Source organism: Emys orbicularis, chromosome 5 (genome assembly GCF_028017835.1).
Source record: "Emys orbicularis isolate rEmyOrb1 chromosome 5, rEmyOrb1.hap1, whole genome shotgun sequence".
NCBI classification, from domain to species: Eukaryota; Metazoa; Chordata; order Testudines; family Emydidae; genus Emys; species Emys orbicularis.
Genome location: NC_088687.1, coordinates 29136331 through 29274052, shown reverse-complemented (window position 1 = coordinate 29274052; position 137722 = coordinate 29136331). Strand labels below are relative to the sequence as shown.

Here is a 137722-nt window from a genome sequence, read left to right as displayed (position 1 = left end):
ATTCAAGGAACATACAGGGTGTAACAAACCCACAAGGGCCAGGAAAATTATGAGCCAACACTAGAACTTTGTCCTTACAATGATCAGTCTCATCTAGAAATCGCAGCACCAGAAGGAGACAAGATAGTACAACCTTTACTCAGGGCTTGACTTCAATGTGGGTTTTGGCTGAGAAAGGACAGTGGGATGTGTAACCCTAGCTGCTATTAGGAGATACTATTCTAAGGAAGAGGGTGTAGTCAGGATCTGGTATAGTTATTTCAGGTATTTGGGTTTACTTGTATTTATGATTTTCAGAGACTTTTTTCAGTGTCTACATGCTGTGTTACTGAAACAAAAAGTGATAAAATGTAGCTTCTTTCTCTCAGACCTTAGTGTGTAATTTCTTGCTTCCATTGTAAAATGGCAGTTTTAACGGTGCTAGCCGCAGAGCAAACCTTGCAGCCCTTATACAGGCAAAACTGCTGCTGATGCCGAAGGAAACCTTGCCGGAGGAAGGATGGCTGGACTTGCTCACATCTGTGTTAATGTGCCCACAGGACTGACAGTTCTCTCTTAAAAACAAAACGAAACAAAACTGCCTCTAATGGAACTGTGGCTCCACAAATCTAAAGGCCGATCTTGCAACCCTTATTCACACAAGTAGTCCCACTGAAGTGAAGGGAGCTATTTGCCTTTAACTGGACACAGGACCCCAGCTGAGGCGTAACCAGCACTGAGTAGAGTGGTACTGTCACCTCCCGTGACTTGCATGCTATGCCTCTGTTCATGTAGCTCAAAATTGCATCTGCTTTTTTGGCAATAGCATTTCATTGTTGACTCATGTTAAGGTTGTGATCCACCTCAACTCCCAGATCCTTCAGCAGTGCTGCTGTCAAGCTAGTTATCCCCCATTCTGTATTTGTGCATTTGTTTTTTCTTCCCTAAGTGTAGCACCTTACATTTGTCTTTGTTGAATTTTGTTGAAATGTTGAATTTATGTTTGTTGAAAGCGTTGCGGCTACACTACTGTTTTTAGTGTCCTAACTCAGATGAGAGCTAGCACACATATGCATATGTGAGCTGGGAGTCACCCCCCTAGCTCATAGTGTGGACATAGCCACCCGGTCACAATGTCTCCTGGGGACTGCAGCTTACACAGTTTTCAGGGCAGTGCCTAAAGTCACATTCTATACCTATGTGCTCATCTAGCACTAACTGCTCTGACACTTTGCACTCTCTTGTCACTGATGGTGTAAGAACCTGTCATCTGTAGCTCATGTCATCTGGAAGTGCCTTCCTGAACATCTCTACTTAACTCCTAGCTGTTTTCAAATCCACCCTGAAAGGATATCTTTTCTCCCTTGTCTACAGCTCTAACTTCCCTTTTTCCTCTGCTTTCATTTCTAACATGTCTCTTGATTTAACTCTATAAAGAATGAAAATGCAAAACTCCCTATATGCTTAATGTATCTATCCAGCCCATGATGTATTAGGATTTCTGCAGAATATAAGAATATCATATAAAAATTAAGATTCTGCTCCTCATGGTTGTGAAAATAAACTTTCCAATGTACAGTGACCCTGTGCACTAGCCTAGATAAACCTGAAACACCAACTCTAAGAAAGTTGTGAACTGTCCAAATTCAGAGCAGTATGATGTTAACTCTGAAGTGTAATGATGCTGGAAGAAACAGATTGGTGAATAATTTAGGCTTGCAATTGCACACATAATTTGCACATATAACATGCAGTCATGCATGCAAATTAGGTAATTGCACATACAAATGATTAAATAAACAAATGGCAGACATAGGGACAGTCCTAAAAGTATCCCGCAGAATTTTCCCACTGACTGATGCTGAATGCACTAGCAATTTTACTAGCTACGTGTTTGATCCATCTCCCATTAATGCCAATGGAAAAATTTGCATTGACTCCAAAGAGTTGTCTTGGCCTCTGAAAGTTTAATTATGACATGGTCATATTCTAGTTCACCCTTTGTACAATCATTATCATCAGTGGGAGCTCTGTTATCGACTGACGATAGTTTCATGTCCCTGATTTTGTGACCCTGGCTCACAGACCATAATATAAAACTGTAATTCCCCACAGAATGGGCTTGATGCCTTAGCATTTTGGGATTTCTTCTGTCAACATAAATTATGCGACTGAAGCAGAAATATCTGGTGATATTCTGGGGTTCAGGAGATGTAATTTCACACTAACCCCCTCAACAGCCAATGTCACTTACCCTGCTGTTCTGCCCCCTGAGAATACTCAATTTAATTCAACCCACACCCCAAAGACGTTTCTTGGAGCTTTTACATGTTTGCTGGCTGTGCTGGGGACGTTTTAGTATTGCATGTACATGCAGCTGCTGCTTTGAACATTTCCTCTTTATTTCATTCATTTTTATCTGCACTTTTGTTATTGTTCATGGTTCTATAATATACTCCAAGAACCCCTGATTTTTAACACTCCGCGGTCTTTGAATGTCCTGTGGTATGCATGCTGTCCGCAGGCTTCAATAGTGCTTACCCTGGGTAGAGGCAGCTGCCGCTTTTTACTTTTTATGAAACAATCTTTTGTTGTTTTTTTTAGACCAAAGCTTGTAATTCATGGACGTGACCTTCTTGGACTTTAGTGAGCTACCACCTGGAGAATTGGAAAGTAGCAAATGCAGTTATGTCATTCCCTTCTCAGAAGCTCATTGGGGATGTATTCAAGGGGCAGAGAATGTCAGGCTTTATCTGCATTCGATTTCTTGTCGGGCTTGTCTTCACTGCAACAGATAGCTCGAGTTAGTACACTCAAGTTACTGCACTCCAGCTAGCCTTCAGAACAACACTGGAGTTGCACAGAGTGGTCGGATTAGCAGCACAGACTGATGAGTTGTAACTCGAGCTGTTACATTCCCCACTGTGTATCTAGCAGCAGCATCACTCCAGCCTCAATGCACCCCTCTTAAGGGTAGTCTCCACTGCACCTGGGAGGTGATTTCCAGCCCAGGCAGCCAGACTCAGACTAGCTCTGCTTGGGCCAGTATGCTAAAAATAGCAGTGTGGATATTACAGCACGGCCTAGCTGGCAGAGTCCAACCCCCCACCCCAGGGTCTGAGCTCAGGTAGTTAGTCCGAGCCACCGCCTGTACCTCATTTTTAGCATGGTAGCTCAAGCTGAGCTAACATGAGTCTGTCTACCCATGCTAGGTATCGCATCCCCCAAGCTGTGGTGTAGATATTACCTGGCTTGAGTTTAAAGCACAATTTAGCTACAGATTTGGGGGGGGGGGGCAGGAATTGATTTAGTATTAACACTCAGATCATAACTTGAGCTAACTGTGCTGTGAAGACTCACCCTTAGTGCTCCTTTGCTGGTGATGTGATTGACCTCGTAGAAAGCGCTGAAAGCCTCTGTCTGTGAAGTAGCCAGACAAACTAGTTTCAGATGCATTCAGATCATTGTCCCAACTCTTCTGTGAGCTGTATGGTCTCGTGGTTGCAATGCAGGATTCAGACACTCTCGAGTTTTATTCCTGGTTCTTCCACTGATTTGCTGTATGGCCTTACTCAAGTCAATTAACCTCTCCGTGGCTCTGTTTCCCCATCTGCATAATGAGGAGAATACCTACCACACAGGTTTGGTGAGGATTAATTTGTTACTGTTCGTATAGCGCTTTGAAGATGCCATTGCAATGTCTAGTAAATGCTAAGTAGTATTATCTATGAACCAGCTAAAGGCCTTGATCCTGCATATAGTTCCATGAAGTTCGACCCTGTCTCCATGTAGCACCTCATCAACTTCAGTGGGGCTCTGTGCAGGTTTGGGGGGGTCCACCCATGTGGAACAACCTCTTGGATGGGGGGCAACATTTGTTGCTTCTCAGGGAGCTGCCCCACCAGCTAAAATAAAACACCTCTGACTTTGCAAAGAGTGTGCCCCCTTTGTGTTTTGTAACAATGTGAATAAAAGGTGTTTGATTTTCCTGCTAAATAGTTCAAGACTTCCTTTAGCTAAAATACAATTTTTTGCAAGCCAAAATATGTCTTAAAGTTCCAATATCCTGTCCCAGAAAGGCATCTGGTTGATATTGTTTAGGGTTTCCCCCCCCCCCCCATCTTGAGGGGGAAGGAAATTGGATACTAAAGGTCCATAAAAATATCGGACCCCCAGTACAACGTTAGACTTAACAAAACCATCAGCTTTTGTTTCTCCAGCCAGCAGAGAGTTCAGACTTTTTGTTACTGTTGTTTAGTTCTGCTCTTGTTTTCGAGGTGATGTTTGTACTGAGTTGTTTGGGTATACAGATGCCCTATAATTGCACAGAGCAGGGGAAACTAGTTGTAAGGAGTGGGAAGCAAGAGAAAAAAATTAAATCTCTTTATTATGGTGCATAAACCTTCAGTGTTGGGGAGCTGTGCAGCTGCGCAGGGGAAAAATGCATTCAAAAATATAATGCTAGTGTGAATAATCCTTTCTAGAATGCTGCCTGCAGACTGCTCCAGCTTTGTCAGGTGAACTTGAACTGGGCCATCAGATTTGCTCTCATTCCCACTGCACACTGTCTGTCACCCCAGGGCATTCACCGTCTTGCCTGTTGTTAAAAAAGAGCAAACAATCCATCATTGAGCCCGGGAGTCACTTTCTCATAGAAAAGTAAAATCGGCATGTGACAGTACACTCAGCTCCAATGTTTCGCAGATTAAAATTATACATGAAGACTCACGTGTTACTGGGAAGATTAAGTCCGTTATCTTGTACCACAGCCAATAAAGAAGAGGATTGTCTGCAACAGTAAAATGCTGGATTTAACCTAGTGACAAAAGTTGTGTGCACATGGGTTAGTGCTTCTGGAAAAGACATCTATAGAATTTGAAGGGAAAAAAGATAGTAAGGTTTCAGGAATTAATAGGCTGCAAAAATGTTACGTTAAAGCCTTTTTACAGAACTCTATGAGGTGTTTTTTTAATTTTCTCAGATTGGTTGAAGGGTCCTAATAAATTATAAGCAACTAACACTGCCGTGCTTAGTAACTATCAGCACTAATAACACTTTTAATAATTAAACCTGACAGCGTTTTAAATAGCTAATTTACTGTTTATATTGTTTGTTTTACTTTTTGATTTCACTTTGGTAGACAGTGAAATTTAACTGATCATTTTCACTATTTTTAGTCAGTTTCACTTTTGGTTGTCATGTATTAGAACAATGGTATTGTTTTCTTTCACAATCTATCCATCTCACATAATTATATGGCCCCCATTAGATTAGTATCTGGGCGCCTGACAGTCTTTAATGTGTTTATCCTCAAAATGCCCCTGTGATGTGGGCAAGTATAATTATCCCTGTGGGTAATTGTCTGCAGTGATTCTCCCAAGGACTTCTGGAGGAAGCCGTGATGGAGCAAGGAATTTCACCGTAACCATTTACCCAATTTGCTGCTCCGAGGGGCTGTTACAGAGAAACCAAAAACAAATAAATCTTTTCATTTAAATTTTTACAAAATGATTTTTTTCTATTTATGAGATTTATAAAAAGCTTTTTTCTTAACAAAAATCTAAATTTTAAGTCTTAAGCAAGTTGGCAGTATCTCTTTATTCTAACAAATTACAGACCCTTATTATACCTGTATCTTTTCACCGTAAAAAGGCCCACATATGCCAGTGTTTGTCATAAATCATTAGGAAAATAAATGTGCATGACACCATTTTGCTGAGTTTTCCCAGTGCACTATAAAAGATGGAATTCACATCACATCATTACAGAAGGTTGTATTTTCATGTGTGTCTCTCTGTTGACTCCAATAGGCTTTGGATCAGGCCCTTTAACTGGGTCCCCAGTCTTTTCTGAGATGCTGTGTAACCTAAACCACACAAGGCCGGAGTCTGATCCCATTATTAACACTGAATAGTCCATCGCTCCATGTGTAGCCCCAATTACTTCAGTGTTGTCGCTTTGAGGAGTAGAATACTGAGACGCTACGTGCTGTGAGGAAGGAATCAGAACCTGGCCCGCAAGGAGATGATCTAACATTTTATATCCATTTTCAACCAGCATCTGGTGGGTGAGGTCAAAACCAAAGTTTGGTAGTTTTCTTCCTGTGGTTCCCTGGGTGTTCGAAAATGGGCTTTCTCTTTGCCCTGGTTAACCCTGAGTGGGTTTCTAGCTTATAGTTGCCTTTGAGTTAGCAGTAACAAACCAGACTGACTCAGCTATCTGTGAGCTAGCTTTAAGAAAGATAGCCTCAGCAGCCTGCTCTTTCAGCACATCTCCCTGGCAGTAGTTGTTTGAAATAAGGACACATTGTAATGGTCTGTCTCTGTTATTTATTTTGGTGCAAGACTTCTGAGTCAGGGAGCTCAGGATTATAGGAGTCACGGATAAGCATCTCAGTTACTACAGCCCTTTAATGAGAAGCAGCTAGTGTGTCACTCTGTAGCTAGTGGCAATGACCGCCTGCCAGACCAGCTACAAGGGTTACTGGCAGCCTAAACAATGGCAAGTCACCTGGATTGCCAAGTGCTGCTCAGTTGTGTTAGTTGGGTTCCTTTGGGCATAGCACAGCACTTTGTGCCTGGTCAGTTTTGCTGTTTCCCTTGTAATGTAGTCCAGTGACTAGTTACGAATAACAAATAGCCCATTGGAAATCAAGTCACTGCTGTTAGCACAAAGGGGTACAAACTGCACCACCTAAACCCAGGAGGATTCACCCCGGGCAGGGACATTATAACCTGTGACCAGGCCTCCAAAGGGGCCCTCTTGGTGGAGGCTGCCTGCTTATGTGCTGAATCCTGGGTGCCCTGGCCAGACCTACTCAACAGCGTAATGCTGTCCATTTCTGAGGCTGCATTGGCCAGCTGCAGGGCTCCTTCCCCCGTCCCACCAGTGTGGAGGTTATGGGTGCCTTGTGCTACTGAAACCTCCTCCAGGTGGATTTTCCTTTATTGGGAGCTCTCCTTGCAAGGCTTCACTGGCCAAAGCCACTATGGCCTAGGGCTTGATTCTGATCTCACACCAATGTAAATCAGAAGTAACTCCAGGTAAATCAATCGAGATATAACAGTGTAAAATCAGGGTGTCATCAGAATTAGGTTCAGAATGGCAGCAGGCAGCAACTTGAATCAAAGGGAACTGCAACTATCCATTTTATTTATTTATAGAATTAACAGGTCCTAAACAGGGGCTTGGATGACTCATGGGTGGGTGCTGGATATAGAGCTTTTCATTTCTAGGTTACAGATTTCAGTTTGGACCTAGTGACCAAAAATCCCAGTTTTGCTATTGACTTATGTGACCTTGGGAAAATCACTTAACCTAACTGAGTCTCAATTATTTTCTTATCTATTAATGGAATGATAAATTACCTCTGTCAAAGGGTGCTGTGGGCTTAGTTAGTTAATGTTTATATTGCACTTTGAAGATCTAGAGCACTATATAAGTGTTTGCACGATCGTTGTACAAAAGCTGTTCTGTGGCCTGTGTTTTGGTCTCTATAGAATGTTGTCATTTTATTCATAAGGAAATTAGGTCTGAGTAGGGGGAGAAGAAAATATTCTCTCTTCTCGGCCTGCATGTTGTTGGTTCAAGTAACAGACAAGGGCTCGGGTTTATACTCAGTGCTTGCACTCTGGTGCTGCCAGGAGTTTGTGGTGGGTGTGCTGGACAATTTGAAGAGATCTTTCTGTCCTTCCAAGGAGATGTGGTCCCTTCTACTTCTGTCTCTGAGTATCCAGGTGGAGACTGGGGATCCCCTGGTGCCTTTTATAAAATGTATGGAGCAAATCGAATAGCCTGGCCAATTAGGATGTCCCAAAATGCAGCAGATTCCATGGAACTATCCGCAAGAAGGTAGTGGAGGCAATGGACACTTCCACTGTACTACCAGCATTTAACATAATTGCAGAGTACTGTGGGACATTTCCTGTGTAAAAAGAGCTCTGCAGAGCCCAGAATCTTTCTCTTCTAATGATTCATTATTGAATAAAATTGCCTTAGTAGCTTTGTATAAATGTTTGCCCTCTACTCTCTTGGTCTGAGACATCACTCAGAGTCTTTCACATTGGTGTCAACAATGAATTCAGAGCGACCTCTCCAGCTGTGTGGCAGCCATATGTATTCTTGAATTCAAGATGGTGCACTCCTTTAGGTAATCTACACACTTTTTGATCCAGAGACCTAAATTTAGACACTGATCCCTGAGACTCCTCAGATCTTACTTCTTGTAGTGGGGCAAATCCCCACTCCTGTCAGGAAGGGGTTAAAAACCTCCCCTGGGCTCAGTGAGCCTCAACCCAGCAAGCACCTGTGAAGCTTGTCAAGCCTGGAGATGGGCATGTCCTTAAAAGGGAGGATCACTGCTTAGTGCTGCTGAGCGTGCGGCGCAGGATTGCACCTCATCGCCTCCCCAGCCCTTGGAAGCCGGGGCTGCTGCCTGGTGAAATGGCTTGAGAGCCATGGCCGGCCAGGCCCTCTCAGGCAGGTGAAGGAAGGGCCTGTATTTTTCCCCATTCCTCACCCACCCCCCTTTGGCTTCCCAGTGGTGTAGGATTGTGCTTTTTGTGGGCAGTACTTTAACTCCCCCCTGCAAGGAGGCCGACACCTTGAACAATGCAGCAGCAGGGCTGTTCCCAAGCCTCTGAGACAGCCCCCAGGGGGTGCTAGAGTGGTAATATTACCCAGCCATAAAAATAATATCCAAAAACTCTACGGGAGAGAAGCTTTTTTTCATTGGCTCCTTGTGTCTCTGACAGATTGGTTTGAAATCACTGGAGTAATGTTGCTGAAACACTGAAAGTTGTTTGCAGATGAGGTTAAAAGGGTCCAGGTGGCGACATTAACTCCAGAGCCTGCATGCCACCAGCCTGCAACTGTCATTCCTCCTCTGAATAACCTTCATTCTCCACATGGATGGCAAACACATCAATGCGTGTAGTGCTGCAGTTTCTCAGCAAGCAGGAATCTGGGGTGACAGTTACAAGGAAAGCTGTGTTAATTATTTAACAGAAGAGGGGTCAGGATGTAGCTGGAGGACCTGTGTTCCCCTTTGGATTAAACACTGCCTCAGTTAAATCAGTTATGATGCAATCATCACGGAGTCCATCTGCAAGGGGAAGGGGGGGCTAAGTGCGTTAGATCTCAGCAGCAGTGCACTGCAGAGGCACTCAGCGGCAACTGCTGCCTGTCTGAAGAAGAGCATCTCCAGACAAGCCTGCCTAGAACAATGCCCACTGTGCAGCCTCTCCATCCAATCCCCCTGCCACGTGACTCACTCCAACAGTGTGAAGGCCTGCTCCTTCACAGAAAACCGGGATTACGCTGGATGTTTATAATGGATTTGCTGAACTGGCCACAGTGCAGTACGGAGGATGCAAATCCTTATCCCCTCCGGAATTGCAGAGCCTCATGGAGCATGCTCTGGCCTCAGCACAGCGCAGTTATTGCTCACTGACTGTCTGGTCTTAGCTACCCATTCAATTGACTTTATCTGGATAAGTCTCATATGGGTGCCTTTATGATCAGTTTCTCATTCACAGGAATAGAGGGAGGTGGGAGAGAGGGCTCAAACAGAAACTTGCTCTCCTTAAAGACAATAGCAGTGCTCCCTTTGAATTCAATGGCAGCAGGAGCAGACACTGAATATTCACAGGAGATGCTACCAAGAGCAGAAAAATAATGTTTCTGCTGAGGTTTCCCATCACTTCCAATCACTCTTTTGTTTCTACAAAGAATGCCATCCCTCCAGAATGACCACAGCTGCACTAGAGTGGAATGGATTTTATTTTAATCTGGTTTGCCTTCTAATTCCTTAGTTAGATTGTGTCTCTGGTCACTGATTATTCAAAGCAAGGGATATCATAGCCTGGGATTAATCCTTACTGAATGGATGAGCAGGACATCAGCTGCTTCTCCATCACCTCCATAAGGACTAAGTCTGGCTCTTAGATCTATATGGTGGTGGATACAGTCAGTGATTGAGCTTCTTTTGACATTGCGGGGAGATAGGCATGCAGAGGGCAGGGAGAGCAGCAATAAGTATCAATATCTGCATATGGATCAGGGAGTAGAATATTTTAACGTGGCAACTGCAGGGGTAATTCTGTCCTGACTTACTGTATATCCCATAACCCCCCCCCCCCCCCACTGGCCTCAATAGCATTGCACAACAGGTGCGTCAGGCCAGAATCTGGCACCTTTATTTCACCTGGAGACAAATCAAATAGTAGCCAAGAAAAATACATGCTTTTTTTAGGTATATTTATTGCTGCACACATCCACCGTGCCGGCTACCTACCCATCCAAAGCAGGTGGTCAGAGAATGAGAGGGGAGGGGAGAGGCCAGAGCCTCGGCTCCCCCTTAATGCACCAGCCAGCACAGCTGAGCCAGCTCAAGGCGGGTAATAGTTTACTATTTGAATAGATCAGGATCAAGTTTCTACTCCCCACCTGAAACATGGGGACGTTAGGAAGGAATCATGCCTCTGCCCATCCCTGTGCTATTTCTGGAGGGAGGGGGTGCACCAATGCATTGCCCTGTGCACAGGGCAAGAAATGAAAGCAAAATCTAGCCCTCAGAAAGTTAAAGGAGAGTTTTCCCCCTAACTTTGCTATTAAGGGGGGAAAAAACAAGACAGCCACTGCAGCAATAAATGAAATGGAGAGTTCCAGGAATATTTCAAACGAAGGTGGAATTAATATTACAATGCGAAAGACTGACTTTTCACAACGAAAAATAACGTTAATAATCTCACCTATCTTTTAAATCCACTTTCATTCCCTCTTTCTGTCCCAATCTATTTTTTAAATGGATTCAATAAATCCCACAAATATATTATTTGTAGATTACACTCAATGTACATGTTTTAAATGAATCCTATGATGAGCTCAGAAACAACTTTTAAAAAAAAGCGTCTCCAGCTCTCATGAATGCAAAGAAAAGTTGAATGTGAGCCAAATAGAAGTGATGCCTGCCTGAGTCTGCAGGCAGCCTGAAACAATAGATCAATAGTTCCTAGAGGTGTGCACTGCCCCATTCATCTAGATTCCAAAAGCTGCTGCCACCCCAAGGAGGGATGGGGGGCCATTGCCTAAGCACCATTGCCACAGCATGGGGGTGGGCCCATGAGAGCTCTAGAATGCGCTCTGCCCACACTGCTCAGAATGTCTTAATTCATCCCTCCCTGAGAATTCAATCTTACATGTCCCAGGCTCACCAAACGGGTGAATAAACAATCTAGAAATGCATGCCTGATAATACAAAATACCATACTGAAAGATGTAAATCTGTGGCATTGGGGAAGCAATGGTAATTTTGCTTGAAGGAGGCCTGATTAAAACCTGAGGGCCACATTCTTGTTGGGTAGACCATTACTCTGTGATTAATCCCTTTTACTTCACTGGGACCACTATTTCAGTAAGGTGCCACAACAGGCACCAGGGGAGTGGAATCTGGTCCTGACTAAGGCCTTGTCTACACCGGCAAGTTTCTGTGCAGTAAAGCAGCTTTCTGCAGTGTAACTCCCAAGGTGTACACACTGCCAAGCCACTTAGTGCACAGAAACTGTGCAGTTGCAGCACTGTAAAAAAAAAAACCCCCAACAAGAGGCGTACAGCTTTCTGCGCCAGGGTACAGTGACGCGGTGCCAGGGTAGACACCATGGCGATTACAGCACTGCGATTGGCCTCCGTGCGGCGTCCCACAATGTCTGTTCTCTCCTCTCTGGTCATCAGTTTGAACTGTACTGCCCTGCCCTCAGGTGACCAACCGTGAGCCCCACCCCTTAAATCACCTATAAGCATAGGAATATTGTCATTGGCCAGGTCCAGCCTCCATATAGGCAGCGCCAGCGGGCCTTTAAACAGCCAAAAGCACACTCAAGTCATTCTGCACTTACTCAGCCTGTTGTTGAACCGCTCCTTGCTGCTGTCAAGGTGTCCTGTGTATGGCTTCATAAGTCACGGCCATTAAGAGGTAGACAGGGGCTCCCAGGATCACGATGGGCATTTTGACTTCCCCTACGGTGATCTTCTGGTCCGGGAAGAAAGTTCCTGCTTGCAGCTTCCTGAACAGGCCAGTGTTCCGAAAGATGCGTGCGTCATGCACCTTTCCAGATCAGCCTGCATTAATGTCCATGAAACTCCCACGGTGATCCACAAGTGCCTGGAGAGCCATTGAGAAATACTCCTTCTGCTTAATGTGCTTGGTGCTCTAGTGCCAGAATTGGAATATGCGTGCCACCTATCGCCCCTCCGCAGTTAGGGAAGCCCATTTGTTCAAAGCCAGCCACAGTGTCACGCACATTGCCCAGAGTCACAGTCTTTCAGAGCAGGATGCAATTAATGGCCCTGCAGACTTCCGTCAACACGAGTCCAACGGTCAACTTTCCCACCAGAACAGGGTTAGCGACCGTTTGGTAGCAGTCTGGAGTAGCCAGCTTCCACAGTGCAATCGCCACATGCTTCTCCAATGGCAGGGCAGCTCTCATTCTCGTGTCCTTGCACCGCAGGGCTGGGGCGAGCTCCTCAAGCAATCCCATGAATGTGGATTTCCTCATGCAAAAGTTCTGCAGCCACTGCTTGCCATCCCAGATATGCATGACGATGTGATCTCACCACTCAGTGCTTGTTTCCCGAGCCCAAAAGCGGTGTTCCACTGTGGTCAGCACCTCCGTGAATGCCACAAGCAATCTCATGTTGTAGCTACTACGTGTGGCAAGCCCAGTGTCAAACTTCTCTTGCTTTTGTAGTTTAAGGGATAACTCCACTGCCACTCATGACATGTTAGTGAGAGTGAGCAGCATACTGGTCAATAGTTTGGGATCCATTCCTGCAGACCGAAGAGGCAGAGTGCGCAGTACACAAACTGTTGAAAGATGGCGCCAAATGTGGATGGAAGCACAAGGATTGCTGGGATGCGACACAATGCATCACGGGGCACTGGGATAGGACCCAAGATGCCCCGCGCCCCCTCCGCCTTCCCACAACTCTTAGCGGCAGAAGAGGAAGAAATGCTCTGTGGGATAGCTGCCCAGAGTGCAATGCTCCAAATACGGCTGCAAGTGCCACAAGTGTGAACACGCTATTGCACAGGCAGCTGTCAGTGTGAACACACAACAGTGGTTTCCCTTCAGCACTTTCTGAGCGGCGCTGTAACTGCCAGTGTAGACGTACCTTAAAGTCTTCAGGAGTTGGCTCCATAACAATAACTAATATAGCTGTTTTCAAAGCTGTATTGTCTGTCCCTTATTCCCATATAAAAACAGGACAATTGAGGATCTGATTTTTTTTTAATTATTATTTTTGTCGGTGAGGCATCACTGATTATTATATTATTCAACATGAGTGTATTATTACATCTGTTTTATTGTATTTAACCATCTCCTTCTTCCCGTCCCCTGTCTTTAAAAAAAATAATCAACCAAACTAATGAGTCCAGCGACGTTAACAGTCAGTTGAGCTATATAACTTGCACGGTCATGCAAGAGGTGGTTTTTGTCTCTCTCCTTAGTTCGGGAGCACCAGTTGATATTAGCAAAGTTGAAGTCTAAACTGATGTGCTTGATGCTAGAGGCTGAGGGATGCAGTCCCTCTAGAGTAGGCCATCATGTTAATAAGGGTTGATTTGTAAACGGCGTCTACCCCCACCCCCCTTTGCCTGACTCCCGCTTTTCTGCTCAATGGCACAGATGCTGCTTTGTGCTGTCTGGGACCAAGCAGCTATTAGCAGCAAATCCAGCAAGGGAAATTAATGAAGGGGACTACTAATAAAAGACAGCTCAGGACAACCATACCAACTTGCTCCAAGCAGTAATTAACTTTTTTAAAAAAACTCATGAAGGTAAATATGCCATCAGCTTTGGTCCAGTCTCTCTTTCTCCTTTATTAAAAGATGAGAGAGAGCAAGATTGTTCATGGGTAGCTAAGGCAATCAATATTCCTTTCCCGTAAGAACAACTTTCAGTAACTTGCTGCACTATTTCTCAAACTCCCTGGCATAGAAACATAGAGCAATCCTCAGAGACCCAGTCCAATCTCTGATTAAAAGCGGCCAAATAAATAAATAGACTAAATAAAAAATCCCTCTGAAGAGAAATAGATTTGAGAGCAAAAATTATTTTAAAAGGAAGAGCTTCTCTTTTGCCATCTAATGTTCTTGCTTGTCTTTCATCACATACTCTGAATTTAATACACCATGCTAACGATTGTAGATATAAAAATAGCAGACAGAATAAAGCTAGATGCTTGCAGACAGATCTCAGAGCCCCATTGGCAGTTCAGCTGAGTTTAGTTTTGACCATTCAGGACCAACTACTAGGGCCAAATTCGCCCCCACTTAGCCCTATGCAATCCCACTGAAGTTATGCAACCTTTTATGTTCACAGTTTAATAGACTTTAAGACCAGCAGGAACCTTTATGATCATGGAGTTAGATGCCTAAATATCTTTGAAGATCTGGGTGTTGGTGTCTAAATACTGGGCCAGATCTTGTGACTCCTATTTGGATAAAACTCTCACTGAACACAATGGGATTTTTGCCTAAGTAAGTAGGGCTGTAGAAATGGGCTCATTATACAAGAAGTACACACAGTTGAGATTGTGCAGGGGATATTTATCTAGACCCTTTTAAATAATATACACTAACAATACTGCCTGGGTCAAATCAGCGTACAGTGAAAGCTAAATTTTGCCAGGACCCAGTCAGTATAGGATTTGTTTCTGTGTTTCTATGGACAGTGTGTCTCCAACTTTTGCATTTATCGATACCCTCATTGACCCATCCCTTTTCCCAACAGCCAAGTCCCTAGTTCTCAAAATGTTTCCTTTCGCAGAGCAATTCAAAGGGCTTATAGTCTATTTATTGTGTATGAAAATCACTAATTGAGGAGGTTATAAATAGAACATTTTCTGTTTGCTTGGGCACATGCGTACATTTGCAAGTGTGGCCCTTACACTGGGATCTGCATATACTGCCAGTCTGAAAGAGAGTGCCTGTATTTCTGAGTATGATTGTTGTCCTTACCTACAAAAATAAGATTAGGGAAAGCAGTTACTGTCTACTGTTCAACAGCTTGAATGTACTGGTGAGTGCAGCTGCCTTGAGCGCTTTGCCACAGAGTCAAACTCTTCCCAATAAGCCTTCTATGCTTGCTTGAAAAACACAGGCTTAGCCTTCATTTAACCGTTAGCCTTGCTTCTGGCTCAGTTTTATTCCTTCACGCTGAGTTTATCTGATTACTTCAGCTGGGTGAAACAGAAGGCCTGTTGACATCACCAGTGAATACTCTGGCCTTGTATATGGCTCTGAAGCGGCCATCTAGCATTTCATAAAGACGCAGGAATCAACTTTGGAGAAGCATTGGGAAAGCTTGGATGTAAAGCATGTATTAAACAGATTCTGCACAAAGGAAGCAGCACACCTATCTGTATGCAGCAAGTGGTGTTTCTTCATTGCAAAGTGGCCTTTCAAAAACACACAAATAACATATTACGAATAAAGCCCATTGTTTTGATCATTTAAGATCGACAGTGTCTTTCCATGCTGCAAGCCTCTCATTTGTCAATTTTGAAAAGCACAGAATGCAAGATGGGCCTGAGAGCCAAAGTATGGATCCATCTCTGAACTCTCACAACTTTTTGGGAATGTTTGGATCTGAAGTTTTGGTTCCAGCCCAATTCTAAACCTGATTGTGATGAGCTGCTTTTCCTATAACTTTATTAATATTTTGCCACAGTTGGATGGCTGCTTGTGAATTCAGTATTTATTAGTGTACTGGGGAATTAAGTTATTTGTCTCACTACACCAGATGTTACAAAAGCCCCACCATTTCCCACAAATGTGCCTCAACACTTGACCAGGCAAGACAGCTTGCAGGGATAAGAAAGAGTGCAGTCTCCCTGACCATTCAGTCTTTGGGTTCTCTGCAGAGACTGCTAAGAAGGTTGCTGATTGTAATAGTAGTTTTAGCGGTGTGGATACATGCCCTGCTCACATGATTCCATATCTATTGCTCTTTCTCCATCTCTGAGACAAGACACACCCCACTAGAATCACCAACAAGGTACAGTTGTCAGGGCTCTGCTTTTTTCTGTTCTCCTTGGTTGTGTTTTCTCTATTTTTAACTTTAATTACCACTATAATGCTGATGATACAGAACTATACCTATCCTTTGACACCTCTAGTGACTCCGCCTTGACTAACCTTCTCCAAATAGACTCCCTCATCTCCCATACTGGGAAATCTCCTTCCCCCTACCTCAGCAACATTGTGTAACTCACTGCCTCAGCTTCAGCTCTGCTCATCCATGTTTTTATCTCCTCTTCTCTTGACAATGCATTTCTCTTCTATATGGTCTCCTAAAATTAAGACCTCCAGACACCTGTATGCAGAGGAAGCGGCTGCTTGCTTTCTTCCACACAAACGTCACCATATCAACTTCATCCTCATAGGCTCCTCATTCATTTCTGGGTCAAGTTCAAAACTGCCCTCCTAAAGCCTTCCATGACCTCCATGCAGCCTGTCTCCCAGATGACTGGCCCTCTCTAATCCCCTCCCTGATGCCCCCATATGTTTTGCAATGACATCTCTCAGTCCCTCCCATCATCCCCACTCTCAGTGCAATAGACTCTGGCAGAATGACCTTTCTGTATTTGTTAGATAGCCTATCCCAGGGGTAGGCAACTTATGGCATGCGTGACGAAGGCAGCACGCGAGCTGATTTTCAGTGGCACTCACACGGACCGGGTCCTGGCCACCAGTCCGGGGGGCTCTGAATTTTAATTTAATTTTAAATGAAACTTCTTAAGCATTTTAAAAACCTTACTTACTTTACATACAACAATAGTTTAGTTATATATTATAGACTTATAGAAAGAGACCTTCTAAAAAACGTTAAAATGTATTACTGGCATGCGAAACCTTAAATTAGAGTGAATAAATGAAGACTCGGCACACCACTTCTGAAAGATTGCCTACCCCTGGCCTATCCCAAAGGAAAATTCATGGCACCAGGCTACTGTCATCTCCACCAACCAAGAAGCAAGTGGTAAAAAGACTGATCCTCCTATATTTATACAAGGTTAGCATTACCCCTTTCCCATCAGCCTATATACTTCTTGGGTTTTCAGCAGTTTGAATCCCTGCTACAGGAATTACTCCAGTAGTTGGTAGCAGTAGCAGGCAGTTATCCTCCAGTGGACCAGTCATTAAAGAGGGGAGGGGACACATTGTCAGCGCATTTCAGAAGCATGAAGAACTATTTCCCTGCCACCTCCTCTCCTTCCACGGAAAGTCAAATGAGGAAGGAGAGAAAAAAGACAGAAAGGAAGGGAAAAGCCCCGTAGAGGAGAATAACTCATTCTGAGCCAGGCATACCTCAGTTTCCAGACTCCTGGTAGGCAAGTGTCCCTCCCTCCTGTTATCTCTCTGTGTTCCAGGTCCCTGAACTCTCTACTTTTCTCTCCGCCAGCCACATCCACACAGCTCGCTGCCTCCCTGTTGCATGTGTTTATTAATAGTAATTATTTTATTTTATTTATTATTATTCCCTGTCAGATGGGGATGAGGAGAAGCCTACAACATAGGCTCTGCCATATCAACTCTCCATCTCATTCCAAATATCATATGAAAAACAATATTTTCTCCTTTGACTATTAGTTGTATGTATTGTTTGCCTTACAATAGTGCCTAGAGCCTATTGTGCAAGGCACTGTATAAACACATGATGACAAAAGTCCCTGCCCCAAAGACCTTGCAGTCTAAATAAACAAAAAAAACAAAAAGGTGAGAAGGGAAACAAAGAAGATGAAGTGATTTGCCCAAGGTCACCCAGCAGGTTAGCAGCAAAACTGGGAATAGACCCCAAGTCTCCAGACTCCCAGCCCAGTGACTTGTTTTTCCTTTCCCCCTGTTATTTTAGGGCCCAATTATGCAATGATTTACTTACATGCTTAATGTTACACATTGTGAAAAGTCCTAATCACTTAAAAGCATGTGTAAGTCTTTGTGGGATCATGACCTTGCTAACTATTTAACTGGACTTGTGTGCACAAGAACCCTGTAAATATTTTGGGATAGAGTTTGTAGGAAAGATAGTATGCAGAATTGTAGTGCATGCATATTTAATCACCATCCCATGTATAATGCCTATGTTGATATGTGGCATCAACTACACCATTAAAGGCCCCTGGCTTAAGCACATGCAGAACTTTACACAGCTGCCTAGGCCCAATGGAGTTAATGTCAATGGGACTCCTCATGAGTGCAAATTTCCACATGAGCTTTTGTCACTGAAGGACCTGGACCTAGTTTAGGATTGTCTCAAGGTGACATTGGCACTTTAAGAAAGAAATGGTCTGTGCACCTGTGGCTGATAAGTTGCTCACTCCCTTCCCCTCTTCTCCCTAATTAGGCTTTAAAAAGGACAACTGGGCTGGGGCCTAAATGAAAAAGGTCCCTGAAGGAAGTCAGATGAAAGTTGTTTGGAAGGCCCCTGAAAGAAGTTAAGAGAGAACTGGTGAGTCAGAGCTGCCTAAGACCATTGACTGAGGGAGACAGAGAAGGGCAGGTGAAAGCTGTCTTAGGAGAAGAGGAGACACCCAGAAAGAAGTAGCAGAGGAAAACTCTTACAGTGAGCCATTGGGAAGAGCAAAAGGCTGTTATTGGCCAGAGCTGGTGACCCCCTGACAGATTAAAGGAGAGTTTGTGCAGAGGCCCTTAGGAAGATGGGGAGGAACCCATCTGGTTAGGGGAAGCTGAGAACAGAACAAGGTGTTGGTCCTGGAAGGCAGTTCCCTGAGCCAGGAAAGAACTGCAGGCAGGGAGGCCTGGCTGACTGGAATACTGCAGTCAATTCTTTCCCAGGAGACCTGACCTGGGACTACCAGAGAAGACTTGTGGGAGAGAACTGGGTCTTAAAATTCTCAAGAGAAGGGGCCATGATAGAGTGCTTAATAACTTTCTGGTGGATGATGGTGGCATAGGGGGAATTGGTGACCTTTCAATGGGATTGGAGAGTTGCTGCATTATAACTTAGTTTTACTTTGGGGTTTTGAGAAGTGTTTTACTATGAGGATCTGTGGACTGTGGCAGTTGAATTTCTTGCTAAGAGAGACGATGTTACTTTACATTAGTGGATTCCAAGGGGAAACTGAGGCAGGTGTGCATGTCATGCTATGACCTGCCAGAGGGGGCACTCCAGGTAAGGCCACCCTAAGGCAAGGGTCTATGTGGATTTTCAGTATCAGTTCTGTTTTTCATGGGTTTGAGGGATCATTCTACAGGTTACATTAAAAGCTGTTGAATCTTATTGTTACAGAACTTCACAAACATTTTTGTGGACAAGTGTGGTTTTGTTTTTGTTTTGTTTTTATTTATTATAAAGGTGCTATGTTTTGTTAAGTTTTACATTTATTTTCTGAGGCAAAGAGTTTTAACTCTGAAAACACAAAATGGTTGATCTTTTCAATGTAAAATAACTTCAGCTGCTGAAATATCAAATATTAAAAATCATGCAGTGATTGAATACCTGTTAATGCTGCAAAAATTACAATCCCATATTAACTGTATACATCCTAACTGAATTACTTGACAGTACAATCGGATTACTTGTTTCTCTGGCATGATGTCAAACATTATGATAAGCTAATTTAAAAATGACACATGCAAGACCTGATTTTGCATTCCTTGTGCACTAAAAACTTGCATGGAGTGCAGGCTCAGACCCACAAAGAAACGAAATAATCAAGAATGCAAAACAAATTCCTCATCAATAATTGCATATAAACTAAAGGATTGGCGACAAATCCACATATTCAATGGAAAATAACCTTCTATTATTGGGAGGGGGCGAGATCTTTGTTGCTCCTGTTCTTAGCTGCGAACTGTCTATGTATGTTCAGATTTACATGGGAACATAAATTGGTTGAATTTACAATTCTTAGATTTTATTGTCTAGCCTCCTATACTTAATTTTGCAGAGTGATCAGTTCCTAGATGGAGCGAGGGTGGAGAACAGCTGATCAACAGTCCTAGCCATTCATGCACTAAAGCCCCACTTTCCCTTTGCTTCCAGACATTTGTCTAGGGAGAGGAGGGTGGAATCTTTGTTTAAATTACACAGCCGAATTATGGGTGTGACAGGAACACTCTTTTTAGTTATGACGAGATGTTGCAAGATTTATGCCTTACGCGAAAGAAAGCAAACGCAAGCCCTGGGGGTTACGCTTTTGTCACACTGGCACTGCTTTGGCTTCTCGTCGCTATTCTGATGCCAAGGAGGGCAATAAACCCCCACGAGAGTCATAGAACTGCCCGCTGAGCTCTGACGGTGCAGAGAAGCTTTTATGCCCAAATACAATACACACAGGGATCATAAACTCGTTGTAAAGGGAAGATGACCTCTCTGTCAGGAGGAATTACGTTTTTATGGCAAGGTGCTGCTATGGAAACCAGCTCCTATTTTTCCCCACTTATTCTGAACGGGCAGGGTTCCATTTTACAGCCCACTCCCAGCACATATTGACTTTATTGGTGATAGGCTAATGTCCTGATTTCTCCCCCCCCCCCCCCCTCCGGGAAATGCTCAGCACCCACAACTCCAGCTGAAGTCAGTAGGGAGTGGGAGCTTTCAGCACTTGTAAACGTCCGCTCTCGGTGGATAGACAAATAGTCCCCTCTTTGTCCACTTTGAAGTATTTGCAGGAAACGCCAGGATAGACTGGATAGTGCTTGTGGTTTTGCCTCCTCTAGCCCAACAGGGGGAGCCCGTCTATATTTTAATAAGCAAAAATTTTAACAAAAATCACCTAAGCTCTTAGAGGGGCATGTGTTTGAAATCTGCCCCTGCCTTGTGCCATCAATTGTAGGTATCAGTACAGTATCGGCCTTCAGACACGTGGTGTTTGTTTCACTGGTGAGGCATTGTGCTTAACCTGCTCACACTCCACTAACTGTAAAAGGGGGCACCTCAGGGTTATTTTAAAATTGTGCATTTCAGAAATTAGAGCCGTGGTAGCATGAAGGCCCGTGTTCCTAGGCAGAGGCTCTTTCAGCTGTAGCTGAAGACAGAGACACGAACTGCTGTCAGGCACATGCCCTACTGGGTGGGAGAGGGTCTTTTATTTGCAAGAGACAGAGGCTGACAGGGCAGAGTGGTGAGCCTCCCTCCCGCCCCCTCTGTATTCGGGCAGAGTGGCTCGCATTGTGTTTACAGTCAGTAAATGATAAAAACAGACATTTCCTTTCACGCTCTGAACGGCTGGATGAGTGGGGAATGCAAGTAAAACCAGCAGGTCTCAATAACGGACGGGAACTGTACAGCAATTGTAATGTACACGAGTAGGATCCGTTCACATCCCCTTCTCCTCAAGTCTTCTATGCCATAGCTGTGGAGGAATGATTGGCTTTTCTAGCACATGTTCAGCTCGCTTCCCTGGGACACGTTATTGCTCAGTTTAATGGAACTGTGCATCTCTCTCCTAATTCAGGAGATTCCTATTCATCCCCAGAAACCATAAAACGAGCTTTCCCCTGGAGCCGTGTAAAAGAAACCTCGAAGACTGTGGGCTACATTGTGCCCCCCCCCCCCCCCAGGTGAGGTTCAATGGGACTCATCTCCGCCCCGATTCTTTTTATTGTCTGAATCCAAAACTCAGCTGCACCCACCACGTTCTTGCCTGGATTTGGGTGGAAACCACTGAGTTGCATAGAATCATAGGACTGGAAGGGACCTCAAGAGGTCATCTAGTCCAGTCCCCTGCACTCATGGCAGGACTAAGTATTAGACCATCCCTGACAGGTGTTTGTCTAACCTGCCCTTAAAAATCCCCAATGATGAAGATTCCACAATCTCCCTAGACAATTTTATTCCAGTGCTTACCAACCCTGACAGTTGGGAAGTTTTTCCTAATGTCCAACCTAAATGGGCTGCAATTTAAGCCCATTGCTTCTTGTCTGATTCTCAGAGGTTAAGAAGAACCATTTTCTCCCTCCTCCTTGTAACAACCTTTTATGTGCTTGAAAACTGTTATCATGTCCCCTCTGTCTTCCCTTTCCCAGACTAAACAAACCCATTTTTTTGTTCAATCTTCCCTCATAGCTCTTGTTTTTAGGTCTTTAATCATTTTTGTTGCTCTTCTCTGGACTTTCTCCAATTTGTCCACATTCTTCCTGAAATGTGGCGGCCAGAACTGGACACAGTTGATGGTGGTTTCGACTCAAATCCATATGTATGTTCGCCTTTGATCTGATCTGACTTATTGCCAGAGTGAACGTAGGTGAATCTGGAGCATTTTGAAGGTCCCTAAAGACCCGCCTCACGTTTCTGGTTCATAAGGAACCCCAAACCAGGCTTTGTAAAGTAATGTTTTCCCATTCCCGTAGCCCTACCGCTAACCAGTGCGTGGAGTCTATTCTCACTACTCCTGTTAGGACAAGGCGCTCTCTCGTCTAGCCCATGAACAAGGCACTGGAGACTGGAAATAAACAGGGAGAAGAAATGTCCTGCTCTAAGACCTGTGCTGCCTTGCTGAGAGCTGGAAGGAGTCCCGAAAAGAATAATGAAATGCTAATCACCTAGGCGCGTTGCTCATCACACCTGCGTGGTAGCGACATTCGACGTTCAGGTACAGCCTTTAATAGGGGGAAACTTCGCCTTTGGGGGATAGGAACGCACGTGTTACCGAGCCTTTTCAAAGTGCACGCGGGACAATGGAATCGGTGGGGCCTGGCTTGAAAAGAGAGAAAAGCACCATATTCCCTCCCCCCCCCCTTTTTTTTTTTTTTTTGCATTCCTAGAGTTTGGTTATTACATGGGATGGTGAAGAAGAAAGTGAAGCTGGTCTGACGCGCTGCCCCACACGCTCAGTGGCCTGACAGAGTGGGTCTCGTTTTGTTCCTCCAGGCCAATGACTGATTTGGGGGGACCCAGCCTGAGATTGCTGGCCACATCAAAGCAGTGATTATGCAAATACCCACTTTTTTAAAAAAGAATTATTTATCCCACAATAACCCCCTACCGGGGTGGGAAACAATAGATCTGGCCAGATAGCTCTTCTAGCCCAAGGCTGCCGGGGAGGGGTGGAGCGAGAGAACCCCGCAAGTTTTATTGGACTAACCTAATTTCACTAATTCTCTTTTCACACGTTTTTCTTTTGGGACTGTGTTTTAAGGGCCGGGTTTCACGCTCCCAGGATCTCGTGGCACCGGGCGAATTCATGGGCTGCGCATTTTATTTAATTAATACATTCATCCGCGCCGGTTCCTTGGTGGGGATTGGCGCCTTTGTAATGAGTTCCAGGTGTTTGTCCCCAGAAGTCACCCAGTGCTCTAGGGTGGATGATGACGATGGGACCGATTGATTTTAATTAGTGACAGTGCTATCAATCTGGAGGTAACGCCACCGAGGTCAGGGGAGTTAGCAGGCTTTACTGAGTGCGAGCGGATCCCCTTCTGGGACATTTAAAGAGGAGGAGGGCTCTTGGCTGGAAGTGTGGGTGATTACCCAGCCTGTATCAGATCCCCCTCTCTCCTGGTAATACACTGGCTGATGAGAGCTGGGCTGCTTAAGTCTGAAGCCCTGCGACTACCTCCGGGGTTTGACCTATTGCCCAGCGGCTCCTCCGCCTATCCCAGACGCTAGATGCTGGCTGGCCCTGGCGATCTGGGCTGAGGTCGCCCAGGGTGAATCGTTCTCCTACAGCCCGTGTGTAGATCCCGTTCGTGTCTGTTCCGTGGCGGTTCGCCTGTCCGCTCCGCGGCTCTCTGAGCAGACGCTTGACATGCAGGGGTGCCCCCGCTCTGCGGGACTCGTGTGCTCCGACAAGGGCTCAAGATGCTGTTCTCCGCTCCCGCCCCCCTTCCAGGGCCGCTCAAAATCGATAAAAGAGGAGCGAGCTCGGGTACCTGCCTCTGTCTGCTTCTCCATCCTTCGCCTCCAGCTTTAGGTGGAGCTCTGGGGCTGGATTATTGCCGGTTTCATGGGGCCCCAAGGCTTGTGTGTCGTAACCCCTCTTTCTTATAAAGGGGCCGCGTGATCTGCCCTCTCCACTTTGTTTCCTTTCGCTTCTAGAGAACAATAACGAAGGACCGGAGACAGGCACTACACGGCGGCAGTGAAGGAGGCAGAATCTGGCCCACAGCCTCGCACTTGGTTTAGATCCCACCCTCCCAGATTTCTGTCAAAGTTAGTTGCTTTCAGAGAAACAGACCCCTAACATGGCATTTCTTGGAAAAAATCCAGTCGACTTTATAGTCCTCTACACACAACCAATTACTTCAAGCGCTCACGAGTGAATAAAAAGCCCTGCAAGGGTGGTGATCAGCCTAAAACTCTGGCTTCATAAACTGCTGCCACTGAGGATCTAGACATAGATTTCCATCGTTGTTCCGCCACAAAGGAAAACATCAGTGTAACGTCTCCCAAGGCTATACCCTTTTTTTTTAAGCAACTTCAGCAGTGAATAGAAATGAAGTCCATGCACGCAAAAAGACCAGAATGTCTATGCCATAATATTTATCACCTAGCTATATGTTCAAATGCACATCTCTCAGATCTACATTCTGGGTACACTCACACTCACACTCACACTCTGTGTGTCTCTCTCTCTGTGTGTCTCTCTCTCTGTGTCTCTGTGTCTCAGAGTAGCATCGGGTGGCAGAACCTTCAGTCATCTAGCAAGCAAGGAGGTAGTGACGGCCTGCAGCGGACCTACTATTTCACACTATCCCTACGATACTCTCCTTGTGGCTGAAATCCTGCTCAGTAGCACTGAAGACTATAGGTCCGTGTTGGTGTGTGTTTGAATAGTTTATTGTAGTGGGGAGGGAATCATTTAATATTTAACGATTTTAAATGGGTAGTTCCTTGCTAGGCCTTGGTGTGTGTTTTGTGTGAATTAAATAAGTGGACGTGATTAAATGAGGGATAAGTGATTGTCGAGAACATACAGAACGATGGCGTTCTTAGAACAACGCAAGCAGCTGTTACTGTGTCTTAGGGGTGTTTTTTCTTTGAGGATCATCGATCCGCTAGAAACCTCCACCAGAGCCTTCACAGCGCACTGGATCGATGTTATAAAACTTGGATACAGTACACTGTTTGGGATGAAGAAAATTTCCTATGCGTGGCCAGCAGCAATTTTTAAAAAGCTGGGATAAATTGATTATTTCCCCCACTTTGTCCTTAAACTAAAATATATGAAGTGAACAAAAAGGTAGCTAACGTCTATCGATGTTACAGAACAGTCCTGAAGTCATTCGATTATGCACACCTGGTCACTTCAAAAAACAAACAGGATTTTGTTCTAAATTTTCTGTTATTTCCTGGGCTGAGATGATGTTGGCCTAGGATGCAGTCCGGAGAGAAGTTTTGTGTGTTGTGAGCGGGTTGCTAGCGCAGATGCTTTGAGTAAATAATAGCTGTGTGTAACGGGATCTATGGCTTCCTGATCATTGCCTGCGAGGCTCCGTTTGGTAAATTCGGTGTCCGTTGGAAACAGTAGTGGTGGTATAAAATCATAAACCTCTGAGAGGCACAGAGGAAGAATCGACTTCATACGAATACATTTACTTTTATATCCCTTTCCATTTAAACTGAGGGAGTGATCGGATTAAACGGCTATTTCAACCAGTTTATCTCACTGGATTTGTACAGATGAGAATTTGTCACGTTACTCCCTTCTGTGTCAATCCACACGTAGAAAGACACTGTAAATAGCAGGGCAAGAATCTTCAGTACACTTTCCCTGAATTTAAATTAACTGCAAGGTTTAGCAAAAGGGCTCTGATCTCGCTTTCCTCAGCGTTGCATCATGAGTCAACTGACCAAGCAGCCCCAACTTCACAACATCTCTGGATTTATACACAGTAAAGGCTAGTGGATTTATTTTTATGACCCAGAGCACAATAAAGCTGTGAGGATTTAACGTTATGGAAGGTAACGGCACTGTTTCTAGCTGTACCTTTCAAGTTCTCTTCAAGCGTAGGTTAACATTAATTTTGTAAAATCATGTAATTTCGGCTGAAGTCTTAAACCAGTTGAATTATTTTTAGAGTAAAGCAACTTAATGTCACTCTTTTTATGTCGAAAACGTAAGCTATTTATTTAAAAGTAGCTTTTCGCTATTTATGGTCTACTCGTTCACATCTACACCTTGCCCCTCTTTCTAGGGAACTATACACGCTTCTTCTGGGTGTTGTGTCTCTGAGCACCGCAATCGCTTTGTCATGTAGATAAACACATGTAAACACAAAAATATACCTAGTGTTTGTATTAATAACACCTGATCCTATTCTACCTCCTCTGAGCTCCTTTGCTGGATTGGCTTTTGAGGGGTGGGGGGTTAAGTCACTTTGCATGTCGTAGAAATGCCCCCTAAACTTTCGTGGTTACAATAAATGACACTCGCCCCTTTTTGCTGCCAGATGATACGTAAACATTCCAATCAGAAACGCTACACAAAAGTTATGAAAATTATATACTTTATTTATCTTAAGAACACTCCCTTTGCTCTTCAGCTGTAAATACATACTAGAATAAACTCTGTGAAATATACAAAAAATACATATCTTCCATGAAATCTTTCTTTTATAATAAATAGATGTGAACACGTGTGTGGCTGATCGCTGTAATGCTCCGTGTCTGTTTAGGTTTTCAGTTTGTTGATTTATTTTTAATCTCTTGAAAGAAGGGGGGAGTGCCTCGTCCCCTAAAGGGTCGAGATAAATAATGCATGAGGTAATCCTCCCTCCTGATTCCCCCCCCCTTTTCCTCTACATTTTTTTTCTTTTGATAGAGAGTTCAGCCTAAATTTCCACGCTTGCATTCAATCATTACAAAGCCTACAAATTATACAATGACTTCTAACCTGGGCCTCGAACAAAACAACTTTTCCCCCCTTATAAATCATAAGAGACAGATGGCAAAATCAGGGAGGGAGCAGGAACGAGAAGGACGGGACAAAAACGCATTGTGACAAAGCTGGGAAACTGAACAAAGTGCACATCAGAGAGGAAAAGTTTGGTTTGACAGGTGAAATTCCCACAGCCTTGAGGCAGCACTGGGAAGAAAGCAGATGCCAGGCATTGCAAATCTGTGGCTAATATTGTTACCGGCCCTATAGTTCAGCTGCGCAAGTACTTTTCCGTCATACATTAACATGTCAGTGAAGAATCAAAGGTGACGAGAGCACATCACGCACTGTCGCTTCCTTGGCAGATTCACAGGCCCCGCCGTCCCTTAGCGCGTCCGACTTGTTCGCAGCCCTTTCCCTGCGCTCGGCCTCCTCGTGTGTCTCTGCCAGAGGTTCCCCTGCGGGGCGGGGGCTGTTCCTAACCCCAGCTTGGGTCAGATCCACTGTGACCTTCCCCCATCTCTCTCCCGTCTTGCTTGGGAACTACTGCAGCTCTCCAGCCCCCGCGGGCCTTATTGCACCAGCACTGCGCGAGCTGCCACCCCGCCAGCAGGGCCCGGGCTGGCTGCACCGCCGGGGCGAGGTGGGCTGTTAGATAAAGTCCCTGGCCAGCGGGCGAGGCGCCGCGTAGCGGTGCTTGTCCGGCTGCCAGTAGTCCATGTCCGAGGCGGAGCTGCCCGGGCTGGCGGGAGATAAAGTGCAGCTGTAGGAGGAGGAGGCGGAGGACAGGGGGCTGTTGGTGCAGCTCCAGGAGGAGGCGGGCGAGCGGCTACTGTCTGTGCTGGCGGGCGCGCCGCCGGGGCTCAGCAGCACTGCCTCGGGGAAGAGGGCTCCCGGCAGGCCGGCGGCGCCGCAGTGATCGGCCAGGCGCAGGGTCTCGGTCAGCGCCCAGATATAGTTGTGCGCGAAGCGCAGCGTCTCGATCTTGGTGAGCTTGGCGTCCTCAGGGAAGGTGGGCAGCACCTCGCGCAGCGCGTCCAGCGCCGCGTTCAGGTTGTGCATGCGGTTCCGCTCCCGGTTGTTGGCCTTCAGCCGCCGGCTCTTCTTGATCCTCTGCACCGTCTCGGCTGTCTTGGTCCCCCGGGAGCCGGCCCGGGCCCGTCCGGAGCGCCGCTTGCACTCGTGCCGCCTCAGGCTCAGCTGCAGCCGCGCCTGCTGCTCCTCCGCCGGGCGGGCCGGCGAGGGCGCCTGGAGTTCATCGTCCTCCTCTTCCTCCGAGCTGGAGGAGAGCGGGGTGAGCGAGGAGGAGCAGGGCGAGGCCGGGCCCAGCAGCAGCAGCTCTCCCTCCGCCTTCAGCTCCAGGCTCTCCGGCTTCACGAACATCCTGCAACGAGAGCGGCAGAAGCCCCATCATCACACCATGTCCCCGCATCTCCCCGGCCTCACAGGGCTGCAGCCCGCCCGCCCCAGGACTGGGGCGCCCCCCTGCTCCCTGCCCACCCTTGGCCGTGTAGCTGTCATGCGCCTATTGACACACGCTGCGATCTGCCCCCCGCGCACACGTTGTCCCCGCGGTCTCTACGGCACTTCTCCTCCTCGCCCGCTCTAGCTCTAGCCCCGCAAGTCAACTCCGCGCAGCCAGGGCTGCCATAGGAACGCAGGGATGCATTCCCACCCCCGGCTGCTCTCTGCTGAGAACCGGACATCTCCCCCTTTAAAACAGCTGGAGCGGGGCAGGCCGGCACGCAGGGAGAGAGAAGCGGCCGGACTTAGCACAAGATATTTTGCTCTCAGCAACTGAGGGTTTTTTTGCGCAAAGTTTGAAGTAGAGACTCAGTGACTTACTTGGCTCCCCTTTACAATGTTTTGTCTCTTTGCGGAGTGCTCTCTCCCTGCACTGGCCCTCACCGCAATCTTCAGGGACAGATTTGCGTGTGTCCCCCCCTCCCTTCTCCTGGAGAGGGTCCCACTGTTATAGGGGGTGGGGGTCCAGCTGCCTTTGCCAAAGAGGAGTTGAAGAAGGGCCGGTTGCCTGCTGCCTCTGCCTGTGTTTTGTTGGTGGGGTGTGAGAGAGAGTCCTGGTGGGGCCAGCTGCTGGCACGCGCCCCGGCACTCCAGTTAAAGTGAAGCTGCTTGAGGTTCAGTGGCTGTGTGTCTGGCACACGACTCTCCTTAAAACCCCTTATATACCCCCCAGAAAACAATCAAATCTACCCCCGGGGCCCCTTGAGCTTTCCCCTCCCCCTCCCAGGGTTTATTCTTTCTTTTCATTTCATTTATCATCACTCATCTCATTCTTTTTTCTCTCTCTCTTTTAAAGCCCCCTGTACCCCTTGCCTCCCTCCCCTGTCTTTCTTTTATCTGATCCCCATAAAGTGTGTGGTGCAGCCCCGGCTGCTCTGCGGTGTGATTGGTGCCTCGCGCTCGGTTGGAGCGTGCCGCTAATTTATTAATGAATGGGGGTCGCGAGGCGCAGCTGGCCAATCAGGGAGTCCCGCTAGCCACGCGCGCTGGAGCCTGCTCCTTTTCAGCAGCTCATTAGGCTGGAGGGCAGCGAAGGGGAGGGGGACTATAGTATCCAAAACTCAACCCCCCTCTCCCCGCAGACTCGAATGCACAGAGAGACGGACGTACAGGCCGGGACACACAGACTCACCGATAGAAAAGATGAAGCTTGAGCTGATGTATCAGATTCCACTGAGAACAAGGGCAGCTCAGTGGTTGATACTCAATGAAATTCTGTGCCGCACAGTTTACACTCTACATTGACAACTGAAAGATACAATGGTGGGAAGCACGTGTGTCCGTATAGGTCGATCCAAATAATATTGTGGGCGTGGTGTAGTACTATCTTGAGCTGGGGAGGGGAGGTTGTTCTGGAGGGGCGTGGGGGGAGATGCGGAGTAGAACGACCTCTAGTGTGTGGTACAGGATGGGGGTGTGGAGGAGGAGGTTTTTAGCTGTGCATGGTGGAGGGCATGAAGTAGGGTTATGTGTGAGTGTCTGGGGAGAGACTCCGCGTGCAAAGATGTGAAGAAGGAAGGTGTCTGTGTTGCTGGATAGGGGGTTGCAAGCCTGGAGCAAGATTATCTACGCCTTTCTGGGGAGGGGCGTGTGTGTAAGGGTAGCAGGTGTGGAGCAGGGCAATGGCTGTGTCAGAATAGAGGTGTGTGTGTGTGTGTGGCGTGGAAGCCCACGTGCAGTTATCTGGTACATGGTATGGGGGGGAGAACTCTTGTCTCTAAGGCATAACTACAAGCTCTTCAGTGAATGAGTTGCATTCCCGCTCCTCATCGTGTGTGCTTGCCCAGTTTAGCTTGCTGAGTGTGTTTCGCACGAGGTGTAGACCTGCCCTGAGGAAAGGAGCTGTCCAGAGTCCCCTCAGCTAGCCAGTGCTCCTCGTTTGCCTTCTTCCAATAGTTTCCTTCTGGCTTGCTTGCCTAAACAAATCCCTCCCTTCTGTTTCCCTATGCCTCGGAGGGCATTCGAATCCTGTAGCCAAAAGACACCGGTGAGAGGATGCGCGTGTGGTTGTTGGAAGAGGGAGGATTAAAGAGACTGTGGCTACGGATTCAAGGGGTTAGGGGTACACTACGGGATCATTAGATAGCGATCCTTCAACAGCAGAATTGCCAGGAGGACTGGGTGATTTGTAGGGGTGGATTCGCATCTGTAAATGTCCTGAAATGAAATAATTATGACACACTATAGCTCTGATGATAAATAGCATTGAAAGTGATTTACCCAGGCTAGGAGAGGGGGAACTTTGAAAAGAACATAGAGAATCCATTGCCAGAATAGCTACCATTTTAATTTTTTTAAGGAAAGGATACTAAAGAGTTCTTGCCGTACAAAGGAGGAGAAAAGTGCAGCTAATGTGGTCTGTTGAAATCGTTGGAAGGCCCATGTGCGGATAAGATCTGTACCTCCTGTTCTGGAGGGATCTGAGCAAATGAAACCTTTCTTGGCAACTCATGACACATACTGGAAATAATAAACCCATGACAACAGGCTTGCACGAGATTCGTCATTTTTTTGCAGCCTTTTTTTAAAATTTCTGTTCTAACGTATTTTCTCTGCTCTATGTCCATTCGTGTAGTTTAAGGTTCTAAAATACACAATAACAAAAATAAAACAAAAGGCGAGTTATGATTAGCATTGTTTGCGAACTCGGAACAACTTTAGAATGACTATGAGAAAAAGAAAGGAAAGGCTTTTAAAAATTGTCTTAAACACAATACACTTAGAAATTAATGCCAGTTTATGACGGGGAAGAGAGAGGACAGATTAAGAAGGAATCTGCCTCATGTACATTTATGCTGTATTTTGTGTTTGAAGACCAACCAAGAGAAAAGGGAAAAGAAAGGGGGAAAATTATTTGGGGGGAAAAGTGCATTGGAAATGCATAGTTTTTATTACAACATACTGTAGTAAGATGTTAAAATACATATCTGAAGAAAATCTTAAATCTGCCTTTTTTGCCAGAGTTTCAACATGCTGAAAGAAATAAACAAATAAAGCAATACAACTGATTGAAAACAAGAGGGTTTTCTGCAGCTTTAGAGAGATGTTTCATATACACTCCTCTTCATACCTGACAGATCAGATGATATATCTACTCTTGCCTTGTATTTCCCTCGCCCTTGTAAAAGCAGGGAAATTCAGAGGAATGAACGGAAATGCATTTTTTGGCGATGTGTTTATTTTCTAATTTATAATGTGCCATTCGTTCTATCGAGTCACATGTTCACCAATTTCAAAACAACAATGTGAAATATAACACACTGACACAATATCCGCTCAAAAGGACTTAAACAAAACAAATCAAACAAACAAAAAACCCTGGTCAGTCCACGACCAAAACTCAACCTCCACCCTTTCTCCAGACCACCCTCTTAGGCAAAAGTCTTGAGTGAACACATAGGCCTTGCAACATTCCCTGGAGGTCAACAAATTTGGTCTTTGTCGGTCCAACACGGAAAATGAATTGTGCTTAAGACATATACAATCAAATGAAGCCCACAGCATAGTGTGCAAAATCAATTTCTATGAATATTGTTGTAAACACGATTATTGCAACTTGGGAGGGAGGAAACCCCCCACATCTAATAATACGCAAAGAGAAACCTAAAAACTAGATGTTGATACCATTACACATACCACTCACAGAGATACTGTACTTACTTAAAGCTCAATGCAGCTCAATTAACTTCATATTCAACAGATATAGTTCCAGATTCTACGTGATTTGGTCCTTCATAATGAGTGTGCCCGAATTTCTTTGTGAAAAATACTTTTTATCATTGTTATTTTAGCTTTCATGTTTTAGTGCTGAAACCAAATCTGAGCGTTAATGTCACCTTCTAAATGTTTTACATTTAAATTCAATTGAATGTAATACACATACATACAGTTTCAGGTACCGGTGAAAGACTTCCTATACAGTCCTTGTACATGCTCCCTTAAGTTGAGTAAAATATTGACTGGTTTATTGCAAATCAAAAGTGTTACTAAATTTAGTGGACTGAATGGAAAGTGTCTGCGAATCTGGCAAGTGATTTAAATGAGTATTTTTAATATTGTTAATCAGAAGTATGGAAAATCTATATGCTTTCTTAACCATATGCAAGAGTAAAACCAAGAGAAACTCCATGGAACAGCCCTTAGTTTCCTCTCTACCTTATGAAAAATCTTCAGTGCAGACTAGAGTCACCTACTCTCTGTTGTTCCACATTTCTGGATTCCCTCCTTCCCCCCCATTTACCGAGATTTATTTAAATTTGTCACTGGTGTAAAAAGTGATAGACTGGACGTGGACAGTATTGGGGTTTTGTTAGAACAATTACAAATCAAAAGGCCCTTTAAAATGTCCAAACCCAATCTTTCTCCATGGTGTCTAGGTGACAGAAACAAATATTTATGGGAGATGCTACCGGGAAAGAAAAGTTTGGAGGAAAGAAACTTCATAGCAAAACAATTTCAGTTGCGTGATTTAAATGCGGGAACATAAATGTTTCAATGTTGCAATAAGAGTGACTGGAAAGTGCATGACCGTATGTTTTTCAAACTAGTTGCGTTTAACCCAGCCTCCTACTTGTTCAGCAACTTAGCCAGGTCGTGATGGCAAAAAGCTATTTCAGTTCGGCCTCGATTTTGAGCCAAACGTGACCAAAGACCAATGTACTAAGCTAGGCTTTCTAGCACTCTTTTAACGTAGCTAAATTCAAGAGGCACTTGTGTGGTCTAAAAATTGGCCGAATGAAACGAAGCTGAACTGTTATGCAAAGAGCGCTGAATAGCACCAGGGGGGTGGAAAAGAAGTATCGCCTACTGTCCACTGCATGAACTGTCCCCAAAGGGTCAAACTGTTCAGCTTCAGCCCCTTTGCCAGGCTCAAGCCTACTTTGCAGGAACAAAAGCCCAAAGCAGGCAGTGATCAAGAAACAGGAGCACAATGATTTAAGCTCATCACACAGCCCAGAAATAAAGGGCACTGAGCTGGCGTGTGAGTGAGTGAGAGAGACCTTTAGAAAGGCTTTGTTCCTTATAAGAAGCTTGAACTCTGAGGCGACCCAAAAGTCCTAAAAGTTTAGGGTAGGTGTTGCTGAGGGACCTTTGGCTCCAGCCCATCCACGCTTCGACCTCACAAGTTGCGAGCGAGCATGAACGGCTCGCTGCTGCGCCAGGTGACCGGGGCCCTGAGCTGGGGACAGGGCATGTGTGCTCACGGGAGGGAGAACAAGGGTGTGTTTGGATGTTGCTGTACTGTGGCTAAAACCTAGGGCGCGCTCTGCACGTGCTGCGGCTTGCAGGAAGGGGCTGGCCAGGGTGAGGGGCCGCCAGCCCATGGCACTTAGTTGCGGTTCTCGGCCTCAGTTCCTGTTGGCATTGCGGGTGTTGAGAGAGTCAGCCCGGGGCACCCTCCACCCTTCAGTGTGTTACAGTGCCCCCCGCACCCAATCCCAAAGACTCGCTTTCCTCCCCCTTTCGTGTCTGTGGCAATGAAGCAGCGGGCCAGATTAATGCATTGGTTGGGTTTCACCCTGAGCCCTCCTTGCCCCTGTGGCTTCAAGGCGTCTTTTCCCTCTAGCACAGAGCCCCCCGGTGGGGCTGTGCCCCCGTTTTAGGCCGATTGTTCCCTTCCAGATTTGCATGGCAGGTGCAGGCCTGCGGAGTGATTTTTAGCCCCATGCCCCCCCCCCTCCGTCTCCCCCAAAGGGTGTCTGCGTGCTGTGAAAAAGGCCGCCGGTCCCCTCCTTTCCCATGAAGAAGAGAAGACGCCGGAGCCCGCGTGAACATGCTTCAGTTTTCTTATTATTTTCTATAGATCTGGGCAAAAGAACAGCCGATTGTGTGAAAAACCCGGTGCCTGCAAAAGGGACATTGGCCATCCAGGCGAAGGTGCGAGAGCGAGCGAGCACTAATCGCTGAACCAGGAGACAAATACGATTACCAGCTTCGAGCCTTGAGTCAGAAAGTCTCATAGACTTTAAGATGTTAATCCCCAACATAATCCTTCCTTTGGCGTGTAGGAATAGTGCAGCCACAAGAGTTGTTTTGTTATTTATATTGGCGTTTAATAAAACTCAGCCAGTGGTGAATGGGCTGCCCACTCTCCAATGGTAATTAATTCCCTATTTCAGTGACCCAATTGTGCTGGGATAGAGCAGTGGGACAGTCCCACTGCCCCAGCCCGCCTTTGTGCAGCTACACAGCTCTCGTGCTTCAACAGCTATGGAAACTCATTCTTTTGATGTCATTCAAGGAGTTTTCCTTGGGCATCTTCTAAACTTCAAGGACCCTTTTCTTTCTCAAACGCATGAAAAGCAGGGCTAGCTTGACCACCTCTGTAGAATTTAATGATTTGGTGAAAGGGCCTTTTGGGGGTTTGTGTAAGGAGAGAGAGAAAGAACATTTGGCAGGGGGCTATCCAAACTTGAGCGCACCAACCTCATTCAGCTCCTAATATATACAGATCTTAAAAGCCATCCTTCCTTATTACACATACTTCTGGGCGTCTCTTGCCCAAGCCATTTTTTCAAAAAGAATCTGCTGAGAAACGTGTATTATTTTACACTCTTGCCACACATTCAAATAGGAGCATGTTGGCATTGTGCACTCGCAGCCCTGAGAAAAAAAAAAACAAAAAAAACGAAGACGGTATTTTCAGCCATTAAAAGGGCAAGCTAAACTGGGTGGAATCGGTTCGGTTAGTGTTCTAACCAAGGATGCGCTATTTGCTTTTATAGGTTGGGCCTTAGGCAGAGTCGAGGAGAAAGTAATAGCAATTAGCTGGCTGGAGAAGGAAGGTGTGAAATAAACACGTGAAGAACATGCAATGGCGCTGCAAAGCAGTCCCAGCACAAGCAGCTCCTTCTATGTCTTTATACACACTTAAAAAAACACCCACCTTCGCAAGTCACAGAAACAATTCTGAATTCAACTAAGAAAATACAGAGTGAACCATATGGCCAGGGTGGCTCGAGTTGGCTGCATTTTCCCCCAGACAAAGAAGGGATTGAGAGTTGAAGGAAAGGAGAAAAAAACCAACTTTCCGGCTGATGAAGCTGTTGTCTGGAGGCAATGATCCCAAATCTCAAGGCTTTATTCCAGGCTCCGACTGAGACGTGATATGTCATATGATTAGCATCTTTCATATTTACAAGAGTAGTATAGGCTGCCAGTCTTTAGAGAAAGGCGAGAGAAAGAAGGGGCATATGCTGAAATGGATTTAGCATTTGAAAGAGTGAAAAGAGATCGGATAAATACACTTAAACGAGGATTTAGTTTTACTCCTGTTGAGTTCTAATGGATTGTTGATTGAGATTTTAGGGAGCTGTAACAGAGGTGTCAGCAGTAATTTAAAGGAGCTATTCAGTCATCTACTGTTTCTTCTTCTTCCACACTTCACTTATTAATGTCTTCAATCACTACTTGGGCCAGAAACACGTATCAAATATGATAGCGAGAAGTGCTCGCTCTCTCTCTAAAATTTAAGAAAATGGATAGCTGCAAAGTTTAGACTGTGTAATGCAGTTCTGTTTCTTCACACACAAAGAACAGCACTTCAGCTTCTGCTGGCAGCAGACTTGCATCAGATTTAAGTCATTATCTGTACTGATGTCGTGTGATTATTCAAATGTTCTTTCTTCACTACCTTTCTTTATTAAACCTTTGATAGTTCAAAAGGATAGTTATTCAGATTGGTCTAGCAGAAAGAAAGAGTGCACTGGCACCACCTAGTGGACAATCCTTATTTTATCACAAGATCATTTTTAGGCTCTGGAAGAACTTACAAGTACAATGAACAACACATGCGTATTATATAAAATCACATTGCAAAACCAAGCTTTCTACATGATATACAAGAAATACTGGTTACTGGTTTCAAGCTGTTTCAGAAACTAGGAAGAATGGCTTGAATATCTTAACTAAGCAAAATTTCCAAACAACGTAACACTTTCAATACAAAACATTCTTAGACCTGGGGCCTAAACATATTCTCTGATAAAAATATATTTTCAATAAGCTACAAGAGGCTTCTCTGGTTGTTTTTTGGGCATTTTATAAGGGCTGTTCTGGTTAGTTTCCAGACTTCTTGTCTCATGTACAGGTTTCCTCTTTTACATTCAGCTCTGTCATGGAATAGCATGCTATGAAGTTGTATTCATATCATTCAAGTGGACAGCAGCACTGAAGAGAAAGAATAAGTATTTGTGGGTGGCTAAAGACACATTCTTCTTTTTAAATTCTCACCAAAGATTTTATTTTTAACGGGAGTCATGGAATGTTTCATTTACTCATGAAGGAAAAAAATAAAAAAAAGCTTCAGTGTCTTATATCAATGGATTTGCAAATAAGCCAAGTAAGAATTCTTCTAAGACAGGCCATGCTAAATGATGATGTAATTCTAAAGATCAATTAAATACTTTTCAAAGGTTATTTTTAAAAAGTAAGGGGGGAAAAAAGCATTTTTCTCTCTATAAAAGCTTAGCCAAAATGTAGGATTGGCTGAAAGAACCCATATTCTCAGAGAGTGAAAACACTTTCATTTTTATTATTGTTTGAAATACTGTGTGTAAAATGTTTATCCACACACCAAAAACACATTGTTACATTCTTGTACCCTCAGTCACAATGATTAACACTTCACTCCACAAGTGGTCCCACTGGAAACAAAGGTGCAATTTAATGTGAGTAAGGGTATCATAATCTGGCCCATAAAGAAGATGAGATAATTAGATCGTGAAACAACCACTTATGAAATCATAGCAAAAATCCCTTTGAAGTCACTGGAAGCAAGAGCTGGCCCAAAGTAAAGAAGCACTCCATCCTATGTTATTATTCATGATGGACTGCCAGCACATGTAATAGATTCAGGTGGTGGCTATGGTTTGTTTCCTGGTATTTAGAGCCTGGAATGGTGGCAGTAATATCTTAAATTTTCCAGCATGGCTACAGGAAAAATGCTTTTATCACACCAACTCCTGATAGTCAAGGACACATATGGATGCATATAACTATAGGTAATTAAAATAAGGGCAATAGGAGAGGAGAAGACACTGCATTAATGTATGGTCTGTGAATATACCATCTTAACTTTTAACTTAAAAAATTCTGTTTTCAGCAAGTATTTAACATCTCAACTACAGAATCGGGTAAGGCTGGAAAGGACTTCTTGGATCTATAGAACCTATTTTGTACTATACCCATCACTATGTTATTTGAGCACCCAGTCCAACCTCTGTGTGTGGCAAGTAGCATAAAACACATCATGTGTGAGAGAGATGGATGTTTTCTTTTTCTCCATTAACTATATAGCCATGAGGTATTGCTGGAGATATTGGGGCACAGCATATTTTCTCTCCATTAGGTACATTTCCCCCTCAGTTAGTCCTAAACAATGGCTCAGGTCACCAATAACTTGAGTTCTATTTTCAGTGTGTATTTCATTTTGCCCTCTTGCTCTTACCACTGTGATTACTTTTAGTGCTAGATTAAATTACCTGGAATGTATTTAAAACTAGGAAAACATACTTTAAAACTTCTGTTAATTGCTATGACCACTATAAGAGTATATACAAAATTTGATATAATAATTTGAATTGCTGCTTCACACTAAAAATCCTGTGTGTTGCCAAACCAGCCGGAGATTTTTCAGGGTGCATGGCTTCATTCCTAGATACAAGTGGCAATAATTAAGCCTGGAGGTCACACATACACAGATAACCAAAGTTAGATCTGTGTTGGATAGGATAGGGTATAATCTTGTGACCATTTGTAAATGGGAATGGCTGTAGTTTGCTGACATGGCTATTTGAGCATCCCACAGCAATAACTGGTTCCCCATGTAGGTAGTTATAGACTGTAATCAAGTCACCCCCTTAATCTTCTCTTTGTAACACTGACATATATTTAGCTTATCAATTTGTTTGAAAACACGAGTCCTTCTTCACCCTCCAATCCCTATACAAATTGTCTGATTTAGGGTAAAATTATTTCTTATTTTCAGGTTTTTAAAAAGGCTGAAATTGATCAGGAGTATCAACAATACATGGGGCAAAGTGTACCCATCATTAGACAGATTCTAGAAAATCCCAAACTTGATATCTATATTAGTAAGGAACACAAGACCATCCATAACTCAGTGCTCCCAGCTACTGGGCCTTCTGGTTTTGGGTATAAGAATTACCCCATAGGCAAAATCCCATATCAGATGTCTCCAGGCATTTCTTTTGAAAGGAGGGGACCATTCACTGTAATGTATACAGGATCATGGTTCCAAGCCAGGTACTGGACTCAAATGGTGGACAATCCCAGAGAACATCTGCAGGGGTCTTTTAATATTCCTTCCAGACTCACAGCTACACACATGAGATGCCTGATGGGGTGAGGAGCACACCAGGGGCACAGAACAGCACAGGGCACTTGGAGGTCTATAGAAAGTAACCTTTAGGAGCTTCATAGCTGCCCTATGAAGGTTCCAGGGACACCTCTAGGGTGACCACATTTTGTTCCTGTCAGACAACACTACCCTGTGGCTTATCTCAACAACCAAGGGGGAACTTGGAGCTCTTTTCTACATGTAGAAGTAATGGAGAAAATGAAATGGGCAGAGAAGAACATATTTTCCATAAGAGGAATATACATGAAGAGAGAACAGAATCAGAAGGCAGATGGCTTAGCAGACATGCAGTCAACAGCTCAGAATGGTGTATAAATCAGGACACTGTCAACCTGATTTTACAGAAATATGACCTCTGAGATGTCAATCTGTTTGCTAGTCAGAAGAACAGAACGTCGACAAAGTACTTCACACCAGGAAAGCAGATGCCAGGTCCCTGGGGACGGATGCTCTCTCACACAGCCACAGGACCTGCTTTACACAGTCCCACCTCTTCTACTTCTAGGGAAGGGAATTCAGAAGATAAGGTGAGAAGCAGCAAAAGGTGATAGTTCTATCTCCATACTAGTTGAGTAGACCGGGGTTTTCTTGGCATTAGAACCCCCACTGCATCTACCAGTAAGACTGGTTATTCTTCACCTATTCTCCATCCAGGCAGTCTACTCAGACTATCTACCAAAGTGATTGGGACTCTTCTCTCTTCCAGAAAGGATTTATCAGTAAAGGCCTACTCCTTTGTCGGGACAAGATATAGCTCAAAACAAAAAACTCAAGGACCCTGGCATCTCAGCTCTTCTGGACTTTCTTCAGGACTGTATGGACAAATGACTTCAGCCAAGCACCACAGTGCATCAGATGTCAGCCGTAAGTAGTATCTTACATGCAGGGTCCTGTGATTCCTTGGCAGGGAATCCTCAAGTATCCAGATTTCTCTGGACTATCAGATTGGTCTGACTGCAGGTCTAACCAATCTTTCCTAAATGGGACCTACCACTGCTGCTGAAAGCCCTCACCCACCTTTTTGAACTATTGACATCGGTCACTCCCTTCTATTGATCCATCAAAACCTATTTCTGGTCACTATCACATCTGTTAATGAGTCTCAGAGTTGGCAGCTTTATCCACACACTGATCACAAGGTGGTATTAAGATTCACATAACCTTCCTTGCCAAAGGTGACCTCCTCTTTCCATGCCTCACATTAAGGCATCCTCCCATTATTCTGTCCAAAGCCAGAGCATCTTACAAAAAACCGTGGCATAATCAGGATGTCTGTAGATCCCTAAGGAGCTATCAAGCACATCAAACTGACAATAAGATCGGGCTCCTTGTTCATCTCCTTTCATCTGAAGTGCCAATGGTTCCAGGTAGCCAAACTATCTCTGGTCAGATGGATCGAGTTATGCTTTGCAGAGTCGTACAATACATCAAGAGCACTTGTTCCTGATAGAATCAAGGGACACTCCACAAGGTCTATGATAAAAGAGCCTATGCTTCCACTGAGTCTGTAGGACAGCAACATGGTCCTCTATTAATGACTTCATTAGACACTACAGTAACTCCTCACTTAACGTTGTAGTTATGTTCCTGAAAAATGTGACTTTAAGCGAAACGATGTTAAGCGAATCCAATTTCCCCATAAGAATTAATGTAAATGAGGGGGTTAGGTTCCAGGGAAATTTTTTTCACCAGACAAAAGACTATATTTTATACACACACACACACAGTATAAGTTTTAAACAAACAATTTAATACTGGTACACGGTGATGATGATTGTGAAGCTTGGTTGAGGTGGAGGAGTCAGAGGGTGGGATATTTCCCTTACTGCTAAATGATGAACTAGCAATTGGCTGAGTCCTCGAGGGTTAACTCTCTCACTCTGCAAGGCAGCAGGAATGAGGGAGATATGTGCATTTCCCCTTTAAGTACACTCCCTTGTTAATTAGATCAGCTTGCTGAGACCGCAGCTGCTGCAAGCTCCCTCCGTCCTGAGCCCTGGTGTGTCCCCCCCTGCTCTATGGAAGATGGGGTAAGCGGGGTGCAGGAGCAGGGGGGAGGGGGACACCCTGACATTAGCCCCCCTCTTCCTTCCCTCCCCCCAGCACAGCAAGCAGGAGTCTTGGGGAGAAGCTCCAAGGCAGAGGGCAGAAGCAGCACATGGCAGTGGGGGGAGGGACAGCTGCAATTGCTAGCCTGCTGGGCAGCTGCAGCCCAGGGAACTTAGGGGAGCGGGGAGCTGATGGGGGCTGCCGGTCCACCCTGGTTCCAAGCCCCCACCAGCTAGCTGCAACAGGCTGCTCTTCCTGCAAGCAGTAGACAAAGCAGGCGGCTGCCAAACGACGTTAGAAGGGAGCATTGCACAACTTTAAACGAGCATGTTCCCTAATTGATCAGCAACGTAACAATGAAACAACGTTAACTGGGACGACTTTAAGTGAGGAGTTACTGTATAAGGTGGAATTTCTACCTTCCACAGAGGCTTCCTCCATAGTCTTAATCATTCCCATAACTTTCTCTGAGCCAGGGCGTTGGAGCGGAGCCCGGAGCTGGAGCGCGGAGCAGTGGAGCTGCAGGTTTTTGCCTGGAGCTGGAGAGACCCTTATAATTCTGTGATATGTTGTTTGAGATGGGATGGCCAGTATTGCACACAGTATTCCAAAGGAAGCGGTACCACTACTTCACATAATGTCATTATAATATTTTTCCATCTTATTCTTCATTCCATTCCTCATGCATCCTAACATCTTATTTGTTTTTTATTTTTTTCGGACTGCAGCTGCACATTGAGTAAAGGTCTCATTGAGCTGTCCACAATTATGCTCATGTCCCTTTCCTGAGCTAATAGAGTTAATTTAGAACCTGTATGGTGTATGAGGAATTCAAATTTCCTCTTCCAATGTGCATTAATTTTCAATTATCAACACTGAATTTCATCTGCCATTGTGTTGCCCATTCACCTACCTATAGTAGGTCACTATGGAGTTCTCTGTCTTCCTTGGACTTGACTAGCACATAACATTTTGTGTGGTCTGCAAATTTTGCTACCTCACTGCTTCAACTCTCCCTTTCTTGATTGTTGTTAAATATATTAAACAACACTGGACCTAGTACAGAACCTTGAGGCACCCTTGTATGAATCTTTTGCGACTATTAATAGATTTATTCCTACTTTTTGTTTCCTGCCTCTATTTTTCTTCTAAAACTACTTAGTTTTTGAGTAGTCTCTAAAAATCTGAGAGATTGTCATAGGCCTTTTGAAAGTCTAAAGTAAGTGTCAACTTTTCTCTTCTGTCCACTACTCACTGACATATTCAAAGAATTCTAATAGATTACTGAGACAAAATTTTCTTTGCAGAAACTGTGCTGGTTAGACCATATCTGATGTTCCAGGTGTTTTATTATTCTGTTTGTAATTATTGTTTCAACCAATTTGCAGGTATAGATATAAGGCTTACTACTGGCCTGTAATTCCCAGGATCACTCCCAGAGCATTTTTAAATTAGATCTATCATCTAAACCAGGGAGTTATGAGAGAGACACAATGCAGTGTCTCTTAAATTTAAGGACTTCAGTTATCAAGCAATTAGATGTACTTATTTTAGTGGTGCATATATGGAGTAAATACAGCGGTATCCAGGCACTGGGATATAACAAAATTATATGTTACAAGTGCTTATTTATTATATTATACTATCTATTTTAAAATATTCTTTGGTGTTACATAGAAAAGTACACAATTTCTATACCTTTTCCTGCTGTGAAAGAGATTTTTTGATTTCTTTCTTTTGCTTATTCTTTTCTTCTTCTTTCTTTTTCTCCAAGTAATATTTAAGAATGTTGTTCAGTTGTTGCTCATATTGGCTTACATGTTGCAATCCATTCTCTCTGCCTAAAAGCAGTCATACAGGACAATTACATCTTATTTTGCAACATCCATCATATAATCATATTGTCATGATGAAAATATCTAATTCCCAAAACACACCAAAAGGAAATGTTTCTCTAACCTTGAAAACTGGATTTCTGCGAGCAGCCTAACCATTATAAATCAATGGGGCTCTTCCTCTAATGTCAACAGGCAGTTAACTAATTTAGTGGGTAGAGCTTTGGCATCCAACTCTTCTCTTGCAGCAGCTCCTACCTGTAGCATCTCCTAACATGATAACTCACTGTTTCTCAAGGTGTGCAGTGTGCCCCACATATGGATGTACAAAAGCCGACCTGAGAGTGTCAGTTGTACTTTAGAGTCTCAGTTTTCATTTAAAAAAGTCTCTGGCTGTTATGGTTCCAAGGGGAACTTTAAAGACATGAGGATGGGAATATGGCCTGGTCTATGGTGCTCAGGGGTGTGAAAAATCCACATCGGAGTGCTGTAGCTATGCCAACCCAACCCCTGGAGGACACACAGCAAAATCGATGGAAGAATGTTTCAGTTGACCTAGTTACTGTCATCTAGGAGGTGATATTCCTACAGAGACAGCAAAAACCCTTTCCATTGCTGTAGGCTGCATCTACACTACCGGAGTTATGCTGGCATAGCTATCGTGTTGTTATGCCACTATAGTCCCCATAGTGTAAACATGGCCTATAACTGATTCAGTAATGTCTGACTGAGTTTGCAGAGAGCCTGAAACAATAGCTTTGAGGTGTGAACCGCCTCCTTTATTTTATTGGGACTAACTCAGATGCCAATGATATTTCAGACATCAACACAGAATCATAGAACTGGAAGGGACCTCGAGAGGTCATCTAGTCCAGTCCCCTGCACTCAAGGCAGGACGAAGTATTATCTAGACCATCCCTGACAGGTGTTTGTCCAACTTGCTCTTAAAAATCCCCAATGATGGAGATTCCACAATCTCCCTAGGCAATTTATTCCAGTGCTTAACCACTCTGACAATTAGGAAGTTTTTCCTAACGTCCAACCTAAACCACCCTTGCTGCAATTTAAGCCCATTGCTTCTTGTCCTATCCTCAGAGGTTAAGAACAACAATTTTTCTCCCTCCTCCTTGTAACAATCTTTTATGTACTTGAAAACAGTTGTGTCCCTCTCAGTTTTCTCTTCTCCAGACTAAACAAACCTAAATTTTTTCAATCTTCCCTCATAGGTCATGTTTTCTAGACCTTTAATCATTTTTGTTGGTCTTCTCTGGACTTTCTCCAATTTGTCCACATCTTTCCTGAAATGTGGCGCCCAGAACTGGACACAATACTCTAGTTGAGGCCTAATGAGCGTGGAGTAGAGCGGAAGAATTACTTCTCGTGTCTTGCTTACAATACTCCTGCTAATACATCCCAGAATGATGTTTGCTTTTTTTGCAACAGCATTACCCTGTTGACTCATATTTAGCTTGTGATCCACTATGACCCCCTAGATCCCTTTTCGCAGTACTTCTTCCTAGGCAGTCACTTCCCATTTTGTATATGTGCAACTGATTGATTGTTCCTTCCTAAGTGGAGTACTTTGCATTTGTCCTTATTGAATTTCATCCTATTTACTTCAGACCATTTCTCCAGTTTGTCCAGATCATTTTGAATTTTAATCCTATTCTCCAAAGCACTTGCAACCCCTCCCAGCTTGGTATCGTCCACAAACTTTATAAGTGTATCCCTATGTCATTATCTAAATCATTGATGAAGATATTGAACAGAACTGGACCCAGAATCGATCTCTGCAGGACCCCACTTGTTATGCCTCTCCAGCATGACTGTGAACCACTGATAACTACTCTCTGGGAACGATTTTCCAACCAGTTATGCACCCACCTTATAGTAGCTCCACCTAGGTTGTAATTCCCTAGTTTGTTTATGAGAATGTCATGCGAGACAGTATCAAAAGCCTTACTAAAGTCAAGATATACCACATCTACCACTTCCCCCCTATCCACAAGGCTTGTTACCCTGTCAAAGAAAGCTATCAGGTTGGTTTGACACAATTTGTTCTTGACAAATCCATGCTGACTGTTATTTATCACCTTATTATCTTCTAGGTGTTTGCAAATTGATTGTTTTAATTATTTGCTCCATTATCTTTCTGGGTACAGAAGTTAATCTGACTGGTCTGTAATTCCCCAGGTTGTCCTTATTTCCCTTTTTATAGATTGGAAAAGGGCAAATATAGTGCCAGTCTTCTGGATTGTCTCCTGTCTTCCATGACTTTTCAAAGATTATTGCTAATGGCTCAGCTATCTCCTCAGTCAGCTCCTTGAGTATTCTATGATGCATTTCATCAGGTCCTGGTGATTTGAAGACATCTAACTTGTCTAAGTAATTTTTGACTTGTTCTTTCCCTATTTTAGACTCTGATCCTACCTCATTTTCACTGGCATTCACTATGTTAGACGTCCAATCACCACCAACCTTCTTGGTGAAAACCGAAACAAAGAAGTCATTAAGTATGTCTGCCATTTCCACACTTTCTGTTATTGTCTTTCCCCCGTCATTGAGTAACGGGCCTACCCTGTCCTTGGTCGTCTTCTTGCTTCTAATGTATTTGTAGAATATTTTCTTGTTTCCTTTTATGTCCCTAGCTAGTTTGATCTCGTTTTGTGCCTTGGCTTTTCTAATTTTGTCCCTTGTGGTGTTTGTTTATATTCATCCTTTGTAATTTGACCGAGTTTCCACTTTTTGTAGGACTCTCTTTTGAGTTTTAGATCATGAAAGATCTCCTGGTTAAGTCAGGATGGTCTCTTGCCATACTTCCTATCTTTCCTACGCAGTGGGACAGTTTGCTCTTGTGCCCTTAATAAAGTCTCTTTGAAAAACTGCCAACTGTCTTCATTTATCTTTAAATATTTCACAGCTCAAAACATGTAAGAAAGGAGGGGAAGTATAATAAAGACCTACAACAGTGTTTCCCAAACTGTATATGTTGTAGGAAGGAGGGACCTGTGAAGGATTAGCCAAGAGGATGCAGAAGATGTATTCATTAAGATGTGTAGCCCCTTAACAACAAAAATGAGTCGCAGGAGGAAAGTCTGACCCAGGGAGCCCTTGATGCTAATTGGCAGAGGGCACACAGGGTGCCAACGGCTTTATAAGAATCCCCTGGATCCAATAGCTGCATAATTGTTCACCAAAGGGTGGCATGTGAGGTCTCCACTGGTCATCATAATCACTGTGAAATGTATGTATAGATAATATTTTAGGTGTTATGTGTCTATACAGAAAATTATGTTCTTAAAGTCTTAGAGTTAAGGCAGCTCACAGGAGATGATAAACTTCAGAAATGTTCCATTCAGGTAGGACACCTATCTCCCTGGCTGGCCATTTGTGTATTGTCTGCCTCACACTGCATGCCTATTTGGATACTGAGCCAGGTTCAAACTGAAAGACATCAACATGTACAAGAGAGGAAATCTACAGGAATAAACAGGAGGGGGGTGTCCTGTTTATGAATAAAGACAAAGAATTGGTCTGGTACATCTTGGAGGGCAGAGAGATACACTTGATCCTTCAGCGAGGTGGCAAACAAAGTGTTTGTGTGTGATGAAAGGAGAGTTACAGCCAGCCTGGCTGTAAAGGGCTGCAAGGATTTTGGGTGAGTAATACTCTCATATCTTGAGAGCATCTTGTCAATTAAGTGTAGGCTCTAGAATGCATGTTACTATTTTATATGTAACCACTTTTTCCCAATACTTCTACTTGTTACTCTATGCCTTGTTAAATAAACAAACTAGATTTCATTGTAATGCTGGCAGGCAGCCGAAGACTATCCCTGACAAAGGGGGGAACGCACTGCTGGCACAGAGCTGGAATAGCTAGTTCTGCAGCATCTGCTCATCATCCCATGTTGCAGGGTGAGGTGAAACGAACAGTATTCCACTTGCTCCTCAGATGGTGTTGAACGGTCCCAGTCACACTGAAGGGCATCCATCCAATCCAAAATTTGGAAGCAGCGGAACATCACTGAGCTGGCAAGAAATATTCTCACCAAGGAGTTGAGGGTTTCCCCAAAAACTATCCATTAGCTTCCAGAAACAAGGATCATTTAGGGAAGTGGAACCCTTAGCCACCAAGGTGGCTTTGTGACGCAGGTGAATATTCACTAGAATCCCAGATATTTCTGGGATAGCCTCTAGATTGCTTTAGGGATTGAAATTTTGGCATTTGACTTCTCCCAGAATTCCTTTGATTTATTCCATATATTCCTGGAGAGGGGAAACACTCTACAGATTTTTCCCTCTGGATGTAATCACTTCCTGGGCACCTGGTCCATGGTGTCTTTCATAGAGCGATCCAGGCCAGAAAAAAATGCTTCTATCTACCAGAACTTCTGATTCCTCATGACAAACTGTCTTACAGTCTCCATGTCCACAGGAGGCTGTGGCTCCTTCTTTATGACCCTCTTCCTCTGCCCCCCTCCAAGGAACTGGAGTAGACTCTTGGGTAGGAAGCTCCCTTTTCATTACTAATTCCCTGACTGTAGATTTTGAAAAAAAGTTTTAGAGGAAAGACGGGGAATATAACCAAAGAGGAAAGCTGCAAGTTCTAGCTCTAATTATGCTGCTTGTTGTGTTGGAGGGGAGAAGAGCTTTAGTTGCCAAAAGGAGAGATTTCAGTGAGTAAGGGAGGGAAGATGGACAAGTGGAAGTCCCTGTATTGATGAGAGAGAGCTGAGAGGAGGGACTGATGGCTGAAAGGTCAAATTCAAGAGGTGGACAGGGCTGAGGTTTGAACTGCAGGGTCTGTAAGGACTTCAGGCCCCTACCCATATTATACCTTGTGCTGGGTTTCAGCTGTACATCCATAGGCTATGAGGGTTGCCTGGCGCTGGGCTGTTTGGTGGACCTCACTTCTTGACGATTTCACTTCCTCTTTTCACCTGACTTGACTGAGTGATCTGATTGTTATAGGGTAGAGAAGACCAATGAGAAGATGGGAGCTGCTTCATTAGAGGAGCTGGCTGTTAATACTCTTTTTTTTTAACTTGTTGGCTACCTGATGATATCAGGAAAAGAAAGAGCAGCCTCATACTCGCACACTGATTACAGGCTGCTAAGCACCAGTAACTGTTTGCAGATAAGCTGTAGACATTTAAATAAGATGCAATATAGTTTTATTACAGCCAGAAAAAAAACTATTCCAAATAAGAGGTGGTTTTAAAATGAAAAATATTAATTTTTACCTTCACAGTGGTGAATTACGCATCCCCATAGTTTGTTCTTACTCAAACAGGCTAGATTTCCCACAATCAACAAATGCCTTTTTCCTCTTGTCAGAGCCACATTCATTCTCTTTTCTGAGTCTATGAACCCAACTTGTCTTGTTCTCACACATGACAAAACAATGATTTCCTTTTCTGCTCCTTGGAATGCATCTACAGTAGACACTTGGACAGCTTTAATCTCAAGAGCATCCGAGTGGACAGCACTAAGTAAATTAGAAATCTGTGGACAAATGAAGATGGTGGAGAGTCATTGGTTTCTAAATATACTAGTTACATAGTCACACTCACATCTCCAATAAAAATACATTAAACAGACTAGCAACTCTGTTGATTATATATTACAGGAGTACCTCCATCAAGTGTAAACACAAAATTTTGCACTGAGTCTATCCCTGACACAACATCCATACATCTAATGAGGGACAGCGTTCCTTCCCAGCAACCGGAGAGCCCTACATAAGACTTTGTGAGGACAGAGTGACAGGTACATATGACATACAAATCCTCATTTGCTAAATAGAGAGCATCATGTTAGACACAATGATTCCATTCCTGGCATACACATCAATTCACAATGGGCTTCCCATCCATTAATTAAAATTAGAGAGGTTCTGATGTATTATCAGTCAGTTTTCTATAACCCTGATTACGCTGGGGAGAGGGAATGAACCAAACTTCTGAGACAGTGAATCTCAGCTGTATGAATTAACACAATCCTTCTGATTTGTCTATTAACAAAGTTATGCAAATTGCTGTAAATGTGTTTAACAGCAAAGTAAATGCAAAATTTGGTCTATCTATGATCAAATGTTATTTAGCGCTCCTTCTTCACTTTTGAGTCCACCAGGAAAAAATCCAGATTGCTCAGTTCAAAGAAAAACTGTTTATCACAAGATTTGTTCTTTTGGAAGAAACAAAACTATATACACATTAACAATTTTTAATAAAGAATAGAAACTTAAATTATGAAGAAAAATGCTTTATTGCAACTTCTTAAGAACAGCCATACAGGGTCAGTATCCTGTCCTCTGAGATTGGCAAGTGCAAGCTGCTTTAGAGGGAATGAACAGAACAGGGCAATTTCAGTTGTCCAGTCCCAGCTTCTGGCAGGTGAAGGTTTAGGAACACTCAGAGCATGGGGTTGGGTACCTGAACATCTTAGCTAATAGCCACTGATGGACCTATCCTCCATGAACTTTTCTAATTCTTTTTTGATCCCAGTTATACTTGTGGCCATCACAACATCCCCGGCAATAAAGTTCCACAGGCTGACTGTGCGAAGAAGTATTTCCCTTTGTTTTAAACCTACTGTTTATTAATTTAATCAAGTGATCCCCAGTTGCAGTGTTATGTGAAGGGGTAAATAACACTTTCCTGTAACTTTCTCCACACCATTCATGATTTTATAGACCTCTATCACTTCCTCCCTTTGTCGTCTCTTTTCTAAGTTGAACAGTCACAGTCTTTTAAATCTCTCCTCATAGGAAAGCTGTTCCATACCCCTAATCACTTTTGTTGCCCTTTTCTGTACTTGTTCCAATTCTAATGTTTCTTTTTAATGAGACAAGGTGACCAGAACTGCACATTGTATTCAAGGTGTGGGCGTACAATGGATTTAGATATTGGTATCATGATATTTTCTGTTTTATTACCTATCCCCTTTCCTAATGGTTTCTAGCATTGTTAGCTTTTTTGACTGCTGCTGCACACTGAACAGATGTTTTCAGAGAACTATCCACAATGACTCCAAGATCTCTTTCTTGAGCTAATTTAGACCCCATCATTTTGTATGCATAGTTGGATTATTTTTTCCAATGTAAATTACTTTGCACTTATCAACATTAATTCCATCTGCCATTTTGTTGCCCAGTCACTCAGTGTCATGAGATCCCTTTGTAACTCTTTGCAGTCTTTTTGGACTTAACAGTTTTGAGTAGTTTTGTATTGTCTGCAAATTTTGCCACCTCATTGTTCATCCCCTTTTCCAGATCATTTATTAATATGTTGAATAGCACAGGTCCCAGTACAGATCCTTGGGGGGAACCCTTCTATTTACCTCTCTCCACTGTGAAAACTGACCATTTATTCCTCCCCTTTGTTTCCTATCTTTTAACCAGTTATTGATCTATGACAGGACCTTCCCTCTTATCCCATGACTGCTTAGTTTGCTTAAGAGCCTTTGGTGAGGGGCCTTGACAAAGGTTTTCTGTATATTATATCAACTGGATCACCATTGTCCACATGCGTGTTGACATACTAAAATAATTCTAATAGACTGAGGCATAATTTCCCTTTAGAAAAAGCAGTGTTGACTTTTTCCCAACATACTGTGGTCATCTGTGTGTCTGATAATTCTGTTCTTTATTATAATTTTAACCACATTTGCCTGGTACTGAAATTAGGCTTACCAGCCTGTCATGCTTACCAGCCTCTGGAGCCAGTTTTAAACATCACCATTAGATTAGTCATTCGGCAATTTCATATTTGAGTTCTTTCAGAACTCTTGGGTGAATACCATCTGTTTCTGGTGATTTATTTCTGGTGAATTTATCAATTTGTTCCAAAACCACCTCTACTGACTCCTCAATCTGGGACAGTTCCTCAGATTTGTCACCTAAAAAGAATGGCTCTGGTGTGTGAATCTCCCCCACATCTCTGCAGTGAAGACTCATGCAAAGAATTCAATTAGCTTCTCCACAAGTTTTCCTTGAGTGCTCCTTTAGCATCTCAATCATCCAGTGGCCCCCATTGACTGTTTAGCAGGCTTCTAATGTACTTTAGGACTAAATCAAAAAAATTGCCTCTTCCCTTGTGGCCTTCAGGACAAGCTGTTCCAAGCAGCACTCATTTATGTTGTCTAGAAATTCTATCTCTGCATCCATTCCTGAGATAACATACCCAGTCAATATGAGGATAGTTGAAAATCCTAATTATTTCTGAGTTTTCTGCCATTGTAGCCTCTCTAATCTCCCTCAGCATTTCACCATCCTGGTCAGGTGGTCAATAGTATATTCCTACTGTTATACTCTTATTGTTCAAACATGGAATTCCTATCCATAGAGATTCTATGGTGTAGTTTGATTCGTTGAGGATTTTTATTATATTTGAATTAATGCTTTCTTTCACTTATAGTCAGGGCCGGCTCTACCATTTTTGCTGCCCCAAGCGCAAAAAAAAAAAAAAAAAAAGCCGCTCGGACTGTGCCGCCCCAAGAATGGACAGAATGCCGCCCCAGGCACGTGCTTCCTCCACTGGTGCCTGGAGCCGGCCCTGCTTATGGTGCAACTCCCCTACGTGCGAAACCTATTCTGTCATTCCTATATATTTTGTCGCATGCTATTACCGTGTGCCAGTGATTCTCCTCATTCCACAAAGTTTCTGTGATGCCTATTATATTAATATTCTCATTTACTGCCAGGCACTCTAGGTCACCGATCTTAGTATTTAAACTTCTAGCATTTGTATATAAGCACTTGTACATTTTGTCAATATTCAGTTGCTTGCCTTCATGTATTACATTTAAATGGGACTCATTTATGGTTGACTGGTCATCACTTCTTGTGAAAAGTATAGTACATACCTTATACATCTGTGACTTATATAGTGTAATCACTCCAATCATGGATCCCTCTATTCCACTCGCAATCAGAGACTGGATAAGCTTGATTATAAAATAAACTTCTGCCATATTATAAAAGCTATTATCTCTTTCAATCTGGAGATGGGAAAGATATTTCAAATTATGCTCTGCTGAAAGGCTATTTAAAAAAAACATTTAGCCATCCAACGATAATGCAAAAACTCTAACAAGTAAAATCCCAAACCAAGATATCTATTGATTATTATAGAAGTTATTTAAAAACCTACCTGCTCTGTCCCATTAACATTAAAGAAACATAGTGTTGGAAGCCAATCCAATAGAGGACTTCTGTCCATCTCTGAAATGCCATCCAACAGATTTCCTTCATAGAACAGGTCATTGACTACAGCACTAATAGCAGGGTGACAGCGATACTGTGTCCTAAGAAAGACTGCATCGTGTCCCTACAGAAATGCAACATTAAAAAAAAGTGAAGAAAATGTAAATAGTTGCTAATCACTTTGCAATACATTGCTGGGAAATTGCTTAATAATTTATATCAATCAAGCAACTAATAGAAAAGATTTATTTAATCAGTGGTCCCCAAACTTTTTTGTTCACTTCCGCCCCCACACACACTTACTTATCTGGTCTGTGCCCCCACAGAAGCCAGAGTTGGGGAGTCGGGGCCAGAGCTGAGGTCAGGGCCAGAGCCGTGATGGGGAGCCAGGGCCACGGCGGGAGCTGGGGCCAGAGCTGGGGGCAGAGCGGAGCTGGGTGGCAAATTGAGGGGTTCAATTACTGATAAGCAATACTTATAGAAAAAAAATCTGGACAAAACAACTTAAAAAAATCACTCTCCTAAAATAACATTTACACTAAATTGCATTTAGATTAACTGCCTCAGAGAACACAGGAGTGAAATCCTGGCACCACTAAATTCAACAGGGCCTGGATTTCATCCCATATCTTTTTAAAAGATGTGTTTAGCAGCACATACCATCAAACAAAGCCGGTCAAAGAGAGTCTGCTCCAATCCATTATTATGAGCACCTTCAGACCCTTGAATAGTTGGTGGAAGCTGCTTAGGGTCTCCAACTAGAATCAGCTTTTCACACTCAAACCTGCAATCAGTATTCCAATGAAAATCCAAAACACAAATTCTAATTGTTATAAGTACTGTAATTAATTCATTTTTTACAATGTGGTTCTCTTTATAATTAGCAGTTTGCTTTGTACTGGGTTCCTCTTCTATTAACACCTTGTGACAGAGTGAACTGTCAAATGTGGGGAGAAAAAAACCAAAAAAAAACCCCAATCCCACAAGCAGGTGACGCCAATTAACCTCTTAGGGGCTGCTAAGAGTGGGAGGAGTCTGGGCCTATATAAGTCAGACCTAGCACCTTCCAAGGGAAGCGAGAAGGAGAGGCAACATCCAAGAAGACTGGGACGCTGAAGGAGTGCCAACGTGGCAAAACAGTGCCAGAAAGGGGAAGGAGAAGAAAACAAAATCACCTGGGGGAAAATGTTCTCAGTTTAGGAAAAGTTGGGCCTAGGCTGGGGCTTGCCTCCCTAGGAAACCTTGGACTTGCCTGAGAGGTAAGATAATTTATGGGAAATGGGGCTAAAGACTTTGGTTGTTGATGATGGTAAACTCAATAGTGATATAGACCCCTTTTAAAGGTACTCCAACATTCTCTCTAGTATCCTTTTTCTTCCCCCACCTCTTCTGTGATGGTGAGATCATCCTGGGCCCCCAGGCAATGGCTTGGTGTCATGTGGAATTTGGGGCTTAGCTGGAGGGCCAAGTCATATTCATGATGAACTCCCTGGAGCTTTTAAGAATCCACCAATTCACATCCCTCCTTTGTCAACTGAATTAAATAGGTGTCCGCTAAATGCATACTAGTCCAGAATTTGTCTTTTCTCTTTATATGAGTAAATTCATTATGTTCTTAAAATACTAAAGTGTGATTGTTAATTAAAGTTGTCACTATTCACTAAAGGTCATCGCTAAACAGAAATGTAAACCGTTGATTTGTACCTTGCAATGGGAAGAAGAGAAACAGGTTCTGTCATCTGACTGCACTCATCCAGCACCACCACAGGAAACTTAAGGTTATTCATGGAAGGGAATGGGCAGGCAGCACAGGTTGCTCCAACCACTCTCACCTTTGGGGGAGGGAGGGAAGAGATTTAATAACCTACACAAATACATTGCTACCACTTCCATGATAGCATAAGTTACATAATTAAATTTCTATCTATCTAGGCATTTCTAGTGTACCCATCACTGTGGTATACAGATACCAAAGACTGAATTTCAACTTCTACTCTAACATCTCCTGGTACACACACTTCTTCAAAGCTGCGTTAACACTTTTGCCCCCTCCCACACAAGTAAATCTTTTATATTACATTTAAGGTTCCAGAGGACACCTCTTATCTTGTGATTCCTTTTCTTCAATACATTTAAAGTAGAACTCAGTCATACAAGCTTCATTTATAAAGTATATTGGGGAAAAAACTTGTCAGGGTCTAGGGTATATCTCATTCTACACCAGTATAAGGCTTTGACAGCATCAGACATCAGAGGGGACTGCCAGTTTATCCATGCTTGGCCTCTCAAGTAAAGATTTCTAAAATATTTATTCTCTCTTCTTTCAATCACTGTTTAGTACCTGTTGCAGAATAGCTTTATTGGTTCCCAGCTTATGATGTTCAATACTCTTCCTCACAAATATTTTTTCTGCCGGAGTTAAATCTTTTTTCATCAGGGCAAGCAGTTCTTTTAATTGTTCATTTTCACTTCCAGAGCCAGCATGTAAGCTTTAAAAATATTTTGAAATGAGTTATGAATAATGAATATAACTGCTTTTAGCACTCAAATGCAGGAAGTATATAAAAATAGTTCTATTCACAACTTCAGTGTGACTGATTTAGTTAATGTTTGTAAATCTTCACAATACCCATGTGAGATAGGTAAGATTCTCTCCATTGTATAATGGAAGACACAACCATAAGTCATGAGTGCCCAAAGCCACATAGCAAGTCAGCTGCAGTCTGGATTAGAACTGAGGAGTTCGTTTTTCATTCTTATGCAGGCATGTTTATCATTGATATCTGTGTGACACTCAGCTGGCGATTCTGAGTAATTGAACAGTTTTCAAAGCTCTTCTCAGTTCATGCTATGCTTTAACTGAAATTGCACAGAAAATGCTATCTAGATCACTTCTGCTTAAATCATACCAACTTTTAAACAGATGTCTAAAACCCAAACCATTTTAGATTAATACCGCCATATAAGACTGTTTGATTACAAACTATAAGCCATTACAACTATTACATTTTCTGTAAAATCAACTGCTCTGCAAGAGATATTGAAAAACACAATAAAATCATATTTCCATAGCCTTCACAGCCATTGCCTTACAGTACCACTTACTACTATCAACTGTGTGATCTATTCAGTCCTCTGAAGATCTTAAGCCTTTTACCTGTAAGGAAGAACTGGCTTGGCAATTTTTCTAACACTTCCAACTCTGATAAAGTCCTCAAATCCAAGTTCTAGTAGACTTTGAAAAAAGATGCAAGACATTTATTGTAGAAATGGAACAAAATGCAAAACTTGCATGGAAAATGACTGCTCTTAAGAGTGACAGTTAATCAAAACACTGATTAACACAAACTTTTTTACAGCCAATTTATCATGGGAAGTAATGCCATGAACTACAAAACATGCATTGTTCATTTATTTTGACAAGAGTAGATTAATTTTAATTATATTTCTCACAGTGCTTGATACTTTTATAAGTCCTCCCAAAAGCACTCCTCACCTGCATCCTGTTGCCTTCTCCTTATCTCTCCTTTCATCCCCATCACTTGCTCCCACAAGCTGCACCAAACCTTAATCTCTCCAACTTCCTTCCCATCCTGGCTCCTCTTGTTGATCTCTCAATCCTACACTCATGCTCATTTCCTTCTAATACTCATCCCTGCTGCTGCTGTCTCTTTTTAACCCTGTCCCCTTTTATTTCTGCTTGTTCTCCTCTTGTCTTCACACCTACCACCTAACTATTCTATTCTCCCTCTTCCTCACAACTCTTCTACTCCCCTTTGAGGAGCACTTGCTCCACTTAGCAACAACACTAACTTGGTAGACAAACTCTCAATATTCTGCTACCTATGTATGTTTGTCATCACAAAACCTGGCTGTTTTCCTGTGTCCGTATCTGCCCTCTCCTGCAGTGACTTTGCCTTCTCACACACTTTGTGTGCTAGATGCTGCTGCTCTTTTCTTTCTATAGTTTCCAGCCCCACTCTTTCACACAGTCACTTTCTTTGAAGTGTGTTGTCTAACTTCCCCACCTTACTTTGGGTTGCAGTCAATCATTCTTCTAAGGTACTTTCTCCTTTGACTCTGGCTGGTTTTCCCTTCTCCTCAGTCCCCTTGTCTTATTCTTGGTGACTTTTATACTCATACTGACTTCCCCCTCACCCTCTTATCTGAAAACCTCTTGCTGCTCCCACTTGCTGCTGATTTGGTCACTCATTTGACCTGGTGTTCACCACGAATTGTTTACACTCTAGCTTTTCCCATCTCCAAATCACCCCTCTCATCTTTCAGCATCACTCCCTCTGCCTCTTGAGATGCCCAATCCATTAGCCACTCTGGGCCAATAATAAAGACATAGTGCTTCCTGAAGCTCCCTGAGCACAGGGGAGCATCAGGTATGGCTGCTGTGCCACACCTGAAGAGAGTGCAATGTGCCTCTCCCCCGTGACTGACCAAGTCTGCTGGAGGTTAGTTTAAACTTAGCTTCGCACAGTTAACACTGCTGGACTTCCGAAGTCCTTGAGCTCAGGTGAGCTGCTCTAGGGAGAGAGGGGGAGGAGCAAGAGCCATTACAAGAGAAGAGGAGGACACAATCTAGCCCAAAGGGTTTATACTGGAAAAAGTAACACAATTAAGTCTAACAGGGCAAATGTGCCACTATAATACACACATACAAACATACATACACACAGACAAAAATAAATGTCATTTGCTACCTATGTAGCAGAGTCTAATCCTTTTAATTCAATGTTACTTACCCAAGAAGTACCCTGTCAACAGCAACATTAGTGGAAGAAGCAATCAGAAGTTTCCATGGGGTTGGTCTTGAGCCTTCAGCTGCTTCACTGCTTTCAAATAACTGTACCAGGAACAAGACCACAACAGACAGCAAATAGCTCTTTCCAGCTCCAAAAACACCTAGTATTTTGGGAGAAAATCCAAGGTTACAAATGAATTATTTCAAGGAAACATCATTTAATTTTTATTGAAATTAGTTCTTGAAGTATTATGGCTTGATTTTTCTCTCAGTACTTCCTGGGGAAGCAGACAGCTACATGAGCAACCAATAGGTGTGGGGAATCTCATAGGCCTACATTTTGCATTAATTATCTGGAATGTTTAGAAAAAGAGAAGGCTTGACAGTTGCTAAGGCAGGAATCCCCTCAAAAGCAAATGCAAAGTGATTGTCCACAAGGTGTGTATTATGCCCCGAAGGGACAGTAGGCAGACGTTTAGAAAGGAGAAGAGAACTGTGACATGAGTTACTCTACAAATGGAATAATAAATTATAAACAGATGCATGTGCTGACAGCATAACACAATTTTTTAAAAATAGGCAGCTTGATCCAAAGTACTACTGATAACATTATTATAAATGTTATTTATTTTAATAGGACCCAAGACTAAGATATGTACCTCGCAATAGAGATTAAAAATAAGATCTCTGAACTAAGGAGTTTACAAACTATGTTTGGATACAATGCAGTAAGAGGGCAAAAAGACAGTAGGGAAGAGTAGAAGATCAAGGACAAAGCTATCAGCAAGCAGATTCTTTGGTTATTTAGCAAAGCCAGTGTACAGCACGATGGAGCAAAAAGCCCTTTTTATATTAGATAAATTGATAGAATGAATAAGCAAAAGGAACAAATCCCGACTCTGCAATTAGATCTGCTAACATGGAACCCAGAGTTCATGCAGAGTCCTACGGAACTTAGTGGGATGCTGCAAGGGCACAGGCGTCTGTGCTGCTGATCCTGAAGTGGAATCAAAGCCTTAATCAGCATGTTTCCTGTAGGCCTCATGGAAGAAGTGGATCTTCAAGAAAGATTTGCAAGAGGAGAGGGCAGTAGTTTTACGAACCAGCTGAAGAAAGACATTCTATGTATAGGGGCTTCCATTAACTTCCATTTGGTTCAGTTTGAAATTAACCAGCATTAAACTGGGCATGAGGATATCCTTCACTATAGGGTATTCCAAATGGAGTGGAACCTATGATATCTGTACAATCTATTATGTCAGGATTTAAAGAATTTAGACCTGAATATTCCACTAACAATAGCATCACATCAACTTGTATTCTTACACAGATCAAGTCATCTAGCATCTCTTTGGGTGCTTGTGTGTATAGTACAGGGGCTCAAAGGATCAGTCAATAAAAATAAGCGCTGTTTTTATTTGCTTTTTACCATGTATGATTGAGATAGGGAAGGCCTGCTGTTTTTCCATTTGTACATCATTTTCATGTAATGCCATCATTTGAGCTATTTGAATCAGTGCTGAAGCTTGATCTGTGTTCAGCTGGAATGTCTGGATCATCTTTCTGGCCAATCCTAGTGTTACTTCTGGACTGAGAAGTCCACACATCATTGTGCTCTTGGTATTTAAAGCTGGCGGAATAAATTTTCTTTTGTTGGCTCTGTTAGCATGTTCGGCTCTGAAAGGCCTAAGAAAAACACAAGAGTTGACAGATCAGTAAATTCAGACCATTTTCAACTAAATGCATCGATACATAACTTATAATACATGATTTTAGGTGTGCATGCATACATATAAAATTTCTCTGATTCCCTCCCCTTAGAACAGCAAGTCAAAACTAAAGTACACTTTCAACAGATTTTCAAGTAAAAAAGGAGGAAATATTTTCACTTTCATCGCTGTATATTTAAATTATATCCCAAATTCATGCATTATTTTTCTTAACTTTCTTCTATTTTGAAATATAGTAAATCTTTATATGGCTACCAAATATTTTCATATTCTGTTACAAATATTCTAAATATCAATTTGGTGTAAAAAACCCACTGTCATTTTTATTTTTATTTTTAAATAAACCATACCCTCACTGCTTATTTGGGCCAAAGATTTTCTGTTTGCTAAACATAAACTCACTAAGTTTTAAAAGTTACTGGTATGCTTATCAATACAAGCCACCTCATGAGGGTTATGGCTGTTAGATTGGCTCTCTTCTCTCCCTCCCCCCCCCCTTTTCCCACCAGGGGGAAATATATATATTTTAAATCTAATCTTCCTGTGATTTCTTAGTCCTGCATGTTTTTCTGACACTTCTCTTGAGTGAAGGATAGAGTTATCTGAAGTTTGTGGCATACAAGTTTGCATATCTATGCATTTGTATTGTACATGTGGTTTATAAGTTTATTATCAGTGGTCTATATTTCCATATGGTTAAACAAGTCATTATACATGTGAATGATAACTTTAATGAGATCATTGCAATTGTCTTATACACTGAACAAACTACCTTGTGACTACTCAGAACATTTTTTACCCTTGGCATGAATTTGTTCCTATGTTACAAATGTAGGGAGGAAATACTGGAAAATTCATTAATGGAATATAAAGTCTGTTTCCATTAAATTAGTATGGTTACTGACTTTGACATTAAACTTGTATTATAAAGTTTCATAATCCAGTGATCATTAAGAAGTCTAATATTAATCTCCAAGTTATAAAGAGTGGGGGCACAGGTGAATGTAAATCTAAACAAATTCTTCAAATCCTTGAATGAAATTTAAGCAAGGAATTACTTGCATCATAAATTAATGAAAACTGAAGTGTGACATTAGGTGCAACTATACATGATTTATAGTGCCACATTTTCCAGCTTTTTTTTTTCCATACCTACTTTTTGTCCAGAAAACACAAATTAAAGCTTGTTTGTTCCTTTTGCATCTATTCACTTATAAAACACACATGAGACAGTGTGCAAGCACAGTGGTTACTTATACTTGCATTTTTAGTAGGTACTTCATTAGTGGTACAGTAGCTGGATTGAAGTACTCCAGCATATTTCTCAAAGTTGTGAGCTCAGTGCTAGCATTACAAACCAGCAAGGCATGAACAATCACTGGAAAGATTACAAAGGAGGTTACAAAGTGTAATCAGCCACAGAAAAACAGTCTAGTAATTCATTTCTAATGCTGCGTAAATAACTTTCCCTGCTGTAATAGAAGCCAAACTGATTACTTTACGATGTCTAACCTATGATTCTAGAGCAAAAGATCAATGAGAATTTCCTTTAAGCCCATTATTTTGAGGGATTTCTAGCTCTGGCATGAAAATCCTTCAAGGATGGAAACCTAGATTCAAAATCTCAGCATTTCCTCTAATATTTTAAGGAAACTATTTCATTGGCTATGGAGTTTAGGAGATTAACTTTTAAAAAGTTCATTATTCATCAATAGACCAGCTTCATTTCCATTTTGTAAAAATGTCTTATAGGTGGAGTTATTTTTCATAGCATGAATTACAATGGGTAGACAGCAATCTTTGATCCGCTAAATAGCTAATTCTTTTTAGCATGTGGTGGCAATGTTTGTGCAGAATAATTAAACTCAGGGTATGTCTATACCACAATTAGACACCTGCAGCTGGCCTGTGCCAGACGATTCATGCTCATGGGGCTCAGACTAAGCGGCTGTCCAACTGCAGTGTAGATGTTTGGGCTCAGACTGGAACCCAGACTCTAGGCCCTGCAAGGTGGGAGGGTCCCAGCCAAGTCTGAACCTCCTAAACTGCAATTAAACAGCCCCTTAGCTCGAGTCAACTGGCATGAGCCAGCTACTGTGTCTAATTGCAGTGTAGACATATCATTAGTCTGCAGATTATTTTTAGTGCATAGCTTACTAGTGTAGACTCAATCTGAGGTGTATTTTACAAACTAAGCAATGAAAAACTTTACCCAACGAAAACTACAATAAAATGATGAGAAGATATCAAAAACAAAGAAGTTCACATTTAAGCATCTTCCAACAGTAGCCCACACAAGTCCTGAAAGTTGTTCCATTTTTCTGCAGTAATGAATGTTGCAATTAAAGTCACAACACCTATTTTCACTTTAGTCTTTCTGCAGTCTTAAAAATGATGGGAAAACATTTTGTGCTTGGTTTCAGCTCAAAAGTATTTAAGAACTAGCAAATTTCATTAGGCTTTTCTGAATTAACCAAATGGGGAGGAAGAACTACTTTTTATTATGGGAAAATGTAAACTTTGTTGCATATGGATAATACAAAAATAGCTAAACCTTAACATTTCAAGTTTATGTAGCTAGACCTCAATGAAGAAAAATTTGTTTTTTAAATCCAGTGTCTTACAATAACATTATAAGCTATTTAAAAGTCTCTTTAGACATGTTTAGTTTAACATCTCCATTAGGGTTTTCAGCTTTTTAATTAACCATAGTAGTATGAAATAGCCCTACTTCAATGCCTCAGATAGGTGTTTTTTTCCCCCCTCATTTTAAAATCTAAAAGGAAAATGAATAAATGTGAAACCTTATACTAAAACATTAAAATTGCAAAGCTAGACACAATAGTCAGAGATAGGAAGGGTTAAGGGCCCAATCGGTGGTTTTCACTCAGGGCAAAACTCCCATTGAATTTTGGGTGCCTGGCTAGGATAGAAATATTAGCTTGGCCACATTGCACGTATATACAGTGATCTTTCTTACTCATTCAGTAGACTGAAGATTAATAACTTGGTATATAAAGTATGTGCAGTGTACGTGGGTTAACAAAGCTATTGAAAACATAACTCTTGAATTCTGTATTTGTGTACACTCTTAAAGTTGTATCAAAATAGTGTCAACAGGTGTAGGCTTCTATCCTGCTCCATAAAGAACATATACTGCACTATAAAGAGTTCCTATTTACTCCCTCCTTGGCTTATTTGTAACTCCAGCAGCAAAAAACCATAATCCTCAACATGAGCTTTCCCCCATGTTTGGCTGTTCCTTGGGTTTCTCTGTAGGACCTCCTCTGTTCTAGCACCCACTTCCCTCTGCTCAAGGCATGCTCCAAATCCTCTAGCATCACTTTCCAAAATAAGACCACAAAATATAACAAACTGATACTGAGTGGGTCTAAAATGAGGCTGGGGTGGAGGGGAGAAGAGCAAAACAAAAAAAGGAATATGGCACTAAATTACTTTTGTGAAACAGACACATTTATTATTTGCCAAATATTTCAAAACAACTCCAACTCTCTCTCTACTGGCAGTGTTCACTTTCCGAAACATTTACAAAAATAACTCAAAACTGAAGAAGTCCTTTAAAAATTTATCCAACTTTATTTTTCTGAACATTCCAAACACTTTGATTTTTAAGGTACTAGGATGTGGGAATATAACACAGGAAGGAAGATCAGCTGAGCCACAGAATAGATTAAATAATTCCAAACTTTATTATGTAAAAATACATTTTACCTAGCAAGTTCTTAAAACACTAATGACATACTTCCTCAGTAGTAACTGGTGAGATTGTCACTGTCTATCACTTTGCCTTATGGGCCTTATTTATGGGTCCTTAACTTCTTCAGCTGCTCACTGCTCAATCAGTAAGGAATTGATTAAATGACTGACCTGAAAATAATACTTTGCACAGTTCGATAATCAAAAAATAATTCATAATAAAGTTTGAGAAATAGTCACCCCATTCCTCATCACATCTCAGATACTTCTTATAAGTATTGGTCTATTAATGTATTAAACAATTCTTTGGGATAAAACTTACTATTTGAGCACCAATTTGAGGGATAATAGCCTTTCAGAGGCAATAATTCAACTTCATTGCTAGATGATGGTCCAAAGAAAGCACTACATGCAATGAAAGTGTCCAGGGATTCAAAGAACAGAGTCTTTGAAACAACCCAAAGGTCATCTGTCAAAACAATAGATCAATTTATTTCACTTAAGTTTCTGCTATTGCAGGCTTTTAAAAATACTCAATATGCATTATTTTGCAAATTAAGCCATTAATACTCTTTAAAATAAAGAGGGGAAAGGTAGTATAAAATTCAAAAGATTTGTTGGTACAGTCCTTTGAAAGGGAGTAATCAGATCATTCACAAGCTTCTTAATACTTTCTTTACTCGCCATGAATTACAGTAAGCACACAACAAATGTACTAAAGGTTCTTCCCTATGGTAACTAGTATCAAGTGACTTCTGACTAATCTAAAGTGTGTTTTTTGTTTTGTTTTGTTTTTTAATGCTTTTCACACTATTTGGATTTCAGACAAATTGTTAAAAGAAACAGTAATCGTTGCCAGCCTCTAAACCAGACTACAATTATACTTAGCAGCTATTTTGCTAAAGAACAGTAAAACACTAAACACAAAAAATCCTCTTCACGCTAGATTCTGATACTCTTAGGCTATGTCTACACGGTGTACCTTACAATGGTGCAGCTGTGCCGCTGTAGCGGCACTATTGTAAGGTGTGCTGTGTAGCCACTCTTTATCCGCGGGAAAGAGTTCTCCCGGTGACCAAATAAAACCACCTCCAACGAGGGGCAGTCGCTCCCGCCAACAAAGCACTGTCCACACCGGTGCTTTTTGTCATTAAAACTTTTGTCACACCTCTGAGAGACAAAAGTTTTAACAATGGAAGTGTCGGTGTATACATAGCCTTAGTCATGCTGGATAATACTTTAGTCCACAAGTAGTCCCAATGAAGTCTAAGGCACCACTTGGTAAGTAAGGTGCTACTCATCATGGTTTAGGTTGTCAAAATCTGGTCCTTCATTTTGTACAGTAGACAAATATTTTCCTCTGCTCCCTTAAAGGGCACTATGCTGGCAGAAAAGAGTGACGCAGGCTGAAGCCTGCAAAAGCTCTATAAATTCTTAGCCATATACTATGAGATTAAAATGTAATTACATTCTCAATTTGCCATATAATGGAGAACATAGAAAGGGGGATTATGAATTGTGTTAAAAGTCAAGTTTTCTGAACTGTGCAGGCATAAACACACAGTTGCCCACACCCAGTTCTGGCACACAAGTACTTCAATGTATGCAAGTAAGAGGTTTGTCCACACAGAATTTCAGTATCTGTAAATGCAAACCCTGACTTCTGAGTACACTTCAGAGTACTGATGTACCTAGTATGCGCAGAGGCAAATGTGCATGTACACTTCTGAAGATTTGTCCTATATAGTTATATTCTGCCTTTCAATTAGAAAAATCTCAGTGCATAAGTTATGTAGATATGAGAATCACCTCATCTACCACTGAAGTGCAGCCCACTCGTGTGGAATGCAATAGTTGTCAAACAGGGGACTACAACACTAAATAATTTAAGTCAAGAAGTGAAAAATACCTTTGCCAAATGAAACTGCAGAGAACTTTAGGTAGGCAGGATGTAATTATCAAAAATGCAATATGATTGTAGCAGCAGGGCAGACAACTTCCTTGACCTTGTGAAAAGTTCTTTAATGACCACAAGTATCAGATCAGAGAGGTAGCCGTGTTTGTTGCTTTTTACAGATCCAGACTATTATTATATAACAATCCAAGGTTGTTGACCACTGTGGTCATTAAAAAGCACTAAAGAGTCCTGGGGCACCTTATAGACTAACAGATGTATTGGAGCACAAGCTTTCGTGGGTGAATACCCACTTCGTCAGATGCATGTATTCACCCACGAAAGCTTATGCTCCAATACATCTGTTAGTCTATAAGGTACCACAGGACTCTTTGTTGCTTTTCAATGACCACAGTGGTCAACAACCTTGAGATTATTTTTTATATATAAGTTTACATTGAAAGGCAGTTCCTCTAGCAGAACACTAATCCCTAACGTGGCAATGGGTCACTAGGTCTGAACCAATTCAGAGAGAAGAGCGACACCTATTGAATAACCTACACTAATTTTTATGACCTGAGCTTTTCTTAAAGGCTCCCCATTCAAATACTGACGATTCCTGACTCTACGTAGATTTAGCAAGCTAACAAAATCACAGCCCAAGGTGGCATGTCTGTAGACCATAAATACTGCAAAATCACATAAGCTTATATTAAATACTTTTACTTTGTACAACATTCACTTTCTATCTTTTCTGAACATAGTTTTTGCTTTTGTAATCATGAACATTGAAAACCAACTTAACAATACATCTAGCTACCTTTCTAAAATCAGAACTAAGCTTCATTGCTTGTCAGGACTGACGGATTTGAGGTTTTTCTCTGCTGTGATAAATGCTTTAGAAGACCACCTTAGAGACAAAACAGGAACCTGTATTAGACCTGACACTGAGATACTCAGATTCACTTACCTTTGCTGTACACAGAGGAGTATTCCTTTCTGCTCAATTTAAGATATAACTTGCTTTTAGAATCCCCATCAAACTGGGCATTTGCAACCATCAATTTCTTTAGCTTACTACAATGTTTTCTTTGAACATCAAAGGCTCTTCTGTTTAAAAAAAAAAAGCATATTACTTCAAGAGTCAGTATGCAATCTAAGCGAAAATCTGGCAGATTTCTGATTCACCATACAAAACAAATCAGTCTTGTCAAATAACAGCAAAAATATTAAAAGATTTTAATGATTTTTGCAGTCTTTTCTCTCCTTTGAAGAGTTTATGAAATACTTCATTGACATTTCTTACCTTCCCACCTACTTAAGTAGGCAAGAAATGGGAATGTAACATTTCCCCCTTTGCTATTAGTTGCGTAGCTGAATATGAAAGCATTAACTTTGAGAACACAAACATTTAGTGTTAAATTTGTTTTCCTTTGCTATACGACTTCAGTAGCAAGGCACGCATGACATATTAAGCCTAATTTTTAGAGCTGTTTGGAAAACTTTAAACAATTTGCAATTTCTACAAAAATGGAAAATATTTTTCACTTTAAATAGTTTGTTTCAAGACTATCCTTACTAATTTTCTATCCATTATCAAACCTATACATTTTACCTATAGAGTAACCATGAACTTCTTGGGTAGCTGCCTCTGCTGCTGCCCATAAATTTCAGCAGCAGCATGAAACTTTGACAATTGCCTGCAAGGTTTCCTGCTGTGAAAGCACTAGTGTTGGCTGTCTGCTGACTCAGAAAACACCATGGAGTCATTTTAAACTTCCTGATGTTAACTGAAGGTAATCTCCAAAGCCAGGAGGACTAGATTTGGGTTGGTTTTTGTTTATTTTTAAAATTGACAGCTTGAGGTCTGCAGAAATTGATGGCTTAGACCCCCACAACTTGTTAGGGAACCTTTCACATTCACCATTGGCAAATGCCCAGGTGAAGTTTCAAATGGTAACGACTTTTAGTTACTACCAAGCTGGGCCACAATGAACCTGTTCTGAAAATGAAAAGCTCAATATACCACTATTAGTCACCCAGTCAACACTGGGAATTCTTATCTGGTGAAGAGGCTGCAGCAATTTGCTGGTTAGTGATATATCCCATTTTAATCACTTTAATGGAGAGAGCACTTGTAGCAGAGCTGTTAAATATAAAATGCAATAAACTGAGGTAGAATTTTACTTCCCCCATTAAAATCCCACTGCTAGGACCAAGATCTGGGATTCAGGCAATTCACACCTTTATTGCCACCCTTTGTTGTAGATTCATGTTCACATTCAGAAGTTTTTCTTTGCTACCTCTCTACTTCTACTCAAGCTCCCCTGTTTATGCATCCTTGAAGCAGCTCTTCTGGCCACAGCATCACATAGGAGCTCTGTTCAGCTGATTATCCACCACAGCCCCCAAAGATGTAAGCTTAAATTCTGGAGAAACTGACTGGCAAACATGCTTACCAAAGAACATTTCCAATTTGGCTTTACTGAGTGGATTTTGTTAAATCTTCCCCAACAGAATGTATTTATGGGAAAAGTTACACAAATGGTAACAAACGACAGTCAGAAGGGGCTTAAATGCTTTATCGAATTGCTGGTACCCAATAATGTTTTCACAAGACTGATGAAGAAAGCAAAGTCCTGAAATGCCACTGCTGTATCTCTTTCTCAGTCTGAACTTCTTAAAATTTCCCCACAGAATCATTACCTCATTAGAAAAGATGGTGAACGTGGGCCAGATTCTCTGCTGGTGTAATCCCATTAACCTCAGTGGAATTATAGCAGCAGAATATTTATACCTGGGTATTTACAAATTTTAACTCTTACAGTGCCGTATGAAGTATATTTCGTATTCCACTATACCTCACCAAAAGCTGGCATTCCTCATAGATAGAAATCTTTTGACATCTGAGGTAAGCTCCAATACTTTTTATATCATGAAGCACTAGACTGTGTCTGGATTTTAGCTGTCCTGGGTTCACTTCTTCTATCCACTTGAAAAATTTACACTGGTCAGTTTTTGGGGCATCACAGGTATAAAAAAGGCGACCCTAGAACAAAGATAAACCATCAACATTTTATTTTGAAAATGCAAATCAATCTGTAAATTTGCTGGCCAATATTGGATGCTATTCAAATAAGAGAACAAATTTGCTTTTTCAGTATGCTCCATAAACCTGCTGGAAAACCAAGCAGCTTCCCAGAATCACTCATTTCTGTAGTTCTTCTTCACACAGCACACAGTCAACCTTTGGAACTCCTTGCCTGAGGAGGTTGTGAAAGCTAGGACTATAACGGGGTTTAAAAGAGAACTAGATAAATTCATGGAGGTGTTAAGTCCATTAATGGCTATTAGCCAGGATGGGTAAGGAATGGTGTCCCTGCCTCTGTTTGTCAGAGGGTGGAGATAGATGGCAGGAGAGAGATCACTTGATCATTGCCTGTTAGGTTCACTCCCTCTGGGACACCTGGCACTGGTCACTGTTGGTATCCAGGATACTGGGCTGGATGGACCTTTGGTCTGACCCAGTATGGCCATTCTTATGTTCTTATGTAATTGTGTACTAACTGTCTTTCATCACTATCCACAGAATCCAATCTGATATTTAGCAAATTTATAGATTTAGAAACTCAAGTCAACTATATATGTGTGTAAATAAAATGTTTATAGATGATGTATTAATAATCGAATTGATACTAGCACTGATCTTCACAATATAATAATCCATTTTAATTTGTAAATGTTAATAGAATATAATCTAAGTACCATAAAAAAGAAACAAACAGCACCTTATTTTGACCTTCTTTTTTAACCATAACAAGCTTTGCTGGATGCTTGTGATTGCAGAGTGGAACACAGTTTTCCTTACTTTCTTCTTGCCCATCTTTCACTGACTTGCAAAATGATTTGTTCACTTTGGAAAGAGCCTTGTGTAGCCTTTGTGACAGCTCAAAAAGCAATATGTTTAATTGCTCTTTATATAAAAAAGAGAGGGGGGGAATTAAGATTATCTTCAAATAATACTTGTGTACATAATAGTTAAGTAAACAAATGCATCTGAATTTGTTACTATCAACCTCAAATCTAGAAGGCCAATTTTTCAAAGATGTAAACCTGACCTCTAAATATGACACCATCTTCTGAGTGTGAACAATTCAGAAATTTAGTTCCAACTACCTTATTTCCAACAAGTCCCATTTAGGTGTGTAAACTGAAGGATTTGCATATTAAAATGATTGCACTTGAAAAAAGTTGGGTACAAATTTTGATGTGGGACTTAAATGGTGTGTGGACTTTGGGCTAGACAACAGCACAGAGGTGAATTTTGCCCTCAGTCCGTTTTTGAACAATTGGATTACAAATAGCAATCAGTTTGAACCCACTATTGTCAGAGTAACTAAGATACAGTCAAATCAGAAGTTACTGTTCCCCACCATGAAAATGCAGTACTTTGAGCAAAGCTACATATATCACTACATGGCACATGACGTTCTTTAAATAAATGGTCAAGGAGTGAATAGGCAGAGGACCCTAATATTCTCAACCATAACAAAGTATATGTCAGAATTAAGGTATGTGGGCAGGAGAGCCAGTCAGGTGCCAAAACAGATACAAATCTAATATAACATGGATACCACTTCTTCACTTTGTGAAACTTTAGAAATAAATTAATAGGTTGTGATTTTTTTATTTATTATAGTTTTCAACAGATGTCAGCCATACCTGTCAAAGCAGCTGTAAAGATATGCTTGTAATGAACATAAGATTGAAACACAGTAGGTATATACGTCTGCCTTTTAGGAAGATTAGTACATTTTACTTTATCCCCACAGGGAAAAGACAGCTCAGAGATAGATATGTCCTGCAAAGTAACAAAAGAAGGCATTAAAAAGCCTTGCCAAACCCTGATCCCCCTTATTCTTTTTATAAAATAAGTAATCCTGAATGGGAGGAATTTTGATTCCTAAATGATATGCAAAAGAAAAGCAGTCTGATTCACTTCAGTGGGACTACCCACATGTGTAAGGATAAGCACATACAAGTTTGCAGTACTGGGCCTTTGGACAGCACTTTATACTGTAGTACCATATTCACTTCCAGTATGCTAAACAAAGTGAAATTCACCTCTGTACTGAGGGCCTGCACAAAGTCTATGCACAATCTAAGTGCTATTTTGAGAGCTTTAGTGAAAGTGAGGCATAGGCATGGTGCAGTTCTTAGCACATAGATGAATTCCACCCAATCCATGATTAGTACCATTTCTGCACTGTAGCAAAACTAGTTTGTCTTCTACAGTTCAGAAGACTTGTCGGCATTTCATTGTGTATATACCTTATTATCTGGGGGCTAAAATATGGCCTGCCAGGTTTGTGCCTGGAAACAAATATTTTCACCCAATTCTCAAATATCTATTTTCTAGATTTGTAAACTGTAAGACTTTGGTTTTTGGTCCCCCTCCTCCCCAATTCAATCCACTTTTCACTTGTTTTGGACATTTCTTTGTGTTCCGAACTCCAACATCTCTATTTGTATTTCTCAAGAAGCTCTTAGTTTATTATATGTACGACTCCTAATTGGTTTGCTTTTAATGCTAAAATGGATGAGATAACTTAGAAAATTAACTACTGCATTTTGAAATAATACTTTTCAAGCCTTAATATTCTAATTTGTGTGAGCAGTCTATATGAATAACCATAAGCCTCAAGCTATAAATACAAAATATTGACTTAAAGGAATACTGTTAACTTTAAATGACAAAAAATTAATTGATTTTTATCTTTCACATTTTCCTATTTTCCCCAATGTTCCTCCCTCCCTCTGCCACTGCTGTGGCAGGAAGAAAATGACTAATTATACAGGGGAACTATGAAACTTTGTGAATTTGACAATATTATGTAGATAAAGTACACAAACATTGTTTTAAACAGATGGAATCTTACATTTGTAGTGATCTTAGCTGTCACTTACTAAAGTAGTAGGTAAAGTGTGACCTTTTTTTAAGTTGACTGTCACTAAAGATTGCAAAAGCATGAAATCAGCCATTATAGTCTATCAAGTTAATTTCCCCCCCTCAAAACATTAACTTCTTTAACCAACAAACTAAAAATGGCTCTTTTCTCTGAGGAAAACATGAATGTGTATATAAATTTGAAGGGAAACAAAACTTGGAAAATTTGGAGGCAATTTTCATAAAGACCACCTGAAATGCAGCTATAAGTCTTCTCTGTGCAAAAGTCATATGTTCAGGCACAGCTAAATATCATTTGCCTATAGAATCATCTATTTCCACCTGATGTGTGTGTGCTACAAATGTGTGTTCAATCAGAATAACCAATTTTTGAAAGTGGCCTTGCAAATTCTGGACAAGACCACAACACCACAAATGGCTTCTTGTCATCTCTCTGGCATCAAAATTCAGAGCAGTGGATGAACCAGGAGTTAGTCATAAAACAGTTATCAGAATAAAAATGTTTGTACCATAAACTGTCTTTGTGCAGCAGCTAAAGATATAGGAAATAGTTAAATATTTAGCTGTAATATCCCAAAGGAGATCAGACAAATGCAGTTAGAATGCTCAGTAAAATGTTTTTCTATCAACAATAAATATATCACACCATTCGGCCTTGCAAATTTTTACATGCTAGGACTTTTTTTAACATAAGTAACATGTCATTGATCTTTTCTTCATCAAAAGTGTGGATAAGTAGGTGGGTTTTTTTGTGTGTGTGCCTGAAATGGTGAATTTTCATGACTATTTTGCCAGGATGTTTTGGACAAGACCTGCTCCGATAGTACAGCCAGACATGCATTGCCGGTGGGGCAAACATGTAGTAAGTGTACACAGTCTGCTTGAATAGTCACGCACCTGGGTGCCTCCTATTACACTACGGTGAGTCAGCTGACCTAACACCTTTTGTGCTTCTTCAGCAATAGGAATCTGGTTTAAGTGCAGAGAAAGTATCTTCCCTTCTGAAACAGAATCTTGGCTGCTAAAATTTCTGCCGTGTTTACCAAGTATGCCTTTTATCATTTGCAGATGCACAGAGTTTGGAAGGCTTTTATTCATGGCATCACTCTGACTCTCTCCAGTGTCAGCATGTGGCATTCCAAAGACATTCTCAGCACAGAAGTAATCAGTCACTTTCACATCACCTCTGTTTTGAGTTATCAAATCACATTGAGCTGTGTTTTGATATTTCAGCCACTTGCTTTGTCTGTTTTGTGAAGTAGCATTAGAAAACACTGGCTGTATAAACTCCCCTTGTCTTTCTTCCAAGCACTCTACAGGCACAGAGGTTTCATACTTCCTGTCCTCAGGCCCAAAAGCACAGACAGGAAATTCTCCTGACTTGTCATAAAAGTTGACTGTTGGAGAGCCAAAGGATTGCTGGACTTCCTCACAGTCAATTACACCTGAATAATAAACTTCTGAGTCAGGAATCTCCTCAGTGGCAGGAACAGTGATAAGTGGCGTTCTTGTTCTAAGTGTGGACGGGAGTCTTGAGAGGTTGCCATCTCCTAAACAGGAGGACTCTTCTATTCCTATAAGGCAAATATGTCTTTAGCAACCTGCTGCACCAATCCTTCAGACACTATATTAATTTTAAAGACACACAGAATAAGCAAAATATTACAACTTCCTCATGCATCTTGACTTTATCATGTCTGTCCTCCTAGGCAGCAAGCCCTTCATGCTGGTGTACCCTGAAGAGTACCAAACTAAATGCCAGCACTTAAATAGTCATTTCAAATGTGATTATTATATAATTTAAATTCCTATTTTCAAATAAAAATTTAGAAGAGTTGCACTTAAGACCTATATTCTCTAAAAATTGTTTCAGTACTCTAGCAGTATAGCCTCTACTATTGCAGTTACTAATAAATATTTGGAACTAAGGGCTAGGTCAGCAGCGTGCTTTCAAAAACATTATAGATTTCAGCTTTAACAGTTGCAAGAAATAAAACAATACCACAAAGTTATTATTGTCCCATGTAAAAAATAAGGTTCTGGAATTACAAGAATCCTTTTGCCTAAATTCAGTATGAGAAGAAATAATAGCCCAGGTGTTAACACAGTCACTAAAAGTAGGTTCAATGGAAGAAAATTTAAAAGCAGGCAAATAAAAAAAATGACGGCACTAAGGGTGAAAGCTTGGCTTTCAGTTCTTTTTTAATGCCTTCTTATAAAAGGCATTTGATTTGTTGCAAAGTTTCTTACTGGAGGAAATACTATTTCAGAAATAAACAGAGTACTACATGGCTCTAATTAACTTACCCAGGCTAGCAAGATATTTTAGCTAATTGCTATTTACAACTTTACACAAACATACACACATATATATGAGAGACCTGAAACAAATGAGTGTTGAAGGAGCTTGGCATTTGCCAGGAAGCACTCAGAACATTTCAGGATCTAGACCCAAGTGTACAGTAGCAGGTTTATGCAATGGAACTTATTGTGTCACAGAACTTCAGAGCTCTGCAGGCAAAAGTAGCATAACCTGTAATTATAAAGAATATTTTTCTCACTGAAAAAGTATGCTGAATTATCTTTATCACTTGGTAAACATCTGGATGGCAGGGACTTCTGTTCTTGTATGTCTATCCTATTTTCTTCACTCCTTGGAGTTGGGGACATAGAATCAGAATTCAATGAAGGAACCTGCTGCACTGATGAGAACACCTACATGCAAGGAAGCAATTTGTAAAGCTAAGTTAGGAAGAGAAACAAACATGAGATAGTAAAAAAACAATAATACTCAAAACATTGTTTACAACTACCTGAAACACTTCCTCCAAAACTTTGAGGAGAGGCATCTAACAAAATATAATATGGATATCAGATACTACTATTATGACCATTATAGGAAAAGAGACCTAAAATAAACAGACTATTCACACCTTGTTGGGCTCCCAGGAAGTCCACTGTGTCAGTCCCAAATTAAAATCTGAATGAGAAGATGATGTAAAATTCAACAGCACTGCTGGGGGAAAAAAAAAGAAAGACAGACAACATTCAGACAGAATAATCATTCTGGGGGTCAGTCAGTATTACTTCACATTTACTTACAAGATGCACTGGGGATTGGGTCTTCAATAAAGTCACATTTCTTTTGAAAATTATCTTCTGTAATAAAGTTCAGATCATCTTCTGTAAGACTTCTTGAGCCTGGGGACTTCAGAAAAAAATAATTTTATAAAGCTGATAAAATATTATTAATCTTTCAAAATTTTCATTTAAAAAGGGAAGATCTCATTTCCAATCAAAAACTTTCAATCAAACAAAATATTTTGCACTAGCAATGTTGCAGTTCTGGAAATAAGACATATAAACGGCTTTCCTCCAGTTTCTTCAGTACTGTAAGGGACACTGTTCTGGAGAAAAGGATGGCACAATATTCCAGGAATCTGAGACCAGATATTTAAGTCAGGTATTCAATTTAATACCCCATGTACAAATGTGTGTGTTTCACTGATCAGAGACATTGATTAGAATAAAATTAGAAATTCAGTCTTATAAACTCTTACTCATATGAACAAGGCCTCCAGCAAAGTAAAGATTTCTAGGATCATTACTCATTAATTATCACTCTTAAGCAAACTTTGTGAACACAAACTAACTTTTTTAGTTCTTAGTGATTTTGATATATTTATGGTGGTTTTAATAGCTAATTCTCCTCCTAAATGTTATCTTCTCATGATGTTTTCTTGGATTAGACTAAGGAAAGGCAACTAGAACAAACCTCATTTTACCTGTATTAAGCCAGTCACGACAGAACTGCTTGACTGGGGTGACAATAAATAACTGTTTGTTGTGAGGCTTTCGTGCTCAACCGTATCTGGGTATTGATTCCATCCTAGCTGTGAGTAGGGAGGTCTCATCACTAACTCACTAGCGGCTGATCCTTGTACCTGGTGCCCTTGAAATTCAACTGGCTATACAACATATTGTGATTATTAAATGAAAGCAAAAACTGTTTAGCAACCATCTATAATCTGAAACAGATTATCTGTAAATATAAAGAAAAAAACACAATTGGTTTGCTCTTACAATACAGTATAGGGCAAGCATTAACTCGTATCTCTGCAACTCAGCACAAACTATTTTCCACATCTTTAATTCAACAGAAAATTGTGACATTCTTCTTTTATTTACTGAACTATGAATTTGCAATCCATAATAAACTGCATACAGAAAGATATATTAAAATGCAAACAAATCAGGAGGTCTAAGATGAATGTTTAACTATTTTTGATTGGAACTTTATTCAGCATTCTGTTGAAAATGGTGAACCATTATCTTAAATTTTAAAGACATATGGCATTGTTAGCACTTGAACTCCTTAGACTGTACCTTTGATTGGTGGTCAAAGGTTCCCTGGCCTGGTACTACAGCTAGGAGAGCAGCAACAGATTTCTCTACTTTGTTGTTCATGGAAGATTGCTGGATACAAAGCACCAAGAGCAAATTGGTCAGATAGTGCGATTGGTTATTCTGTACATAGTCACTTTTGCAGAGGAGGACCTATTCTGGCTTGAAGTCAAAACTTGCTTCATGGAAAAAGTTATGAATTTAACATTTAACCCGGATATAGATCTCAAGATTTTTCTGGCAGCTAATATGTCTATACACTGGAGAATACTGTAAATCATGTCCATTGTTTGGAAGCCAGAAAACTTGTAACCCCACTGTTGGCTAACTGTAGTACACAACTGCTATGGGGAGAAACAGAAGAATGTGCTTAGAAAGATGCCTATTTCTGTCAGTTGGAAGAACATGATAAATTTTAATTCTTGAGGGTTAAAGCAAAGGGCTAATAACAACAGTACTAGATAACATCAACATAATGCAGGCAGGCACTGAGCAAATGTCATCACAGTCTGACCATGAACCTGAATCCAAGCAAGCACTAGGGCTCTTAGTAAAGTATCCTAGAAAGCAATGAGAGAAATCTTAAATTGTGAAAGTTAAAAAAAAAAAAAGAAGTGGGGAAATAGCAACAACAACAAAATGCCAGTGATAATACCAAGGGAGGTGGGGGGATGGGGAGAGGGGAGATAGCAGCATACCATAGCAGTGAGAGTAGGCAGTAAGTATTTTGGAATAGGAGATACTTAATCCCAGATTCTGCTCCACTAGAGATCCTTTAACCATCTTAAGAAGATATGGCACTTTTTTTCTTCAAACTTCAGGACCACTGAGGGCAACCGTTACCCATCTTTTTGGCCTGGCCCTATTTCATCATGCTATAGTATCCCATTAAAGATTCTGGCTATGGAATTATTAGCAACAAAAAAAATCAGTCACTGAGACCGCTTTGCCCAGAGTGGGAAGGGTCCATTGCAAGAGAATGGCTGATGGATAAGAATGTAGGAAATAGGGCAGTGTATGAAGAACCTTAAAGAAATATTTATCAGAATGATTGCAGCAAGCAATGTTATGACTGCCATTATTTTTAAAATTTAATAGCATTCTATAACATTTTGTTTTTCAGCTTCCCCATTGTAATTTCCAAACAACACTGAAAATATTCACTTGTATGCCCAATCCTGCACTCCTTACTTGGGTAAAACTCCCATTAATTTCTTACTAAGGTGGACGGGAACTTTATCAGAGGAGTGTGGGTAACTATCATTTGTTTTACAGCACTCAGAAGGGTGCCAGGCACCTCCCAGTACAAATAGACAAAATAAATGTGCTGCTGTGCTTAATGCCTTACAATCTAGTTTCAGGCAAGACAGAACAAGGCAGGCATCCGAACAGTAGGGCGTGAATGAGGAGGATTACATGAACAAGATCACATGGTTAGCCATCAAAGGCATGTGAGTAGAATGATGGAACAATTGTTCTTTTAAATAGTCCTTGTGTCTCATTCAGCTCCAATTCTTGATATATAAAAGATGTATGTGGTTATACATGTTATTTCAGAGCAGAAGCATTCAGTACATCATGTTAAAGATCATAATATAAATGCAATGACATTTTTAAAATATTGAAAGAATTCTGGAATTTGTGTGTAGACTATTTCATTGTTTGGGGTTGAAACAAGAAGTGTGGTCCTACAGGGTCAAAGAACAAACTGGTAAATTAATAATATCCTCTCCCTTTTACCTTCTCACCCTATAAAAAATTAAACTTCAACATTATTCTGCCATCACTGATTTATTTGGTTTGATTTTTTTTTAAGGCAATAATGATTCAAGAGGGGAATTTTTACTAATACTGACTATCATAGCTCATCCAAACTAAGGCCCCAATCCTACACACACTCAAAATGTGTAGCTTTAAGCATGTGAGTAGTCCAACTGACTTCAATATAAATATTTAAGTGCTTGATTTTAAACCCAGGTTTGAGCATAATATACTTACAAAGGAAAAAACACATTTATTTTTAAAGAATCAACCTGTAAAGGTTTAAATGGTTCATCCACTGTAGATAAAATTTCATACTGATTTCCTTGCAGAAGCAATGGCATCTGTGCAAGTAAAAACAGTGATTATCTTTTATGTGTTTATTTAATCCTTCCATATGAGATATTTAAGTGGTTTGTCAGGTGTCTAGTTTTCACTGCAGTTTAACTGTACAAAATATAGTTCAGTTAAAAAAAAATCAAATGACATTTTCACACATTTTGTAGACTGTATACAGGAAAAAATAAAATATCTTAGATTAACTGTGGTAGGAAGGGCAGAAGTTCTGACTACATTTACAAGAAAACTTGAAGTTATTAGTTCCCCATTTAAAAATTAAACTCGGTAGGAACATAAGAATCACCATACTGGATGGGATAAGTGATCTATCTAGTCCTGTGTCCTCCCTCCAGAAGTGGCCAGATGCTCCAGAAGAAGGTGTTAAGAAACCATGTAAGAAACAGTTACAGAATAACCTACACAAAAGAGAAGTTTCTTTCTAATCCTAGGCATACTGTGGTTGGCTTATCCCTTGAAGATGTATCACATTTATGGTATCGAATACAACTCTGAATATTTTATATACATGTCCTGATAAGCTCTTAACCTCAATAATATAGTTCAAAATGCAAGATCATGCACTTAGGGTCTAATCATGAGCACACAGTTTATATCAGAAATTCTTATCAGTTGGAAGCAACAGAGAAGAGACTTGGGTCTGTAGGTTGATCCCAAGATGACTACAAGCCACCCATGCAGCTGTGAAAAAGGCAAATGCAATCTCAGGATGTATTGAGGCATTTCCAGCAGAAAGAGAGAGAGAAAGAGAGAGAAGTCTCAATGCCATTATACAAGACACTGTTAAGACCTCATTTGAAATACTGTATACAATTCCGCTGATCCATATTCTAGAACCGTAGTTTTCAACTTTTTCATTTGTGGACCGATAAATTTTGAATGGAGATACAGACCCCTTTGGAAATCTTAGACATAGTCTGTGGAACCCCAGATGTCCACAGACCACAGGTTGAAAACCACTGTTCTAGGAAGATGAATTTAAACAAACAGGTGCAAACAACAGCTACTAGGATGATCAGGAAAATGGAAGACATATGAGAGACTGGAAGAGTTTGGCTTATATGGTCTAGCAAAAAGAAGACTGAGAGGGAATATGATTACTCTTTATAAATACATCAGAGGAGTAAGTACCAGGGAGGTGAAGAGCTATTTAAGCTAAAGGGTAATGTTGACAGAAGAACAAATGGATATAAACTGGCCATGAACAAATTCAGGCTGTAAATTAGAAGGTTTCTAACCATCAGATGCGTGAACTTCTGGAACAGACACATAATAGGTATTGTATGGGCAAACAACTTCATTAGTTGTGAGAGAGAGCTGGACAAACAGAGTTGCTTGTGACGGTACAAGACAGAGGTCAGAATCCCTGGGGCTCATGCCCGGTTTGTCTTATGTTCCTTAAAGCTCATGCTTCATGGCTTCAGTCAGCTACCAGGTGTCAGGAAAGGCTTTTTCCCTTCTGCGTACTCTGGGAGGTTTTTTTTTGTCTCCTTCCCTTGAAGCATCAAGGATTGCCACGACTGGAAATAGGACATTGGACAGGAAGGCTCAGGGATCTGAAGTGGCACCAAGCATTCTCTCTCTCTCTGATACTTGGGCTGGCTGGTTCTTCATATGCCCAGGATCTAAGTGATTGCTATACATGGGTTCAGGAAGGAATCTTCCTCCAGCTCTGATTGGCAGTGACTGTGGGGAGGATTTCGCCTTCCTCTGCAGTGAGTGGGGTGGGTCACTTGCTAGGATTATCTGGGTATATCTCACAATCATTTCCTTGCCATTGTGAGGGTCTTGGGCACAGGCGTACCTCGGTCCCTCCTATTCTCAGCTTGTGACACATAACAGTCTAGTCTTCTGTGGCTGTAATACTATGGTCTAATTTTGGATGTTGGGTTTAGCATGTGGGTGGTGTTGGTGGCCTGATATACAGGTGGTAGGACTAGATGGTCTGGTGGTCCCTTATGGCCTTAAACCTTATGCGTAATATATTCTGGCAATGAGGACCACAGGTTAACAATGTGTTGAATTAAAAGTATGTAGGTATATTACATTATTTGTTTATATTCCATCCCTCAGCTCAACCATTGTGGTGTCTCAAAGCATCAAGTGGATTTAAGGAGCAGCATGGAACCTGGTTTTATTTTGTATAGGAACATGCACATGAAATTAATTACCACCACTTCAGGAGAGTCAAAGTACAAATAAGAGGTCTGCATATCTTCTGAATAAGACACTTCAGCTAACTGTTGCCTAGCTACAAAAGAAGGAAAAACATAGTAAGTCTTAGTTACAATTTCAATTCAATCAGAAAATATCTGAACATTTACACAGTCTGATCCTGCAACCCTTACTCATGTAAGTAGTTATCCCCTTGAAGTCATTGGCACTACTCATGGAAATAAGATATTCAGGTTTGGGACACGTTTAAGGAAGTTGCTACCACGTACCAAAAACTGCATAAGGTATTTTAGCACACATACTTATTGCACACTCTTATGTCAGTGGTGTATATAAAACAGTCTGACAGTACCACTCCAAAAGAGGCTGATACACTATTGATACACATTAAAATCTGCAAATTACTGCAAGAGGTCCTCTGGAGCTGTTACTATTTCATTGCAAAAGCACCAATTTTTTTTTTAAAGCCATTTCCTTGGCTATTCATTGGTCATATATAAGAAAAAAAAAATCCAGCATAATACCCTATCCCTGAAGACATTGGCAACTGCTCACATAAGTAAAGTTAAGCCTATGTCTAAGTCTCTGAAGGATGAGGACCTTACTAATGAATATTTTTCTTCATGTAGTTTTGATATCAAAGCAAGTGTATGAAAGTTTCACATAGGAAGAGACAAAAAAAAAAAGATTGACAAAAGATCATAACATCTTTGGAACTAATCCAGTGTCAAAACACTCAGCTTCCTTTAAAAAACAGAAAAACCCAAAACCCCAATGCTTTTAATGTAACCAGTTTTTGATGGGGGGTGGGAGGATGGAGTGGAACTCTGCAAAAGGAATTAAAAAGGACATCTACATTAACTGAAAACTGCCAAAGTAACATTTTCAAATGTCTAAGGAGGTATTACAAAAAAAGAAAAAGCTTAAAGACTACTTAAACGATATTTAGCAATATCCTTTTTAAATAACCTAAAACAAATTTAAAATTAATCAAGGCCAACAATTACAGTTGTTGGCACTGGAGGCTTGATAGTTGCTAAAGTAGTTAGCATAAATTTTTTTTTTTTGGCTGGTTATACCTTATGTCTGTTTTTTTAAATTATTTTTCAGATTGTTATACCACACTTTTCAAATTAGCATCTCTAATTCACCACTGAGTAATCATGTTATCAGGGCCCACTGCTAGAATGGGAAATCTGAAATAAAATTGCAATATACAACCAATATTGATTTCAGGAGGCTCAAGTATGTATTTTCCTACCTGGTTATACATTTTCCAGGAATTACATCTTTTCACCCAGTTGTAAGAGTTGCCTAGTTTCCTCAACTCCCACTACATTCAGAATTGATCCCCTTTTCGTGTTTTCTATTACATATGCAGGGTCTGATTTTTATCATTTTAAATCTTTGTTTTATATACAAATGACAACAGCATGAGGAAAACACGGTTTATTTTAAATCTCAAAATGAAAGGAAGCCATCTTCAAAAAAATCTTACTTCTGGAGGTTGTTCTCCCTTCACATGTTGTGCTGCTCACTCTAAAAACATATTAGGGCTAAATACTGTCCAATTAGTTTAAATGGCAATGCACAAATAACTGCAGACAGAATTTGGCCCATTATCAGATTATTTTCAATTTTCTTTCAATAATTTTAACGTTCTACTTTGATAAATATTGTCAAATTTCAGTGCTTACGAATTACCATGTTGAGAAGTCAAATCCTTACCACAGAGACTCAAATGTTAGGGGGCCCCGCTCCCAAATTCACTGAAGTCCATGTAAAAACTTCAGTGAGCTTTAGATCAGGCCTAAGAGCCTATTCACTCTAGCCAATAACTGTGATGTTAACTAATTATCAATAAAAAATGTTACTCTATTTGTCTTCTGCAGTTTTGAGTAACAAATCATCCATCTTCAATCCTTTTATATTCTAGCTGTTCCAGCATTCTCTGGCTTGGGGTGGGGGAGTCTACCTCCAACTTTCAGACAATAATGAAGCATAACATTCTGCTTAGTCACTATTACTGTAATCATTTTTCCTACAGACTCTGTTAAATGAATTGTCACCACCAAACTAATTCATTTTATATTCCTTAAAGGGCTCAATCCTATATCCACTGTAGTCAATAGCAAAATCACATTGTCTTCAGTGATGCAGGACCAGATCCTACATTTTTTTTTTTTTACAGTTAATTTCAATTGTGAATTTTAATATTAGTGAAAAGTTACGACTAGCAGTTCTGGAAACGGAAGCATTCTATTTAACTACAGAACAGGTACAGTACAAGGTGATAGTGTAAGCTTCCCCCGCAGTATGTTTCAACATGACCTAAAATGATGACTTCCAGGGTTGAAAGGCAGTTCAGTCTCCATGCCCATTCAATCCTTGTCTCCTCTGTTGAGACTAGATAAAAATAAGTTTGTTTGTTTTATTATCTATGCCAAGATACTCATGGAGAGTATAAGATATCATCTGTAGAACATATAAAACTCGTACCAAAATTCAGTTTTCTAACTGGAAATAATTTTTTTCAATAGAATTAAATCTTTATGGGAAAATAAAGCAGCCAGGTCAAACACTAATATAGGAATCAAATATTTAAAAATTAATATCATAATCCAATGTCAAATGGAATTTGACCTAACCTTCCAATTCTTCAGCTGGTTCACTTTTCTCTTTAGTAGTCTCTCCTTGATCAAACAAACCATTATTGTCCTCCATCATTTGTAAACTTTCTAATGCTGTCTTATGTTCAGTCAAAGATCTTAAAAGAGTAATGCCATTTGCCAACTCAAGAAGCCCTGATGAATTCTCAATTTGAGCCAAGTGTTTCAAGCAATCAGTTCCCATTCGTTCACCTTCCCTGGCTTCATGGATGGAAGGCATGATGCTTGATCCATTTTCAAATTCAGTTTCTCCTATTCCGGCTTCCTTTGAAGTTGAATGCCCTTTTGTTAAAGGATAAGTGGCAGTTTTGGAAACTTGAGTATGTTCTTTATCTAATGTATCAAATGCAGTACAACATTTACCAGTAATATGCTGGCATGGGTCATCGGAATTGCAAGCCTTTAGTGATAAGGCCTGTAAAAGATTAATTGGTTTAATGTCATCACCACTGGCACCCAAGTAATTTTCTAAAGAACTATCCTGGTAATTTGTGCCTCCAAGATGTAGAACATCTTTTTCAGGATTTTTGTCCATGACAGAAGTCTGTAAAGTAGCAGGAATATATGAAATAATTTCAGTTTTCTCAAACTTGTTGTTCCTAGTATCACATTCATAATTACTGACTCCACTGTGCACAAAATCATTAGAGCACTTTTTATTCACTATTAAGTCACTAACAGTACACGCAGGAGAGAAATCAAGGCCTTTCTTACTGCCAGTGGTTTCAGTATTTAATGTACTTGCATTCATCCCTTCTACAATGTTTTCAGCCCCTGAGTGTCCCAGTTCGATCAAAGAAGGAGTTAAAGCATCTTTCACACTCTTGTCAAAACCTTCACAGGTTTCATCACAAAGTTTTAATGGCAGAGACTCTCTGATCTGATTATCGTCTCTCTCTCCCAGCATTGTTGAATATTTGACAACTCTTTCCTCATTACTATGTAGCATTACTTCACAGTTCCTATGAACCCTCCTCTCACCATTTTGTGCCATAGCTCCCTTTGTCAAGCATGCTGAACCCTGTGAAAACATGTTACTTTCACATACTACTTTATTTTCTGTGCCACTAAAATCAAAAGCATCCAACAGATTGAAGTTAATCTCCATGAACTGTTCAGCTTGATCACTAACATCTCCACATACAGTTAATTCCTCATTTATAGCTCCAGGACCAGCCCATGTTACGTCCCCAGAAATCCTAGACTCATTAACTACACTTCCTGAATTTATTCTTGGCAGAGGTTCACTTTGTGACTGAGCAGAAGAAACTTCTAAATCTTTAAGACTCTCAGTTACTGCATGTTCATTGGATTTGGGGAGATTTGTTTCAAAGGTAATGGACCCATTTGTGCTTCTAGAATAAACATCTTCTGAAGATGAGACAAATTGAATGTTACTCTCTTTATATATGTTTGATTCAGATAATACACAAGTATTTGGTTGGTCTTTACCAAAACTTTCATTAATAGTTGACAGTTGAGTTGCCCAGTCACTTCTGCTGAATGCAGATGCTTGAGAAACTGTTTTACAATCCCAGCTGTATTGTCTCTCATCATCTGTTAGTTTCACGTGACTGTAATTTAGCTCTTTTTCAACAGGCTGCACAAAGGCTGTCACGAACTGTGAAGCCTTTGGGTTGTAAGGGTCTTGTAAATCCAAACCTAAATTACTTGTTTTGTCATGTCTCCTTTCTGTGACTTCTTCATCACAAGATAGTTCAGATGAATTTGGCAGCATATAAACATCCCAACGATTATTAGTTATAGTTTTCTCTGTAGTATACTGGTGCTGTATATTCTTGGTGCTTTCTCTGTCAGAGTTATCCATATGTCCTGATAGAGTTTCACTCTTTCGTTTAAATAAAATGCCTGTGCTTTCTGATGGCTGATATCCAGAAAAACACTCTGTGATTTCAGAAGGTTTTTGCTCTTTGCACAGTTGTGTTGGCTTGGATTTCAGAAGTGCTATAATCTGTGCTTTGCTCCTGATGCTCTGTGAGACTGCCACACCATTGATTGTCTGACAATTTGATTCCATCTGTCCAGAAATGGAGATGCTGTGGTTTCTATTGCATATCACTTCTTTGGGAATGCTAATGTAAGAAGTGGAAACCAGTGAGGAGACAGACATACCGTCTCTATCGCGACTTGTGCAAGCATCATTATTAGAGTGTGATGGTAAATTAGTTTCTGCATCCTTCTTGCAAGTAGTAGAAAATAAAGGAGAGGTGATATGTAACTGAGAAGGAAAGGAAGACTGAGACCACTTAGATGAAGGGGATATTATTGCTGCATCATCTTCCATTGGCACCATTTTCTTTTCAACTTGACGTGGCCCTTGGAAGCCCTAAGAGAGAAGTTTTTAATTTTAATCTTATTCATAAATCAGCTTTTGAATTTGGAACCTAAACAGTAGAAAGCAACAGGGCACCTATTATGCTGCATGTTATCATCAAACAATTTGACACATTCATTGAACAACCCAAAATTATGGTTCTTTTGTATCGCACCCTTAACAGCAGCAATGCTGCTAAACATAACAGAAATCTATTAAACCAGGGAAACATAACTCTTGATAATATTAAGAGTTTGCCTTACAGTCCCCAAAAAGCACAAAGAAATGTATCAGTACATTTAATACTGAAACTCTGGCATTAATCCACTCTGTTCCCATGCACTGCAACATATACATTATTGTGCAAACCATGTAATGTTTTGAGCCCCTCTGGAAAAATGTGTTAAGAGAAAAATTGATAGACATTTAAGGATAATAGTATGAACAGAGACTGCTGAAATATACATGCATAAGAATTCACAGAATGATATGTATCAAAACAATAGACATGCTTACATGTGCTGAGCAAGGTAGTTTTGTTCATCTGCGGCATTAATTATACATATTTTCTTTCCAATACACCTTACCTATTTTATTTGTACTACCCAAATATGTACTAATGCATCCATTCAAAGTTTAATACTCTTCATTAATATTTTAATGTTAATGTCCTGTAACGAAACAAAATCTAATATGCTGTAAAGTAAAGCTGGCTAGGAGGATGACATATTTAGTGTGAATTTAACAAGTCACAGATCTAAACAATATACTTATATTAATGTAGTTTGCTGCCAAGAATTATACTCAAACATTTTATTATATCTCCTTGTCTACATACACCTCATTTGATTTCACTCCAATGGAGCGCCTCACTTACATCCCCAAAACACAGACTTATTCCTTGGATAAGCAGAAAGCACTAGGAAAGACACTAAGCTGGATGCAGTTGCAGGGAATACACAACCAGGAGAAGGGAAACAACTCAGTAATTTGAAATATGTTTTCCCTGACACTAGTGCAAATTAAGAGGTTCCATTAATGTTTTAAATTGTATATGAATGTCAAACATACATAAGAAACAAAAACATACAGTATGTTTCCTTTTCAAGCCAACAGGTAGATGTGGCAGAGATAGACCAGTGGGCTTCAAACTATTTCTGTTCAATATAGGAGCTTCTGTTTTCTTTGGCAGCTCACTACGACAGTTTTCAGTAACTTTTGCTGCTTCAATTGTGATTAAATATCGATCGCTTTCTAAGTCATCTCCAGGTTTCACCTAGACGAGACAAAGAACAAAAGGGGCTGTGTGAAATGGCCAGTGAAAAAATGACTGTTTATCCTAAAGGTTGCAAAACGTATGCATACTGAAAGAATTTTTGTTTACAATATTCTCAGAAATGAAACCATAACACACAATATTCACTCTAGCCTAGACAACTGGAGCAGACTAGCTATGAAAGCAAACATTAGCCCTTGGTTTCAAATTGTTTGTATAGGTTCTAATATTAAAAACTCCAATTTGCTCAGATTACTGAATACTGTAGCTTAAAACAATGAAGTTTTTAAACATCTAGCTCCTTAGATCTAGTGTGAAATGGTGTGAAAGAATTATATACTTTAGTAGGAGGATATTCCAAGCATAGTGGGTTGCACAACCACATGCCGTGAAAATTTACTGTATATTAATATTTATTATCCACCATTGGCACATTTGTCAGTTATCCACTGTACTCAAAATCTGCTATGTACTGCTTTACACATAGTAACATACAAACAACCTGTCCAGATGATTGTTTTCTAACGTAAAAATTTAACAGCTGCAAGGATCAGAACATTAGCAATGACAAGCTATACAAAACTGTAGAGTATGGAATTTTGTATCATGTGAAGATAAAAGATGCTGCCTCAAATTACTTATCCAAACAAGGATAAAAGCTTTTAAATGATTATAAATATAATAATAAAATACCTGAGATTTAACAAATACACTCTCCAAACATTGTCCTCTGTCATCAAATAAGGTTGCCTGTATTAAAATAGGATAATTTTAAAAAACAATTGTGTTTCAAAAAGCAAATAGAGTGACACAAATAGAAGCTGCAAGAGTAGTACTATATACGATACTCTAATACAGTACCATACTATATTAAACCTGAATTCTTCACCTTATTTCCTCCAATACTGGTCTTCAAAACTCCATCCTGCCATATTTTTGATTTCTTAGTCTTCTGATGAGTGTACAAGACCTTATTTAAAAAAATGTAAACACAAATTATTTACAGTGGTCATACACGCATATTTGAATTTTATATACAATTTTAAAAATAAGACTCACAGTAAACTCCTGACAAGCCATTGCTTTGGTGAAACAAAGCAATCCAAAGGCTTACTGCGGGTATTCAGATCTTCACACTACCCAAAAGAGAGACGGACATATTTAGAATTCAACTCAGCTGCAATGCAAGTGTGTCAGACAAAAAAGACACACATCCAGTTCTTTCCCTATAAGGGAGTGGGAAGTAAGACATGGCAAAAACTGGGGGGTGGTGCTAGTGAAAGAATTTTGGAGTTCTGAAGACTCATATGGTGAAAATAAGCTAACAAAAAGAAAAATGATTAGCAAAAGTAGCATTTTTAGTACATCTCAAGAAGAGGTCTAATTTTCAGAGGTGCTGAGCATCTTTAACTCCTATTCATTTTAATGGAAGCTCTGGCTGATAAACTGATTTTTCAGAGATGTGCTAATATCAATTAATATTTATACACACTTTGAAAATTAGGCTAATAATTTTCAAACAGAAAATAACATATCCACTACTAACAAATTAATAAAGATTTTTCAAATCCCTAGTGATTTGGTGGGTCTTCATTTTTGGGTACCTAATTTTAAACACCACAAAGGGGCCTGATCTTCTGAAAGTGCTGAGTACACATACTGCACAATCAAGCCTCTTTCAGGTGTCTCAAGTTGGGCATCTAAAATCACTAGTCACCTATAAAAATCTTGACCTAAGGCAGTCACCAGTAATCAAAGCATTATATAAACATTTCCTCATCTTCAAACATTGTGACACACCAATAGAGTAGAAAAGTAACTGTTAAACATCATAACTTGTATTTATGTGTAAAGACTTGCACTTACATTGGGATCTTAATCGTCATTATTAATTGCTGACACTTCAATTAAAACACAACCACAGGAACACAGCTAACACTGGCACTTGCTCTAACTTCTTGAAATCACTGGCTGGCTCTGTAGACAGCAACATAAGTGTTTAAAAGTAATCAAACATAAGAAAAGGCATATGGCAGGACATAAAACATGGGAAAGCTGTAGAGATTATAGAAAAAGATATGATGACTAGACTAGCTATTAAAAATAGCTGAAGGGATAATGAGAATATTTAGTATATTTTAACATTTGGAGCAGTAGAGACAAGCTGAAAAAGCTCATAGGATAATTTTCTAGTTGGTCCCCAAAAGGTATTTTTGAAAAATCATAATATGCTGATTATGTTGTTAGCAGATAAACAGATATTAAATTAGCATATATTTTCTTTCTACATAAATGTCTTTACAACTGAATAAAAAACATGTATTAGAAGATAAAGTATATTCATGCTTTTTCTCATGACAGTGTCTCCCAAGCTGTGCTACCCTTTTCATTAAGAATTCCAGTTTTAAAGTGTCTTGTCTTTCAACTTCTTAAATTCTACAAAAACAACAAGGAGTCTGGTGGCACCTTAAAGACTAAGGTTGCATCCGAAGAAGTGAGGTTTTTACCCACGAAAGCTTATGCCCAAATAAATCTGTTAGTCTTTAAGGTGCCACCAGACTCCTTGTTGTTTTTGTAGATACAGACTAACACGGCTACCCCCTGATTCTTAAATTCTACACACTCACCACAAGGTGGCTCAGAACCTTTACTATAAATTTATTCTTCTCAGTCTTGGTACTGTTTAGAGAGGTGTATGGAAAATCATGTTCCCAACTGTGCAATTCACAGATTCTGTGGCACATCACCATTTGTGGAACAATACAGTTTCAGAAGAGAAGTCTGCACTTTCCCCTTACTTGAGCTACTAACAGTGCTAGATCAAGCCATTTACACAAAGATGGTTACTTAAGAGCAGAATGGGAATTTTCAGATAGTCTTCATCTCATCCCTAGTAACAAAATGGAACAAGAATAAGAATGGAAATTATAACATCTGTCAGTCAATAGGTGGGCATCATGAATCAGCATTTATGTTGCACTCCCCATCAGCACGCCGCCCAGGGGAAACTAATGATTAGAGCCTTGTGCAGTTACAAAACGTATATCTGCATCCGATCTGCAAACATGATCTGCGGATATAAAGCAGATAACTGCAGATTTGCAGAGCTCTACTAATGATCCAACCACAGGACCAAATTCAGTGATGAATCCTGATCACATGCCCCCTGAGGCACATTGTGGATGTGCTAAGAAGAATCAATGGGTACAATATTTTACGGTAGACTGAATAATAGGGCCACTAATACAGACTTCATGTTGTTTAGTTTATTGCCTCCTGAAAGAATATAACTGCAGCTGTTGAAAGCCTTAATGACCTAGAATAAATCAGCAATTTTGATAATGCTTAATGTTAAAAATAAGACCGTACTGCATGTCTTTCATAGAAACTACCACAAAATGTTTTCAGAGTTACAAATTTAACAGCAGCAAAGGAAGAGAGAAATTAAAAGGAAGAAAAATAATCAATTTTTCTTTCTGATCCAGCACTAATTCCTAGAAAGTATTATGGTCCTGAAAGGATTTGTACCAGAACAAACTGTACTCATATATTCCTGGCAGGGCATGAAACATTATTATTTTGCTCTCACATCACTCCCTTCATACTCAAGGTGATTAACAGTCACTCTCTCAAACCATTTAGAAGGGAATTTTCAAAAGCATTCCATGTTAGCCAAACACTGGTCTTACTGAAGTCAATGGGACTTTTACCACCGACTTCAATGACAGCAGAGTTCAGCCAATACTGAATGCTTTTAAAAATCCCAACGTTAAAGACTAATGGTTTTTACCCTTGAAAGTTGGGTTACTAGTGTAACTGAAGTTCTTAACATTTCAAAGTTAGATATTATTTATTTTTCTGTCTGATAGCAAGACATTAGGCTCTATAATTTTTTAGTGGTTTCTTTGGTCTGGCAGAGCTTTAAAAAGTGAACCAGGACTGACTATAGCAAATCCTGCCCCTGGAGCAAGCTGATGAGAAGCACTAAGGTGACCTGCAATGGAAAAGAGTTGGGATTCTGCTCTTTTCCTCTAGAGGCCAGAGCACTGTACAAACATCTACCAGAGGCAGTCCCTGCTCTGGAGAGCATGCAGGGAGACCTATTTTTAAAGTGCTTAAAAAAAAAAAAAAAAAAAAAACCATCAGCAATTCTCACACTAGCTAGGCTGGAGGACGCTGGTGCCGGAAGGACTAGACAGGAGGCGGGGAGAGGGGTACGTCCAGACTGCCTGCGGCTCTGGTTTTCGTTACCAGACGTTTCATGTCACTGACTGACCGTTTCTATGGAGGCGGACGAGCCCCCTCCCGAGCCCACGGGGGCGAGCAGGCGCTGCACTCCTGCTATTCCTGGTGTAATAAACAACAGCAGCCCGAGCTGGCCTCTCCCGCCCCGGCCTTTCCCAACCCCCCTGGCACGGATCGCGCGCCCAGCAGCGCCGAGCCTCTCGGGTCACCGTTAAGCCGGGGCGGGGGCGGGGGCGGCGCTGAGGGGCGATCGCTGTGCTGACCCCGATGCGTCCGAGAGATCGGGGGGTGGGGGTGTCAGAGCGAAGGGAGCGGGCAGGAGCCGAGCCGACCCGCCCCCTCTCTTCCCGCACCTCTCGCGGGCTCGGCCGGTCTCCCAGGTTTGAAGGTTTCCCGCGCCGCCAGCTGCCGATGACGTTATTTTCCAGCGCGACAGCCTGGAAAGCCCCGCCCCGCCTGGCAGGCGGCGGGAGAGCCGGTAGCGGGGAGGTGCCGTGCCAGTGCCACGCGCTCGGAGCGCCCTTCGCAGGCGGCTGACACTGGGACCCGGCGGAAGGGCAGGCGGGGGCCTTTTCCCCCGGGGCTGAGCGTCGCGCGCTGGTATCGATGCTGTGGCTGCTGCTGCGCCAGGGAGGGCAGGAGTCCTGGGAGGAGGCGGGTTTGGGTTCCCTGGCCGCGGGCTTCTACGTCAAGCCGCCAGAAGCCCGTAGGAGTTCGCGGCGGCAGGTCAGAGCCCGGCTCTCCGGACGGGGTGGGGGGAAGAGCCATGGTGAATTGTGGCAATGTGTAACCCCTTCCGCCCCGCAGGCAGGGGGCGCTGCCGGGTGCTTTCTCCGCGCATGCGTCAAGGCGCTTCCGCGTGTCTCGTGCGATGGGAAAGAGGCGTTAGTGGCGCGGGGGGCGTTGGGCGCGCTGGGGTGGCTGGTGGGGGCGCAGCTCATCACTTGATCAGCTCTCCTGTCCGTCAGGGCTTGAGGGGGTGACTCCGAAGTGCTCTGGCTGCCCCCCGTGTAACTCCCGCCCAGCACTCCGGAGTGAGGCTGTTGACACGGGGAGGGGCAGGTCCTTTCGGATCACTGCAGTGGTGTAGCGAGGGGGTTGCCTTCTGCCCTGTTGTGGTCTGCACTGGCCATCTCCGGCCATGTCTACACTGCATTGTAAACCCGACCCACGCTTGTGCATTGGGTTGAGCGTCCACCCAGTATTGTAAACCTGGGCTCACTTGTCCAGTATGTGCTACACAGACCTTCTGACTTGGGTCTGTGGCTTGAGCTGCATCCACACTACAAAATGATATGGCTTGGACCCAAGTCTCACAGAGAATCAGGCTCTTCCCTCTCTTCCTCCTCCAACCCCCATGGGCCCCAGGAGCTGGGTCCTGAGTGCTTGCTGGTTAGTAGATAGACTTGTGAGTGGATGATAGGTTTGAGCCCACCCCTCTTGAGTCTGCGCTCAAGTTTCCAATGCAGTATAGAACATACTCTAAATGACTGCAATCCAAGTTCAGCTCTGCAGCCCCCAATTCAGTTTAAGTTAACCCTACCATGCTGCATTTACACCTGCTCAACATTGTAACAAAGCTGCCAGTGCTTTTTACATGCAGCACCTTGCACATGTGAGAGTAGAATAGAATCTGGCACTGTAAGCATTAAACATGTCTCTCGGTACCACTGTGACTCGTGAACCTCTGACCCATTTCTGTTGGTTAAAAGCAGGCTTTTTTCTGACAAACCACAGTTGCTTGACAGTCGCTTACATCCTGTAATTCTTGTAAATGCCTAACTTTCACTGAAGTCAACAAAAACTTGTCTGGGTAAGTATAGCATTGTTTGGCCCGTAGCTTTTACTGATAAGTTTTGTTATTTTTTTGTCCTTTCTGTGCTTTGACTCTTTGTACATAATGTGCTGCTCCATTTAAAATCTTTTCTATTTAAATTACTTGTGCAGCTAGTGTGCATGCCAGTTGGAAATTGAGGAATAATTAGAGAATACTCTAGGCAATAGATGTTAACTGTGAAAATGCATTGATGCTGGTTTTAATATAGTTATGTAAAGTAGTTCTGACCATTGATATTGTGCTAGAACAGGATATTGCTATAGCTACTTTGAGTAAGAAAATAGAAAAAAATGGAATGTACTTTGAGTGCCCCATTTGTAAGACAATGATTGGGAGTGCAAGCTTTTATGATTTTGGGGCATTTTCTATGACTTTATTATGGTTGAAACCTAAGAGGCTTTTTTGTACAATCCTCTGTTTTTAAAATACAAATCCAATGAATGTCAATTGTTTGACTTGATGCTGAGGCCAAGTAACATAAACCTCAGTGGTGAATGACTCAAAGGGAATAATATGAGTTTCTTCTTCCACAAATAATAATGTTAGTTTCCCTCAGTTTTACAATACAGTGCCAGGTTGCGACCCAGCACTTTCTTGTGCTGGCTACCAGAATCATGACTAGCAGTGAAAAAGGGAGGACATCCTCTGTTGCAGGGGTGTCAATTATTTTTTTTGTCAAGGTCTAAATTTCTTGGTCAAGGTCCAGATTCCATAGAAAATAATAATAAAAATGATTATAATAAGTAAATAAAAAATCTCTGGTCCATTCAAAAGCATCTGGTGGTTCGGATTTGGACTATGGTCCACATATTGACTACTCCTGCTCTGTGGGATCACTCCTTCTCCTACCAGAGCTGTGGCTCTCCCCCACCTCCCCACATGTACATCAGCCAGTGCAGCTGAGCTGACATGTTGAAGAAAGGTATCTTTGCTAGGTAATAGAGCATTCCTCTTCATTTCTCTTCCCCCTTCTCTTGAGCATCTTATTGTGACTTTGAGTCTTGGGGCAGTGCATCTTCAAGCTAGCCTTGCTCAGGTCTTCTGGCAAAGCCACAACTTGGGACCTGGTTAATGCTCCCAGCACAATATAGAATTTGCTTAAACTAAAATTTGGATTTGTGCAGTGTCCTTAATACTTGAAGCTTCCTAAACAGTTTGCAGATTAGTTGGATACTGATAGTTAAGTGATGGTGTAGGCAAAACAAGCACAGCTTCCATTATATGATGAGCAGTAGCTTTCAGAGACTTGGATATTAGGTGGTTTTTGTTGTTGTTGTTTGTTTTTCAGAGAGGGGATGTTGTCTGGAATACATCTATAATGCCTGAATATTTTATTTAGAGAATTGGCTTGCAGTCTTTAACTTCTAACTGGACAGTCATCAGAGGCATCCTCTATCTGAAAAAAGTACCTCTAATTAATAGTACAATTTTTCCTTTAGCCTCCTACCAAATACTGTATTGCATTGCTGACATTTGTCTTGCAGTGTGACTTGAACTGCATTGAACTTCTGGCTCAGTGATCAGAGTATGACCTCACTTATCCTTTCAAACTAATTGACAACTTGTTGACCTTAATCATCTTGAATGGTCAGCTCACAGCAGGGAGATAAACGTGAATCTTGCTTAGAGGAGCCTGATTTACACAATAATCTGAAAACCATTTCCATTTTTATGCCATCTTGTTATATAGATGAGCTTCCTCTCTGATACAAGCACCACTTCCTGGTATATTGTATTGCAGTACTAGCCATTGGCCAAGCAATGGGAAGACTTATGTAGCTATCACACGTAAAATACTTCAACTTGAGATAACTTCATTTTTAGACAGCTTCCCACTTTTGCCAAGCTGTATCTGTTTTTATTTTACACATACAGAATAAAGTGGTCTGAAAGATTGGTCATTCTTAAGGTTGAAGAGTGACTAGGGTAAAAATAAATTAGAGTTTAAATAACATATATTTCTATTGATGAACAAGATCAAGTTTGATATTTTCTAATTATATAAATCCATATAACTTGTTATCTTTGCTCAAGTTACATTCTGTTTTCTATGAGCTTTATTTTATTAGTTGCCAAGAGCTCTCAATTTGCCAGTAAGGTCAGTGGGAGTTGAGGATGCTCAGCACCTCATAAGATCAGACCCTACAAAACTGAGGAAAAAGGAAAACTTTATTTTTAAATACAGAACATCCAAATTATAATGTAGACTTGCAAAAAACAGTATTTATCAATGAGCCCAAAAATATGGTGCTCTAAATCTTTGACACAATGTTAACAATGTAGTGAAAATGCATTGTACTGTATTCAGAAGATGTCGATTGAAAAAAAATTGGTTCTCCACATCCTTTCCTGGTATAACTACTGGCAGAGGTGTGTTTTGGCTTTCTGATGATCTGTCAAGGACCATTTTCTTATTTGCATCCTATTGCCACCACAAGTCCAATTGTGCTGAATACTACCGCCAAGTGTTAAAATGCATTTTGGTATTGCACTCCTCTACAAGGAAGCAGACTGTTCTTAAATTTGGGGTTCAGACCAGAAACTAATGCTGCCAGATCCTTAGCTGGTGATAACCACCGTAAGCTTCTGGAAAGACAAGATGGGTAAGGTAATATCTCTTATTGAACCAACTTCTGTTGGTGAAAAAGACAAGGTTTTTGTGCTTATGCAGCTTTTCTTCCTACGACCAACTACAGTGTGGCTACAGCAACACTGCAAACATAAAGCTCTTGGAAATTATTGGATGGGAAGTGCTGTAGAAGAGCAAAGCAATATTACCTACTATTGGTAGGAAAAACTTCTGTTTTTTACGAAGTTATGTTTAATTTTCAGATGACAGAATGACTGGCATAGAGAATGAAACTGTAAGAGGCAAAGCCATGGAGGAGGAAAGCACCGAACAGAAAAAGGAACGAGAGAAAAAGAAAAGGTCGAGGGTTAAACAGGTGCTGTCAGATATAGCAAAACAAGTGGATTTCTGGTTTGGAGATGTCAACCTTCACAAAGACAAATTCCTCCGAGAACAAATAGAGAAGTCTAGAGATGGATGTAAGTTTGCTCTAAAATAATTGAGAAAGTGGTAAACAAATTTCTGTTTTGAATTGTAACTTCATCTGCAGTGGTGACGTTCTGAATTATTGCATATATAAATTATGGAGGCATTCTGCATGTTTAGCTGCTGTGGAGGGGAAAAAAGCCCATGCAAGCAACTGGAGCAATGACAGTCCACTCATAAGAGAGATATGGGTACTGGGCTTATGAGGAATCTTATTTATCCTTTTTCCTTCCCTTACATCCTATTATGATGTTGCTTTTGGAGAATCTTCATGGATGAAAATTCATGATTTTGTTCTTTTTTATTTGTTTTTTTGTTTTAAATCGGTGAAAAAATATGAAAGCATAATCTCACTATTAATATTTGGTTTATAGTGTAGCTGGTATGGAATCATGAGAGCTCTCACTTTTGTTTTGCTTTTGTTTCAGCTATTTTTTATTTTGTGTTTTATGTATGTTTGGATGAGTGAATGGTTGTTCCTTTGCATGACAAGGAAGGCTAGTGACAGTTCTGTTCTCTGTCCTTTGATTTTTGTTTGTGTGGTTTGTTTGACTTTTATCTTACAAAGGAAAAAACTACAGGTGTCACAAACTTTTACTTAGGTTTCTTATAGAACCACAGAGCACCTGTCATTTGAGATGGAAAAGGTTCTTTCAGCTGTATTGTGCTATGCGATGTGATTTTGTGACGCTAGTACAGGCTCAAAGGTCTTTTGATTTTTTGGTAAGGTATTGTGGACATCCTCCTATGTGGGATTGTATGGTAAATGAATGTACTAGAGTTACTTTATATCAAATGCTATGCAATCTAAAAATGATGTTAAAGCCCTCTTCCAAACAGCTATATATTAACCTTTTTTCTGCATGTTAATCTTAAACTTGGTAAAAATGTTACCAGTACAAATATTGCAACATTTTCTGTCAAGCTTTTAGCAACATAACTCATTACTACTAAATAGAGGGAGTGAAGAGATCTTTTGTAATGGGAGCATTGGGTTGAATGTGAACACTAAGTGAGTGCTTGGAGGAAAGGCACATCTTCAGTGAAAAAGATTTTTGCATCATAAAACCACAATAAAAAGGGGTTTTTCTTCGTTTATTTCCAAAGAGAATAGGTACCAGTTGGAGTTGAAAGAATAGATCAAAATTCCTTTGGGAAGAAGGTAAATGGGGAAGAGAAATAAAATCTAAGATTAGGAAAGCCTAAATTACAGACAGTAAAAATCTACTTTTATGTAAGTTCTTGTCAATAATCAACATAGTTACAAACCAGAGGTATGCTCTTGCAGCCCTCATGCATGGAAATAGTCCCAGTGGCTTCTATGATACTTTAGCAGCGGATCAGTATTATCTATGTATTCTAATATGAATGAGGCCTAAATATGTTTTCCTTTTTAACTTGCACTATTTTCACCACTTGCTTTTTTCCCCCCCCAGATGTTGACATATCACTTCTTGTATCGTTCAACAAAATGAAAAAATTGACGACTGATGGGAAATTGATAGCCCGAGCAGTTAAAAGCTCATCTGTTGTAGAAGTGTGTATTGTTTTTTCATTCTTTTTTAGCTGCTGTTACTGTAGTTGGGGTGGCAGACAATACTGTAGAAAATGCTGTCCTAATTTGTCTTTGTTGCTCTTAGCTGGATTTAGAGGGAACTAGAATCAGAAGACGTCAGCCACTGGGTGAGCAACCAAAAGATGTGGATAGTCGTACTGTATATGTGGTAAGGTTGCATCCGTTATATGTGTCTCATGTCTCTTGAAGGTTTATGGACTATTCTGTTGTTTATGAAGGTTAATTTAAAACTTATTTCTTACTGAATTTTAGACTGTAAATTCCACAGTACCTGGTTTGTTTCTGTCTTGTAAAGTGCCACGCCATGAAAATGAGTGAAGGATTAGAAGGCATGCCTTATAAATAAACAGACTGAGCTCCTGGATTCTCTATCTTAATAAAGAGAAAGTTAAGAGGTGACTTGATTACAGTCTACAAAAGGGGTCGGCAACCTACGGCACGCGTGCCAAAGGCAGCATGCAAGCTGATTTTTAGTGGGACTCTGCTGCCAGCTGGGGTCCCGGCCCCTGGATGGACGGAACCCCAGGCCGGCAGCGGGCTGAGTGGGGCCAGCAGACAGGACCCCGGCTGGCTGGGGCCGGCAGACGGGACACCAGACCGGCAGCGGGCTAAGCGGCTCAGCCCACTGCCGGTCTGGGGTTCCGTCTGTTGCCCCCACTGCCGGTCTGGGGTTCCATCCGCCGGCCCCTGCCAGCCAGGATCCCGGCTGCCGGCCCCGCTCAGCCCGCTGCCAGTCTGGGGTTCCGTCCGCCTGCCCCTGTAAATATAAAATGTATTACTGGCACGTGAAACCAGTGAATAAATGAAGACTTGGCACACCACTTCTCAAAGGTTGCCAACCTCTGGTCTTCAAGTATCTACATGGGGGAACAAATATTTAATAACGGGCTCTTCAATCTAACAGTGAAAGGTACAACATGATCCAGTGGCTGGAAGTTGAAGCTAGACAAATTCAGACTGGAAATAAGGCATACATTTTTCATAGTGAGAGTAACTAACCACTGGAACAGTTACCAAGGGATGCATGGATTCTCTGTCACTGATAATTTTAAAATCAAGATTGGATTTTATTCTAAAAGATACGCTCTAGGAATTATTTTGGGGACATTCTATGGCCTGTGTTATACAGGAGGTCAGACTAGATGATCACAATGGTCCCTTCTGGCCTTGAAATTATGAATCTCTGAACCTGTTAGGATAATGAAGAACAAATAATGAATACTAGCTGGTACTTGAGACAGGTTGTTAATGGAATTAGAAGACTGGAGAACAATGCAGCTTTGGAGAAAGGAAATGATATACTTCATAACATGAATATTCTAATGTCACTTTTACTATTGCTTTTCTTTTGCTGTTAAATCAAGATGCAGCATATACAGTGAATGATTGAACTCAAATTAACTAATGTTAGCAAGATAAGCAAGATCTATTTTAACACACGAGGGGTATTTATATTGGAGAAATTTTTGTGTATTTTCCTGCACTATTGCTTCCACAGTTTGTAACATGAGAGGAGCTGCAGTGATACAGACAAGGGCTTATATATATATTCTCTTAGAGTAAACAAAGCTTTAGGATGATGATAGGGATAACTTGATCAGAGAAGATGAGTTTGACAGATAATGTAGAACTATTTTATAGGTCATTTGTAGAGCATACATTACAACACTAGTTATTCGTTTTAGAAGTACCAACATGTTTGTTGCAAATCTGGTTTGTCCTGTAGTATCGTCAGTCTTTTGATAGCAGAAAGCTCCTAAATTGGTTGGTTTCAGTGTTTTATTTCTGGAAAACTCTTCCAGTATCTCTGCACTGTGACTATACTGAGATTTTTCTGAAAATATCTCTGTATTGCTGCAGCACCAGCATTCCAACAGTGCTAGCAATGGCAGTAAAAAATGCAGCTGGCTGATGTAAGCTAGTGCTCCCTCTGAGGAGCTGTATTCTTGGAAGATTTTCAGAAGGAACTCTGTGTAGCCAGTTCCAACTTCACTGGGGCGTTATCTAGGAGTCCCCTGGACTTCAGAGAGCTTTTATGGCTCGTATCAAAGTATAGTAACTCCTCGCGTAACGTTGTAGTTATGTTCCTGAAAAATGCGACTTTAAGCAAAATGATGTTAAGTGAATCCAATTTCCCCATAAGAATGAATGTAAATGGGGGGGTTAGGTTCCAGGGAAATTTTTTTCACCAGACAGAAGACACACACACACACTAAGTTTTAAACAAACAATTTAATACTGTACACAGCAATGATGATTGTGAAGCTTGGTTGAGGCGGTGAAGTCAGAGAGTGGGATATTTCCCAGGGAATGCCTTACTGCTAAATGATGAACTAGCACTTGGCTGCGAACTCAAGGGTTAACATGTTGTTAATGTAGCCTCACACTCTACAAGGCAGCACAAATGGAGAGAGGGGAGACAATATGGCAGACAGAAACAGAGACACACACCGTGTGTGAGAAAGAGAGAGGTGCGCATTGCCCCTTTATTTACGTTGACCCCAATCTAAGTACATTGCTTTTTTAAGTAGATCAGCAAGTTGAGACAGCAGCTGCTGCCGGCAAGTTCCCTCTGTCCTGAGCCCTGTTGTGTGTCTCCTCCCCCCACCCCACCCGCTATATAGAGGGGGACACCCTGACATTAGCCTCCCTCTTCTCTCCCCCCCCACCCCCACTCCGCACAGCAAGCAGGAGGCTGCCGGAGCAGGAGCAGCTCCAAGGCGGAGGGCAGGAGCAGCACCCAGCAGTGGTGGGGAGAGACAGCTGAACTGCCGGAAATTGATAGCCTGCTGGGTGGCTGCCGCACAGGGAACTTAGGGGAGCTGACAGGGGGGCTGCCAGTCCACCCTGGTTCCAAGCCCCCACCAGCTAGCTGCAACAGGCTGCTCTTTCTGCAAGCAGTGGACAAAGCAGGTGGCTGCCAAACAACATTATAAGGGAGCATTGCGCAACTTTAAATGAGCATGTTCTCTAATTGATCAGCAATGAAACGACATTAACCGGGACGACTTTAAGTGAGGAGTTACTGTAGGTATGTAGCCATTTGGGGAACTGAGTTTTCATTGAACCAGCATTTTTTTTATTTGTGTACCAAACTTTTTGTGATGGCATGTATTCAGTAACCACCATGTAGGTATATACATGTGCAAAATATCACAGCTCTACAGATCAGTAAATAACTTGGGTTGCTCTGGTCATTCTCGAGAATAAAGTATTTATACAGCAGCTACTTTCTTTAACAACAAATAGTGATGTCTGGGCTTTTGTTAAGTGTGGTGTGATAGTGCTAATAGAATTCCCTAATGCAGTTGTAAACTCTCTTTATTCCAAAGCTCTTCAAATATTTTGAAACTTTTCCGTCAATATCATTTGAAGTAAGGTGTTCCTATTTTAATGAGCTATTTACTTAGGCTTTGATTTGAAATTGTTGTAAAAAGAACCACTGGTGTATATTTTGTAGATCACCAAATTCCCAAAGCTCTTATATGGAGAGTAATTTGCAATACACCTCTACCCTGATATAACGCCACCCGATATAACACGGGAATTCGGATATAACGCGGTAAAGCAGCGCTCCGAGGGGGCGGGGCTGTGCGCTCCAGTGGATCAAAGCAAGTTCGATATAACACGGTTTTACCTATAACGTGGTAAGATTTTTTGGTTCCCGAGGACAGCGTTATATCGGGGTAGAGGTGTATATATCTGATCCTTCTTACCACCTACAGATTTTTTTAAAAAGAGAGAGACCAATGTGTTTTTTATACAGTGATTTAAATTTCAAACCCTGCTAAATCACTTCTTTTGATGTGCAACCATGGGGCGGTATAGTTGTATTAGGGTATGTCTACACCAGAGGTTCTCAACCTTTTTCTTTCTGAGGTCCCCCCTCCCCCGCAACATACTATAAAAAAATCCACAGCTCACCTGTGCCACAACAACTGTTCTTCTGCATATCCAGTAGATGAAAAGCCAGAGCCGGTGTTAGGGGATAGCAAGCAGGGCAATTGCCCGGGGCCGCACAAAGCTAAGTTGCTTGGGCTTTGGCTTCAGCCCTGGTCATCGGGGTTTGGGCTTCAGTTTTCTGTCCTGGGCCCTAGCGAGTCTAACGGTGGCCCTGGTCTCTGATTTATTTTGGTGAACCCCCTGAAACTTGCTCACAGCCCCCAGGGGGCCCTGGACACCTGGTTGAGAACTGCTGGTCTACACAACAATTAAAGATCTGCAACTGGCTTGGGCTTGCGGGGCTCAGGTTTCAGGGCTGTACAATTTGTGGTGTAGATGTTTGAGCTCAGACTGGACCCTGAGCCTGGGCTCCAGTCCAAGCCTGAACGTCTGTACCACAGTTTTATAGTCCTGCAGCCCAAGCCCTATAAGCCCAACTCAGCTGACCCCAGCCAGCTGCAGGTTTAAATACTGTGTAGGTATTCCCTAGGGCTATGTCTATACTGCAGTTAGACACCTCTGACTGGCCTGTGACTAGGGTTTTGGGCTAAGGAGATGTTTAATTGCAATGTAGACATTGCTCTGGAACTCTCCCACCTTGCAGAGTCCTAGTGCCCAGGCTGATGCCTGAGCCCAAATGTCTACATTGCAATTAAACAACCCCTTAGCCCAAGCCAACTGACACAGGCCAGCTGAAGGTTTTTAATTGCAATGTAGACATACCCTTAGAGTCCTTGATAGGTTCTGCTTCCATCCTGGAGAGGGGAAGAGAGAGGTTTTTGTGCAGGATCAACACAAAGACCACTTTTGTAGTCTCAGATGAATAGGAACACATCCTTTGCATATCACAAAAAATCTGCTACCGCACTTGGGCTCACAGGCACAATAGCATATTTTTCAGTGTATGCAGCAAGAATTAAGTCCATGTAATGTATTCCTTTAAGGAGTCTCTTCATTATCTTATCTATAGAAAGAAACTTCCCTTAAGGCTTAATTGAATTGTCAAAACATATTTTTGACGTTTAAATTTCAAAACAAGTTTTACAAAGATAATCTCTGTTAATAAACTTTCTCTGCTCTTATATCAAAACTATAATGGAATGTGCTTCTCAGGCAGGCAGAGCCCATATTAAACCAATAATTTAACCAGAAGTTTCTCTCTCTTTAGGAACAGTGCAGTGTCTCATCACTAAGTTCTTCAGTTAAAACCTTTTTAGAAAAATAAACCTGTTGGGAGACTAAATAATGCTGACATTGCAATTTTTGTTTGTATAAGTGTTTGAAGATGTTTCTTGTCAAATGGGCTGCCCATAAGGACCTCTTTAGAAAGGTATAGGAAGCTATTCCTGAACTAGAAAGAGCGAATAGTTTGGACAAGCTTCCACTGTCAGCAGTAATGGGAAGCCAGTAGGAACTGAGGCAGGCAGTCTGCAAGTTGCCAAAATTTGTGGCATAAAATTGCCAATTCATATGTGCCTATTGCCCAGGTGACTGGCTGAAAACCCCGCACTGGTCGTCACTACAGATGGTCAATTAGCATACTAGTGCTCATCATAAAGTTTAAAAACTAAAGAGCTACCAGGTTTAATTTACCAGTTCTTTTCACTAGTGCTTGTTTGTTGTTGCATATGAACACCTATTTCTCTGAAGTGTGAGTTACCCAAAGTCAAAAAAACATTGTGCTGCGAATTGATTGTTTCAAGCCAATGAGACTGCACTGGCTCAAGGGCCCTAATGCATGGATGTGGTTGCAGAATTGAGGTTTTGGTACAGGAAATAAGAAAATAACATATATCAAATGTACGTTGTTGTTTGTACCAAGGGTACAATTTAAAGCAGTGGTGGGCAACCTGCATCCTGTCAGGGTAATCCGCTGGCGGGCCGTGAGATAGTTTGTTTACATTGACCGTCTGCAGGCACGGCCGCCTGCAGCTCCCAGTGGCCAGGAATGGCGAACCGCGGCCACTGGGAGCTACGGGCGGCCGTGCCTGCGGATGGTCAATGTAAACAAACTGTCTTGCGGCCTGCCAGCGGATTCCCCTGATGGGCCGCAGGTTGCCCACCACTGCTTTAAAGTGATATTTCCAGATGAATGCTAAAACCTGCTGTTACCCCTACTGATTAATTTGCTACTGTTTATCTACCTATTTCATTCTATAAGCATACTTGTCTAGAAATGTGAAAGTATTTCCTAAATTTTTCTTAGATATTTCATTGAAAACTTTTAAATAGCTAGCAGTACTATGCTACATTGAGCCTCTGATTCTATGGTAACTGACTATACAGGAATGTGTATATTATATTGCTAAAAGAGAAATAAAATGTTTTGGTTTTTTTAGGAGCTGCTTCCCAAAAATGTCAACCACAGTTGGATTGAGCGGGTATTTGGGAAATGTGGTAATGTAGTTTATATCAGTATCCCACGTTATAAGTCCACTGGAGACCCAAAGGGATTTGCATTTGTTGAATTTGAAACAAGAGAGCAAGCAGACAAAGCTATTGAGGTAGGCCCAGCTTTAACACTTCTTTCCATGTCATAATTAAGACTACGATTTAGTCATGGATATTTTTAGTAAAAGTCATGGATAGGTCACGGGCAATAAACAAAAAGTCACAGCCAGTGACCTGTCCATGACTTTTACTAAAAATACCCCAAATTAAATCTTAAATGCTTGGGGAGAGGGGGCGCTCCAGCAGACGCTGCTGATCTGGGGGAGGGTGCTCTGATGGTCGCTGCTGCTTCAGGGGGCGTGGCCCCGCTACTGCCACTGCTGCTGAGGGGGCGGCCAAGGGGGCCCCGCCGCTGCCGCCACTCCTCCTCCAAGGGGGGGGAGGGTGTGCACTGGACCAGCTGCCTGGGGCTGCCCAAGCAGCGGCCGGTGCGGCTGGCCCTGGGCCGGCTGCAACTGCTTGGGCAGCCCTGGGGTCAGCCGCTGAAGCTGCAGAAGTCCCGGAGGTCCTGGAAAAGTCACGGAATCTGTGATTTCTGTGTCCTCTGTGAAAGACTCACAGCCTTAGTCATAATAGAGTGGCAAATGTGAATAGTCTCCAGTGCTGCAAAGGCCAGTGGACGGGAAACTTAAGCTTTAAATACAGGAATTCTCAGAAATAATAAAATTTCAAAGCCTGGATATCACCTTGATTTTTTTTGGTCCTTTTTATTTTTTTTTTTTTTTTTTAATAATATATTTTTTTTAAACCTGCAAATAGCTTCACGAACTGTAAAGTTTTCTAATTCAATTAAATTAAGTGGAGCAAATAGGAGAAAAACACACTGATATTTTCTCCCTTAATTTCATTGGGCTATTTTTTTAGCTCCTTTTGAACCCAGAATAAAAATCTGTTTATGACAGAAGCAAAATGGGAATGAAATGGCCTTGCACAGTTCACTGGAAGAGGATAGTGAAGGTATTAATACTAACTTTTATCATCGCTTTGTGGTGTGGTCTTGAGGTTTTAGAAATTATCATTCCATAGTACAACAAAAATAAAAGTAAAACTGTTGTATTGCTCTAAGGAGCTAGTAACACTAATGTCTTGAAGACTAATAAACTTTTAAGCAGTGCTCATGGACCAATTATCAAAAAGAAGAAGGTACTCCCTTTGTTGGATTCTTCAGAGACCACATCTTTCTAGAATGGGTGTAGAGGCAGTATATATTTTTAGTAATTATTTCTTTTAGGGTGGGGGAGGAGGTATTCCACTGTGAATAAATTTAGTTTTTAAATAATATTTTGTTGATCTTAAATACTTTCTATTTTTTTTTAATTTAAGTTTTTGAATAATCCACCAGAAGAAGCACCAAGAAAACCTGGGATGTTCCCCAGAACAGTAAAAAATAAGCCTGTTCCTGCACTGAATACAAGTGACTGCAGTGTAGTGGGTAGGTATTAGTGGTGGGGGAGGGGGATATTTTGGGCATAATATTTTAATTCGGACATCTTAAACTCATTTTGCTGCTGTTTAATCTATTAATTTAAAACTTTATTGAAACAGAAATGTGTAACTTTTTGTTTTCTTTGGTAAATATGGGTTTAGGAAGCAAAACTGGAATACAGAGATGAAGCATCTCTGTTTTCAGTAGTGAATTTCTGCCTCTTTTCTGTCTTGAATAAGGATAAAAATTTCTTTTCTTGCTAACCAAGAAGCAACCTTGTTTGCTTTCATACTAGCAGACTTGGCTGTACTATTTATTAATCATTATTTAAACAATCACCATGAGTCCCAGTCAGATTTGTCATACTTGCATAAAAACATTTAGCATTGAAGAGAAGGGTATAAATTATAATAGCAAAATTACATTTAAAGATTAAGGCTGCTAAAACCAACATGTTTTAGGTCTAGCAGGTCTTGGATGGCAACCATCTGGCATTTTTCTTTCTGCTCAACTTGTTAGCTGTATTTCTGTAGAACCAGAGAAATTTACCAGAATTTTACTGTCTGAATATCTCACTGAGGATCCTTCAGTCTTCATAACTCCAGTGCCTCTGGGCAGGGACTTCTAAATGTCAATAGAACGTGTGCTCACAGAAACATGGGGAAAATTGCAAAGGGAAAGCCCTTCAGTATGCTTGAGCAGTGGTTCTGTAAGTGATCTGTAGATTAATTTTGATAGCATAATTCTTCAAGGAGCATGATTATAGTTTCAGTTGACTTGCACAGCTCATTCTTACCTTGTTTTTGATGGAGGAGCTCACTTTGTCTCATGCGGAGTCTTGAGGCTCCTTCCATTCACACAGTGAGTTTCCCCATCACATCCATCATTTTTCTGGCCAATGACTGACTACTCCTTTATTAACAACAAGGCTTTGCTCCTTAATCATTTTTAGTGGTGATCGGTGTGACTCCAAAAGTGAAGGTGCCGCTTCTACTTCAGGATCTGACTGTGCTGCTTCTCAGTAGTGTTCCCAGCCCATGCCAGTCTGGAAGCAAATAAACAGTACTGGGTATCAGACCTAATTTTCCACTTTATAATACAGATAATCTCCCTATTAAGTAATTTGGCAGGCATGTAGTTTTTGGTATATACAAATTGTGATAGATTCAGTGAATTCATAAAAGCAGTTCTGACATTTTCCCAGTATCTACCAAAGGTTGTGTCCCCCAATAGACCTCATAATTTAAATCAGCCAGCTTTCCTATTTACTTGTCCATCCTGACTCAGTAAGGACCCTTTTCTTTCCTGCCAACCTCCAAAAGCAGCCAGTTCCAGGGAATGTTGTAATCACATACAAATCGTGAGGAAGAACAGGACTTTACCCCCAACCCTTTCAGGCACTCTTGATTCTCTCTGCTAACTCAACAGAGAGCATTCTAGGAAACCTCTTCTCAACCTTCACTTACAAGACCATGGCCTCACTCTATATTGGGAGATTCTAGCAAAACCCCCTCTATAGTTTTCTCATCTTCCTAAAATAACTAGTAAAGCCCTCTGGGACCATCTTTTGCCTCTTTCCAGTAATTGCAAAGAAGTCAACTTTCCCAGGAGCTGAAAACTCTCTGATCTCTTCACATGAGGGCATGTTGTGCTACCTCTATGCAGTTAGGCTCGCTGATCTAGTCTAAGCTTTAATCAGGAATGCTAATTGACAAAGTTTTAAATGTGTTGTTTTGCTTTATACAGAAGAGAAGAAGAAGAAAAAGAAGAAAAAATCCAAAATGAAGAAAGAAAGCAGCTTACAGTCAGCTGCAGAAATGAAAGAATCAAACATGGACACTACTGCAGATCAAATAAGCAAGTCAAAGAGACACAGGACAACATCTGAGTGCTTGGAAATGGAAGTATCTGGAGTCCATAGGCAACCTTCTAAGAAAGAGAGAAAAAAATGGGATAGAACAGAAAGCCCAGAGTTAACTGAGGAAAGTAGGCTAGGGAAGAGAAAAAGAAGCAACTCTGGAGATGTAGAGGCATTAGGTGCAAAAGTCAAGAAAACTGCTCAAAAAGATGATGTTCATTCTGTAAAAGAAGAAACGGCAGAAGCTCAAAAGGATTCCAAAGGTAAAAATATTATTGAATTTTGTACCTTTTGTATTTTCTTTTGGCTGCATAGAAGCAAAATTAACTAAAGATGGATTTTCGCAATCTTCCAGAGATAATGAAAGGTGGGTTTGCAGAAGAGGAAGAAGTGGGAATGGGGGAAAGAGATTTGGGAACCAAAATAGAATTTCCTTCTCAGTGTTAGAAATCTCATTGTTAGGGTGTACGTTAAGGCGAATCAGTTCCTGAAAACCCACTTCCTTATGGAAAGGTGGAATTTTGGGCGAGTTAGTACTTGGTGGCAGACAAGTGAAGGAGTAGGGAGCCCAGTAGGAGTCAAGGCTAGAGAAGAGCAGGGTTCCATGAAAGGAGGAGGGAGTGAAAGAGTTGTGCATAGAGGGAGGAGGGGGATACACGCTCCTGGCTTTGGGAGGGATGGCCTCGGGTTACTAGGCCTAGTACTTGGACTAGTGTGTATTGGGTAAATTTATGTGCTAAGGAGAGTGATAATGGATTCAGACATTGGACACCAATTACTTTTTATCAAAAGGACTTTAATCTTTTGAAGCATTCATTAGTGGTATTTGGGCCAATAGCTGGCAGATACATGAGGGTTCAGAGAATGAGTTGAGGAATATGTAGAGTTGGATATCATTGCCACAGAAATGTTGTCAAGTTTAAAGCTAGCACTGAGACATTCCAGAGAGATGAGCAGAGACACTAGATAAGGTTTGATGCTCTCATCAGAAATGAATATGGTTTACAGGGAAGGCTCAAGTCAGACCTGGTATGGGCAGCTGGAACGCCATTGAAATTAGGTGTAGATTTAAAAACTCAAGACTATGCTGAAAGGCCCCATATAAAAACCTAGATGGGTAGGATTAAAAGCAGAAAAGGAATGTGTTGGAGACACTTTTTCTTTTCTACTGGAAATAAGAAAGATACAGCAACACAAGATATTAAAGGCTATGTCAAAATTACATGTGAAGATAAGGATCCATGGTTAGAAGCTAAAAGTAAATAGCTAGTCACCTGGGACTACAGCAATCTTAGTTTGGGGAAAAGGTTGATATCCACAGATCCAAAAGTTTGTGTTGAGAAAACAACTTTTTTCAGAACAAAAATCATAAAATCCTAGAAATGTAGGGCTGGCAGGGACCTTTTGAGGTCATTGAGTCCGCATACTGAGGCAGCCAAGTCTATATAAAATGGGAGAGGGGAAAGGATTGTGGTTCGCAAGTGAGGACTAGTTAGCTGAGGGTTTCAGCAGAAGGAGAGTGATAAGATCACTTTTGATCGGGGTAGTCAATTATTTTTTGTCAAGGTCCAAATTTCTTGGCCAATGTATAGTCAAGGTCCAGACTCCAGAAAAAATAACAATAATGATAATAAATAAGTAAATAGATTTTGGGGTCCATTCAACAGCATCTGGCAGTCCAGATTTGTCCTGGAGTCTGCCTATTGACTACCCCTGATTTTGATTTTGACAGGGAATAGTTTATGGGAAATAGAATAGTGCAGCGGTTCTCAAACTGTGGGTCGGAACCCCAAAGTGGGTCGAGACCCCATTTTAATGGGGTCACCAGGGCTGGCTTAGACTTGCTGTGGCCCAAGGCCAGAGCCAAAGCCTGAAGCCCACCGCCCTGGGGCCAAAGCTGAAGCCCAAGCCCCACTACCTGGGGCCGAAGCCCAAGGATTTCAGCGTGGTGGTGCTCAAGTTACAGGGTTAGGCTCAGGCTTTGTCTTTGGCCCCCCACCAAGTGGTGATGGGGATTGGGCTTTGGTTCAGGCTTCAGTCCCCCCTCTTGGGGTTGTGTAGTAATTTTTGTTGTGAGAAGCGGCTCGCGGTGCAATGAAGTTTGAGAACCACTGGAATAGTGGCTCATGCTACTGATGAGGGGGGAAAAGTAGGGAGACAGCAACTATTGTTGGAAATCCATTAATGAGTTTCTCTTATTCACATAGCTGGAGATGGTTTTGATGTGAACTAGAAGGGGTGTGGAGAGGAAAAGAATACTGGAGTATAGGTGGCTTAAGGGAGAATTAAGAATCTAAGATGAAGGAAGCAATGGAGTACAATATCTTTTCAGCTTTGTAAAGGATAAACCAGTGCTCAGTGGAGAAAGGAGTGAAGGGTTGGGAATGAAACAAAGTAGAGAGTGAATAATAGTCTAAAACAGGCACCATTGCATTCTGCATTGTTTTTCATGTTGGTTGACAGAGACAGTTTGTACTAGTCTGTACTTTTTAAAATATACTGTGGAAATAAATTAGAAGAGACCTCCCTACATTTCACTGTGATATTAGTAGGAAAAATTCAAACTGAAAAAGATGATCATAAATGTTGTCACAGCAGTGCTTCTTATAGCAATGTAAATGAAGGAACATGCCATTTCAATTATGTTTATCACTTTAAATATGATCTGTCCAAGTCATGTCCAATTATCTTTCTTTTGGTGTTTTTCATTTAGAAGTTAATACAGAAGAGGAGAAAGAGGGTGATAAGAAAGACACATCTCTTTCAAAATCAAAAAGGAAGCATAAGAAAAAGCACAAAGAAAGGCACAAGATGGGAGAGGAGGTCATTCCATTGAGAGTACTCTCAAAGTATGTTATGACATCAACTAATATGTTTATAGCATTCAGAGTAGTTTTTTTTGGTGCTGATTGAATATACCATACCATTCAAAAAGAGAGCAATGGTATTAACCCGCTTGCACTGTAGGGCAGTAGTGTTTTTTCCCCCCCTCCTAATTAGTTAGCTGCTGTAAGCTCTCAGTCAACATTAGTTCAAGTTAATGTCACTGCATTAATATATCAGATGGATTTCTTATTTGAGAACTTGTCAAAATTTGTTTTAAGACTGCTGTTTTAGGAGTACTAATGGGGAAAATATTGTTTCCACCATATGGTGGGATGTTAGCTATATTTCAGATAATGAAAAATACACAGAACCCTGCTGTCTTTGTGGCAAATAACTTCAATCTCTTAAAGAAAATAAGTGCAAAAGTAAAATGTTCACAGCATATCCCCACAATTAGGTTCATTATGGAAGCTTCTTAAGCCTAATCTTTAAGAATCTGTCATTGACCACTGTTGGATACTGAAATAAATGAAACTCTGGTCTGTACTTTGATGGCATTATACAGTTTGCATAAGGCACACAGGTCTGCTTTTTCTTCATGTAAACTCAGGAGTAAATTACACCAGTGTTACACCCTTCAGCTTGGTGGTGTTTGAATTTACAACAATGTAAGAAAGATATGGACCGTGTTTTTTCCTTCCTATTAAAGGAATTGAAGTGCCGAGATAGGTTGAAAGCATTTTATTTGAATGCTTTCCTTTAAAATAAATGTTCAGGATTGAACTTCAGACTTTCAGTTAATTCTCTCAACAATTTAAATATGTTTTTTGCACCTATTTTCCAATTAATGAAAACTTAGCTTCAGTTATGATTTTACTATCCATGCTTTTACTATCCATGCAGACTGTGGTGTCAGTCATGGCACAAAATCTGCTAAAAAGTCCCTTTTCTCTTGTGCAATCCCAGGATGTGTGTAGGTAAAATATTTTAAGTGTTTGTTTGGAAACCATATTATGATTTAAAAGGCAGAACAAGCTATGTAGCTTATCTTGTAACTAGCAATAAGTTGAGTCTTGAGTGGTAAGTATTTATGGGATAAAAGTGTTAGTAGCTGTGTTGCCAGGTCCTTTGAATTTAATGGGATTCCTTCAAAAAGGATACTTTTAAAGAGTTGTGGATATAACTATGTTGTACTTTCTTAGATCCTTCCAAGATCAAAATTTGAATTGTTCATGATTCTCTACAAGTGAACAGACCAAATTAAGCCCCAGAAACAGAAGTTTATAAGGAGAATCTTTTACATCCGTTTAAACTGTTATATAGTAACCCAAATTTAAATGCTTTCATGTTTTGACATAATGGTAGACGTGAATGTGCATGCTTCTTTACGCCAACATGCCACTGTTAACTGTGTGACATTTTCAAATAAAATATAAAAATATAACTGTCCAATAAAATCACAAGTTTTATAGTTTTGCATACTTTATTAAATATTGCCAAACTGAAATTACATATTGAATACAATGCATCTTTTGATATTTATCTGAGAGCATCTAATATGTCCAGTATTAGATTGCCATTTCCTCTAATATCTATTTGTATGTCTTACAGTCCATCACCATTGCTAAAGTGCAATTCCAGCTTTTACACAACAGAGTTGCATATTAGCAACAGTAGTGGCCTGCAGTTAAGATATATAACAACAAAGTTTAAACATTTTACAAGAGATATTTACAGCGAACTTTTAGATAACAAAACAGATTCAAATTAAAAAAATATATATATTTTTTGTTGTTGCATCATGTAGTCCTGTATGTAGCTGGGTAAAACTTATCTTAAAAAAGGTTGCCATTTATTTAAAAGTAAAATAAAAAAAACTCTATACTATAAGTATTTCATATAAAAATTGCTGTTCTCCTTGATAATAGACAGTAGTATAGAAAATGTAAATTGAGTAGTTTATTTATTTACATTCCTTCTAATACTCTTAATACCAACATCTCATTGGATTTAAAAACAGCTATCTGTTGCTCTGTGTGTTGTATGCTACCTGAAAAATACAAAAATAGGTATAAAAGCCAAAAATACAGTACTATCAAATACAAACACAACAAACTATCAAACACAAACAACATTCCAACTTGGGGCCCTCCAGATAATCACAGTGTACTTTTAACCAGTGTACTTAAAACAGCATTTTCTGCTGTGTAATTGATCTGTAAATGAGCAATTAGGATTCACCACAACTAAAACATGGAAGCACTTACTTTTTCAAGCATCCAGCAAGTACTTCCATGTTAAAGTAGAGGGGGTCCTTTACAACAAAGACTAACTATTTTTGCATGGGGGGGAGGAGGGGAGGAAGTAAATCCAGGAGTGCATAGCTGTTATGAAAAGAGAGAAAATAACCCTGTATATAGGGATGCATTAGTGCTGTGGAGAAAAACAGTATTGACTGCCCCCTTCCCCCAGAGAATTTCATATTTATGTCATGATGCCAGTCTAAGCCATGGATTCTGTCCAAGTGCTACTTACCTCATATGGGCAGGATTTCTCCCTTAAGAGTATTTTTGTGTAATTCATATCTACAATGCATGGAATGTTTTTGCTACAGATTAATTACAATTCTGTAAGTCTTTAGTCCTCTTAGGTTTCCACATCAAATGTTTTCTGTGGAAATGGGAATTTTTTCAGTGTAGATGTTCTGCAGTTGAAAATCAGGTTTCACCATCACTAAAACATGGAAGCACTTACTTTATCAGGAGCAAAGCAAGTACTTCCACATTAAAGTAGTGGGGGTCCTTTAAGCTGAGGCTGCAAACTTCTGTTATGCCTCTTTTTTCTGTAAAATATAACTACATATAAGAATTTGTTAAAATATATATAGCATGCACATTCAGAGTATTTTCTAATAGAGTAATATATATAATATAAAATGTAATCTTTAGGCAGCATTTTTGTTGTGAAAAATCTGAAGTTTGAAGTACAACAATAATAAGGGTTGATATTTTAAAGGACAGACTCGCTAGCATTTGTTACTTTTTGCACATTTTAGTTTGCTTTCTGAGCGGTGATCAGTCTTATTTTCTAGAAGTGTCATAAATTCAAGACACTAGGATCCACCACCACTGAAACATGGAAGCACTTACTTTTTCTAGGCAGCAGGTACCCCCATGTTAAAGCAAAGGGGGTCCTTTAAAAGTTGTCATAAATACCTCACTTGTAATAATCATTAATATTAATTACAATAACATACATAATAGTTAAACATGATTTCTTATTTTTCCTCTTCTTGTGTTTTATTTCCTTTTATGGGTCAACAAATCCTCTGACACAAGAGCAGAGGCAAGGTTCCTGTTTTTCCATATGGATATTCCAGGACTGAGATCAGGATTCACCTCTACTAAAACATGGAAGCACTTACTTTTTATAGTCACAGAAAGCACCTCCATGTTAAAGTAGAAGGGGTCCACATAAACCAGTACTTTGCAGTGTCTGCTATCCTTTTCCACCAGTTCAGTACACCTGCTGCACAAAATATAACACAAGAATATTACATTTCTATTCATTATTGCATAGTAGAAATGCTTCAGAAGAACATTATAAACATTGAATTACTTGCCTGGCTCATTCCCCATGGTGTGCTCTTCCTTTTCAGTCTAGTTAACAGGGAGTGCCTCCTCAGGCTCTTATTTATACCATACCTTACTACAGAGTGGTTGTTGCCTTTTTATCTCAAAGAATCATTACATGGCTCTTTTGTTATTTTAATGTCTTTGCTCTGTGAGAACGTATGATCCTGGGTGAGCTAGATGCTTTTTTGAAGTATACAGTTGTCAATGTTAACAGCTAAAACCATTACCACAAGATATCCTCCTCTTTAAAAATCCCCTATCAGCTTGTTTGATAGCACAGATTAGGGTAACAATGAGTCGTTCTCACAGTGGCACTATAGGCATTGTGTTTCTATGGAGCAAAGCTCTAGCTGTTTGCAGAAACATCTCCATGTTAAATGTATGTAAATATATAAATTGCTTCCATGCAGTGTGGATTTTTTTAAAACTCTAATGCATTTGAATAGTAAGGAATGTTCTTATCTCTATAAGGTTTTTTTTTGGGGGGGGGTGAGTTTAACCAGTTGTTGGTTTTTAATCAGTGAATTTTCTAGAGAAAATGACTGATTTTTTTAATGTAGTAAAACTAAAGAGGGCTCAGTGAACTAATCAGTCCTGAATTAGTGTCTGTGCTCTGTAATTCCAGTTCCAAATAATATATGTCTGATTTACCAAAGCATTCAGAATGCCAAATGTATTACATCTTCAGAAAGCAATCTCTCTTAATTTGTTAGTAATTTTGTTCTCCTGTTAGGAGACCATTTATTTAGACCATTTAGTAGATAAAACAAAGTGGTAATTTAGTCAGATAACCATCAGACCCTAGACGGCTATATAAAAAGATGGGGAGGCCAGTAAGCACAACAGGGGAGAGCCTCAGCTGGCATATATTGCCAAAGCTCCAATTTACGCCAACTGAGCATCTGCCCCCTGATGTCAGCTATGGTTTGTATTTTATTTGCAAGTCATTTTGACCATGTCACCCATTGCAGCCTATCCCCACTCTCATTTGCTATCAAGATGTTGACTGTCACCTCTAATCAATCCATGATGCTACCCTCTGTTGCCCGCTTGCTAATTTTTCAAACAAGCACTCTTGTGCTTTTTCCATACTGTGCTTTGCACTTGGGAGGAACTCCCCATAAACATCTTCAAAGCTACCTCATTATCCTCCTTCAAAACCCTCCTCAATACTTGTCTTTTTCATGATGCCTACAAAAATTTGATAAGTTAGACTGTTGGTGTACTGGGACCACTGCCTATCATGCTGACCAATATTGTCTTGTTCTCTTGTGCTACCTCATCTGTCTCTCTCTGTTGTCTCTTGTCTTATACTAAGATTACATTTTTGGCGGCAGGGACTGTCTTTTTGTTCTGTTTGTACGGCACCTAGCACAATGGGGTTCTGGTCCATGACTAGGGCTCCCAGATTCTGCAGTAATACAAATAATAGCATCATAATTTTGTCTTCATGTTAGTAATGGCTTTTTTAAGTTTAATTATCTTTGCACAAGTATTGACATTTTTATTCCTAAATCTTTGTCTTACGTAGGAGTGAATGGATGGATCTGAAGCAAGAATATTTGGCCCTTCAAAAAGCCAGCATGGCTTCCTTAAAGAAAACAATGTCCCAAATCAAATCTGAGTGTCTGGAGAAGATGGAAACAGATAGTGGTGTACAAAAGTGTCCTCAAACAAAAAATGTCAAATGTAAAGGTTGTTCTGATCTTTATGTTGTGTGTTTTATGATGGGTTGTTGTTTTTTTAAATGCAGTTGGTGGTCATTAGAGTTTGGTATTCGAATAGAACTGGAAAATAGATCTATATCAAAATAGTTCCACAGTGTACTAACTTCTCTGAATGGAAAAGGCAGAGTGAAATAAGGCTTTTACAACACTTCATATTAAAGGAACTTTTGAGACGTTTAGTTTAATTTAATGATAATATTTCATAGTAAACCAACTACCAAGTCTTGCGGTATTTTCCATTCTGGGCCTGTCTACACAAGCAGTGCGTCCGTGTTAGTCAGAACCATGTTTCAACTCAGTTCTTGACAGTACCGTGCTAGCAATGTTTCTGTGGTCAGTGTAAATGGGGTAAACAGTGTTCCAGAAAGTGCCTTACTCTGTTACTGGGTTGCACTGGATCCCCTGAACTTCTGTCCACAAACTTCTAGCCTAGGAGCGCTAAACCTTTTTCAGCACTCTTCAAGATCATTCCAGAATTTGAGGTGCAAAGATCCTTACAACTAACAGGGTGTTAATTTAAGTATTCTTACCATAGGTTGTGTTTAAAACTGCAAAAGGACTTAGGCCTTTTGTTTAGGAGGGATTTCTAATTGATTCATTCATTATGCCATCTCCTGGTATTGTCACTTTGGTTTTATCTTTTGAAATACTAGTTTCTGCCATCAATATCCATATATATATATAAATTGATCCCAACTAACAATAAAGTATATCTCCATTGCAGCCGTGTTTGGTATTCACTGTATGAAAGCCACCACAAGATTTATTGCATTGTTTGTGTGATTTTTGTGGTTCTCTTGTGTTTGTCAAGGTAATACGTGTGAAGCTTCATTATGCTCTTTTCCTCTTCAAATTAACAGCCACCAATGAAGATTCTGGCCCCCCTGAGAAAGCTAACACAATGGGACCACAGTTTGTGAGTGGAGTAATTGTGAAGATCATTAGCACCGAACCCCTACCAGGCAGGAAACACATCAAGGTAATGCCTTTGTAACCTCAGGGCAGCTGTTATCCTTTCCCCTTATACCATCCTGAAAATGATTGAATACCATTTAAACTAGTCCTATTGAATTTCTATCCGGCAACTAGCTGTATACATATTTCTGAATAGTACCCATTAATGGAAGATTTCATTAAAGCAGAACCAGGTTGAGAGAACCTATTTCAAAACCAACAATAATAAAAGCTTTGAGCAGAGAAAAGAGCTCTTCCAGAGAAGTCAAGTTTACCATAAAAATAAGTTTTATAAAACAGATTTACTTTTTACTGGGGGTGAGTCATTTTCTCCCTCTATCACCAGCCCTGACTGCTCCACCCTTGCAATTTAGGTATGACAAACATCAGTTGAATTCTGTATTGTTAAGAAAACAAACAAAATAACTATTTAAGTTACTGGTAAGCTGTTGTTACTTTATATAAAGGCAAAATGGATGATAATTGCTTAATATAGATTAATCTCTATCAAAATAATATACAGTGCCAGTAATTTTTTACTGAACCTTTTTTTACTTAATAAGGTTTGTTTATCTAATAGGAACTTGAGGCCAATAAAGTGCTCCCTGAATGAGAGTGATAAAATATTTCCCTAAGTGACTCACAATTATTCCAAAAATACCATTTATGTTACATATGGTTATATGTAATTTGATAAATGAAATAACATGTAACTGTTACTTATTTTTGTGCTTGTCAAATTGGTTTTTTTGGCCTTAGTTTACACGAAACTTAATATAAATTTGCAGCGCTGTGAGGTGATAGAAGACCAACATTCTTTTTTATTATTTGCAACTTGCAGCTTCTTATGTATTTTTGGTTCAGATAAGAAAGAATAAATAGAGACATGAACTTGTGCCTGTTTGGGGAAACACAGAAACTGAGTTTCTATGGTCATTTTCATCACTTGCCCCTAATTTAAATACGAAACATCCATTTCAGAAGCCCCCGGCACAGTAATATGTGAAGTATTAGCGTATGCTGGTTCTTTTGCATAGATGGGGCCCTGAATTAGTATATGGACTGAATCAGTTCTTTTATGACACTTAAATCAGAAGGTTTAATACTTGAATGCTTTTCAAACAGTAAACATTATGTTATATTAGCAATATTGGAATGAATACTCTGTAGATCATTTAAGGCAATGAGAGAACTATTTCAGACCTATTCTTGCAAAGACTTGTGCAATTGCTTAAGTTTACAATCCTGTGAATAATACAATTGAAGTCAGGGTGGCTAATCATAAGTATCTAAACTTCAGCATGTGCGTACATTTTTGGAAGATCGGGGCCATATCTCTCTTACTGAAAACAAATTGGTGATATGCTTTCAACTGAATCAGTCTTATCTATTTAGGTATTTATAAGCAGCTATCTAAGAGCCAAGAGACATTAATGAGAGAATGTCTGACCTCCTCCCTCCCCCTCACTCATCACTTGTAATATCTAGGCGCTATTCAGCGTTTGTCTGCATTTACATGTTTTATTGTGTCAGGGGTTTGTGTTACAACATGATGTAATATAGTCAAGGGGATAACAAAGTTTTGATCTTGTTTGTGTGGATGAAATCAAACTGTGTTAGAGTCTCTGGTATTTTCAGATATGTAAATCAAATTACTTGCCTGATTTGCATCAGTCTTAAAAAAATAAATGATCTGACCTGTGACCAAGCATGAAAATTCTCAGGAGAAAAGAAAGGACTGTGAAAATATGAATTATAATAGAAAGTCACTCCCCATCTTAACTATGGAGTCACAACCATGACTAGAGAATAAACAGGGCAGACATAACATTTTACAAAATGTTACACAAAAATATTACGATGTTTTGGCTTACTTTAGGAAATTATGAAAATATTTTGTTGCTGGTCTGGTCACCTCTCTGTTGTAAGTCTAGGTTTCACAATACATTCTTGACAGATAAGTGCAAAATACCTTTTGCTGGCTTATTGCATATATTTTAAATGTAACATTATTGCTTAAACATTTCAATTCTGATTACCAAAATGTTATTTCATGCTACTGAGTGGAGGCGCTTTTCAGAGATCAACCAATAAGCAAATATTCCTGTAAAATTAATTTTGGTAATCTGCGTAATTTTCTGTGGAAATGTTATGTGGGAATACCAAACTTAGGGGTGAAAAGGTTTTGTTTGGACCACACATGGTCTTGTCAACCTAAGTGCTGGGGGGGGGTTAAGATTCAGCCTTGCAGCTGGAGGGTTAAAAGTAGTGCCTTCTTTCATTTTTTCTATGCCTTCTTGCATAGAAACATTTTTACTTGCAGTACCTGCTGTGAATGAAATTGACTAGGAATGCGTGATCCCAGTTAATTTCCCTCACAGCAAGTTTCACAGGTAAAGTATTTGATTGAAAGAGTGTGTGTGACTCTTCCTTCTTCAGCTGCTGGTGTCAGTTTTCAGGCAGAGATCATTTGGTATAGGAGAAAAGGAACTCCAGTATCCACTGTAGTGTGCCATGTACTGATTTCCTAACTTCTTTACCGTTCTTGAGCTTTTTCTTTTCATTCTCCACAGTCCTAACCTTAAATAAAATATTTAGGTGTGGAAGTAAATATATTTTTGTTGGACTAACATATGAAATGGAAATACTATTGCATTATATAATTATTGTTCTGCTGTCATCCCTCCTAATGACTGTAAAGAACATCAACAACGGTTAGCTGTTGAGTGGATTCATAATAGATATAGCCTGGGCTTGGGTTCTTGGGACACATGCAACTCTGAGGTAAATTATATAACCTCAATCTAGTAAACGTTGACTATTCATAGATTTTCTTCTGAAAACTCAATAAATGTTAGCCAGAAATTATTTGACATCAGATTCGTTTATTAATGTAATAAAGTTCCACTTTCACCTCCTTGTAACTGACTTTAGAGAATATTTCCCAAGCCATTGCTCCTTTGTATGCACCTTGGATTTTCAAAGGACAGTATTTGAAAATACTGCAGTTTATTTTTGTTCTGGCTAACTTGTCTGAGTTCTCTTTTGTGCCACAGGATGTTCTAGCAATAATAGCTGATGTTGCTTATGTTGACATGCTGGAAGGAGATACAGAGTGTCATGTTCGGTTTAAAACTCCTGAAGATGCACAGGTTGTAATGAAAGCACATAAAGAAATTCAGATTAAAAACAACTGGAAACTTGAGGTCCTAACTGGTAAGATGTTTATTAAAATATATGCATGAGAGACAGCTCCTAGGAACTAAGAGCAGGACTGTTGCTGCATTTTAACTTTATTGCTGATATTCAGTTAAGATACTTTTCTGCATCATGTATAAATTACAGAATCAATATTTTGGTTTTATATCATTATTTCTTCTTGTCGCTATTCTCCCTTTTCTACAAAAACTATAGCGTCAAAACCTCAAGCATACTATGTCACTTTTTCTTTGTCAAAATGTGTTGGTATTTTAAATTGGTTGTCTTAACCAGGCCACATAATTTTATTCTTACAAGAGTGGTCATTTGACTTTACATAACTTCATCTGGCAGATCACTTTTTGGTTTCAGTGACAATGGACAGTTGTCACTGCAGTGAACCATATTCCTATTCCACTTTTCAGCCTCATAATTACAATGTGACGGTGAAAGGCAAGTGGGTGTCTCTAGGACATTTGGAATAATGAATTTTATGGAAATTTATGACTAGACTAGCTGATGACTATACAGGTATAGTTAAAGTGATAAAACTGTCTTAGTTTGGATGCAGTTATACTGGTATAAAGATGTAGTATAGCATATTGCCGCTAGCGAAGTGGAGCGCCTTTATTCTGGTATAACTGTGTCCTCACTAGGGCTTTTACCAGTATAACTCTGGCCTTGTCTACAGATGGAGTTATTCCAGTATAGCTATTCTGCTTTAAATTCACACTCTACCTTAATCTGAAATAATTTTAATATGTAGGCAAGCTCTTTGTCAGTGATTTAAAAAAAAAAAACACCCACCTAATCTACATAGTTAGACCAGTAAAACTTTGAAGTGTAGACCAGCCTCTAGATAAAACCCAAAATGACTAAAGAACAGAACAAAAGGAAATAGAAACCATGCACCTACAATAATTAAGCCTGCACCAAATAAAGGGCAGGTCTGTAAATATAAATATTTTACTGAAACTGGTTTATTTTACCACAGACCAATAATGGATCCTCAAACTGTGGCCTTGATCTGGCATTTTGATCTGCATAGGTGCAGCAGTCCACCCAGTGGATCACAATGCAGGATCAGGGAACAGGGACTTACTATCATTGTTAATAGAGCCTCAACCTGCCTTATAGTGATAGGTCAAGGAGCTCAATCCGTTTATCTTAACGAAGAGATGGTTAAGGGGTGACTTGATTACAGTCTGTAAGTATCTACATGGGGGAACAAACCTTTAATAATGGGCTCTTCTGTCTAGCAGAGAGAGGTATAACACTATCCAGTGTCTGAAAGTTGAAGTGAGACAAATTCAGACAGGAGCGTAATTAACGGTTGGAACAATTTACCCAGGGTCATGGTTGGTTCTCCATCACTGACCATTTTAAAATCAAGATTGGATGTTTTTCTAAAAGATATACTGTAGTAATTATTTTGGGGAAGGTCTATGGCCTGGGTTATACAGGAGGTCAGACTAAATGATCACAATGGTTCCTTCTGGCCTTGGAATCTGGCTGTGTCTACACTACCACTTTAGCGCTAAAACTTGAGTTGTTCAGGGGTGTGAAAAAACTCCTCCCGAGCGACAAAAGTTTTAGCGCTGAAAAGTGCCAGTGTAGACAGCGCTTTTCCTGTCGATAAAGCTAGCACCCCTCATTCGGGGTGGTTATTTTTTTATCACCGGGAGAGCTCTCCCCCGGCAATAAAGCATGACTACACTGCCCACGTCACAGCACGGCCGCGCTGTAACATGGGCAGTGTAGACATACCCTCAGGGTATATCCACGCTTAAACCGCTATACCGACACAACTGCAGCTGTACCACTGTAGTGCTTCAGTGTAGACATTACCTACGCTTCCCGTCAGCGTAGGTAATCCACCTCTATGGGAGGCTGTAGTTAGGTCGACGGAAGAATGCTTGCATCAATCTAGCATTGTGTACATCGGGGTTAAGTCGGCATAGCTATGTCTCTCGGGACTGTGGATTTTGCACACCCTTGAGAGGCATAGCTAGGCCCATGTAAGTTCCCAGAGTAGACCAGACCTAAGAGCCATAATGTAAGCATTTATTTGTCATGTTAATTCTTAAGCAGAGTTCTGTTGGAAGTTTGTGATCTACTGAATGCAGCAATATTTCATTTTGAGATGAAGCTTTGCCTTTAAACCGTTCCAGTTCTGAGATCCAAAGACAATCTGAAGAAATACAGCATTTACTTTTCAAGTTATAATATTACTATTCTTTATTTTTACTCTCTATTTAGCCTTCAGTATTTTAACATTGTCAAGTAAGACTAGAGTGTTACAGTTGGGGTTGATGGACCTTGGCTTTGCAGGGGACTCTTACTTTACCATAGATCCCTTTCTGGGTTTGTAGTGCTCTCCAAGTCATTGTTTAGGTTTTTGTTTTTTTTTTTAAATCAGCTCATTGAAATGAAAATAAGTAACTTTTAACCATCAAAAAATTTCCCAGACATGACCTCAAAACAAAGATGATTTTGGGAGGGGGGCAAATTTCCTCTCTGCTTTTTTCCCCTGTGCCTTCCTCCCCCACATAAAAATATTCTTTCAGATTAACACAAAGTCAGTGATTGAAGATTTATATGTATGCCTAATGTTGTATTTAAAACTACTTTTATTGAAATGAGCTTCCATTTTAAAATGTTTTCCTCCTCTCATAATGAAAAGGGATTAACCTGTTCTTACACAGAAGTTCCTTCCTTGCTGAGAACTGAAGTGCCAGGTTTCATCCACAAATATTGTTCACATGATTATACATATTAAAATAAGTTGACCTGGCCATGACAGATAAAATGCTGCGTTCTTTATATTGGATAACCTTATTAATGCACTATCACTTCATGTGTATGTCAAGGTGATCATGAACAGCGGTACTGGCAGAAAATTTTGGTGGACAGACAAGCTAAACTTAACCAACCTAGAGAAAAGAAGCGAGGCACAGAGAAGGTAAAATAAGTTTGAATAGTGGATTGTCTGGATTTATATTTATTTTTGTGTAACAGTGATTGAAATGTGATTTCTGTGATCAAAAGCATGGGTGAAAGGGAAATATCTGTATTTTTCCTCAACTTCGTGAGCTTCCGCTCCACTTTCGTCTCTTATCTTATCCTGATGACTTGGCAGTAGATTTTACAGTCAAATGCTTCAGCAACGTAGGGAGCACTTGGTTACTGCAGGGTCCAGTTGCTACATGTAGAAAATAAAAATGAATGATTTGCCCACCTAGACACTGGTGTTCTGAAGCAGTCACTGCTAATGAGTTTTGTGTTTGCATGTAGTTAAAGAATTCTGATTTCTGGTTCTAAGAGGTAAGACAGCTTTACATTTAATGGAATAAATTGATTGGTCTGAATAGTATTTTAAAGCTGCAAAACAATGCATTTCAAATGGAATTTAAAAGGATTTATGTGCTGTTCCATGATAAAGTTAAGGGGTCTGATTATACTAGTATTGCCAACTCCTGTGATTTTTATCACGAGTCTTTCAATATTTGGTGTTTTCCTTAAACCTCTAGCTCAGGGGTAGGCAACCTTTCAGAAGTGGTGTGCCGAGTCTTCATTTAGTCACTCTAATTTAAGGTTTCGCGTGCCAGTAATAAATTTTAACATTTTTAGAAGGTCTCTTTCTATAAGTCTATAATATATACCTAAACTATTGTTGTATGTAAAGTAAATAAGGGTTTTAAAATGTTTAAGAAGCTTCATTTAAAATTAAATTAAAATGCAGAGCCCCTCAGATCGGTGGCCAGGACCCAGGCAGTGAGAGTGCCACTGAAAATCATCTCGCGTGCTGCTAGGGTGACCAGACAGCAAGTGTGAAAAATCGGGACAGGGGGTAATAGGATCTAATATAAGAAAAAGACCCAAAAATCGGGGCTGTCCCTATAAAATCGGGACATCTGGTCACCCTACGTGCCGCCTTCGGCACACATGCCATAGGTTGCCTACCCCTGCTCTAGCTCATGGTGTCAGGCAATTACATGAGAATCTCGGCTTTTATTTAAAAGCAAGTAAGCTCACAGCCCTCATGGTTGCGGAGAAAAGCTTGTAAACATGAACCCTTAAAGTCTCAAAAACCAGATGGTAAAAAAAAAAATCAATTTTTTTTTTAAATTATTATTATTATTTGGAGCGTGACTCATGATTGAACAGTTTGGATTGCATACACGGTGTTGGAGACCAGAGCATGAGGAACACTCCCTGCTACATCTGTGCTCTTGTGTGTGCACAAACTTGCACGTTTACTATCTATGGATGAGATTCTGTGCTACACCAGAACTTACAGCCCAAGAGGGTGTTGGGGGAGGGGCAGGGGGTTCAGAACCCTAACAGTTCTAGACTGCTGAGGGCCAGAATGGTCCCAATGGAACCTAGGCTCTGCCCATAATCGCTATTCTTGCATAGCCCCCTAGTGTAGACACAGCATCTGCTGACAGGAGGACTTCTGTCAGCATAGTAATACAGTACCATCTTCCTGAACGATATTAGCTATGCTTACAGAAGCCCTCTTCTGTCGGCATAGCTGCGTCTGTGTTGGGGGTTTTGCCAGCACAGGTATATAGCCCAGGGCTGTCTAAGGCCAGGTCTACTCTACAAGCTTCTGCCACCATACAGTATTGCCAACCCCAAATGTTGAAAACTCATGAGTCAGGCTCACCAAAAATAATGAGATTATGAAAAAATAATAGGTTTGGTCTTCTTTTTATTTGTCTTCTGCTTTTTGAGCCTTTAGGGTGCACTGGGGTCACATTTTGAAACTTTCTCCACAGCCAGAAGGGCTAGAAACTTACTTTTTCTTTAAGAATGAAGGCTGAAATCATCACATATCCACTTGACTCCTTTTTAGGAAAACAGTGATTATTCACCCCTTCTTGTCAACTATTGAGAATAGGCCTCTTCCATCTTAACTGAATTGACTCGTTAGCACTGTGACCCCCCCCCCACTTAGTAAGGCAACTCCCATCTTTTCATGTGCTATAATATTCTGCTTACTGTATTTTTCACTCCATGCACCTGATGAAGTGGGTTTTAGCCCACAAAAGCTTATGCACAAATAAATTTGTTAGTCTCTAAGGTGCCACAAGAACGCCTCATTGTCATTTTTTAGTGATTATCATGAGAGTTGGCAACACTGTGATCTGGCAGAGGTGGGAAGAATTGTGATCCTCGAGTGACATAGCTGTGCTGACATCAGCCTAACTGTGTGTAGACACAGTTATACTGGCAAAATTTTACTTTTGCTGGTATAGTTTATTTCGCTTGCAGAAGCCGGTATAAGTTGTACCGGCAAAAGTTGAATCCATACTAGGAGTGCTTTGCTGCTATAGTATAATAGTATAACTATACCAGAGAAGCGCTCCTAGTGTAAACCTGGGCTAAGTTGCTGCCCAGAATCTTTGTAGAACTGTGCACCTAAAATTCTCCTCCCACCCTGTTGCCACCCCTTAAGCCACTGTTTGTTAAGGGGTTCTTAGAAAACAGTTTGTAGCTGTCATTTTCAGTTCCTGCCCTGGGGAATTTCTCCTTTGCCTAGATCTGGGGCTTTTAGAGTCCCTTTACACCACTCTGTCCCCTTTACCTTGTGTACAAGGGCTGGAGAAGGGGTGAGAATCTCACCTTACATCTTATTGCCTTGATCACCGTATATCCACTGCAAGTAAGGTCTTCTGTTTGAATTTTAAAATAACCCTTTTGTTTTCATCTGTAAAACTGGAAAATCATCTGGTTTTCTTGACCAGTCTGTTTCCCAGTTGCATATATAGATGAAAAGGAAAAAATCTTGTATGGCTGCATTGCTGCTTCCTTCTTCAGGTAAAAATGCTATTAGCAGTATTTTTTACATATAATATTATAATATTTCATATAATTACTGAATGTTCTCTGAGCTCTCACATAGGTAAAGCTACCATACAGGGATTTGTTGTTGCCATTTTTGAGTAAATGATGGATTTTAATTTTTTTTTTTTTTAAATCAAGGGTTTGATTTCCCCCCCCCCCCCCCCCCCCCCGCCTCCCAAAGGTTCCATTGACTTCAGCTGGGGTTGTGGAAACTCAGCACCCAAGTTTCTAGCGCTTCTTGTTGTGAAGATAGTACAGTATTTGCTGTGCAAATTGATGTAAGGTAGCCTGTAATGTGTAACTCATCTAGGCTTGCAAAAATAAACTCTCAGTTCTGCCTAACAATAGCAGCAGCAAAAGGTGCAAACTCTCACTCCTCCCCCTCTCCCATCACCTTTCAACCCAGAGAGGTGTTAGCTTCAAAGCCTAGTCAGGTCTATTTAAATGCTAACATTAGTAAGCAAGGCTTTTTGAGAGGAATGATTAACGGAAGTCAAATAACTTTAACTCTTTCACTGCTCTTTGATAGTCTGTGTTCCAACTGCAATTTCAACAACTCTAATATCTGTTTTTTGCCCTGCTCATCAATGTTCATTTATAACTGTCAAACCTTTGTTAAAGATCCTTCAGAATTAGTTATGTTTTTTTCTTTAAAGTCACAATTTAGGAAAGCAAGAAAATTATTGTAATAAAAACTTTCATAATTAAGGCTGTACAGTTCACGAAGACATTACAGTTTAAGAACTAATATTGGGAATGGGCAACAGGGGATGGATCACTCGATTACCTGCTCTGTTTATTCCCTCTGGGTTCCTGGCATTGGCTACTGCCGGAAGACAGGATACTGGGCTAGATGGACTTTTGATCTGACCCAGTATGGCCGTTCATATGTTCTTAGCATTAAAGGGATTTAAAATCCTATTTATTTTGTAATTTACAAGTACAAAATTAGTCTTTGAAGATGTTTGTAAAGCACTTTACAGATAAGTGTTAAACATGAATCTTATATAAAAATACATGCACTTTATATAGTCTGAATAGAATCATAATTCTAGTTGGAAACTCGTCTGTCATAATTTAAAATGATCTTCCAATTATATGAATGAATCTGAGGGTGACACATTGAATGCTGAAGGTCAGGATATATTGAAAAGAGTATCTGTCAGACTTACCTGGTACTTGGCTCTTCTCTAAAGAATTAGGCATCGTTTTTGTTCACTCTACGCTCCAGCTTGGGCTCTGCCTAAATTAAATAAATGTGCACCAGTGCAATGTTTGAGCACCGATGTACAGTGGGGCTTACAAAGCACTACCATCAATTCAGAACAGGGCTGTGTGCTCGTGGTTTCTACTGCGGTACAAGCATTTGGTGCAAGCACAACAGTGTGCGCACGCACAATTGGTTTAGTTTAACAATTTTATATTCATATAAGCAATATAGGTGCAACTTTAATTATAGGTAAGGCTTTACAGTGGTGCTCCATAGTTAGCTGTACCGGTGTAAGCCCTGCTGTATAACTGCATCAATGTAGTTAAAGTGGTGCAAATTTCCCTAGTATAGGCTGGGCTTTATTCACAAGAACATCTGTCTTCCTACACACTTTCTACCTAGACTTGAAGGAAATTGAGGTACTTTTGTCTGTTCCTTGTTTCTTTGCATTTGCTCTGCTTCCTTTACTATATTTCATCCGATATATCTGCTATAACATGCATCTGGCTTGTGTTCTGGAGGATAGTGAGGGTGCCATGGAGTGAGTCTATACTTCTGCTATTGCGGTACACAGGGCCTATCTACACGCAGACTTGCACAGGTTTAGTTAAATCAATGCATGCCCCAGTATGGACACTAAATGGCATATATCAATTTTGACTCAATATCCTCCAGAACACAAGCAAGATGTCATGTTTGTGTGGACAAGACCACAGTTTTTTAAAGTTGGTGATTTAAGATAATTGATAAGATTCTGTGTCTTTAGTTAAATCTCAGCAGAACTTGTCATCTGTCTTTGTAGATTTATTAAGGCCCTAAAGGTGTACAGTGTATATATGTAAGATTACATTGTTTGTTTGTTTTTTAAAGTAAGTTTATTGGGAAAAAACAAAAAACAGTTGCATAGATGTGAGTCACCATGGATCCAGTGATGGCAGAAATTTCCTTAAATTCTCACTTTTGTTTAAAATAGACTTTTGTGGTATCCCATTTAATTTCTTCAGATTGGGGACAAAAAAGCTGAATCTGCAAGTTGTTAACTAGTAGTGAGGTTTGCTTCCCACGAGGGTAACATATGAGCATTTTTGCATTTCGTATTACTTTGGACTGAGAGCTTTTCCCAGCTATTGTTCTTAATCTCCAAGGAGTGAGGGGAGGTTTGCTGTTGCCATGTGAGTTATGTGGTGTGTGCTGTGATAAGAGAGAGGGGTTGAAAGTATATGAGTAGAAATGGAAGAAAATTTGCAGCTCACATGTTAGTTGTGGTTTGAAAAATTGAGGACCGCTCTTGGACTGGCCTAATATTTTGAGCCTGTGTCGAAGAAGAAAGAGGGCCCTCTGGTCAGCGACTGGACAGTGGACGATAGAATTCTTTTGTAGTGGGAGAGTTCCCTGTGGCAAAACAATATCCAATTTTTTTTGTTTGTTTTTTTGTTTTGTTTAAAGATTCCAAGTTCTCCCAATGTCTTTATGGTGAGTTCTGTGTGCTGCTGTGCAAGAGACTAGGTGTTGATTTCCTGGCTAGGCTATCCAGGGCTGGGAGTGCGGAGGATATAGCATGCTTGATCTGTAGGGGAGCCACTGCCTCACGTTCATTACTCTGCATCAACTCTTGTGGCTCAGCTACAAATGAAGGTAGAGCTCCAACAATGGCTCTGTCTATCCTCCCTCTGCAAAGGTGGTAAATAAGTTGCCATGACAGAGAGCCTTAAGGTTAGGGGAACAGGGTTAGGGGAAAGGTGCAAGGCCCTCTGGTCAACGATGCAAATAGTTGTTAGGCAGGTCTTCTGTTAATGCCAGTAAAAACGGGACTTCTTCCCTTGGAATGTTCATTTTTATTATTATACTATATAGCTCAGTGGTTTGAGCATTGGCCTGCTAAACCCAGGGTTGTGAGTTCAATCCTTGAGGGGGCCACTTAGGGATCTGGGGCAAAATCAGTACTTGGTCCTGCTAGTGAAGGCAGGGGGCTGGACTCGATGACCTTTCAAGGTCCCTTCCAGTTCTAGGAGATGGGATATCTCCATTTATTTATTTATTTATTTATTTATTTATTTATAATGTAATATCCTTTTTAAAATTATTCAGGCAGCCTTGGATTTTGAGGTTTCTTTGATTCAGTTTTTTTAAAAGCTATAAATGCTTATTTCTAAAATGTACCATCAAGTCAAATTGAAGGGTTGAGAGAAATTGTCAGTAATACCACAATTTAACATTTATAATTTCATACGCCTTACAAATATTAACTAATCCTCAGTACCCTGATAAGATAGGGGCAATCTCCATTTTACAGATAAGGAAACTGAAACACAGAGAGGTCATTGATAGAGCTGGCATTTGAACTCAGGATTCCTAGGCCCAAGCTCATTCCTGTGGCCAATACTGTTTACATTCAGATGAGTAGTCATTAGGTTTGCAATACATAATGCATTGTTTTCCCAATCTAGAGGATGGGCCTCCTTCTGGATTTCAGTCTTTTGTCTCTCCAGAAACTGACTCTAGAAAATGACATAGCATTCCTGACAAATTTATTTCTTTAAGGTTTGATCCTGCTATAGTTAAGTAAGTAAGAGCTTGAAGCCGCAAAGAACTAGTCCATTTAAAAATGGCTATGAAGGTTGTGTTTGAGGTCTTTGGGTTGTGTGTGTTTAACTATCAGTTCCCTCCCTCCCTTCCCCCACGTTTGATGGGACACTGGGATGGAATGTTAAAGACACTAATCTGTCCAGAGATTAAGGGAAAACTTTGTGCTATTTGTGTACTTTTTGATGGTTCCTATATGCTACTGAGCAAAATAATATCAGGAGCCACTTCATTTTTGGTATCAAGAGAACTATGCTCTGTACAGATTGGTTCAGTTGTTCGAAGATTAGTTATCTTCTGTGAGACCTGCTAGCATGATTATGACTTTGATATAAACCTGTAATCTGAATGCAGTTTTTCTTTCACCTTTACTTCAATGTTATGTTTTTTTTTGTTTTTTTTGTAGCTGATTGCCAAAGCTGAAAGAATGAGACTTGCAAAGACACAAGAGACAAGTAAACATATCCGCTTCTCTGAAGATGACTGACCTAAAATTGATTTTATTCTGTAAAAGGATATTTAAAATAGTCACTGGATATTTTAATGAAACCATAAACTGTTCTTATGAAGAAGTCAAAACCAGTCCATTTGCTTCATAATTCTTCAGTGTGCAATTTTATTCTAAATTCCATTTTTAAATATGCTGAGTGTTTGCTGCTCCTGAGCCTGTAGGTAAAGCTTTCTGGGAAAACGTATCAAACAAGGTCTTGCTTTGTTTTACATTTAGTTTTACTTCTAATGAATTTTTGTATATTGCAGTTTTATAAACTGAATTATAGAAAAGAACAAATAAAATGTTTTAGAAATTGACAATATTAATTTGACTTTTGTTTTAAAAAGCTCAGCAAAGAGTAATGTGAATAATAAAGCTAATTTATGTTAAATAAATTGAGGTCTCTGCTTCCTCCATCAAACTGTGGAGGAAAAAAGTAGAAAGATTGAAATTATAGTAAACACAGGATAGATAATTTATCTAAAATCATATTTAAATACTTTAGGGCTGTCAGAATATTGGAGTGTCACAGAGGTAGTGGGCAGGCTGAAAAGAAACCTACTGAATATGCCAAAAATTAACTTAACACCTCCTTCCTTAAAAAGATCTTCTTTGGAACAAGTTTTGCAAGCATATCTGTGAGGAAGGTAAATAAGAAAACATTTACATTTGTTGTTTGAGAATTCTAGTCTCAATAAGTAACTCCTATTTATAGCTAAAAGTGTATATATTATGCAATTTATGTGTTAAAGATACAATCTAGTGCACTTGAATATTTCACATTGCATTGTAGGTTGACAGTATGAAATATTTTATAGCATAATTTTATTTCTACAGCTTGAGCTGTGGGTTTCAGTTTTGGACAGAATAATGGTTAAACATATGAATGATCAGCCCTAGTCTTTGAAGTTCTCTCTCCATTAATGTAAAGAGAATTTACACTTTTGTTTGTGCTTTATTGTTTGTGTCTGATTGCAGAGCAAATAAGACAGTAACTCGTTGATCTACAAAATGTGAACACTGCTAGTTACAATCAGAAGGGTGAACAACTTGTTTTAAAAATAGAGGTACATTCCTAAAATATCAGCATAATCTATTTAAATAAACTAAGTCAGTGAAATGCATTGATTTTCTGTGCCCAGAGATTGTGTTGCTGGCAAATTACAGGAGCAGTGTAGGTGTTTGTACTAGCCACACACACTGTGCTGGTGATATCAGTATATTTCTACTGTATGTAGCAATGATCATTCATGGTGCAACACCGAGCCACACAATTCTGCCATTATTGACAGCCAGTGTTACACAGTCATGGAGAGGAGGGAACCAAATAAGAGAGAAGCCTGGGGAAAATACTAGAAAAGGAGGCAACATTAGAGAATTTAGAATTTACCAATCTGGGGGTGGGATCAGACTGTTTCAGAGAGGAATGAAGCAGAGCAATAGGAGCAAGGAAGGTTTCCTGAACATAGAATTCCACAATTTGCTTTCTCATTGCGTGCTTGTTCCTGTGGCGGCCCCTCCGGTGTGTGGCCCACTTGCTCCAGGAACAGTGCTGGCCTGGTAGGCTCAGGCAACTGTTCATTTGCACAAGCTTCTGTCCTTTGCTCCCACACCATTCAGCTCAGCCACAAGAGTGAGTACATGCCTCAGAGCCAGCAGTGGATGTGACCACACCCCAAGCAGTATTTAGATGTAGCTATCTGTGGAAGGAAGGGGAATAAGTGGGTAGAGTGGAGAGGGAGCAAAAATTAGGAGATCGAACTAGATTTAAAATAGTGACCAAAAATATGCAGGAAAAAATACAAGATAAGTGAAAAATTGAGACTAGAGAGAGAAAATGGACAGAAAGAAGAGAACATGACTAGTGGTTTGAGGCTATTGCACAAGGGGATATAAGGAGATGTGCTAAGAACCACTGTGTTTTAAATCCTCCTCACACAAAATCAAATTAGCCTCTGAGTTTCACCAATATTTGGAAGTTCTCTTATTTGCAGCTTTCAGACTATTAAAAATCCTAACAAACATATAAAATGTTTAATTTTCTGCCTGGTAAGACATTTCATTATAAAGCAGGGTTATTCTTTTCTTTCACTGAACCTTCCATGTTTTGCACAGGGCTGAGATGGCAATGGTCTGTAAAATAAATCATGTACCCATCTTTAGTGCCACTGATTTTTTTTTTTTTTTTACAAATGGAACCTTCCCTACCCCTTAGTTCCTCTCCATGTTTACATTAGCGCTTAAACAAGGAGAAGTGTTTTTCCATTTTCTTTATTTAAAGTCCTGTTTAGATATATCATATGCCCTTGTTGAGCTCCTAGCCCCATTGAAATCAATGTCAAAACTCCCATTGACATTGACTTCAGTGGGGGTTGGGGGTGGTGTTAGGATTCCATCACATGCTCTTTCTGAAGAAATAAACAGGAATTTTGCCACTGACTACAAATGGACCAGAGCTCATATGCACAGACCAAGTATGCTCTTCCATGGGAAGAATAGATGTAAGTTTGTCAGAATGGCTTACATATTTTTTTTTAAGGTTAAATTTTATAATAGTTTCTCCGTTTGTTCTTGTGCCTTGCCACTGCAATAAGAGGATTCTGTCTGTTGGAGATGTATTTAGCAAGACTATCCCAAAACAGAGATGTAGCCCTCCTTTCACCTTTTTGTCTTTCCAAAGGAGTGTACTGTCTAACTCCTACCGGGAATCTCTACCCAAGGTTGTATTGGTTTTTTGGTGGAGAATATTACCATCTGGAACTTCCATGTTCTTACACAATGCCTTTTATTATTTAGAATAATCTGTTCATGGCTCAGCCACAAATGGGGCAACTTTAAATTGCGGGGGCCAGTCCATTTTTCAAAAATAATACAACTTGACTCAGAAAAAGAGATGTCACTGATGCCTCATGCTGCAAAGTAATCCTTGATCTTTGGTTATTTCACATATTTTGTTGCGTCGCCCATCTCCTAGAGCAGTGGTCTCCAAACTTTTTTGATCATGCACCCCTATCAGTAAAAATTTTTTGAGCACGTGCCCCCTACCGCGCCGAAGCAAAAAAAAAAAAAAAAAAAAAACTCGGACTCCCGCCCGAACTGCCGAAGCACCCCCAAGGATCCTCACGCACCCCACTTTGGAGACCACTGTCCTAGAGTATCTACTTTTTATAAGAACATAGTTATTCCATGTTGTGCCTGGAGCAGTCTTTAATTGAAGCAGCTCTTAGTTCATGACCTCAGTAGGCTTAGGAACTTGAAACATGTTCAGTACCAGCAGCATGTTTTTAATGCGGTTACGTTTTTTACCTCCGTCTCCTTTTACGGGTCCTTTACAAGGCAGAAATAGGACAGTAAGTATGAGTTAAGTGAGGCCACTGGGCACTATCAAATATAAATGTTAATAATCTCTTGGTTCTTTACTCAGAAATAATTAAAGGATGGTAAAAATATGAGTTATCCAACTATGAAACAATTGGATAGTCTTGAAATTAAGAGCTTGGATCTTGGAGTCTCTGATGCCTTATGGAGGATTTCTTACAAGCCATCTTCTCTAGCTACCAATCCCTTTCAGACAGAGCAGACTCAACAGACTTCAGCATGGAGGGGGTTTTCCAGCTACACCACTTGTGCCTGGGGAACATACTTTTTCAGAAGGCTTCCCTGTCTCCTGAGCTGTTCAAGCCTCCCACGTCCAGACTCCTAGGCACTGTCTGGGGATGCTTTGGAGGCATAGTGGAAAAGGGCCTGCACACAAAGCAATTCTTTGCAGAGTAGCCTTCTCCCTAACAAAGATGGTTAATCGTGTTTATTAAAGTAGTGCCTAGAGATCAACCAAGATTAGGGCCCCATGGTGCTGGACTCTGCACAAACACAGAGCAATAGGCAGTCCCTGCCTCAAAGAGCTCACATTCTAAATAGACAAGATAGACAAAGTATAGGGAAAGGAGTAGAACAGGCAGAGCAGAGCAATCACTCTGATGGCAAAAACCAGCATGTTCGTTTTGCAATTTCTTTGTGGGATGGCGGAGGTATGTGGAGTGATGCTGAGGTTGAGATTGGAAGGGGGCGTTAGAGCAAACAGGTAATCGGCAGAGGGGAAAGTCCAGTCAAAACTGTAGAATATACTATCCATGTCTGTTGGTCTCTGCATAAGCTGCTTCTGCAGCTGCTCTGCTGGCCTCAGTCTCTGGTTGGGGCCTTTCAGCAGTTTCTTTCCTCTCTGGACACATGGCAGGGGGAGGGGAGGCACTACATGTGTCCTAGTGGCCCCTAGAGGTGGGGGGTGTACTCAAACCTACCTGAGGCAGGAAATTTGGGATAGGAAGCACAGCTTTGTTGTCAAATCTGCCATTACTGTTCAGATTTGAAAAACCCTATGAGCTGAATAAGTTTTTCAAAAACGCACTCCTGACTTATGCTAAGTAAATGTAATGTTTGCTCTTGCGGATTAAGGTCAGGGCTCTGAAGGGAGGCATTCTCATCATATCTAGTCCTTCAGACACCTATTGAATTGTTTAAATTCCTCCTCTTACACTGATATTTTAATTCATTATCCTCTTGAATTCATGACAAAGTAGTGGTTTTCCAGAAGAATTCCATATTGCACAAGTAAGCTACTCAGCTACAGCTTCTTGAGTTTGCCCAACATTGTTTCCAAAAACAGAGCCCCAAAACATCAGTGGATCTCTCCGGTACTTCATAGTTGGTAACTGCCATTCACTTATTCATGCCTGCTGTTCTTGAACAGGCTGCATACGTATACATTCACAGTGAATGTTTCACAATCTGGTCCTTATCAGACAGAAACGTGTGCCAGTTTCCAGCCTCTCTTTTAAGTGAGTTTAACACATGCTCATATTTAACTTTTATGTAGTGGTTTCAAGAAACCATTGAACAGATCTTTCTCCTAAATATGAATTCGTATCATACTGGCTAGTGTTATTTTTAATTTGTAAGCAAAGAGCTCTGATGAGGCAGAGCTGAAGCAGTAGGGCCTGCATGTTCTCTAGTGGGAAGCAGAGCCTCTTCATGTGCACACTTCGTGTCTTTTGTGGGATTTTCTCTCTCACTTTGTTCCTACTCTTAATGGTGTAGAAAAGGCTTTTTATCTTCAATTTTTTCTACCTCACTAATGTTCATTTTATAGTTTGTTTTGATCTTGTTCTTTATTACTGTATGTACCTTCTGGACCAATCATAGAGTCTTAAAATTCCACCTGTTCTGTATGGGATTTCCATTGAATAACACTGAGTTCCTGAAAAGACTTTCTTGTGTGGAAAATGTGTACTTTGCAGTGAAAGAACACTCTAAATCATTAATTGTTTCCTGTGTGTGGATTCAGCATCCCCAAGGACTATTTCACTGTCTTTATCTCCATTTAGTTCTTTTGCTTTTACTATCTTAATGTTGTTTTTCCCATGAATGCCACCTATTGTGCCATGGTGTTTTATCTTGCACAACTCAACATCTGTGTTTGAGTTGTGGTTACAAATTGCATCAGTTACACTAATTTTTAAGAACACACTATGTAGCCTAGCTGAAATTGGAATTTAAACTGGTTCTTGAAGGTTGCCAAATAAACTAATCACATTCTTAAAGACAGGCTATCTCCTAAAGCAAATTAAAATATTATCACTATGACTGAAGTCCAGGGGAGTTTGCCCACATAGGAACTGGAGGATTTAGGCCTATATTCTAATCAGTTATTTGTATTACACTAGTGCCCAGTGGCCCCAACCAGGATTGGAGCCCATTGTGATGCACTCAGTACAAACACATAGTTAAGTCCCTTCCCCAAAGAACTGACAGCGTTTAATTTAACTTCCCTGTGAATGCCCCCCACGCCCTCAGTTCTCCATACAACACATCAATAACATTTTCTCTAATGTTAAAAATGTTCCTAAAGTTCTATGAAGCATCTCCCTTGCTACAAACTGTGATGTCCAGCATAACAAAATCTGACCTTATTAAAACTGATCCAGGTCAATAACATTGGTAACATTTTTTCATGGGGGGGGGGGGGGTGGGCTTATCAATTGATTTACTTGACAGCCCTCAGAAACTAATCAAAATTCCAATCTGTCAGGCCACACATCATATCTTTAAACATTAATATCAATGGTGCTCTAAAACTTATAATTCTGTGTCTGTAGAGAAGTCAGGATTGGGGTCTAAGTCATGTGTTGTATCTAGGAATTCAATTCCTAGCTCTGTTATAGCTAAGTGTTCAGTTGGTCCTACTTGTTCTCTATCCCGCTGTTTGTCATCTGGAGGTGCTACCCAACTATGTTGGCCTCCATCATTGCTGTAGCTGAATGTCTCACCGATGTTTATTTATCCTCGCAGTACCCCTGTGAGTTAGGGAAGTAGTAATATCCCATCTACAGATAGGAAATTGGGGCACAGAGAATTTAAGTGAACAGCTGTGGCAGTGCCAGAAAAAGGACCAGATCTCCTGAGTCCCAGTCCAGTGTATCAATCACGAGACCATCCTTCCTCTGTATTAATACATATCCACATATAGAATGTAAAATTACAGCAATTGAATAAAGATAGGGATTTTCTTTCAGCCATGTATAATCTGCTCATTCTCTGTGATAAAATGCAATAAATAACCCATTAATTACATATAATCAGACTATCATCTGCACAAAGCAGTTGGACTATCCCTCATAAAAAAATGTATATTTAATTTTAATACTGTTCTACAGAGCTTTGAATACTTTGGTAAATTATCTGAATTGTTATGAATACTTTGATATGTTCCCAATTTGCCAATATAATGTAGCTAGAGGCACAACATTTAAATATCTGTAAAACCGGTGCTGTATAGTGGTAAAGCAACGCAGCAAAAATGCGATGGTTAGTCAAATACCACAAACTCCTTTTCTCAGAGTTGTATTTTAGTCACAGAAATCAGTTAAAAATCTCAAAATGTAACACAATATTCCCCAATTTGAGGGATTTTACCTCAGACATGTGGCTCTGGGTTCAGAAGGCCAAACAGTTGCTGACTTCCTCTTCTTCATGCAGCTGCTTCTATGGCCGCTTCCTGGAGCACCTGTGTGAGCCTGAGTTCCTTTTAATGCCTCATTTGCCTGGCACAATGCAGGGATTCTACACCCTACCACAGACCTGGAATCAGGAACCCCAGAGCTTTAATCTCAACTCTGAGGAAAAAATGCCCCTTCTGGCAAGTCATTTAGGGCTTAATCTGGCTGCTACCCCTATTGACTTCAATAGGAGCAGGATCAAACCCTTAAGCTCTTGATTTCTCCATCTGTAAAATAGGGATGATATTGCACAGGTTGTTGTGAGGATCAATCAGATGGTGTTCGCTTGGTTCATTTGGAAAAAGGATCACTAATCAAATAAGGGAGTTAAAAATCTGCAAGTAAAATCAGCACAAAGTGATTTTTTTAAAGGTCCTATTGATTGTATCTAAAGTTCTCTATAAGCAACAGACTATTGTACAGGCCAGCAAAGCCATTTGATTTGTAACAATTGTCAACTTGTATAAGAGTGCTGCTTTGTTACCTCTCGCTAGGATTGTTCTGGATTTGTACTATGTTCCTAACAATCCTATTACATCAAGATACTCATTTTTTTGGACATTTGGTTTTGGCATGTATTGGAAAATGTCTTAAATGCAAACACACACCCAGTTTTTATTTCTATATCATAAATATACTGGCATATACTTTAGGAATGCATAGAGGACAAATTGGTGGGAGAACTTAAAGTATTTCTCCCTGTGAAACGAATCATGTCACTACATGTCACTACATCCTTTGCATTCTGAGTAACAGAATGATGTACATGTAAATTATGTGTATTATCATTCATTAACCAGGAAACTACAAACACACTAAAATATTTATTACTTTGGTTTTGCATAAAGTAGCAGTAACTAATCATGGCCAATTGCACAGCACAAATTGTTGATGTAGTTCAGATACTGCTTGAACATATAATAAAACTAAAAATATAAATCTTTTAAGTGAATCCTAATCTTCAAAGGGTCTCTGTTTAATGGAGCTGTAAGTGGAACAGAATTACAAAGTTGCAGATGTCTGAACTTCATCTCAAAATGCAGTGATTGCTGCTATTAGTAGGGCTACAGTACTGTACTGTAGATTGTGCAATGGTACATGGACGCTTTGAATTTAACAAGGATCTGTTGCCAAGGTCCCTGTCTGTTCTTTGGGGGTATTTGGCTACTCATAGATTTTTGTTAGTTTACAAGTAGAACCAACCCAACTTTCTTATTCATTCAGCTTCTATCTGCTGGAATAAATATTGATTTGAATACGTAGTATGCATATCTATTATCCAAACATCTAAGAAAACAAGAGAAAATGAAGGCAGCATAATATTAGAGAGCTTTGCTAGCTGTTACTAAGGTAACCGGTTCCTAGGTATACACATGTTCAGTCACATCTACAGTTTTATTGCAGCTGTGGCTTTTTGAGAAGCAAAGTGTGAAGGGGGTGGGAGAAAGGAAAAGGAAAGAGGGAGGAAAACCACCCAAACACTTGAAAATGAATGACAATTCTGTGAGCAGTAGTGGTTCACTTATCAATTAAATGGAGTTCTTGTTTGGGATTTGGGTCACAGTGCCCTGATGTGTGTGCTGGTCAGTTGTAGAGGGTTGCCAGAAATGCAATTGAATTGTTAGAAAAGATTTTTAAGTGGATAATTTTCTCATCCTGGGTGATATTGATTTTGTGCAAAGGAAGAGAGTTGGAATGATGGGGGGATTACATTTGTTTGGCATCTGTTGAGTCCTTCCAGCTTGGGGTGATTTTATTCATGCCCATTTAACTTCCTTTATTTCTACCTACCCTTCTGCATAGATGGGCCAGATATTAGTGCTGGGCGTAGGGGGGTCTATGGCTGGTTCATTGAGCCCTATTTCTGACTTTTAAGCATTGGTAGAGTTTTATGTACAGCATCTATTTGGGGATGGGCACATCACATTTATTTACATGGGCTAGGATTTTCAAAAGTAACTAATAATTTCAGATGACCAACTAGAGACATCTTAAAGGGGTCTGATTTTCAGAGGGCAGCATTTTCTGAAAATCGGGCCCCTTTAAAGGTGTCTGAAGTTGAACACTCCAAATTGAGACCTCCCAAATCACTAATCATTTTGGAAACACTGGCCATAAATACATCACTTGCATAAAGTTGTCTACAACCTCCCATTAATGATTCAGCATTTCCAATGTTAATCTAAAGTAATAAATAGAGGCAAAACCTGACTCCCACTTCCATGGCCATAGCGAGCCCCTGATGCAATGCAACAAGTTTGGTTCCATGCAACACAGGAGTTAGGAGATGAGAGGGAATCTGTGCAGAGCATCTGTAACACATGCACACTATGGAGCTCAGTTCTGTAGGGGCTTTCTGCACTTCCACATGCTGTAGGGTTTGGGAGTGGGGCAGAGGTGATTCAGAAAGCAGAAAGGCCATGGCCAGGGATCGACTGCTATACAGATCCACTCAGCATTGCAGAGGTGCAGAAACTTCTGCTAAAACCCTGAGGCTGTATAATGGCTGTGGAGCAGATAAAGAAGGATCTCCAATAGATGTCTTTGGCCAGTAGAGGGCAAAACCACTATATAATTCTCCTGAAAAGGTGACATGCAAAGTTAAATTTTGAGGTAGGCACCGGTTTCTGTGTTTAATGCCCTAACTAACCTGGCTAGGCAGGCCATTCTATACATAACTTAAAACAAAAAACATCTGTGAAAATCCACTGCCCATCTAGTTGTTTTATAGACACCCCAAATACATTGTCAGGAATCCTAGATACCAGAAGTCTACAACTGCTGACTCATCTGGTGTCTGTGATCTGCCAGAATGATGTATTCTGGGGCTTCTGTAGTGAATACAGGAGAACAGATATTTACAAAGAGAAAAAATACATTGTATAAACATTAATCAAAACTTATTTTTTGTGCTGAAAGCCCTCATGATCCCCCCAGGGC

The 137722-nt window shown here is 40.6% G+C and overlaps 3 protein-coding genes across 4 annotated transcripts; 1 reads left to right on the top strand and 2 right to left on the bottom strand.

The window, feature by feature from the left end:
• Window positions 1–27477: 27477 nt before the first annotated feature.
• Window positions 27478–28209, bottom strand: NEUROG2 (neurogenin 2). Its single transcript, XM_065405554.1, has one exon. It carries the CDS (start codon window positions 28207–28209, stop codon window positions 27478–27480), a length of 732 nt encoding a protein of 243 aa, XP_065261626.1.
• A 6615-nt stretch (window positions 28210–34824) lies between these two features.
• On the bottom strand, window positions 34825–85941 carry ZGRF1 (zinc finger GRF-type containing 1). Its single transcript, XM_065405157.1, has 29 exons — window positions 85921–85941; window positions 85751–85831; window positions 85555–85611; window positions 84676–84861; window positions 81230–83597; window positions 78578–78657; window positions 74271–74360; window positions 73670–73852; window positions 72987–73092; window positions 72818–72900; window positions 72446–72599; window positions 70802–71458; window positions 68639–68809; window positions 67705–67889; window positions 66778–66965; window positions 64887–65026; window positions 62345–62491; window positions 59569–59683; window positions 58005–58261; window positions 56577–56736; window positions 54980–55057; window positions 54164–54311; window positions 53527–53654; window positions 52483–52606; window positions 51770–51946; window positions 51483–51617; window positions 47861–48122; window positions 42479–42621; window positions 34825–34953 (listed from the first exon to the last, which is right to left on the bottom strand). The coding sequence occupies exons 1-29, from the start codon at window positions 85939–85941 to the stop codon at window positions 34825–34827; spliced, it is 6753 nt and encodes a 2250-aa protein (XP_065261229.1).
• Window positions 85942–89711: 3770 nt separating this feature from the next.
• Window positions 89712–128040, top strand: LARP7 (La ribonucleoprotein 7, transcriptional regulator). 2 transcript variants are annotated; one of them, XM_065404949.1, is made up of 14 exons: window positions 89712–89832; window positions 90822–90919; window positions 93776–93991; window positions 95435–95535; window positions 95639–95722; window positions 101856–102020; window positions 103291–103399; window positions 105140–105514; window positions 107965–108100; window positions 113244–113401; window positions 114300–114418; window positions 117450–117609; window positions 120462–120553; window positions 127644–128040. In XM_065404949.1, the coding sequence occupies exons 3-14, from the start codon at window positions 93784–93786 to the stop codon at window positions 127722–127724; spliced, it is 1788 nt and encodes a 595-aa protein (XP_065261021.1). In that variant the 5' UTR covers window positions 89712–89832; window positions 90822–90919; window positions 93776–93783; the 3' UTR covers window positions 127725–128040. The 2 variants fall into 2 exon arrangements, with proteins under 2 accessions (XP_065261021.1, XP_065261022.1); XM_065404950.1 differs by lacking the exon at window positions 90822–90919.
• The last annotated feature ends 9682 nt before the right edge of the window (window positions 128041–137722 follow it).

Bases quoted from the DNA above. Each gene is read 5' to 3' on its own strand.
- NEUROG2 (XM_065405554.1), bottom strand. From the start codon at position 28,209: ATGTTCGTGAAGCCGGAGAGCCTGGAGCTGAAGGCGGAGGGAGAGCTG.
- ZGRF1 (XM_065405157.1), bottom strand. From the start codon at position 85,941: ATGGCTTGTCAGGAGTTTACT. The intron at 72,901-72,986 runs GTAAGTAAATGT...TTTTTCCCCCAG, and splicing joins CCCAATCCCCAGTGCATCTT to CAGTGCTGTTGAATTTTACA. The intron at 52,607-53,526 runs GTACAAATCAAC...TACTGATTGCAG, and splicing joins TCTCTTCTTCCCATTGCAAG to GTTTGAGTGTGAAAAGCTGA.
- LARP7 (XM_065404950.1), top strand. From the start codon at position 93,784: ATGACTGGCATAGAGAATGAAACTGTAAGAGGCAAAGCCATGGAGGAG. The intron at 95,723-101,855 runs GTAAGGTTGCAT...TGGTTTTTTTAG, and splicing joins ATAGTCGTACTGTATATGTG to GAGCTGCTTCCCAAAAATGT. The intron at 114,419-117,449 runs GTAATGCCTTTG...TTTGTGCCACAG, and splicing joins CAGGCAGGAAACACATCAAG to GATGTTCTAGCAATAATAGC.